At 39.9% G+C, this 144,179-nt stretch overlaps 4 protein-coding genes and 1 long non-coding RNA gene across 8 annotated transcripts in view; 2 read left to right on the top strand and 3 right to left on the bottom strand.

The window, feature by feature from the left end:
• Positions 1-30,458: 30,458 nt before the first annotated feature.
• On the top strand, positions 30,459-72,561 carry NSMAF (neutral sphingomyelinase activation associated factor). 3 transcript variants are annotated; one of them, XM_082498968.1, is made up of 31 exons: positions 30,459-30,625; positions 44,075-44,164; positions 44,256-44,334; positions 44,427-44,494; positions 44,589-44,625; positions 47,445-47,495; positions 50,515-50,586; positions 50,950-50,997; positions 51,099-51,151; positions 51,668-51,797; positions 52,679-52,750; positions 53,596-53,704; positions 56,175-56,351; positions 57,267-57,346; positions 58,731-58,821; positions 58,914-58,977; positions 59,099-59,150; positions 60,116-60,236; positions 60,525-60,656; positions 61,056-61,098; positions 61,543-61,706; positions 63,140-63,248; positions 64,648-64,706; positions 65,426-65,493; positions 67,126-67,193; positions 67,426-67,549; positions 68,231-68,314; positions 69,346-69,496; positions 69,860-69,962; positions 70,922-71,031; positions 72,008-72,561. In XM_082498968.1, the coding sequence occupies exons 1-31, from the start codon at positions 30,573-30,575 to the stop codon at positions 72,100-72,102; spliced, it is 2,757 nt and encodes a 918-aa protein (XP_082355094.1). In that variant the 5' UTR covers positions 30,459-30,572; the 3' UTR covers positions 72,103-72,561. The 3 variants fall into 3 exon arrangements, with proteins under 3 accessions (XP_082355094.1, XP_082355095.1, XP_082355096.1); XM_082498969.1 differs by lacking the exons at positions 30,459-30,625; positions 44,075-44,164; positions 44,427-44,494 and having other exon boundaries at positions 44,275-44,334; XM_082498970.1 differs by lacking the exons at positions 30,459-30,625; positions 44,075-44,164; positions 44,256-44,334; ... (16 more) ...; positions 61,056-61,098; positions 61,543-61,706 and having other exon boundaries at positions 63,146-63,252; positions 72,008-72,560.
• LOC309686331 lies at positions 58,318-75,391 on the bottom strand. The gene is made up of 3 exons (XR_014270532.1): positions 75,268-75,391; positions 74,936-74,983; positions 58,318-58,406 (listed from the first exon to the last, which is right to left on the bottom strand). It is a non-coding gene; the product is annotated as an uncharacterized lncRNA (long non-coding RNA).
• A 493-nt stretch (positions 75,392-75,884) lies between these two features.
• On the bottom strand, positions 75,885-92,164 carry SDCBP (syndecan binding protein). 2 transcript variants are annotated; one of them, XM_082479645.1, is made up of 9 exons: positions 92,029-92,164; positions 88,255-88,320; positions 85,033-85,111; positions 81,756-81,865; positions 81,257-81,415; positions 79,548-79,723; positions 78,133-78,304; positions 77,479-77,570; positions 75,885-76,601 (listed from the first exon to the last, which is right to left on the bottom strand). In XM_082479645.1, exons 2-9 carry the CDS (start codon positions 88,303-88,305, stop codon positions 76,547-76,549), a joined length of 894 nt encoding a protein of 297 aa, XP_082335771.1. In that variant the 5' UTR covers positions 88,306-88,320; positions 92,029-92,164; the 3' UTR covers positions 75,885-76,546. The 2 variants fall into 2 exon arrangements, with proteins under 2 accessions (XP_082335771.1, XP_082335772.1); XM_082479646.1 differs by lacking the exon at positions 92,029-92,164 and adding an exon at positions 90,002-90,556.
• A 14,197-nt stretch (positions 92,165-106,361) lies between these two features.
• CYP7A1 (cytochrome P450 family 7 subfamily A member 1) lies at positions 106,362-115,035 on the top strand (the record flags this gene model as incomplete). Its single annotated transcript, XM_082479569.1, has 7 exons — positions 106,362-106,419; positions 108,595-108,742; positions 110,017-110,257; positions 110,928-111,541; positions 112,867-112,997; positions 113,897-114,072; positions 114,698-115,035. The coding sequence occupies 7 exons, from the start codon at positions 106,362-106,364 to the stop codon at positions 114,995-114,997; spliced, it is 1,668 nt and encodes a 555-aa protein (XP_082335695.1). The 3' UTR covers positions 114,998-115,035.
• A 23,278-nt stretch (positions 115,036-138,313) lies between these two features.
• Positions 138,314-144,179, bottom strand: part of UBXN2B (UBX domain protein 2B) — a gene marked incomplete at both ends in the record, with an annotated part of 14,218 nt that continues 8,352 nt past the window's right edge. Inside the window, 4 exons of the mRNA XM_082479839.1 lie at positions 138,314-138,476; positions 140,635-140,796; positions 143,112-143,249; positions 143,684-143,793. Of these exons, the coding sequence (XP_082335965.1) occupies positions 138,314-138,476; positions 140,635-140,796; positions 143,112-143,249; positions 143,684-143,793 (573 nt within the window). The remainder of the gene's footprint in view (positions 138,477-140,634; positions 140,797-143,111; positions 143,250-143,683; positions 143,794-144,179) is intronic.

Here is a 144,179-nt window from a genome sequence, read left to right as displayed (position 1 = left end):
GGGGACATCGCCCCATGCACTAATGGCATTGTTACCCAGAAACAGTGCTGCACCGTGTCTGTGCTCAAGGGTCTGTCAAACAGCACATGGCTCACTCTTGTAGCAAGGGCAAAGAATTAATGTAGAAATTTGTGTATTTGCAAAGCATTAGTCATAGGACGTAAATCAAATTCCAGGAGGTAGACAGTAGTCTACAAAGAGTGGGTTGATGAAGCTGGTCATTCTCTAATGTCTGGCCTTCTTGAAAGACATATATCTCAGAAATGTTAGGGAGAGGAATTTGTTCCCACTGAATATCCCACGGTGTAGAAAAAAATCACACAAAACAGATTTTGTTACATATTTGTACTATGGTGTGGCAATCTGATAGCAACGCGAGAAAGAAGCAACATGATTAGTAGGTGAGACATTATATGGACACTCATGTTTCTTCCATAAAATGATAGAGTGTATGGAGCTTGGGGAAATTGGGAAGCCTCTGAAAACTGCTGGAACAAAAAGCAAAATGGGAGCAAAGGATCTGCTCAGCAAAACAACAGTGGGGAAAGGGCAGGCCTGAATGTTTTTCCATGTAATGAATTAGCTTTTCTGGTTTGTGTTCTAGAACAGCTCCAAGGATTTCAAGCCCTTGGGTGAATTTGAGAAAATGGCACGCCCCGTTCACTTCAAGGCCATGGCCACCATGGCATTCCCTCATAGAATACTAACAAATGTTGTCCATTTATGGGCTTTGTTTTATTCAGGTGAACAGTACAAAAACTACACTCTGGTATAGCAAGCAAGCACCATCTCTGCTATTGTGCCTTTAATGAGATATAGAGGGAGACTGAGGCAGCTTGCTGAAGTAGGTTCCTACTTTTTATGTATCCAGACTCCTGAAAGCCTTCATGTGGCATTAGGCAGGTAAGCACTCAGTGCGCTTGTAGGGGAAGTTAGGTGTCTCAGAACAGCTTTCACAGCAGTCGGCAACCTGAGAGACTTCAGGTAGTTACTAGGAGAAACTGAGGACAGAGGTAGGTCTGAAGTCCTGCCTATCTCCTGCCCTGTGGCTCATGGTTCTGTGCTGGCAGGATACACTTCCTAACTTCCCTGAGTTTTCTCCAAACCACTTTCTGGAATGATTCAGGAGGCACCAATGTCAGGAGGCACCAACCTCTTCTCAGGTGACAGCAGCAGTCTTCTGGCCAGAAAGTGGAAAAACTGAGTTCCTTTTCTGCCATTTCCAAAGAGGACACCAACCCATTGTCTCACCCCACAGCACAATGTCCCAACCACAAGACTAAAATATTTCCCTCAGTAGAAGTAGTGGAGGCGATGTCCCTGAGATGAAGCTCTAGCTCTGAAGAACCATTCTTGTAAAATGTGCAGGTGCCCTTGGGATTAGACAGCACTATCACAATATTTGACTGCAGTGTTTAACTTGGAAATTAGGTTTGACTGGGAATCTAACCCAATTTTCTACCTACATCTAATCTTCACAAATTGTGCAGAATTCAGTGTAATCTTCCTTTTCAATTTTCAGTCTGAGTGCTTTTTCCAGTTTTTGGCCAAAGAGCAGAACTTTTCAAGAGATCCTTTCCCACCCTTCTGAGATTAAAGCATTTACTAAAGCAATGTGATGTGTTTGCCATCCTTTGTGCCTGCATCTGAGTGATTTAGAGAAGCAACGCCATGTTATTGTCCAGCTCTCTTTTGAACAGCTGGGCTTTACAACAGCACAGTCGAATAGCTGAGGAGAATACAGGCTTTTATAATGCCATGAACGCAATATTCAGAAAACAGAAATTACGAAAGAATTTTCTTTTATTCCAACAGCTAAGTGTTTAGCTGAAATTCCTATTTGATGGGACTAGATAACTAGCAGCAAGTCCTTAATGTAACTGCCCAAAACGCTATTATGCTTCTGCTATACAAAGATTATATGTGGTGATAACCAGATACAGACCCTGAGAGAGGAAAATAAATTCTCGTAAAACACTTTCTGGAACTAGTAAATAGAGAAAAATACAACAGAAGTATAAAGATAAAAGTGAAGGAGATTTAAAGGCAGTTTCTTCCCAGAAAGGGTCTGTCCACTGAATCTAAATCATCTCCCAAGCTACGATTAAGGAAAAGTTATCAGGAAAAATGTTGTCGGGGCACTAAGTCTGCTAAGAGTACCTAAGGCCCATTGGTGCACTCCGAGTGCAATCTGATGAATATGAAGTAAGTGTTTTGTTGTGTGTAAGTTTGTTCTGCTCTCAGTCTGTCTAAATGCGGCTGCCTCTGGTGCTCCCAAATAAACAGACCTTAGCGTGCCACCCACAGTGCCACTAAAGAATGATACTAAATAAAGTCACGCAGTCTTGTTTAACTGGACTCAAAGATTATGTAGAGAGAAGATAACATTGTGATCACTTAACCTGCTTTCCTTCCTGTGTTGTACCAGTCTATCTGATTTACACTCCCGTACAGGTGCAGGCGCAGTCCTAAAGTGCTGAGCCACGAGCAGATGGCATACGAGAGATGACTCCAGTACTAATTGCTTATCTCACGCAAATATAACAGCGCCTGGCTCTAAGAGGCTCTCTGTGTGCAGGAGAAGGTACCAAAATGGTGGGTTTTCATCTCCCGCCAGACAGTGAAATAAATATGCTGGACTGGAAGGAAGCACGTTGTGGGTAGGATTTGACTCAGAGATCAGCATTTAGATATTTGCCATAGGACTTCACTGTGTTGATTCCTGCCTGTAATGAAAAACACTTTAAAGAACGTGTGATCTTAACTGAGATATTTCCAGATGACTTCACCACAGATTTCAGTAAACAATTAAAGTGTTTAACTACCACAGATTGTATGTGTCCTCAACTGCTCGATGCTGGATCTTGTTACGCATTTACATCCAACTTTCTATCCTGACCTATTTTCCCCCTGCAGTCAGCTGTAGACCATGACCAAAGGCATCCTCCTATCTGCTCCTTGTTGAGCTAAACAGACAGAGCTCTTGCAGCCCCTCTCCCTCTCCAAGGTATGTTTACTTGTCCTTTTGTATCTGTCATGACTGTTCCCTGAATCCTCTCCAAATTGTAAACATTTTCCCCAGGCTGCGGAGAAAACAGTAACACAGGACTGCAGTAACAGATTCGTGCCAAATGAAGAGGGAATATAATTTTTCTGCTCTTAGGATCGCTCTGTTTACAGTCCAAGGACCACATCAGCACCGTAGCCCACTGCCACAAAATAAGGACTCGTACTGACCTGAGCTATTTCTTCACAACTTGGTGACTCCCTTTGCACAAAGAGGGTTAACTTGAGTGGTGCCATATGTGACTGTCTGAAAAAGAAGACTTGCTTACATTGAGCAGCTCACCCCTTCCTCTTCATTACTCATCTTTCCCACATGCTCCCTGTCATCTGCAAACCCGGTCAGCAATGACAGAGGTATGAAATAATCCCAGATCACCTCTCGGTGGGAAGAAAAATCTCTGCCTAACATGTTTCCCACATTTGCAAGGAGTGGTTAGTAAGTTTTCTATCAGTTATATGTGCCACATTACTTTTTATCTTTCCAGCTTTTACCCCGAAGGTTGTGCTGAACTCTGTCAAAAACTTCTAAAAGTCAAGCATCATTATGTTTATCAGCCAGCTTCACTGAGAAAACCTATCAGGTTGGTCAGACAGGATCTGTTTTCCATCTGTGCATGTGAATTGCCGTTAACTAGATTAGTACTATATTAGCACTCAAAAGGAACTGTAGCACAGAACTATATTAGCACTTAGGTCTGCTTATTCTATGTCAGCTGTTCATTATTTGAATAGGGAGAGGCTGATAGGCCCGTAGTTGCCCAGACTATTCCTCTTACCTATTAAAATACAATGGTAACTTTAAAAAAAGTCTAATGGAACTTCTTTAGTGCTCAAAGACTGACTAAATTTCAGCATTAATGTTCATTGAGTTCCTTTGCCAGCTCTTTTAAAACTCATGGGTACGGAATGACCAGATTGCCAATTTGAAAATATCTTCTTCCACAGCTGTTCCCTAACATATTCTTCAGTTACAACTGGAGAGTACATATTTTACATTGATATATTCTGCCGTATATGCTGTACATACACACAAATATAAATGCTTCCCTTTTATTATAGTACTATCGGACTGACATAACTTACCATTTTTGCATTAATAAACTTCAGAAAGGATCTTATTATTCTTTAATTTGCCGTTGTTTCAAAAATTCTCAGTTATGATTAATATTTATTACTAGCAATTTCGCTTTTCTCCCAATAAATAGAGGAATAATTTTAATCATTTCTTTAAGTAAGTTTCAGTGAGTTAGGTTTTTCTTTTGCACTTGAGAAATGTGCCTTTGGGGCTATTTCATAAAATGTTCATAAACATTTGCAATTATTAATTCACATCAATTTTTTACTACAACATTTTTCACAAATTTTTGGAAATTACTTCCGTATTTCTGGCTTCCTCAAACTGTACATTTACACCGTTGTACAAATAACTCCTAACCCAGTCCTGAGACTGCCTCTGGGAAGACATCATCTAGTCATTACATCATCACACTATTAGTGTAGAAGATTTGCTCACTGTAAAGAAGGCATTATGGTTATCACAATTTGTGGTGATCAACCCATGGGATACACAAATTTTAAAGGGATCACAATTTCTTTGTGCTGTAACCTTGCTCTTAGGTGTTCCTAGATGCTGTATGTCGGCCAAGGAAAGACTACCTGAAAGAATTCTCAGAAAGTCTGTACTTTTCTGAGTACTCAAAATGGCAATTATTGATCAAAAATTTGTTAAGATTTACAGGTATACTATCATTTTCAGTTATACTTTACCATTGTTACCTGTTCCACTCCATCAGCTTCATCAGTCATGAGAGTTGCCTATCTTTATTAGCAACCACATCAAGAAGGGTAGAAGCAGTAGGGGAATGAACAACCACCAGTTTATATAAGTAGGTCCATTGATTTCAATTGAATGTATACTCTTTCACTTAGCTGGGGATCTAACCCATCGTCCCTGCAAATGGAAGTACTCGTGATAATGATAATAATGACATTGCTCATCAATTATATGTTTTATAGCTCTCCTGGTGGTGTTTATTTGACTTTGCTTAGTCCAATTTTAATTATTTAACTTGTAGTTTCCATAGTGGAATGATGTATAAGCAAATAATTCCATTTTAGCTTACATAACTGTTCTGCAGTCTGCTTAAGATCAGAAGAAGAAAGGTTGTTTTTTTCTTTCTGCTACTCAAAGCACAGAAATGAAATTATTTCTATTGCATATTACTGTTTTCAGTGTTTATTTGGTTCAACAATTGAGCTGGGCAGATGTTTGTGGTTTTTACTGTGCTTTTGCGTACAGGGGAACAACTATTTTTTGTGATGAAGGGGAGAACACAGTAGAACCAGCTTTGCCAATACTTTTCACGTGTGCACAAAGGAAACACCTTTTAAGTGTGTATATATGTATATACATGTGCATACACGTAAATATGTGAACATTTTTATGCATATGCATGTGTATATATATACAGATACACACACGTAATACTTACTCATGTGTTACAGCTTTACATGGCAACAAACAAAATAACAAGCAGGTTCTTCTTCAAATAGGTGCTTGGGCAGCTATAGCTGGGACCATGGATTCCACAACCACGTGCAAACACTGTATCATATTAGAAACAGTGATAGACAATCATAAATGAAATCTGTGATGAAATATTTTGTATGTTGGATGTTAAGTTAAGATTTTTTTCATCCAGATGGTTCATGGGTTATGGACTTAAAAATGTGATCTCTCTAGCAGGTAGGAGAGCAGAGTGAAGATATTCAAAACCCAGCTGGGCCCCGTTATGGGCAACCTGTTCCAGCTGACCCAGCTTGAGCAGGGCGTTTGGACTAAAGCCTCCAGAGGTGCCTTCCAGACTCATCTAAACCTGTGCTTCTGTCAAGCATCATCTTTTCTTTCCTGAGCGGAAAAACTCACATCTCTTAGCCAAGTTTTAGGGGATTTTTATCAGTCTCGAGCTCCAGGACGCCACCAGAAGGGATGAGACAGAACAGCACCCTGAGTGGGTGAAGGTCCAGCAGAGAGTCAAAGGAGAAGGACTGTCGCGTATTACATTTCTTTAAAATATAACTGTGACTCCAATTATTAAAGATGAGAAGGGTGGACAGCAAGGGATAAAATACAGGATTAAAAACTTGGGATCCTCTTGAAATGTAACAAACTCCTAGCTAGTTGCAGGACTATTGAACCTTATAAATCTTGGTTTATCCTCTGAGATTGGCTTTTCTAAGCAGTTAAAGATCCTTGACCTCATTTTGCCAAGAAGTAATCTTGATCAAATCATTGCTTGCATTTGCTTTGTTCAGGCAATACAGAAAGCAGCAAAATTGCACAACACCAGCGTGTTAACCTAAAATCAAAATAGGCAACACAGTAAAGTCTATTTTCTCCGTGCCTAAAATCTGCAGTGATCTGTCTGAGCCACGCACTTACAGCAGTCTGTCCCTCGCTTCTGTGCTGGACCAGTGCACCCTTGCTTTCAAATGGGACAGTTAAACTACTGTTATTTAGTTTCATTTGCCAGTATTGTCACTAATCCAGCTGTAGGACCTGTGGGCTACAGTTTTATTAATTGTCACATGTCATTTTTACCGACACTTAGGCCCGGGCTTACAGTGTACAGCCTGAATTTATATTAATGGGTGCTCCCATTAAATTCAGCGGTGCAGTTTTAGATGCCAACGCAGGACAAGAAAAAGAAGAGCACAGAGCACTGGAGGGCCTGTGAAACTTTAAATACGGGCTTGGGCCTCTGCCTGATCAGCAAAGCCTCGCAGCACAAGTGTGAGCACCGCTGACTTCTTTCAACGGGTGGTGGAATAAGAGTACAAACGCTCCAAAAGATGCTGAAGGTCACATTTTGGCAAGGAGATCGGGTTCACACTGTGAAAGAGAGAAGAACGGAGCACGCTGGAGAATGAGGAGACGAGGAGCCCGTTTGCTGAGACGTATGAACGCAGGAAAGAGGAGATGACAGCTAAGGTAGTTATTAAGAGTGGAGATCAGGGACAGCCCTCGCAGGCCGGAGAAACGAAGCTCACAGGACAGCAAGCAGTATTCCCTGCTCTGCCTGATGCAGGCGCATTACTCCCCGTATCGTTAATTAAAGGAAAGAGACCCCATAGTGGGCTTTATGGTAAGAGTCAGATTTCTGAAATGAAAAACATAATGATTTTAATGACCTGTGGGGATGGACTGGAGTTAAGTGGTGACAGCAGTGATGAGCCGTGCCGGGGGAGGAAGGGCTGGTGTAAGCCCTGCACTCACCAGCATCGCCCTGTTATCTGCAACGGTGTAATGGAAGGGCTGCCCAGAATTGAGACATTAAAATGAAGGGGTGAGTAAAAAAGTGCTAATTATCCATCTGTGATTATGAAGCCTTTTAAGTGGTCTGGGGTCTTGGAGCCTGTGAGACCTGTCTGACAGTTTCAGACTATGCAGGACTTCTCTATGGAGCCTTTTGCAGAATGGGATTATCATACAGTCCTAAAATCTGGATTCATCACTTCAGCGTTCGTCTACATATTTTGACTTTGGACTGATTGCAGACCTGACATATTTTTGCTAAGGACTGCTTGCATGAGGATTTAAGGTAGTGGTTGGAAAACAGCTTATAAAGACTGTTGTTTGCTATGATTGTCATCAACTTATTCATTAGGGTTTTTATGTATTCTTTCATGGTTTTAACTTATAAAATGAGCACTAAAATGTAGTGATATTAATATAAAACTATGACAAGCACCTAGTCTTTCTTTATTCCAAAATATGAGAAAAGGTTATATGGTGTAATTAATGGCAGTTAAATGAAGAACAAATTCAAGGAAATATTATTTCGTGCAAAATATGGGATTTACAGCCCCAAGAGACCTTTTGAGTGAAATAGTGAGTTGAGTGATTGGATTTTAAAAAGATCTAGATAATTACGTGACCATTAGCATTTATAATTACACTAAGATAATTAAGGATAATGAAACCTCATGCTTCTTGGTATAAACAGATTACTTACTTACAGAAGTCAGGAAGGAATACGTTTTAGGAAATCAGCATTCCATAACTGGCCAGGTGTATTTTGGTTTTGTTGTGCAGACTTTTTTTTTAAAAACTTTTCCAATCAGACAACAAACACATCTGTAGTCAGAATGATAGATTGAACGGGGTAGCCATCTATTCTACTCTAGAATACCCTGTCTTCTTACCAGTTGAAGATAATAAAGTTTCACTGTTTATTTGTAAGACTCTTTATAAGTGTTCAAAATTGACTATTCAAAATTGCCACAGAGGAAATCTTATTTGGAGATATGTCAGCAACCTTATCTGCTATATCGCCTTCTTGTTGCTCTTTCACAACCAGGAATTTCATTGATGGACACTGTAGTCTCAGAAGCCAGACGTGTTTTTCAAAGGAAATGTCATTGATCTAATAGAGGGCAGCCTTTTGGCAGAAGACAAAAAGTTCCTGTATGAATATTTTTAACCTAAACAAGATTTACAAAGGTGGTTTGTTTGTTTGTTTTTTTTTCATAAAAATAAGTGTGAATCAGAGACATGTCACTGTTGTTTACAAAGTTGAAAATCTGTCTTAATGTATTGCACAGTCTGGTTCTTATTTATTCATTCCTTTTAAATAACACAGTTACAATATTTTGCTGGTGAATATCTGTGCTTACAAGTTGCATGCCTGATTCATATAACCCTGCATGTTGCACAGAAATTTAGAGTACCACAAAGTGAATGTGGTTTAATTGCAACAGCAGTCTATTTTGGATGTGTTTGGCATTTGCTTTCACATCATGTGGTCACAAAGAACAAACCTGATGTAGCCTATGTATTTCTTGCCTGTTTTGTCCATTAGGTGATAAGCAATACTATTTTGCACGGGTTGAGGTATAAGGCTACAGCATCTGTTGTTCTGAAAGAGACTGTATTTAAACTAATGAAAAGAAGTTTAAAAATTAGCTGGAAGTCAATAGACATGGCATATATTCCAGGTTCAAACAAAGACTTTCTTTTTTGGCAAATTATGCAATACTTCAGTGTGTTGCTTTCCCTACCTGTAAAACAACCATAGCAGCATTTATTTCAGCCACTTTGGAACTGCAAAGATTTATAAAGCTCCTTGAGGCCCGAATGTCAACTGTTTAAAGGATAATGCTTAGACTTGCACAACTGTGGACACTTGTAGAAATGATTTTAAATAAAAACCAATTCCAGCAGCACACCTACTGCACTTCAGTCACTAACGGGCATTCAACCCACATGACAAGAATAGCATTAGCTCAAAGTAACACCTCCTGAAGTGCACATAATATGAATGTCTGCAGATCCACTCCTATTCATCTGCACATTTGCTAATGTAGGCATAGCCAAAGAGCTTTTCAGGTCAAAGGACAGTCTGAGTTATTACAAAAAAAGAAGTAAATGCAAGAACCTTTTTGCACAAACGAGGTGCACAAAATAAACATATAATTGTAACATTTGCTAGTTGAAGTTTCTGCTTAGATTTTTTTCCGAGTAGAGGCTGACACGTTGCACATGCAAACTGTTCTAAGAGCTGAAAGGGAAAGTTACATTCCCATGACAAGACCCCCTGCTATGGACAGCAATGGTAGTTTATTCCTGTAGCTGGAGCTAAGGTACCAGTAGCTGGAGAGATTGCACACTTCACTTGCAATGACTGTAGAAAACCATGGCTCAGATTTCACTTCAACTTTGTGCCCTTCAGGAATTGTTTATCTGCCTGCGTATCCATATGTCACACCTATATAATTCATACCACTGTAGTACCTATAACTTTGAAATACATGAGCAAACATTCAACTCTAATTTCTATGTACTCTTAAAGAAAAAGGGAATCGGCGCCCATTTTAATATGTTCAATGATCAATGGTGTCAGAGCAGCTGATGGGCCACAATCAATTGGGATGGACTTCCCTTGTTCCTAAGGAAAAAATATGCCATTCTGCAGCCACAAAATAGTGCTTTCTAGTTCTCATAATGTCCGTTGGGAGTTTCAGAAATGTAACATACTACTGAAGTATCAACATACAGGATCTTTAAAGACTCATTTCTCGTTAAGCTGTCTCAGCTTCAGCCTGCCAACCAAGTCAGCCCAGCTTGGGTTATATTTCACTCACTTTTCCAAAATCCACTACTGCTGAGTCCTGGATTATCCCTGTCTAAAAATTCAGTCCCCCTGTGTCTGAAGGTGAAATTTGGTTTAGCAGCGGGAAGGTGTTAACACAACCGCATTGTGGTGATTAATGTTACAGCAAATCATCAAAAGAACCAGAAATATCCAACACTTAAGATATCTATTTTTGATGAAAGCTTCAAGAAATTAATAAGAGAATAGGGTTTTATAGTAGGTCAGTTATTAATTTTTCTTGGAACACCAACAAGAGCTTGGCAAGAAGCGACACGTCTGCAATACAATTTTTTTACTTTTTATTTAATGAGATGTTCCATATACCATTTAACTTTCTCTGCTCAGACTAAGTATTTATTGTTTCACTTGCTTTGAACTAGGAACTGTGATCTCATTAACAAAAGGTTAGAAATAGTGTTTAGTTTCATTGTAGTTCCCGTAAGTTTCCCGGTGTTAGCGTGTGAAACCTAGCAGCAGCACTCATGAGGATTCACAACTCATGCCTCTCCCATGTCAAGAGCTTTAGAACTACCCATACACGCACAGGAGTGAGAAAAAAGCGAAGGGCCTTCTATGCTCATGTCCTAACAGGGGCCACAACTGCTATCCTGGCATCTTTGAGTCGTTAAGATGCTCCTGATTGTGCTTGCTAACCTGCAAAGAGAGTAAGAGAGCTGCAGGAGGTGGTAGCACCACCCTCCCTCTGGCAAGCCTGTCCAAGAGAATGGCCTCTGTGCCAAAAAATTGTTGTGCCCACAGCACACGTCCAAAATGCGCTGGATCTTGTGGTGTGGCAGCATGGCAACATAACAGTATGATTACAGAAGGACTAGCCTCACCCACACTAGCTGTAATGTAATAAAAGCTAAGGTAAAAGGAGCAGTGACACCTTATAAGAATTTGCAACGTGGGTAACTCCGCAGAGCGAGAGCTCATTTCAGACAAGTCTCTATGTCATATCTCATGAAGTGTGGTCCCCCTTGTTCTGCTAACGTGTCCTGCGCGGCTATACCACTACAGCTCTGTCTGCTCAGCCTTCTGGCAATATCTAGCTCTCATAAAGCATGCTTAGTCCTTCACCACCCTAACAACAACGTAGGTGGCTTTAGCATATACTATTGCCCCTGGTGAATTGGTGTGTGAAGTCCTACTTCACTAATGGTGACTCTGGAAGCGTTTTGGGGGGGAATCTGAAAATCTTTTAAAGAACCAGTGGCTCCATCATCTTTCCAGTTATTTGAAACAATACCATTTAAAATCCAGTTGTTTAAAACAAAACCACCAGAAGTATATACTAGATGTAAATGGATATAACGCTAGGAAAACTAGTGAGCAACTAATAGAAAAGACGTGATTTAATAGGGGAATGCCAGCTATGATGTCTGCTACGTTAATTTTTGATCCATATGGTTAAAACAGAACAAAACATTTGTATCTATCAGCTACAGACTGCTTACCTCACATTGGCCACACTTAGAGAAGTTCATGCTGCAAAATTACTACATTCCCTATTTAATCTGTCAGATCTACATGAGGTAGATTGCAGAGGAAAAGATCGCGCATCAACTGCTAGACAGCAGCCCAAACAAATGACTGTGCAAAGTGAAGTGGACTTGCTCATCCAAGGTTTCAGACACACATTCCGCTGGTATCTAAACTTCATCAGCCTATGAATACATAGTCATTCGGTTTGAAAATTTTCCCATCTGAGCTCAAAGGTTTCACACTAATACTTCTGTTACTGTAAGAAATCAAAGCAGCAAAGAAAAAACCCTCTTCCGTAAAGCCTCTCGCTGAGCTATCATTGCTGCTTCAGACACAGCAACAAAACAAACTAAGATGTGTTTGGAACCACTGACTTAAAATCTGCAGTATGTGCACTCGAGTATGGGTCCCAGTCATGCGTGTGCATAATCATGTTAAAACTGCGAACCCATGAGCCTAAGCTCAGACTCAAATCACAGTTCTCTGAAATGACTCGGACAACACAGAGAAGAGTTTTTCCCAAGAAGCTTCTAGCTTTTCTACATCATAGCCTCATATGCTGTGTTGGGGGATGAAGAAGAGAAATGTGATTAAGGTATTTCAAGCCTGACATGAATATTTTTCCAGTGGAGAGGGTTTTGATAATGTAGCCTTGTGGAGTGAATTTGGAATTTGCTTTGCTTCTGTAATTGGGCTTCTAATGCCAGCAGAAGAATCAAGGCCTGAGAAGCAAACGAAAAATATATTTCAAGGGAATGCACACATCTGTGGTACAGTAAAACTATTAGGCTACTGAATGCCTGTTTTGAATTACATCAAATCACCTGAAGACCATATGGCAAATGGGAATTTTTTCAGTTAACATTTGCTGCCTTGTACAGTATCAAGAAAGATTTTTGTTGTTGTTATTTTAGCTAAACCTATATATGTAAACTCACATGCTTTCAACTTTCTGTAATCAATAACTGAAGGCCAAATGCAACCTGCTACAAATGCATAATCTGCAGAACACTGAGCCGTGCTCCAGTAGAGAACCGTGTCTGCATTTTTAAAAACGAGGTGAATAAAGACCCAGTCACCTAAGCCATAAGCAGTATCACCGATTCTTCTCAAATTCACTGGGGGAAACAGGACTAAGAATCTCAAAATTAGATGCTGAAGCTGGGACTCAGGTGCCTAACTTTAGGAGCCAATATTTGAAAACATTGACCTATTTGTCCCTAAAAGGAGAAAGCGTTCTAGCAAGTTTACTTTCCCTGTGCGCTTTCCCGCATACATCCCACACTGTGTGGGGGTTGCAGATGGAGGGAGCAGACAGCAGTCCTAAGAACAGTTTTCTTGCAATGTGGCAGAAGATCTTTGATAAAATGTCAAACAAAATTTTGTCATTTTCTAAGCACATTTCCACATATACATGCAGCAATTAGCCAAATTATTGCCCAAACCGGTTGTCTAACACAGCTAGTGAGGCTTTGCCTTTGTCCTTATATTGACAGAATGTGACTTTGGCTCTATATTAATGTCAACACCATTTCATCGGACTTGCACCGTGGGGAGCAGTCCCATGGTCTCAGGTTGTTTCCCAATTCCTAAGCAAATCTGAACCTTTTAGACTGGAATGTCCATCACAATAGAAACTAATTTAAAGTTTGCATCATATCTTAAGGCCATTCTGAATATATATTTCTCATTGCTGGGATGTTTTGTGTCTCTTCTGGCCCAGGCTTTGTAATGTTTGTTCAGCTACGCTTGAAGTGGGTTTTCTGTAGTGAATCTTCAGCAGTCTGGCTCAAAAATATTTACTCTCAATAACTGAACACGAATACGTAAGTGTTGTAGCGCACAGATCAGCACTACATACACATTTAGGGCAATAGGAATTGTGTGAGCATTGCTGAGTAGTGGCTACCTGGACTTAAATGTTCTCATACCTAATGTTTTCAAAAATAGCCATCTCTCACTTGCAAGATGCTTTTCCCGCTTTCTGTCTTCCTAACTTCCACAAGACAGACAGAGCACTGGTGTTTTAGAGCTACCACTTAATTTATTATTCATATTCTTACTTCATCCCAGTGAGAAAAGAGGAACCTCTCTAGATGGAAAAGGTTTCATTACGCATTCTGCCCAATAAAACACGGGGCTTTATTATTGTTGTGGTCTGGTTTGTTAGATGTAATACAGCATATCAATGAGTTGCACTTGTCTAAAAATTGAGGACTTTTTTTAAAGGGACATTATTTTTAAAAAATACTGTAATGAAAAACATGCCAGACTGATTTATACTTTGATATTTTAGGGTTTTTTTCATATACTTATATTAATGTGCTTACGTAAAGGATGTATATGATAAAGGCTTTTCCTATGCTTGAACCGGCTATGTTCTGTGAGGTGGCATGTCAGTTCACAGAAATAAGTTACTCTGCAGCACTAACGTTCATTATTTGAACCTGATACTGCAGTTGCTGCGGCTATGGCTGTACTGCTAAATAACACTTGTTCGGGGACCATTCTCTGACCCTGAAGCAAAGTGGCCTGGCCTGGTCCTTTCTACACTAGGTACCACCTGTCCTTCAGGTCTCCTTCAGGCCTGCTGTGGTACTCTGAGGCTCTAACATACAATTATCATGGTTCGTGTGGGTGCTCAAAATGTTCGCAGTAATATGAAAGCACACTGCAGCTTACCAAAACAGTGCTTTTGCTGCATGAAAATAAAATTACAGTTGCATACTTTGGGTTTAATATGCTGACATGTCTGAGGGTACAAAATCTGCTAGTAAAGTTTTGGAGAACTGAGAGGGATGGAGGAAGCCAAGTCTTGTCATTCTTGTTCATACTGCCCTTTGGGAATGGTCCTTAATGCCTCCAGACCCTAAATCTGAATCTGACCATCATAGCAGAGCACGTTGGTTGGCAGAGGACAAAATCATGCCAGGTGGCTACTGAGTAATCAAGTAGTTTCCTCCATGCCTCCTGTTATTTAGCTGGGTAGATATGTGTTAAACACTTCCATGGCTTCCAGTGGCTAAAGAGTGCAGGATTCGGGTGTGTATTTTGATCTGGATACATACATCCTCTGTTTGGTTTTCCACTTGACACCCCTAATTTTGATTTAACTATTCCTGATTTCCACTGCTGACTGAAGAGTAAAAACTCCCGTTTTGTCATGCTGAACTCAGATAATGGGAAAACCACCCCTTTTTTCAGCTCTGAGTTATGGGGCTGCGCGTGGCATCATAGACATGCCCAATCTGTGATCCACAGCCTGGCAGGTCAGTTCATCTTACCTGCGTAACAATTCCAGGGATGTATTCTTTAGAGAGCCTTCATGGCAGTGTGCCCACTGCTGTGGTCTCTGCTGGGAACCCGCAGCCTCCCACGCAGCTGGTACATGGGGCTGCAGAGGAGGATGGGGGGTCCCTCCGCGGGCAGAAAAGCTGCCAAGGCAGAGAGGATGGGTATCGCTGGGGTACCGCACCGACAACACACCCAACTCTAATTGCACTTCTTTGGTAAAGAGTAAGCCTTTCTAAAATTTCACACTGGAATTAAGAGATTAAAAGGAAAATGAACAGTTAGCAAAGAAGGGGAAAAGTCTGCGCTACTGTTACCACTTAATACCACACTTAATTTCTGAGGGAAGACAGCTAAATTAAGACTGACTTCTTGAGCAGATCTTCATGCATGCAGCTGTTAATTTGGGATGAAGGAATGCACTTTGTGTGAACTACAAAGCCTTCCTTCTTTTAATTTTTTTTTTTAATTTCTACTTTTTTTTTTTTTTTAATTCACAACATGTTCCTGTTTCTTTCAGGGAACAATATGAGCACTTTCCAGTGGCCAAAAATAATACATCTAAATACTAGTGGATTTTAACCAAAGACTGCGCAGATCCATGGATAAAGTGTCTGCCTTATATTTCAAAGTACAAAGTTCAAATTTTGCAGGTACTTGTAGTTTTATTTTTAAATTTTAACTGGCCAGATTCTCAAGTTGGGTAAATCAGCAGAGCTCCACTGATGTTAGGAACTATGGCAAGCTGCATTACTTTAGTATCTGGCTTCACAACATTTTTTTCTTTTTGTATTGAATTCAGCTTTCAGTATTCATGCACTAATAATTTGTTTGAAGTCTGTAACTATAGTAAAAATACAGTAAAAATACAGTCTGTGAATTTGTGAAAATGAATAGGCTCTGTGAAGGGAAGGTTGGGGGCACAAAAAGATGTTAAAATTGGACTTCCCTGATTTAGACTTCTACTGAATTGGTGGAAATGTTGACAGAGTAGAGAATGAGCAAAATCATACAAACAGAGTCTCTTCAGTCTCTGCAAGACAGAAGAGGACGCAACGATTTATTTCCATTTTTTACACTCAGACACAATGGTCTTCAGAATTAGAAGGTGGCAGCAACATGAGTTTTGCCGTCAATCTCAACGTCTGCATCTTTCAAGATTACCCTGAGGCCACACCAAACTCCAAGATCTGCACATTCCCTAAATGTTGACACCCATAGATTGCTTTCGCTGCTGACCCCTTTGCCATCCACTTCTTTGAATTTTACGATTAATTAAACACTTGTATTTAATTGTATTTAATGTTTGCATCTAACAAGCAACCAAGTATTATGCAAGGTCCTGTGTACTCTGCGGGAGCCACTGCTGGGGCCAGGTTTGCTGGATGGATGAGCTGCAAACTTGAGCCTTGCTAGGGCTGTCCCTCAAGATTCAGTATGAACCTATCCACTGAGACTGAGACTTTATCTTTTAGTTTTATTATGAACCTTTGACAAGCATGTTCTCCAACTACGAAGGCCTATAACTAAAATTGTTTGCAATGAAGAGTTAGTTACACTAAACATCTGTCAGATGCATAAATCTTAGCATATCTGAGTGTACATAGTTATAAGAGAGAAGCTAGAACTTAATGCAGCAGAGCTGTGGGTCTGTCCTGTTAGGTAGGTAATGGCTGATCAGGGCTAAAAGGGATAAGCACTGGAGTGAGTGGACATGAGAGGTCTCCCTAGGAATCTCCAGGAGTGTTTCTGGTTGAGTCACAGCCATGTCTGCATTTTATCCCATTTTATTCAGGTAGAAAGGTAATGCAAACCTGCTTGAATAAGGATCATGAGGTTCCACAAAGACACAGAGGAGCAAGGCAGCAGTGCCCATGCCCTTCGGCCAGCAAGCTCACCCCTCAGCCAGACAAACCCACTGTGTCTCCCCGTTGTCCATCTTTCTGAAAGTCCCTCTAATAGCCCTTTCAGCGAATGTTAGGTTTTTGATTCAAATCTTTACAGACTGACTGCTTTTTCAATGTTTTTAAAACCCTTTAGAAATCTATAAAAGAAGAAATAACTCAATTTATGCTGTATGACCAAAAGACAATGTGGAAAATTATCGCAGTACAGCAACATAAGAAGAGGGTGGTTTCTGAGCTACATACATACAAACAAACGTAATCAAACCTTCACATGTAATTAAAATGATGATCATTTTTTACTAGGCCTATAAAAAATTACACTTTGTGCTATGTGATTTCAGCACATGTATGGGAAGCATAAGAGACTAAGACATGCAGTAGTGGAAAATTTATGGCAGTGTGTGATATTGAAAGGAGGATTCTTGAGCTTTTCCTCATTTCTCTTCTTTGCTTCTCTTGCAGTGAGTTTGAATTTAGGCTTGAGATCCTATGCTTTTATTTATCATGTAAAAACTAGATCTGTATCTAAAAACTAGACCTGCACCTATCATTTTTTAGAAGATTTTCATACATATTTCCATATATTTTTCAAATACCATTTTGACTGGTACTGCATATAACAGTGTGATTTTTCACCTGGTTTATATTAGCTTAGTTCACGTTTATCCAACTTCATGAACAGATTCCGTTTGTTGTAGTTGGATTAAGTTTTAGTAGTAGTACATAATCAGATAGCCATGAATACAAGGTATTTTTCAGCCAAGAAAGCCAAATTTGTCCTCATTTACCTCCTGTGGAAAGCCATTAACTTTCATGAGTAGAAGGGAGGGCAGAAATTGGCTTTGCATACTCTGAAAATCACTGCAATGCTTTGGCCAACCCGTTTCCTCAAACTTAACACGGTTAAGGTCATACGAGATTACAACCAAAATTTTGACAATGCATTCACTGGCTGGCAATTTGCAAATGTACCACTTAACCGAAGCCATTGTAAAGTCCACAAAATTGCCAGGAAGCGCTATACTTCTCAATAGTTGCAGAATCATTGAAGATAGAAAAGTATGAGGATATGAGAAAGTGAAGTCCATCATGACCCTCTCTCTGCAGCAGTTAGGCAATGACAACATGAAAAAAACCTCTAGATAAATGCTCCGGTGCTCCAGAAGTGGAGTACCATCCATCTCTCCCATACTGCAAGTAGTAAACAAAAATGTAATAGGTGGTAAAAAAAGAATGGAAACACATGAAAACATACTCTAACTGTAAAAATTACCAAAAGAAAAAGCATTGCCTGAAGATAGAATGACCACGTTTCCTTACCCTTAAACTAGGACAGACGCATGTGATGTCATGGGATTTCCCATACTCAGCTCTATGAAAGTCCCTCTGTGTAAGCACTGCTCGGTTGGTCACAAGCACTTTCAGGAGAGCTGCGAGAAAGGGGGAGAGCGGCTACAATCTACAGCAACATTTCTAGAGCTGCCTGGGAATTTCGTGTCACAACTTGTTGTGTTTACTCAGTCATTAAAACCTATTTATGGGAAAGGCTTGAATGTAATCCCCATTTGAAAATGGGAAAAAAAAAAATAATAATCCCCTCCCCGCCTTTTCAACTTGCTGAAATATCCTGCTTTAGGTTTCCAAAATAAGAAGTTGTCTTTGAAGGTTGTAAAAAAATCATTCGAACTTTTGGAGGTTTTGATATCAAAGTAACTTCCATTTGAAAAAGTAGTTAAAAACATCCAGGTAAAAGGCATTATTGGAATAAAATATGTTCTTTGATCCAACAAAAGCATTTTTGATTGCTGATCCATGAAAATTTTCAAAAAAATTTATTTTTCCTCCATTTGTAGGAGGGGAAAATATTTTGAAAGCTCAAAACTTCTAACAATCAAATAAAAATATTCCCTTACAACTCTCATCACATCCCAAAAAAGTCCTGAAAAAGCTTCCATGTGGTTGAGGATTTCTCAGTTCCCAGATTTCTAAGCACAAATAAAGGGAATACAGATGTTCTGCTGGACAGACCATGAGGAGGTGCCTTTACTGGGAGACACAGGTGGCTGCAATCACTTTTTCAGCCATCTATCACACCAGGAGCTTCCTATTACATGACCAAGACCATCCAAGCAAAGCTCTCCCTTGTTACACCTCTGCATTCACACAGTGAACCCAACATTTAGCCCTGAAATATTACCAATTTCCCTGTAGACACTGAGATATGGAAAAGGCCAGGATGTCCACGTGCTCTGCCTCATGCGGGTGGCCACCTGATGGCCACACATTGTGCTGGAAACGGCACTGTCCAAAGTTTGCAGAGATTTCTCTCAGATTTTGTGCCGGAAGGCTTGGTTTGGTCTTCGGTGTGTTATGTTGGAAGACTGACTTTTGTTTTGCTCAGAAATGCTATGTATTCCATTACGTTGTGGTATTTGTAGTATGTCATGAACTTTAACAAGACAGACAGAACACAGTCCGCCAGATTTCACAACTGTTTCTTGGTTTTATGTTTGTTTTTTCTTTTAATCTCTTCTATGTTTGAAATCTGCCCTCAACAAAACAAAGCACTTTTATCAGACCAAGCCTTAAAAAATATACACTGGCACAGAAATATTCTTATGCTATTGGTGATTAATATGTATACAGTGTTAGTTTAGTGCCATCAAGTGACCAAAAATGTGAAATAGCACTTCTATTTTGTTGGGGCTTTTTTTCAGATTTTTATTTTAATCTAAGGAAAACTGACCTGTTATCCTTCTCATGTAAGTACAGGGAAATAGCTTCACAGGCTTTTGATGGTCTGCTTCTAGGGTATTTCGAATAAGAATCCCAAAGTTAACTTCAAAATTTCTTGCATACACTGATAAATCAATGCCTCCTCGGTTTCCCTAATTTATAAGGTTTGAAGAACTTCACTCAGCTCTCTGGCTGAAATCTTCACTGTGTAGCATTCAATAGGAGGTCTCATCTAGGTGAAGAGTCATAACGCATTTTATTGCATGGTGGTATCCCAAGGCTCTGATAGAGGATTTTTTAATGAAGGACATCATAAACTGGGTGTATAAATCCTTATTTTGTTTTCTGAAATGCAGAAGCTAGCTCTGTCAGAAGCATCCTAAGTGAACTGAAATGGATACATCAAGGAAAACTTTTAGGTTTTAGTATGTCCACTTATTATATGACCAAACATTGCATAAACAAGCATTAGGTAATGTAAACTTCTAAGAAAATATTTCTACGAATTATTTTTCCAGATTTTATCTATCTAAAAGATACATAAATTAATTTCAAAACACCCATTAATGTAGTAGCTAAATACAAATTGATTCTGATTTGTTAGGGTGGAACCAATCTCAGAAGTGTCATTCACTGCGATGGAGTGACTGCATTTTCTCCTGAGCCTGTCGTACTTATTTTCGACCAGCAGACATAGCTGTTTATCGGCCGCCACGTAAACGCAAGTCCTAGAACTGGCAGAAAAGCAATGCAAACACTACAAAACACACTTGAGAGGGAAGGAAGAAGTTGGCAGAGCTGAGCATCCGCGGACAGGACACTAAATACAAGCATTTTCAAAATCCCAGGTCATGCCTTGGTGAGTAATAAGCAAGCTTCAAGAATACTGGTCTGTCAGGGCTTGCTGTGGTCGAGAGCAGGGTGGAGCATCACTACAAGTCATGTTTGTTACCCGGTAGTCCCCAAAACAGAAATAATATCATACGTGATTTTGTGAAAGTCTTTTCTTGATAGTTCACCATCTCTCTCACCTTACAAATTAATTCCTATGTTGTGTGTAGACAGTTAGCACTTGTGGTTATACCTTCTGATGAAATATAGGGAAGAACAAACCTTTGCGGTGTTGCTATTTCACAATAGCCTGTGGTTTACAGTTGGACCTATTTTGTGAGAAGCTGGGAAGAACTGAAAGCTCTGCACATATGCCCTAGCTTTTAAAGTGGTTTCAAGTGTTGGCTGGGAGTGACGTAAGTGCACTGGGAGCTGTGTAATCACTATTCGCATATTTAGACACTATCTACATTAGATACATATTTAAATGTGATAAGTTCCTGTCTTTTCATTATACTTCCTCCTGCTTTGAATTTATAAAAATTTTTAATTTAAAAACTATTTGCTTCTTAATAAAGTTTCTAAATATCTCTAGAAAAAGGTTGTGGAGAAAAGAGCTGTTACGTATTTTGAGACATGCAACAGTGACAAGAGCACAGCTAGCAGCTGAGATCAGCCAGAGAAACCTCTGTGCCAGTTGCAAAGAGATATGCATTTGCTGGCAAAAAGTGAAAAATATTTTTGAAGAGAAAATCCACTTAAACATCACCCCTAAATTACAAGGTTTCAAATTCTGGAAGGGTGTGTATACTGCTCTAGTGATTGACTGAGAAGCAGCGGTCAGAGGAAAACTTGAATGTCAACCAAATGTTGTCAATAATTTACAGGTAGAATTCTACCTTTTCTATCATAACATTTCTTTTTGCTAATGGCATCTGCTTGTAGTCTCATAACTTAATTTAGACTTTTGGCGTCTTGCTGGTTTCCTTGACTTTCCTACTGTTCAGTTGCCATCATCATCAACAACTAAAGTAGCTCTATTGCTGTAATTGATTTAGTGCCATGGACCACAATATCCTGTTACATATTATACAAATGCAGCCAAAACATGCTCTCTTTCCCAAAGAATTTACTGTTTACTTAAATACAGAGGTAACAAATCGTTACAGGCAGAAGAAGGAAAATAACCAGAGTCAAAACCATCCAGCTCACAGGTACCTCTGGCTAGAAGAATGCATCCTACTTGTTGGACACAGATGTAGTGATCTATGTAGTGATGATAAACCATACTCTTGGCTTTTTGTTCTTGTGCTCCCTTCTTCCCAAACCACCACGGCTCATTGCTTAAGTTGTCAACCAAAGTGCTGCATCCTTTAATGCCTGACCATTATAGATGCCGAGCACACAGACTCCTTTGAAGCAAGGGATTTCAGGTTCAAAACCACAGAAGAGTAGGTGCCTTTTGCTTTAGACTTTTAAAAACTCTGAGTTACTTAAAGTATGCTGTTGCAGCATATGAACTCTTTAATATTCACCACCCAAGAATGACAATCCAAATACTGCTACAGTGTCTACGCAATCTTTCCAATATCTTTTTGAAAGAAGTGATCAGGCACCTTGAAGTTGAACAGCTTCTTCCATTAATGGTCTTTCCCTTTAGAAATTAAAAAAAAAAAAAAATTAAATAGTGGAAGGCATATCATGAGGAGCTGTTCAATTTATTTTCTGCATATTGCTGAGTGATGTAGTCCTAAGTAGTTTCTCACACCCTATTCTGTTCCAATTCTTTGAACAGAAGGCTATTGAAGTCAGGCTTTTATAATGAGGCAGCAATATCAAATACTGATTTTTTTTCTCTTTCATAACATACCAAGTGGGAACTCTATACGTGATACTGTAAAAATTACCATATGCTTATGAGTACAGAGCAGAAGTGCTAGCTTGGTTTTGGAAATTTTTCAGAACACACAAGAACGTACAATTTCACCTCTGCTCCTGATTTAAAAGCAGTCCTCTTAAAATGCAAAAGACTGCTTTTCCTCTCTCCTTCTAACCAGTCAGCTGATAGTGGCTATGTTTCCACCACAATTAAAAGCACAACTTACAAAGCAGCTATAAGACCAGTGTGCTTTATGTCCGGTGAACTTTCCCTCCATAGTGCTGCCTGGCGGACAGCCTGGCCAGGCACGCCTGGTCATTGTAACTCATGCGATCAGCGTAGACAGAGATTTTTACATGCTTAAAGTGTGCTAGAAGTTACTCCTGCACGTGTGTGATATGGCAACAGGTGAGTTTAATCTTTGGGGCAATTTCGGGGTTGCTGTTAATAAATAATGTAACTTAATCCATGATTTTTCTTTGAAAAGAATCTCCTGGCACATGGCTTATTTTACCCAGCTGCAGTTACCTTAAAATTAAATGTCTAATTTAAGACAGTCGTCTAGACTCTCTGTCTTCATAGCGAACAGAGATTCTATAGGAAGCAATTCATTGTCATTAGGTGTGATGTCTGAGATAAGAATGGTGAATCAACCACCATTCTCCGTCATGTACAGTCGAAACACGGAAGACTATCTCAGATTAGAGGCTTAACTTATATATTTGGCTAAATTTAGGTGAGAAGAATCCATCCTTAGTGCCTCAAGTACAACTATTTCCTGAAGAAATTCAGTTCTAAACTATCACTCTGAATAGAAGAGTTGTTTGTATCCATTTGTCACTTCTCCAGCTGCTCTGAAATAAAATATAATTCTATTGACTAGTGACAGAGGAGACAGCATTTTCCAGTTAAGAAAAATTCTGGTCTTGCATTCAGAAATATATACATAGGACACCCGTATTAAACATCATACAAAACGTGTCCAAGTTTTATAGATAGGAATGAAGAAGGAAAGGCCTTTATACCTTTGTTGTGTGTTCTTCAATATTGGGTAAGCAGTCTAATCTGTTTATTCGGGCTTTGGATGAGCTGATCTTGTATCTCCCCAGTTCATCACACAATATTAGCTTTTAGACAGAACTTATGTTATGTTTCCTCTTTATCTTTGCTGAACTGGATTCTGATTTATGGAAAGCAGGATACAGTCAATAATTCAGAATATGTATCAAAGAAATATTACGTGCTTGCATGTATGTCTGAAAATTATTCTAAATCATGGATTTGTTTTACTGAACTAAAATGGAAGCGTGAATACTATTCTATCACAGCTCTTCTTTGCAGCAAGAATGCTGTTGGATAGAAAGTAGAAGTACTTAATAAATAAATGGCCTAACATACCTGGGACTATTACGTATGGAAAAAATACAGGCATTTAAAATATTCTTAGCTGAAACTTTTTAAAAGGTTTAAAGGCAACCTACCTAAGCAAATTGAACAGTTTAGTCCCAGATCTCAGTTCTTCTTTTGCTTTTTTTTATCTCCCCCACATCTAAGCAAACCACCTCCTGCCAGGGAAGGTACTTCCTAGCAGAACACTGAACCTATTGACCAAAAAAGGGAGACTTCTGATTTTACTATTTACAGAGCGGGATTTAAACTTCCCTTCGTCATAGAGTTTTATACATATATATTCTTAAACATATAGTCACATGCACTTGCTCACAAGGAAAGAAATAAAACAATGTATGAATCTGGAAACTAACATTCTGCCAACAAATCAACTCTGCCCATATGAAAACAGGGAAAACCCAATGACATTACAAGTTACTTTTTAAATTTACATTTAAGTGATACATTATGGTTGTGGATAAAAAGGAAAACAGAGTTTAATCTGTAAGGCTGTATTTGTATACTACTTTTGCACAATGTATCTGTCCTTAATAGATGCTCCCTCTCTCCCTGAAATGTTTTGGGCTTTCTCTCATCATCACTATCCAGATTTATTTTCATTACTATTATATGAAATACAGCTCCACTGCCCTGCGGACTATAGGTAACAAGTTTACTAAAAGGCCTTTCCTTACCACACTAGCTATACAGAGAAATGATTCAGCCGCTCATCCACTTTTCAAATTAATATTTGTGGTACCGTACTTAGTAGTTATACAGCAGAGCAGAGTGACTCTTATTGCATCTAAGGACATGAAGTATGTCTGGGTGTTGGAGGGAAGCCAAATCATCAGCTTCATAGAGTAGCTGGGACACCAAAGGTGTGAGAAGGGATCTTACTTGATGAACATAATCAGCCGTTTTTTCCAGTATAGTTAGCATGGGTTCTAAACCAGTTTTAATAAAGTAAATATACTCTCTTCTCTTAAAATTTTGTCTCTGATCTTTAAATCTTACATGCCTTTAAGGAGACTAAGGTAGTATTACCCAGTAGTGTGGATATATCAAAGTGTACCGGATTATTTCTGGATTACCACATACCCTGTACTATTTTACGAGTCCCCTTCAGAACACTTCCATAATGAAGTGCAGGGATCTGGCTGAACAGTGTATACCAAACCAGAGGTTGAGAATCCAGCCCTCAAATTCTACATGGATCAGCCTATGAAAAAGAGCTGTTAGTAATGTTAGTGAAGGAATATAGACCTAAAGGAGATGTATTAACTACCTAATCCTTCAATCAGTACTAAAATCAAAACAATCTATAGTCAAGCACTCCATTTAATCATGGGTGTAGTTCAGACGGATTTCACCAGAAACATTACTTTTACATAAAATGGTCAATTTAAATTGCTGAGTAAATACTTGTACAAAATTCTCTCTTCCTTGCCTTCATGGTTTTACTTACAGAACAGTTTTAAATGCTGGCACTGCAAATCTGCCTATAGGATTGGTTTGCTCCAGGTAAAATGATAAATTATGCATTTGTTTATTGACAAAAATTGGTTTAATTAAAATTGATTTTATATCAGTTAAATACTTACAAACTTCTTTGTGTACATGTATAAATTGATTTGCAACTAGCTCAAAAAAACTTAGTGGACTTTAGTACAAATAAGCTGATTATGAACTAGTTTAAATGTGTTCACACCAGAGTTTGCAGTGGTATGATCAGGGTAAACTTTATAGGATTATTTTTAAATTAGTGGAATTTCTGCATGTACCTCCAAGTCATCAATCAGACCAGGGCAACAGGTAAGCCACAGTGCATCTAATTACTGTTGTTGCTGATGTTGATTCTATTATTGTTGTTACTGTGGTAGAAGCAAGATGTACCTGTTAAGGATCTATTATCTTAGGCTGTGAGCACACAATGAAAAAACAGCATACACCACAAAGAACTTAAGAGCTAGCATACTAAATTTTGCTGAAAGCAAAACTATTCATTTGTATCTTTTAAAACATGCTAACTTTCCAAAACTGCAAACTTATTTTAAATAGTTTAAATGCCATTGAAAAACAGTGAGAGGTGGCTATGTTATCTTCCATCAAAAAAATGTGCTTCTGTTTTCTGACTAGCTCTAATAACAATAAGCTAAAGTATTCTTTACTAGCTTTGCTTTTGGTTAAAGTGTCATGGGTTCACCATTGACATACGTTGCAGAATAAATATATTATTGGCTGAATCCTTGAAGTACACTTAGGGGTCTTTTATGCTCCAAACAATTCTGTGGGAACTTCACCACTGACTTCAACAGTGGAGGTTAAGTCTATTCTGAACATGTCTAGAAATTCTCAATATAATAGAACAGATTGACATGGAACACTAGAGCATTGTATTTCAGCTTTTCAGGTACCTGAAAGACAAAGCTTTACTGGATAAATACACTGAAGAATATCTGCCAGAAACTCACTACTGCAAAAATCTTCTCTAATAAAACTGTTGGCACAGTAAGTAAAGTACTACACCTGAGGCATGAATCCTGTATTCACAATTACATTAATGTATATATTGGGCGATATGCATTATATGTACTCCCCATTCCTGAAAGAAAAATCTATGTACATCTTTAAGTGGGCATTGCCTGAATTGACCCCTTTATTTATTTAAGGTGGCACTAGAGGTGTGGAAATATATTAGATTCATAGAATCTTTTAGATTGGAAAAGACCTTTAAGATCATCGAGTCCAACTGTTAACTGATGGTTCTAGGTCTTGTCATTCTGATTCTTTCAATTATTTGCTCTCCACCAATTTCTTCAGCAAAAGGGAAATAAGCAGGCGTGTTTACCTGGAAAATACAAGCAAAGGCAAGGACATCATTAGCAAGATGCTGGCACAAATCTAGAATGGAGAAAACTGGCCAGATTGATTGTGTTATAACAGCACTTTGACAAAAGAAATACTAATACCTGTATGGGGAGGACTGAGTTTTGGTCGCTCCGTAACAAATGCTGGAGTTGACTGCATAGTTTTGTGGATGGTGTGGCAGAGGGTCTGAACTACTTGACCATAGCATTACTGTTCCATAACATTATTGTGAAGAAATTATGTCCATTCAACAAGGACAGGAAAGAGCATTTGAGGACAGTGACTCACAGACATGGGGAGGTGATCTTTTAACAACATTAGAAAGAGACTTTGAAAGACGCCAGTTACAAAGAGCTAGAAATAAGGAATCTTAGAGGGGAGGAGAGAATAAAGAAGTAGGCATTAAGAGAGAAAAGAAAATAATGAAAAACATCTTGGGATATTTGAAGTCAAATGCCATGGATCTAGTGAACCTATGGAAAAAATATGGTTTTAGTCGCATCCCAGAGATGCACATTTCAGTGATAGTTGTATATAAGAACGCTAAGGAAAATGGGCACAGAAAATCAGGGGAGGATAATTAATTTTGTATCGAATCCAGGAAGAGAAAAAAGATACTGTTCTTGGTGAAAATGAAAAGGAAGAAGCAAAAGTATGTCATGATTGGCGTCTATTTTTCATAATAGACCATAGCTGTATTCAAAAGGAGGAAGTTGATATTTTTTTCTGACTTACTCTGACCAAGTAATAAAGGCATTAAAAAAGCTTGACCATGAGATAACAGTTACTTGAATAACAGTTAGAAAAATAATATGGCAGGATACAAAAAGTCCATCAAGCTCTTGTAATATTTTAGGGATGATCTTTTGCTTCACAGGGCAGAGGAAGTTATAAGAGGCATTACCAACTCGAATTGCATGACAAGTAGGGAGGAGCTCATTTTGGTTTTAAAGGCAGAAAGTAAACTGGGTGAAAGTGATCATGATACATTTTACCAAAATAGGTTTCCCTATGCTAAGAAAAAGAGGAAGAGAAAGGATGCCTGCACTGCCAGCTATGGATTGCATTGTTATGCAGAAATAGTTAAACTAGCTTTAATCAAGCTAGTCTGGGTTCTAAAAGCAGGCTCATCATAACAGCATGCCATTCTATATGAGTTAATTAACCTCCTTTCTGTATGGTCTAGGCCTGAGCTCAGTCATTTAAAGCTAACCTAGATTTTCTACAGAGAACAATAGACTCATTTTTAATTAAACATACAATAGCTAGCTATCTTGATGCGAACAAAAGAAAGCAGGGGAAGCTTAAGTAGACTGTGTTAACATCACATTAAGAGCTCTTCAAGGATTTGGAAAAAAAGTCACAATAGGGGGATATAACTGAAGAGTAACATAAAAGGATATGAATAAAAGAATAAAATCACAAAGCCTACAGTACAGAATGAGTGACAGGTAAAAAAGGATATAAAGGCCAACAAGAAAATGTTCTGGAAATATATTCGAAGTGCCCAGGACCTCAGTTAAATTTATCTTAGAATTTAGAGAAGGAATGGGTTAAAAACTATTCAGATTATATGAATTCGAGTTAATAGGGCCTGAAGAATTTTACTTAGTAATATAGCAAAAATAATCTCTGAATTGCTAAAAGACTTATTTAGATCCAAGGCAACTTGAGAAGCATAAAATGTGTCTACCTAAGGAAAGCAGGTCCAAAGCTAGCCAGATTAATTTTGATTTGAGGGATATTCTAGAATAAATTCCATGATGAAGAGGTTAACATAAGTTTGTCAGGAACAGATACACTAACCTAATACCCCTTTTTACGATCAATTTCACTTATTCAACAGAAAAAGAGAAACAGTAAGTATCATAGACCCTGACTTTAGTATAATTTAGACACTGTCCCATGACAATTTTCTAAAACAAAAAGCAAAGGAAATACAGTTCTCATGAAACCACCAACCAAATGGCATGCTGCTTGCAAAAATCAAACTTGGAGAGCATTTGCAGTGAGATCCCATAAGGATCTGTTGTCATTTCAGTTCTATTCAATATTTCCATTAGCGACCTGCAAGATGCAACAGAATATAGATATATTTTAAAAAATCTTGCTTTTCACCAACCTGGGACTTAGAAGATGGAATCAGATTTCAGAACTAATTTCACAACTTGGATAAATGTCTAAAGTTAGCAAGATGAAATCATCAAGGCTAAGGCAAAATATTACTCCTGAGAACTCAAACATACTAAATAAAATGGAGAGAACTAGGTGGCAATATGTTAGAAAATGTTCTGAGCAGAAGTAAGTTTCTGTCCCAAGCAGAAAAGCAAGTTATTTCTGGGATGTATTTACAAACGTTCCTCTCATGTAATACATGGGACATAATTACTGCATTCTACTTAGTGCTGATGCCTCAACTGGACATTATAAGGGGCCTTATAACTTAAGATAAAGACAAAAGTCATACTTGAATGAAGCCAGAGTAAAGCTGGAGAATAAATCATTTATGAGTGCAGTCTATGAGGAAAGTGAACAAAAGTGTTTAGTCTATGAGATGATATACATATCTGCACATATAAACAATTGTATAAGTAAATATATATATTTACACACACATAGTTATTAAAACATATGTGAACAATGTAACAAATTGTCCATTTTCACTGGGAATATGACAACAAGGAAAGCAGCAAAGAATTCAGGTTGGATATTGGACAACTATATATTTATAAATGCTGTTAGACATTTGTACAAGCTACTTGCAAGTATTGCAGATTTCCTTCAAATGTATGCTTTTACAAATCTATCAGACAAAAAGTCCTTGCAGATGATATCACTGGTTTTCAAACTCTGATGTTGCCTCCTTAGACAATGAGCAAAAGCAAACCTCTCTTCTCAGTATATACACTTCTCAGATTCCTGTTTATGGGTCTACAAATTGAAAATGTTTGAGTAACACTGATCAACATATACCTGATTCAGCCTCAGCACACAAATTAGATTAGACAATCTCTTGAGGCCTACGAGCCTGTAATTCTTTTTATTCCTATGTGAAAAATTACATCCCCTCTGTAAATCTGGGGTTTTTTTAAATTATAAAAATGCAAATAGCAGTATTTTTCTACCTCACAAGAGATTGTGTCAGTAAACACATTATAAATTGCTCAGATACAATGGCAGTTACATTACATGAACTAAAGCGTTTTTTAGGAACTAAGGGATTCCATTTACCTTCGCCTTCCATAGAGTTTTTTCAGGTTTTAAACACCTGGTAAAACTTCACCTCCTGCCTGGGCAGCAGCTGCCACACACGTTATGGGCAGAAGGAATGTCACTGCAATGGCATTATATTTACAATATGTAAATGTAAGTAAATAGACTCTTTCGCTATGCAATAAAGACTGCTCTTCTCTCCCTGCGCACACGAAGACGATTTCCGACCCCGGCACTACGCTCCCGGGTCGCGGCCAGGCCCACCGTCGCCCCGGACCCCCCGGGGGCCGCCTTTCCACACCTCGGCCCCTCGCTGCCGTGAGCCGGGGACACGGGTGGCACCGCCGTACCGGCAACAATAAAAATAACCCGGCAGAAGCCTTAAAGAAAGGGAGGGAGTAGTGTAGATGCGCTGCGTTCCCGCGATGAGGGCTCCCCTCCACCCGAGACACCCCTGAGGCGGCCCCTACCCAGCCCAGGGCCCTGAAGGGCCGCAGAGACGCAACAGCCCGGGCGAGGGCGCAGAGCCCTCGGTGCCGAGACGTTCCCTTCCCCGGCTGCTTGTGCCACCTTTCCCCCGCCTCTCCGGCGGTATAAACGGGGCGGGCGCCCCCGGCCGGGCCCGCCAGACCGGCTGCCTGCCTGCGGCCGCGGGCCGGCCCGCTCTCCCCGCCTCCCTGAGGCGCGGCGCGGCCTGGCCTGCTCGTGGCAGCGGCAGCGGCGGCGGCGGCGCTTAGGCCGGGCGGCTCCATGGCTTTCATCCGCAAGCGGCGGCTGGAGCGGGAGCTGTACTCCAAGGAGAGGTGAGCGGCCCTCTGCCCCGCCGGCCCCGGCCACCCCCGCTCGGCCTCCGCGGCGGCGGCGGTGGGGGGGGCGCCTCCCGCGGGGCTGAGCCGGCCTCGCCCGCTCCTTCGCTGCCGAGAGGGGCCCGGTGTCCCGGCCTACACCCCCCCCCCCGCCTTCTCTCCCTCCTCCTCCTCCCCGGTCTGCCTCCGCCGCTGGGGCGGGGGCGGCGGGGCCCTCCCGGGGCGGGGAGGCGGAGGGCCCGGCGGAGCGGGGCGGGCGGCAGGGCCGCTTCCAGGGAGGCGGCCGGCCCCGGCGGAGCGCCCTGATCGGAGGACAGCTGCTGTGCCGGCCTTCGCCCTCGTAGTTGTTGCTATTTTAATCGGTTTGCTAGTGATTCCTGAGAGTTAAGGCTGAAAAGGCTGTAGAACTGACCTGGGAGAAAATACGAGTGCTGCTCGCCTTGCATAAACTGCATGAGAATAGTTTTTGTTGATTTTTTTTTTTTATTGTTATTTATTTGTTTGCTCTCAGTTGTGTTAGTGGCATGGAGTTACAGCTTTGCTTCACTATAAATGGAGTTTATTAATTTTTTTTTCCCCTGAACATTATAATCGGTGTATTGTCAGCCCTTAAATTACAGACTCTGTGACAGCTCTTTAAAGTGTTAAATTCAATTTCCCCATTCCTGCTTTCTGACTGTGATCTCTGTTTTGTGTTCCTGTGGCTAACTGAACATACCAGAAAGACCCATCACACGTGCTTGAGTATATCCTGAATTTACTCTCTTATTTTTAGCTACTGTCCTGCTTGCTTTTATGTGGCTTATCTGCATCTGGCTTGTCACAAAGTTTCAAAACCCTCTGCCATGTAGGATGTCTCTATAAGGTGAGAGCAACAGGCCAGCGCAGGTCACGCAGTGGAGGGACACAGGTGTCTTCTCCGGGGGGAGGCAGGGCTCCCCGTTTGCCTCCTGCTGCAGGAACCGTGGAGCCAGCAGGCACAGGGGCTGGACAGCAGGCTGGTCCCGTGCGAGCCCTGTGCAAATTCCTGTTGCGCCTGATGCTGCTGGTTACGCAGCACTGTTTATTGTTGGTGAGAAAACCACATGATGAAGAGCTTGTCTCACTTTGTCCGTATAAATTCTGATTCATAGCTATTCAGCCTGTAAAGCTACCACAGCTTTTGAAGCGTTTTCAAAGTACAGAAGTATTCTGGATCACTTTTGTCTGCTCATATACCTTCTTGTTGCTTCTGGGGGCTGCTGTGGTTTCAGCTGTATTATGAGGGGCTGCAGGTCAAACTTCCTGTGTAGACGGAAAAGAGAAGGATTTTTTAATTTTGAAGTAAAACATCTAAGTATAGGAAAAGCTAGAAGAATGACTATATTAGTTCTATTAAGGATTTAATGTAAATAGCCACCTTTTTTTTTTTTTTTTTTTGAGAAGCTGAGCAAAAGGCCAAAACTCATCAGACTTGTCCTAAAGAACCCAAGTGGGATCTAAATCTCTTCTAAAAAGCCCCCAAAACAAACCCAGTGTATCAATGTCTGTCAGCATTACTGATCTGCAGTTATTGAAAGTCTCTAATGAGAAATATTTTTCGTTGCTCATATTTGGAAGCATTTTAGGATCTTATTATTTGAGTTTGTAATTTGAGCACTTCATGAAAGATGAGTCTTGTTCTCATTTGCACTGGTAGCTTTTCCTGTCTAAGTATGTGCAAACTCATTTCTCTGTTTCTTCCCCTTGCCTGACAATTGATATTTGCGTAAAATAAAAGTTGTATATATTTCGTACCCTGTATTAGGTCTTTTCCCCTCCCTCTCTTCCTGTGCTTTTCTGAATTCGGAAATCTTAAAAACATTGAAGTGATTTAAAAGATTTCAGTCTCTGAAGTATCAAATGAGAAACATCACATTTTGTCTCCTGTTTTCCTTACAGTCCTGTCTTAAAACAGCTGCAAAAAACCCAGCTCTTTATCACTTAATTGAAGGGATAGCCTCTGACAGCTTTTCTTTTTGCATCCTTCCTGGGTAATTGTTAGAGACACCTACTCCTGCTTCAAAGCTTCGCTTGATTTATGTGATCTTGGTGTCAATATTTCCTAGTGAGATGACCGGGACTTTTTGAAACTCTGTGGCAACTACATTTCATGTGTGGTTTGGTTTTTTGTTTGTTGGGTTTGTTATTGTTGTTATTCATGTGTTGCTTTTTACAAAAATGTAAGTTATAGAAGTTTTTGTTAAGAGTACTGGGAAACTTAGTAGGTAAAATGTTAATCTTCTTATGCAGCTGCTTTGGGGAGAAGGAAGATCAGATTAGTTTTAAGTGATCTGAAAAAATGATTTCCTCTTAACTAATTAGTTGGACTGCTTTAATATCTGGTTACATAAACCTATGTTTTCTGACTGTATGCAGTTTTCTAGAAGAAAACAAGAAAATACTGATATCTCCTGTGTGTGCACAATGAGAACACAGAGCAGGGTTTGCTTTACATTTGATTAAACAAATCCATGTTCCTACTGAGCATGATTCATAATGGCAGGAATTTTCCCTTCAAGTTAATCTGTATTGTATCTCTATTTTATCTGTGTTCATCTGTTTTCACTTTGCCATAGCGTTCAAAGTAAAGAAAGCTATTATGTCCCTTCTTAATTAGTGTTGTGTGCATGCTTACCCAATTTATTTAATTTCTAAAATAGTCAGCATTCATGAACAGGAATCCTTTTTTGCAAACAATTTTAGTTGCAAAATTTCAAATTAAATGGTGTGGTGCTTGGCTCAGGTTGTTGCTCTCTTCATAAATTGAGTTCTCAGTTCTGTTGGCAGTGTGCCCCAATGTGGGCAAGTCTAACACTTGGTACAGAGGCTCTTTATAAAATAGTTCTGCTGGTTTGTCTTGCATGCTGCTCAGCTTCCTGTTGGAGGGGTTCATCTCTTCTGCTGGGAACGTCACTCATGTGAAGCAACCTGCTGGCAGCACGTAGGTCCTGTGGGTGCATCTTTTGTGTGATGGTTGCTTGAGCATTTAGATATATTTATTTTTTTTAAATCTGTGGCCTTATCTTACTCCGTTGGGACAAAATACATATAATGAAGGCTTTTATTCAAACATCAGCAAATGAGTCCCACAGCTGGCCTTATAGATACTTTTGCTCTTGTTAGGAGGAGGGTTAATTTTAGGATTGGTTTTACGTAGCTGTGGGCTGCCGCTGACATGGGCTGCCGCTGACATGGGCTGCCCTGCTTTTTCAACCCTGGCAATATCCTTCTGTTATCAGGATTGTACTTTCAGTATCGGGTCAAGTGATTGCTCAAGGTGTGTTGGATCAACCACTCGGAATCATAGAATAGTTTGGATTGGAAAGGACCTTTAAAGGTCATCTAGTCCACCCCCCTACAATGAGCAAGGACATCTTCAACTAGATCAGGTTGTTCAGGGCCACGTCCAACCTGACCTTGAATGTTTCCAGGCATGGGGCACCTACCACCTCTTTGGGCAACCCGTTCCAGTGTTTCACCACCTTCATTGTAAAAAAAATTTCTTCCTTATATCAAGTCTGAATATACCCTCTTTTAGTTTAAAACCATTAGCCCTTGTCTTATTGCAACAGGCCTTGCTAAAAAGTCTGTCCCCATCTTTCCTATAAGCCCCCTTTAGGTATTGAAAGGCCACAATGAGGTTTCCCTGGAGCCTTCTCTTCTTCAGGTTGAACAACCCCAGCTTTCTCAGCCTGTCTTTATAGGAGAGGTGTTCTATCCCTTTGATCAGTTTTGTGGCCCTCTTCTGGGCCTGCTCCAGCAGGCCCATATCTTTACTGTGCTGAGGGCTCCAGAGCTGTAGATAGTACTCCAGGTGGAGTCTCACCAGAGCAGAGGGGCAGAATTACCTCCCTTGACCTGCTGGCCATGCTTCTTTTGATGCAGCCCAGGATGCCGTTGACCTTTGGGCTGTGAGTGCACATTGCCGGCTCATGTCCTTTTCATCCACCAAACCCTTGTGTTCGAGTAGATTTCCAGCATGTATTTTTCTGATGAAGTGATGGAAATAGTAAAAATTCAATCACAGATTTAAAGCAGGATCAATGGGGTACCTTCTCCTCTGGATGGCATAAGTGGGATTTTGCCAAGACACTGGCAAAATAAACTGTGGGTTTCTTGAGGTTCCCCCCCAGCCCCATGTTGTTGGATCTCAGCTGAGATCTTTTCAGTCTGAAGTATAGAGACACATGCACATTAAGCAAAGTGATATTAAAATTCTCAAGTAGACTAAGCCAGATACAACACACTCTTTATTTGGAGGCTATTGTAATACCATCCTGGCAGGACTTATAAACCCCAGGTTGTAGTTTGTAAAGTGTGATTTACTTCGTTGTTGCATACTCTGAACAATGCTAGGAATGTTTGGGTGCCATTTGGGTTCCCAAACCTTGTGTATAGGGAATGACATTATATGATGTGAAATTTGCAAGTGTTTTTCTGCTACTTAGCCTCATGCCTACTTTTCCTATGCTTCTTGGGTGTGTTCTTGACTCATATTCTTCAGCCCTATTCTGAGTGGCAATAAAATGAGAGCTTTTTGAAAAAGGCAAAAATAAACAAGACACTTTCAACTTTATATTTAGAAAAGAGAAACCAAAGTTCTTCACTGCTTTGTTCATTTACCAGCCTTACCTGTGGTAACTATGTCTTTCTGCTGCTGTATATTTAGTTCTGTTTTTCTTGGCAAGGTGCCCAAGTTTTTGGGTTTGGTTGGGTTGGGTTTTGTTTTGTTGTTGGGTTTTGTTTTGTGTGTGTTTGGTTTTTTTTTCCCCCTGATGCTGCTTCTTAAACCTATACTGGTTCCTTTCACAAGAAAATACCTTCCACATCACTTCCATATGAATTTTTCAGATATTATTAATAAAATTTTTCTGGGACAATGAAAAGACAAGAATTTGAAATAAGTCTTTGAGCAAAATTATATTAGCATGGTTTAATTTACCTCTCCCCTTAACTGTAGATGCTTGCCTTTTAAGCTCAAACAGTACTGTCATACAGTATTAAAAGATTAATTCTTTACTCCACCAGGTTCTGTATATGTCTAACACTGTGGGAACTGAAGATGTTGCAATACAGAAGCTTTTAGGCCCTTCATTAAATTTATCAGAGGGTGGTGCTGTGACTACATTATACTGATTATTCACAGCCCCCAACATGCAGCCCCATACAGACAACACAACTGTGGATGAATAGTCTTCCTTCTCTTTCAGACATGGGAAAATCCTTGTGTTCTTTAAAGTTGTCTGATTTATTTTTTTTTCGAGTGATGTGAGTTGTTTAGTATAATAGAATTTGCTTACCTCGCATGTTCTTCTCCCCCTTCCCACCCCCACCCAGCTTCTCCTGCTGTTGATTTCAGGTACTCAGTTTGCATTAAATCTGAGCTGTAACAACTTAAAGTGTCTTTCCACCCACCCTAAAGCTCAAGGCTTTGCCCTGGTGGCAGTGGTGCTACCAATTAATTTCATCCTCGAAAGTGAAACAGCCTCTTTCTCAGCCTCCCTGACAGCAGAGCTGCTGCGCAGGCTTGCTGCCCTCCAAGGGGTGAGGTCTCGTATTTGGCCACCTTGTTCTTGGCCCCGACCTCTCCATGTTGTACTGTCTCTGGTAGTTCATGTTGCCTTCCATGGACTGATTAAGGTTACTAAACCTGTCCTGGGGAAACTCCACAGCTCTGAACGGAAGCTTGTGGTCTGATCTATCTGCCAATATGATAGCTTCTTCAGTCAGAAGTGGATTGTCTTCAAAACTGTAGTTTTTGAGGCATTACAAGTTGGTAAGCTAGATTGGACCAGTGAAGCTACTGAAGCTCTTTTTTTTTTTTTTTTTTTTCCCTTAAGTTCCAATTTTCAAATAATCACATGTCTTAAGAAAATATCATCTTCTCAGAAGTTTTCTGAAAGCTTGTTTGCCACTGATGAGACTGTGAGGATAAAGACCAGACTGTTAAGAAGCTATACATCTTTTGAACTCTCACCCCTTAGAGGTACTTCCATGGGGTTTGATCTTTCTTTGAAAATCTTGTCTAATTTGTCTCTGTCTTTTTCAAAATAATATATTGTTGTGTTTTGTTTTTTTTTAAATAGTCTAGTGTGTCAAGTTCAATATACAAGAGAAAATGGTAAATGATCCCTGAAGACATGACTGTGGCTTACTAACTTCATAGGTCTTTTGTGAGGTATCAAATACCATGGTGACCACAAAATTTGTGAGCATAAACCTGTGAAATGTCTTTATTAGGAAGCCAGCATAAAAATAGCCTGTAATACACTTCAAGGTGTGAGTTTTATTACTTAATTTCAAAGGATTTTACATCAACATGTTTGAGTTGCTTTCCAAGAGAAGATGTAGCATTACCCTTCTCTAAGTAGACTTTTAGTAAATGCTGATTAAATCACTTATACTTGAGAAGTTTCAAGTAACAATTGGGTATTACACTTTGAAAAATGATTAATTGCTGATGCTAAGAAAAATATGTTAAACTTGATCCTTTTCTGTTTGCCTGAAACAGAAGAGTTTCTGGTATTTTATTATTACTGTATTACAGGAATACAGAGTCTGAGAGCAGCAGGCACATGTAGAAGATCCTTTTGCTTGTTAATTGAAAAACATAACTGTGTTAGAACCAGAACTGTTTTTTCAGATACTAGCTCTTGCTGATAATTTAAAAGGACAAAAAAATCTTTTTCATTTTAGATATGATAGTATTTTTGTACATTTCCCAGTTAATACTTGTGCTTTGCTTTTTTGGGGGGGGAATGATTTAATTTTTTTTGTTATAGTTTTGTTTATTTTGGGAGAAGGAGCAAATTGCATTATTGAGGTTGTCTGGTCCTTCTCACTGGAAGATCAGTTTGCCTGACTAGTTGCTGAGGTTGAGGGGTTTTTTTTTATGTCTTGGAATCAGACTTGAAGGCAAGGGAAAACAGGCTTGCTTAGTCTTACTTGACTTGACATTGGCTTTGTGATCCAGGCCGTTCTTCCAGGGCAGTGTGTTAAGTCATAGGCTTACAGTGTGTGCTGTTAATTACTCAGCACAGGGAACAGTGCAGCTGCTCAGTGACTGAAGATCAAGATACAGTTCTCAACTGTTACAGACTTAATCAGTTTCTTATACAGGGTATCGTGCATTCTCTTCACTGTTATTTATTGTTTTTTTGGTTGTGTTTGTTTTTTCCTGTCATGTGCAGAAGAATTAAATTACTATTTTAGATCTATATTAAGTGCATACAAATTCCTAATGTAGGACTACATAGCAGTTGATAGTATATGAATTTTGTATGCCAGTCATCTTGGTATCACATGTGTCTTTGGAATACCTTCTTTATCTCTTTGGAAGACAGTCATCCTAAAGTCCAGCTGGTTGGTTGCATGTTGAAGATCCCCATGGCTTTAATTGTATAGCTATTGTGATTGATTTCCTATTTTTTTTTTCAGGCCTTCACAACACTGTGTTTGCCTACTCATGTGACAGACCAGAGACTGATCTGTTCCTTTGCTGTCTGTAAATACTTGTTAAACCTCCTGGCAAGCCTGAAGTATCATCCTGTGAAGTGGTGGTTCTCAAGAGGGACCCTGTTGATACAATAACTATCAGTGGCTCTACTTATTTATGGGGAAGAAGTCTGTTCTGTGAAGATAAAAAGCTCTGTACTTTAGTAACATCTAATGAAACTTTACTTTTCCTTTTTTTTGACAAACCTGAAAAACAATTGAAATTTAAATATTTGAGCTGTAAGGACTGAGATGAGTTGAGAAATTCCAGAAGGTTATTCCAGAGATTGTGCTTCATAATCTCCAAAGTTCACAATTAGCATAACTTGAACTGGTCTAGACTTGTTTGCCAGTAGTTGAGGTGCAATTCTGAAAATTTTGGTTCAGCTTACAATATCATAACTAGAACTTGAAAACATATTCATAGAAAGGAAGGTAAGAGGGAAAGTAAGGTCAGGAGTGATTGAAAGAGAACAGCAAGAGAAAAGGAGACATGAAAAGCTCCAGAGAGCTGGAATACACTGGCAGTATCACAAAAAAAAGTTAAAGATAGACTTTATGTGTATATGCAAGCAGTTGGACCACAGGAAAAAGAATCATAGAATCATAGAATGGTTTAGGTTGGAAAGGACCTTGAAGATCATCGAGCTCCAACCCCCCCTGCCATAGGTAGGGATATGTCTCACTAGACCAGGTTGCCCAAGGCCACCTCCAGCCTGGCCTTGAACACCTCCAGGGATGGGGCCTCAACAACCTCTCTGGGCAACCTGTTCCAGTGCCTTGCCATCCTCAGAGTGAAAAACTTTTTCCTAATGTTCAATCTGAACCTGCACTCTTCTAGTTTAAAGCCATTTCCCCTCATCCTATTGCTACATGCCCTAGTAAAAAGTCCTTCCCCAGCTCTCCTGTAGGCCCCCTTTAGGTACTGGAAGGCCGCAATAAGATCTCCCTGGAGCCTTCTCTTCTCCAGGCTGAACAGCCCCAACTCTTTCAGCTTCACCTCATAGGAGAGATGCTCCAGCCCTCGGATCATCCTCATGGCTCTCCTCTGGACCCGCTCCAGCAGGTCCATGTCTTTCTTATGTTGGGGACTCCAGAGCTGGATGCAGTACTCCAGGTGAGGTCTCACGAGAGTGGAGTAGAGGGGCAGAATCACCTCCTTTGACCTGCTGGCCATACTTCTTTTGATGCAGCCCGGGATATGGTTGGCCTTCTGGGCTGCGATCGCACACTGCTGGCTCATGTTGAGCTTCTCATCAATCAGCACCCCCAGGTTCTTCTCCTCAGGGCTGCTCTCCAGCCATTCCTCGCTGAGCCTGTATTTGTGCTTGGGATTGCCCCGACCCAGATGTAAGACCTTGCACTTGGCCTTGTTGAACTGTATGAGGTTGGCTTGGGCCCACCTCTCCAGTCTGTCGAGGTCTCTCTGGATGGTATCCCTCCCCTCCAGCGTGTCTACCTCGCCAAACAGCTTGGTGTCATCATCAAACTTGCTGAGGGTGTACTCGACCCCACTGTCCATATTGCCGACAAAAATGTTGAACAGTACAGGCCCCAGTACCGACCCCTGAGGAACGCCACTCATCACTGCCCTCCACTTGGACATCGAGCCGTTGACCGCAACTCTCTGAGTGCGACCGTCCAGCCAGTTCTTTATCCACCGAGTGGTCCATTTGTCAAATCCATGTCTCTTCGATTTAGAGACCAGGATATCGTGTGGGACGGTGTCAAACGCTTTGCACAAATCCAAGTTGATGATATCAGTTGGTCTTCCCTTGTCCACTGCCGCTGTAACCCCTGCATAGAAGGCCACCAAATTTGTCAGGCATGACTTGCCCTTGGTGAAGCCATGCTGGCTGTCACCAATCACCTCCTTGTATTCTGCGTGCCTCAGCAGAGTTTCCAGGAGGATCTGCTCCATGATCTTGCCAGGCACAGAGGTGAGACTGACTGGTCTGTAGTTCCCTGGGTCTTCCTTGTTTCCCTTTTTGAAAATAGGGGTTATGTTTCCCCTCTTCCAGTGGGCAGGAACCTTGCCAGACCGCCACGACTTCTCAAATATGATGGCTAGTGGCTTAGTGACTTCATCTGCCAGTTCCCTCAGGACCCGCGGATGTATCTCATCAGGTCCCATGGACTTGTGCACCTTCAGGTTCCTCAGGTGGTCTCGTACTTGATCTTCACCTACAGTGGGCAGTTCTCCATTTTCCCAATCCTCATCTTTGCATTCTGCGTGGCTGCAGTCCTTGCCAGTGAAGACTGAGGCAAAAAAGTCATTGAGTACCTCAGCTCTGTCTCTGTTCCAGGTAACCCATTCTAGCGTTTCCTTCTGGAGAGGGCCCACAGTTTCCCTAGTCTTTCTTTTCTCGCTGACATACTTAAAGAAAGATTTTTTTGTTTGTCTTGGTGTCCCTGGCCAGATTTAGTTCTATCTGGGCTTTACCTTGTCTAACCCGATCCCTGGCTGCTCAAACGATCCCTCTGTAAAGCGGGAAAAGAATAGCCATTTTTCTTCTTACCTAATGATGTCTTTTATCATACGTTCTTTGGTTCTGGTGAAGAAGCAGACAGTGAAATAATGTGGTTTGAGGGATACTTTATGTCCACAAAAGGTGCGATTTTGAAAGGTGCAGTTTTTGTGACAGAATCTTTGGACAGGCTGAAAGTTCATCCCAATTGCAATAGGTAATTTAGAAGAGAATGGTGACTGTATTTGTGGAGATTTGATGTCTGTCTCTGCCTGCAGAAGTGACTCCTAGCAGCCTGAAAAGATAAGAAAATGTGGTTAGAGTGAATGAACTTGCAAGTAGGAGAACATAGAAATGCTTGGAAGAGACTGCAGAACCAGTTGAAAGATGTTGTGGAGAGTGTGGGGGGCGAAAGAAAAAATGTGGAAAATGCACTTGACATACAGTGTTTGGAGGAAAAAAGCTTTAACAGCTGCTGGCAATACAACCCTTCTTCAAGACAGCAAAGCTGAGATCAGAAAGTGAGCGTGAGGTTATGGCATAGGAGGTCACTGGTCTCCAGCAAGGAGCTTTACAGAGATGCTGTCTCTGTAAAACTGGATAGTGAGTAGTCATGTAGAGACACAGAGAGACTAATAGTAAAAGGGTATGCTGGATGCTGCTAGTAAATACTGTATTTTGAAAGGAAGAAACCTACAATTTCCCACAGCACTTAGTTAGCCTATATGAAGAGTTTATCTTGAGTTTTTGTGCATACCTTGTGCATCTTATTTTTTTCCATTAAATCATCTGATTCGGCAGGAGTGAAGATCATGCCAGGAAAAATACCTCAAATCCTGCCTAGTAGCCCACAGCTTCTGATTTTGGGAAGGTGAATTGATGCACAAGGTGTTGAGTGTAAAGATGCAGCAATTTTTAGGGGATGGTTATCCTAAAAAGTTTGAAAGAGAACTCTCTTGGCTTATGTATTTTGGGTTATGTAAGCATGTTGTAGTTACTGTGAATAACAGAGCTAATGTTTTGTTGTAAAAATACGGCTTATCTGAGGGATTCCAGCATTTACCAAAAACTTAAAAGGAACGTCTAGTAATTACCGGTGCTGCCAACAGGTGAATTTGGAAAGAGTATAAAAACGTGGGGAGTTTGTCAAAAGAATAGGTGGAGACAAAGGAAGGACCCCAAGAATGAAGAATTTCAGAAATTAGTTCTATGGACCAGGTGTTACCCGTTTTCTTGGAAGAAAAATTGTGGGACCATGAACATCATTGCTGTGAAGCTCATTGTTCCTGATGTCAATAGTATCTGTTCCCTGATGAAAGGGAGTAGATGATTTTTTTTTTTTTCCCAAACAAATCTGGGTATTACCTTTGCCCTTAACTTCTTTTATTTAAATATTTTGGCTTGTGGATAATAAGCTCAATATGTATGCTCATATATAGTAGAAAGAAAAATATTCTGATGGTGAATTACTCTTTATATATCCTAACGTAACTTTGTTGAAAAGCTTTCAATCAAAATGTGATAGGACTTGCTAGGTGTGTTTGCAAAATCCCAGAAATTTTAAGTTTGTCCCAGATGATTTCAACTGAATGATGTGTTGAAAAATGGGATTTAATGGTAACTGTTTGGAAGTTGCTATGGTTTCAAACTCCTCTTCCCCTTGGCTTGTAGGCTCTTCCTAGTGAAGCTTTTTTCCTCAAAATACAGAGCTAGACCTTCTGTTTTAGCTTCCTGAAGGCGAGTGATCAAAATAAATATGAAAAGAATGATTTGGCTCCTTTAAAAGCACCAAGGCTTTAGAAACTTGGAAATCCAGTTTACACCTGTTGATAGGCCATGCTTTCATAGGTGTCAGTAAGTTTGCAGAACAGACTTCTATGAGAAAGAGAAGGCAACTGAAGTTATGCCTTCTGAGAAAAGATATGTGAAGGCAAAGCCCCTAAAACCCCATTGGAAACTGGGGATATTCAAGAACCAAACAATAACAGCAACTGGGGTAGAGGCTAAAAAGACTGAGACTTGTGTTGAATTTTCTTAAGGAGTTTTGTATGGCATATACTGTTCTAACTGTATGTTTTTCTAACATTTTAACATTGGTTGTTTCTTAATGGCATCATAAAATATCTATTTTTCAAGAAAGGAGTGGTAAAGACAATGCTGTTTTAAAAAAGCAGTAGAGCATTAGGACAAAGTGTTTTGGCGGTTTTGAGTATATGGATCCACTGTTACTTGTAGTTACAGTAAACCTGTATTGTTGTGTTCTGTTTAATATAACAGACACAACACAAATCTTAGGTGAACAAGATGTATTTTCCAATAAAGCTGTTTTTTCTGTTGTGAAATATGCTTTCTTAATGAGCAGGCTATCCAGTACATCCAGTTATTTTGTGAACTATTGACACGTTTACTGCTATTTAAATACTGCTCTGGGGACACTTGGTGGTTTTTAGCATTGTCATGGCATTTCTCGTGAAGCACATCACAAACACAGTACAAAAAACTCGAAGTGTGGATGTGAATAAATACTAAGTACTTCTGCTTATCAGGCCAGCGCTGCACACAAGCAAGCCTTAATTAATTAATTAATACTTAATTAATACTTCCAACTGAAGTGATATGAAATGGTTCTGTGTCTCTTGCTGTGCCAATACCCACCATCATTCCCCACAGCTGAAACGCATAGGTGACTGCGTGTTCACCGTGTTAGTCAAGTTGGTGAGTTTTAATCACTTGCAGCAGTTTAAGTCATTAGAAAACACAGTTTCATGTTATATCTAATCTAGCCTATATATACCTTGTACCAGCACTGGCATTACTATGATCCTGCAATTGAATAATTTAGAAGACTTCAATTTTTTTTTTATTATTATTTATTTAGTTGTTTGTTTGTTGTCTATTGGATTAGTCCATAAACAGGCTTCCTGTGGGGTTGAACAGGTGCTGGTACAAGGAAAGTGCAGAAATGTGGTTGGAGAGGAAGGTAATGCTTCCTCAGAGGGTATCCATCGAGTGACTCAGCTGTGTTTTCACCTAACACTTTAGACCAATGTAATTTGGCTTTGCTTCAGAAAGATCTAATCTCCTTTAGTCCAAGCAATTAGTTCCTGCCCCTCGTTTTGTGTCATTGCGTATTTTGACTGGCATACACTGATCAGAGCTAAACTAATGTTTAATGGGGAAAAAGCCTGGCTATGTTACGATAGTTTCCACCTGAAACATATGAACAGAATCAAACATCTAACCTTATGTATGTTGGAAGAGCATCAATCGATCTTCTCATGTGTACAGAAACTTTCCATACGGGTTTGTTCTTTTAAAAAGTTAATTTAAATTAGTTCATTCTTGGAGTATGGGGCATGGCACAGAAATCAGTGAAGCTTCCCAAACACTGGATATATTTTATTAAGAATACTAACTTTTATGGTGTTTTATTTTTGAATAAATAATTTTTGTTTGTTTGTAGGTTTTCACTGTTGCTTCTTAACCTGGAAGAATATTACTTTGAACAGCACACAGCTAATCATATTATAAATAAAGGTTGCAGAGATGAAAGGTACTTTTACATACATTCATTTCCTGGAATTGTTCTAATCTCATCTATCTCTAACACATACACAACTTACTTTTTTTATTGTTCCTTTTAGAAAATTCAGAGGCTCTCTAAAAATCTGTTCAAAGTCAATAATTTTTGAACCTGATGACAATATCCAGCCCATTATCAAGGTAAGCACTGCAACCTTACAATTTCTTGGTAACTTAATATTCTCTTTAAAAAGCTTTTAAGAAGGAGTATGTATTTTTATAACTTGCTGCAGATACCACTGAGAGACTGCGTTAGTATAAAAGCCCCAGAAGACAATGAAACAAATAACCCTTTCACACGGTACGTGAATTTGAGTTACAGTATATATGTATTTAACTTTTTTTTTTTTAAAGCTGAGATGCCCATCTCATCAGATACCTTATTTACATTTTAGGGATACAACTGGAGGGATTTCTGTTGTATGTAATCAGGTAAGACTGGCATGTAACAGATTCTTGATGTATAAATGAGTGAGGTTATGTTCTTTAATGGTGTCTTTCTTGGAGCTGGAGTCTTAAGGTGGGGAGTTAACTGGAAACAAAACTAATTTATGTCAAAACCAGCATTAATGTGAAGCTGTTGATGCTGGAAATTTCAAACAGTTAATGACTTAATGAAGTCATTAATTTGACAAAGTGAACTTTTTGCACTGTGCATTTCGTAAAGGAGCTTAGGGCAGTTTTAGAATTGAATGAAAAAGGAGAATAGACTGAAATTAAACTGGTTATTAATTGTCTTTGTTTTGATCTTGCTATATTGCTTTCTTCTGCTTTCTGCAGCATGTAGTGGTAATGGCGAAGCCATCTTGGCCCTGTAGTTCAGCTTTGTGAAAACATTGGATTCTGCTGTATGTCCACCAAATAATTTTCAGTAACTGTCCTGAAATATGGGGTCAAGTTTCAATCATGAGTTGTGATTAACTTGGATATGTTCATACTTCATGTTAACCAAGGGAATATACTTCAGACTTTGATAAATTACATCTGATAGGTGGTCCAAAGCTGTAAGAGTTTCCAAAAAATGTTAATGTTTTCATTTCAGGAAGGAACAGATATGAGGTGGGAAATACCCTTTTAAACATTCTAGCATCTTTATAAAACATGTCTTTAACAATACCTAAAATTGATAGCTTTGCTCAATTAAGTACTGCTGCAGTCAAAAATGAATACAAGCATTTAATATTGTCTATGCTGGATAAGTTTGTGGACTATGTTAAAGTAATCAGTATGTTTAATTTCATCTTGAAACTGGTTCTGTAAAGAGTATGGTGTAGTCAAGGTTTCTTTTTGTGCATTGACTGTTTTTAAAAAAGGTATTTCTAATTGTTCCGTGCAATTGTTCCACCATATGTAATTAGTATATGTTCTGAAGAACAAATGACTATAGAATCATCTTATAGGAAAGGAGAATTAACTTCTAAAATGGCAAATGTGGTTAACACCCCCCAGTCCCCGACCTTCCTGTACGTAGCTTGCCAGTCATCCCCCTGTCTCTGGGAAAATGTTCTGAAAAAGTTGGGTGTCATGATAAATGCTGGTATTTTGTATAAAAGGCATAGGGATTTTCAAGTATGAAGTACTCGCTAGTTGTACTTACGACAAATCATGATCTAATTATAAATATTTTTTTCTAAGTAGAATTTCTTGTGGAAAACTGCACGTAGAGAATAATTGGAGCGTCATAAACATCTTCACCTTTTCATGCTCAAAAAAATTGTTAATGCATAGTTGGATAAGAAGTTTTGCTTCATATAACAGACAACTTAGAAATTAATAGGTACAAAATACAGCAAACGGAAATAATAATTTGAGATTATTTCAGTATTTTTTCTCAAGATAAAATTGGGGAAAAATCCTCCAAAATAGGAAGTGAATACAGTATGCTAAAGTTTTTGCTCTGCTTATGTTTTTATTTTTTTTACTTGTATTGTCTACTTTTTCACGTAATTTGGGTCTCTCGATGTAGAAATATGTTTAATTATCCTGCAGAAGAGCAATCTGAGTATAAAGCAGGTATCTCTGATTCTTATTCTCCTATGGTCTGATTCAGATCTGTACATGCTGATGTCGGATGAAAGGCACGAATTGCCATTATTTTTTAATGTAGCACTTAGAGCGGCATGCTGAGCTTGTAAGCTTCTAAGCGTACCACTCACTCTTCTGTCTGGATAGCGTTGTGAATGGTCATGCGGTGAAGGTTGGCTCCATTGTCAGCCAGTGGGAAGTCTACGTGCCAGACAGAAGCTTCTGGCTAGAGAATGGTACAGCATCTGTTCTTTTAAAAGAAGTTTAATATTAGTTCTTGGTTTGAGGCTGCTGCCACAGTGCCTTGGAGTGTAGAACCACAGGCGTTGTGCTAGCTGTAGGAAGCAAACTGAGGCATTGGAAAGGGCCCTTTGATCAGCCAAGTATCTTGGGCCATGGAGTAGAAGACAGCTGGTAGTACAGTCCAGTGTGTTTTGTGCAGTTCAGAACCTATCCCGAGTCTTATACTCAGGCCTGAAATTTAGCAAGTTTGAGCCTTCCCTACGAATACAGAGCAAAACCATGACTTACTTCTGGCTTGTCTTCTTTCAGACAACAGATAGTAAGGCAGTGTCTACAAAGCAATGTGCTAGCGGTCGAGTCTTTCTATAGGACTTGAGAGAACATTCTGAAGGAGAGTGGTTTCATGTGGGTTTTGGGGAGTGAAGATCCTCTCAGATGTGAAAATAGCATCAGAGAAACAAAACTGTTCAAAAACATGCTGTTGGATGAGAGAGGAAATCTGGTGTTTGTGGCAGTTGGAACTGGAAGTGAAATGTTTGGCAATGAAAGAAGGGGTTCATTTGACAAGGTTAGCACAGTAGTTTACCCCTGTGGGGTAATTCCCATCGGATCAGAATCTTAAGGGCATGAGCTGCCAGAAGAAAAGCAGGAGAAGATCCTCCAATTGAGTGGGATTAGACTGATGACTGTGCTTATTGGTTTTAATCTTGCAACTCCTTGAAGGTCATATGATTAGAATAAAAACCCACTAATAAACTACATAAGTAAGCTTCTGAACTAAATTGGACACTTGCCCTTCTTGCAGTTAGCTGCTATAAAAGGTCATTGTTTTTCTGCAGTTTATTTGGAGCAGCTAAAGCGGGATATTGCAACCCAGGGTTTTGCTTGCTTAAACAGTGTTCTTAGCTTTGTCTTTATTGGTACTTCTGATTTATTTTATTATTTTTTAAGGACTGAAACTGTAACATCTCTTATTCTTTCAGGTTTTTCTCATTAAAGAAAGAAACATTATTGCACCCTATAAAACAGTAAGAGTAAGTACATACTTTTTTGCTATTCTTAGCAAATTAGTGTTTCACAAGGATTTATGTTCTCATTTCTGAAACAGTAAGGTAATTATCATTTAAGGAATATGACAATAAAGTGGGTTTTTTTAAAAAAAAAAAAAAAAAAAGTAATTGTGCATATTGATAAAACAAGTGTCTGCATTCTTCCATAGTGGGTTTGTGGTATTTCTTGGAGGACATACTGCAGACTTGACACTTGCTGTTTGCCTTGATGTGCAGCTCTGTGGGCTCAACAGTCAGAGCTGTCAGCTGGCTGCTAGTATTCAGTGGACAATGGCATCCTGGGCTGTATTAGAAGGGGGGTGGTTAGCAGATCGAGAGAGGTCCTCCTTTCCCTCTACTCTGCCCTGGTGAGACCGCATCTGGAATATTGTGTCCAGTTCTGGGCCCCTCAGTTCAAGAAGGACAGAGAGCTGCTGGAGAGAGTCCAGCGTAGGGCAACTAAGATGATTAAGGGAGTGGAGCATCTCCCTTATGAGGAAAGACTGAGGGAGCTGGGTCTCTTTAGTTTGGAGAAGAGGAGACTGAGGGGTGATCTTATTAGCGTTTATAAATATATAAAGGGGGAATGTCATGAGGATGGAGCCAGGCTCTTCTCAGTAGCAACCAATGATAGGACAAGGGGTAATGGATTCAAGCTGGAACACAAGAGGTTCCACTTAAATTTGAGAAGAAACTTCTTCTCAGTGAGGGTGACAGAGCACTGGAACAGGCTGCCCAGGGAGGTTGTGGAGTCTCCTTCTCTGGAGACATTCAAAACTCGCCTGGACGCCTTCCTGTGCAACCTCGTCTAGGTGTTCCTGCTCCGACAGGGGGATTGGACTAGATGATCTTTTGAGGTCCCTTCCAATCCCTAGCATACTGTGATACTGTGACACTGAGTCCTGGCTAAGTGGCTTCTCCTCAGTTCTGCTGACACCTGAGATGAGAGGTTGCTAATTGATATTTTCCAGCTGAGTGCTTCATGGTTCAAAGAAATGGCAGATAAGGCTGCTCACAGCAGAAGTCGGACCCTGCTTCTGGTTGCTTTCTGCTGATGGGTTGGGTCTGCTCTGATTCTGAGCCTGGAGGCTTCAAGGCATAGAAGTAAGGGTTTTTCATCTGGAATTCAAGATGGGTTAAGACACAAACACAAAATGAAAATGCAGAGTCATTAAACACGATATTTACCCAAGAATTGAAATGGACAGAATTATATTTCTCAACATACTTGTTCAAGTAAGAAATTTCAAGAATGGTGGAGTCCATAAATTTGTGTTACTGTAATGAACAGCAGAGAGGCAAGGGATGATCTCTGTTATCTCAGCAACTGCTTTGTGTTGGTTTTGTGATTAGATCTGTCTCTAAACTAGGAAATTTTTTTATTTTTTTTGTTCGCTTGCTTTGTGCCATTAATTCTTCATGTGTTGAACCTCTTTGCTCTTCTAGTCTTTATATTTTCTGTTTTGACTCCATGTGCAAGGTCTATTAAGTATCATAGAAATATATTATCATGTTGCCAACACAGTGAAAAAGAATAAAAAGGGCTGTTTGGAAGGCTTTTCACTTTATTTTCTCTTAAGTCAAGATTCATTCATACCTAAAACATTCCTGACAGTTAACCATTACAATTTACTTCACAAAAGTGCAGCTCTGTTTCCGTATATTAAAACAAGAAATCTAGGTTGCCTTCAATCACTTCAGAATTTTTTTCTGTTGCTGCTAAATATCTTCTACTTGAATTGCTGCCAGTTCCAGATGCGTCACTGAGTGCTGGAATTTGGTAGTACATTTTATCTCCCGTGTCTTACATTGATTCTTTCAGATCAATTACAAAAAGACTGAGCTATTGTCTTTGCATACAGCTGGAGAGCCACAGAGAGAACCGCTCATTAAAGCTTTTACGTTGTTGGCTGTAAGCAATCCTTGTAGAGCATCCACTAGGATTTCTGAGAGCCATGCTTTCCCTGTTGAAGGAAAATGGTGCCCTGGGTGAAACATTACAAGGCTTTTATCTAAATTGCTACTGAATTTCTGGTCTCCCTTTACTCCAGCTCCATTTGCTTCCTGAAGCATGCTTTCCTCTTGGATTGCTGTCAGTTCAGCTCAGATCACATACATTACACTGAAGATCGCCTAGATTTCCATGTTGTCTCTCCTTCAATTTTAAGTTAATCCAATTGTATCCACTGATCAATGTCTTGATGTGCTCTTACTGATCACTTTTTTTTCCTAAAATCTAGCCAGAGAAATTATAAAACCCCACAGAAGCATATTGATAGTTTTCTACTACAGGGGTCATCGAGGGATGTCTAAATATGAGTTATGTGTAAGAGTTAATATCAGTTGATCCATGCACATGCTTTTAATATAGTTAAGTCAAAACCAGAAATATGTACTATGAAAGGACACTTAAGAAAGCTAGGAAGACTTTGTAGAGGAAATAATGAGTATGCTACATATGCTGGGTGATGCGTTAATGAGGTTTATATAAATGACTAGTCTAAACGGGTTGTGGTTGGATTTGGGATCGTTTCAGCTAAAAACTATTTGTGTAGAAGAGATTGTGAACTTATAGGATAGTCTTTAAAGATTTGGTGGGCTGATATCTTTATATAACAGATATATAGTAGCTGTTCGAATGTAACACGTCATTTACTAGTTCTATATTTACATTTGTTTACCTGATATTAAAATAGACAGAGCAGGTACTAGTTCTACATTTATTTATGTTTACACTATGTTAATTTGTTGACTTCTAAGTTGTTATGTTGCATTGTATTAAATAACGGACTAAATACTGTACAAAGCTTACCACAGGAAAGATATGTTTGTAAAGAAAACAAAAATCAGATTTAGCATCTGCCTTTGGAATGTTTAAGGTATACCGAAACATTTGGTAGCATACTTTGACCACATTTTAGAGTATTGTGATTTCAGTTTTAACTTTTTTTTTCACTGAGCTTTATTTTAAACTCATTTGTAGTAAATGTACTTTTGGTTTTAGGGTAGAACAGAACACTTATTCCAACTGGATGTTGCTGGGAAACTAGGAGATGTTGTGCAAACTCTGCATCAGGTATGTGGTTATTGATACCACTACACACTTCATCACAGCATCTTTTTTGATATTTAATGGAGAGCTCAAGGTGGAATTCTTGGAGTATCTATTTTTAAAATGTAGCAGGTGAACACAGCATCTAGTTCTGACAGCTGTTGAAAGCTACCCAATATTAGCTTTTCCTATGCAGGGTGGTAGTATATAGACAAAGTCATAATTTGACAGTAGCAATGAACAAATATGTCCTACTTTAAAAAGAAATAATAATAGCTCTTTTAGTACTCTGTCACCATGAATGCTAAAGCTCCCCCAGTTTCTACTGACTTCTGAGCTGTGTGGGAGATCTCTGTGCTATTTCACTTAAAGCTTATTGTTCTTTAGCTTTACAGGGCTTCTTGTCTAGATAAGATGGGAGATCAAGCTGCCATGGTAAGTATCTGATTATTTCTGATATCACTGTTTAATAATAAAATTCTAATTGCATTTGAATCATATACCTTATTAACTTTTTTTTCCCCCCTCCACATTAGATAACTGCTATATTGCAATCGCGCTTGGCTAGAACTTCATTTGATAAAAACAGGTATCTTTCTAATCACTTTCTAATGAGAAATGATTTTCAGCTTGTTGGTTGATTAGTCTACTGCATCGGTACTTAATAGGTGCTTCTTTGGGGCAGCATAAGCTCTCTAATTGAGAGAGTTACCTTCTTAGTATTCTGAACCATCAGGAATGGAGAAGGGGAAATTCTGTGTTGTGAGGATGAACATGTTACTTTTTTCTTTTCAAACTATTCCATTTATCTGTGAATTTGTCGCAAATTGGGCATCAGTATATGCCAAATAAAGCTCTATATAGAAAAGTCAACTGGCTTACTGCTCTGAGACTGGCGCAGAATGTAGCAACTTTCCTTTCTGGAGTACCTGTTAAAGTAGAAGTCTCGACAAGTAACTTTCTTCGTGTCTAAAATAGGCTTAGTGAAGTCCCCGTTCTGATGTCCCACGGTTATAAGCTAACCTAAAACCTTTCTAAAGAATTTAAGGGTAGCTCTACCTAAGTAAGAACTGGAGGTGAACTTACTCCCTTTCTTCACTTGTAGATTTCAAAGCATTTCTGAAACGCTGCATATGGAATGTAAAGCAGAAATGGTGACACCACTGGTGACTAATCCAGGGCATGTGTGTGTTACTGATGCTAACTTGTACTTCCAGCCTCTTAATGGATATCCTGTAAGTGCCTCATAGATGGTCTTGCATATGAAGTGAGCGTGCTGCCCCTCTAGTGGACAGTTTTCATTTTCTGTATTAGCTCCTCTTAAATGCACATGGAGCACATCTCCAAGAAGGCTCTATTTTCAGCTGAGTAATCAGAAGCTCCTTAGTTTTTTCTTTTGATCTGTGCTGCTCTGTGCTCAGTGTATCTCTACTTCTGAGGTTTTATTCTGTGCTAACTTGCTTGAAGTTGACCTCCTACTGACCAAGCACAAAATGTCCTTTGCTGTTCCTACCTAGTGAGTGCTTTATATACATTTAGCTTATATTGGAAGATCTTAGCTAGGTTTTCTATTATGCTGATTGTTTCTTTCTCTAGAGGAAAACTGGGTGCATGTCGCAGGTGGATTACTGCTTTGGAACTTTGTCACAGAAATAGCAGCGATAGCCTTAGCAGCCTGCTAATACACTAAAAGTATTTCCAGACGATGAAAATGGGTTTCAACAGCTGATGACAAAATGCTATTCAATTTCCGTCCGCCGGGTGGCACCATTGACCAACAGTTTGCCTAGCAGCCCACTGGCTTCCTTATTTTTAGTAACATTTATTGTGTTCTGCTCCTCTCTTGCATGATTATCATAACTGGCAGCAGACTGGGGTGATAGTACACTATTCTTTATTCTTAAACTGCTTTGCTGCAAAGACAAGCTTCCTCTTTTTAACATAACTGCTTAGCACCACTGTTCTACTGCTAAAATGACGTGGATGGACATTGTTTTATTATTGATAGTATCTCTAGTCAAGAGAAACTTCAGATTGACTGGAGAGGTAAATGTAGAAGAACATATACCTTCTGGAATATCTCCATCTTTTCTTCCCCCTCCCTCGCCCCCCACAGAAACCAGTAGTACAAATAACACTGCAGAATGTGCGTCGCATCTATAAAAGAAGACATGGCCTTATGCCGCTGGTAAGCTCAAATATTTTTTTTTAATGTCTTGCTGTATATATCGTTTCTTAAAATGACCAGCTGAAACTATGTGCATCACTAGATAAAAGCTACATGTTTTTGAGAACTCTGGATCAAGTAGTGAACAGCACTCAAAGATCCTGTCTGGTTTTAAAGTGTTTTAGTTCCCTGTGTTGTCAAAAAGATGAAAACAGGAAGAGTGAACCCTGTCAAGGATAAAAAATTTCTTTCATAAGCAGTCAGTGTAGGGGAAGGGAGAAGGGAGTACCTCCAGGGAGCAACTCATTCCATTTATTTCAAACACCTATCTTGGGATAGAATGAATTGCTCTCTCATGATGTATTTTCTTTCTGGATTGATTCATGGAGGGAGCTTGATCACTGGTTCAGGTTGAGACTAATGTGGAGTGATGAGTTCTGCTGTACATGACTGAGGGATGATGAGAGTGCTGCAGTGGAACCTCACTTGTATGCTTTCAGTGTTTGCACTGAAATATCAGTCCTGAACAAAATTTTTGTCTCAAAACACATTTAAATTAAATATCCATTTAACTCTTTGCCTCACTGCATTCACTTAGGACAAAAAATTGTTATCTGTGCTTAATCAATCCAGACAGAGCCAATCTATAGACAGCTATAAATCTGTTCTTGCTCAGTTGGGTGTAAACTGAATGCTTTTATGATTGGAAATAGGAAAGATCAAACTGTTAGACTTTGTGGGCAAAACTGCTACCCAGTTTAGAGTCTTAAGTTTTAGACATTAGAATATTCTGTTAAAAAAACATGAATATTACAACTTGCCAGTAATTGCTCTTGTTCACTTTCTTTCCTTCTTTAACTTCTAAGGGACTCGAAGTATTTTGCACAGAAAATGATCTATGTTCTGACATCTACTTGAAATTCTACAACTGTCAAGATCGAGATGAGCTCTATTTCCTTATTGCAACTTATATAGGTTTGCAGTATTCATTTATTAATGTAGTCCATAGTACCTTGTGAAGGGAAATTTGTCTGGGTTTTGTTCTGTTGATTTGTGGAAAAAGAGAAGAATAAACAGATGTATTTGCTTACTTCTATAAAAAAAATTTAAGGCAAAGTTCAGAATGAATGTTGTGAAGTTGCATGTATTCTGTTTGTGTTTGAAGAGCTGAGTATGAAAGTTGAGCTAGCATTATTAAGGTGAAACTAATTCTTTTGATTTGCAACTTGATATGCACCGTCATTTAAAAAAACAACCAAACAACCTTCACCTCCCCCCCACCCCCCAAAAAAAACCCCAAAACCAAATGAAACAACCAAAAAAACCCACAAAACACTTTATCCTCAAAGCAAGGGGTACATAAGATCCACTCAGCTAAACTGTGTTTTGCTGAAGGAGTATAGACTGACTTGTGGGTTGATCCTCTTGGCTGCTGGTTAAGTTCAAGTAAAAATCCTTTTGAGAAGGTTCCTGTAATGGATGGATTTCCAGTGCACGCACAAATACCGGAACTTTCCTCAATCTCAGCAGTGGTTGATGGAAGTAACCATTCTGAAACAGTTAAATTGTGTATGCATTAATTCCTGGAAGGTGATACTTATCTTTTGCAGATCATGAACAGAAGCTAGTGTGTGTCCTTGAAAAACAAGGAGAAAAAGCGAATAGTTTTTCTGTACTGCTGCTACAACTGGAACATAGAAACTCGTGTTTACTGCCAATACTGAAAGTGGTTATATAAATTTTGTACTATTTTGTTTTTGTATCAGAGCTCTACTTCTGTTTTAATGAGTTTGCCTGAATATCAGTTGACATTTTCCCCTCCTCACAAAGCAAAATGGAAGGCCAAAAAGGAGTGATCACTTCCCCTGAGAATCATTTTAGTCTTTTAGATTTAGAAGAAATAGATTCTGACATTATTTTCTCTGTTACTGAAATAAATGCATGCTGTTACCCTGCTGCAGACTTTGTTTTCTGGATAACATTCAAAGATGAAATTGCAAGGTGCAGATGAAGATGATGATGTTGCTGGAGCTTAGAAGTAAAAAAAGGGTGAGCCCTTTCTCTAAAGGTTTTTGTAGCCTCTCAGTAGGTGTCTCTGACAGCAGAAGATCCTCTCTTTGAAGGTGCTAACACCTTTTACTTGTAGAATTTAAAGCACTAAGGTGAAGGGAGGGTAGAATATATCTTTCCAGCCCAAGCTGAGCTAAAATAGAGGCATACCACATCCTAATCTGAATTCCTTTTCTTCTAGTTAATAATTGTAGTGATAATATTTGACTAATTTGATGTTCCATAGAAATCAGAGTTCTTTAGCTTTGTATTGGAGCCTTCAGTAGCAAATGGTAGTAGATGGTATTTAAAGACTTAAGTAGAAGGAAGAGCAGCCTGTAACACTGACGCAGTAAAACAAGCGTGCTGAAGTGTGCCATATAATGCTTTGTACGGCAAGGATGTTGTTTCACTGGGATTGCTTCACGAGGAGGCTGACTGGATGGTTTCTAGCCATTGTGCCATGATTGCAGTCCTTCAATTCTGCTATTTCAGGTAATTGCCAAGGTGCTGTAAACTGGATCAATGGAAGGAACAATTGGAAAAAAACAAAAACAAACCACAAAACAAACAAACAAAAAAACCCCAACCAACCAAAAAAAAACCCCAAACAATAAAACACTCCTCTGTGCAAAACCACTCCTCCACCCCCTCATTTCTCTTAATAAACCCACCACTCACAGGACAGGTAAAGATAATGATGATGCCTCTTCAATTTCATTTTAAAATGGAGATACAGAATGAAATCAATATTCCCAGGTCATTTTATTGTCCAGCAGCATCCCTTTATATTATAGCTATTGAGTAGAGTGTAGTGCAGTTCTGAATTTGTTGAGCCCCTGCCTAATGCTTCAAACAGAAGCTCCAGGAGTAGAGTTCCTACTTCCTTGAGCAGCGGTCAAGTTTTATCTTCCTCTGGTCTCTCTCTTTCAGTGGTTCTGAAACTGGATCCTACTTACATACAAATGGGTATCCTTAGTTGTCCAGTAGGAACATATATTTAATTTTTTTCTTGACTGTAGCAGAATTATTTCTAGAAATTTGAAATCTTAAAGGTTGCCTGATTTCCAAGAGAGCTGTTCATGGTCTGCAAATATTTTTCTGTACCTCCATAAATCTTCACGTTCTTTCCCATCCATTGTTTCCATGTTTGGTTTCATCACTCCTTTTGCATGATTTTTTTGTTGAATGCGATTTAGGCTCGTTTGAACAGATCCTGCAAAACTTACAAAGCATGGTAGCTATTGGAACATAAAGTTACCACTTAATTCTGAGTTGTTCTTTTTTAAACAACTTTGCCCTTAATTATTTTATAGTACCTTGCATAACGTTAATCACTCTGTAACTCGGGGGTGGAACTCCAAACTTCAAAACTCCTAATGTTTTTTGTTTTTAGAAAATCATGTAACGGAGCATACAGCTGAAAGTTACATGTTGCAATGGCAGAGAGGACATATATCAAACTACCAGTATCTTCTTCATCTCAACAATTTGGCTGATAGGAGCTGCAACGATCTCTCCCAGTATCCTGTGTTTCCATGGATCATAGCAGACTACTCTAGTTCAGTATTAGGTATGTGTATACAAAAAGGCATGTTAGCGTATCATGTCCAACTGGAAATACCTCAGGGGCAGGCTTACACTGTGTAAAGTTCATGGTACATCAAAATGCACCTGGCGTTAGCAATCTTGAGTGTTTGCTTATGCACTTACCCTGACTCTGGAGTGTAGAGAACAGAATACCTCACCTTTTCCTGTTAAACATTTCACTCATTGCATACAGAGTATGTACCAAGCATCTGCTTTGTCACTTTGAAAATCTGCGGTCCTGAGCATTCAAATGCTCTCTGTGATTCCAATAAATGCAAAAGAACCAGTAAAATGGCCTTTTGTGAAACAAGCTGGATGCATTGAAATTTATAGAATCCAGGTGTTCTTTTACAGTTCTTAGCATTGCAAGTTGGGAGGAAGAGGCTAACAAGGCTTGTGCCTAAATCAAGGGTCTTTGTGCAATATGTGTTGGAAGCTTGTCCTTTTCAGGATTCTGTCCCTCTGCAAGGAGTGGAGTAGGGGAATCTCATGTTTTTCATCAGCACTGGCTCAGATACTCCAATCTGATTGGTTGATGGGGCTTAACTGTAGCATGACAACATAGTTAACGGATAGAAAGAAGATACCCGCTGCTTTTCTGCCATAGGTAGCAGGTTCTATATTGACTAGGTGACGCTAGTTGCAGTAGCTATCACAAATATGTAACTACTAGTTCCTAAGCCAGAGCCTTGAGATTAAGCCTACTTGGAAGATGAGTAGCCATTTACAGCAAGACTTTAATTCTTTTGTAGTTAGGGAACAGAGAAAACTGCTGGAGGGGTTCTGTGTTGTTTTTTTGTTTGGTTTGTTTTTTGGGGGTTTTTGTTTGTTTTCAAATACTGATTAGGCTCTATTCCTGTCTGTAGAAACAATGCATTTAACTATGGGGTTTTTTTAGATCTGACAAAGCCTGAAACATTCCGTGACCTTAGTAAACCAATTGGTGCCCTGAATAAGGAAAGGCTGGATAGATTATTGGTATGTATATCTTGGCTTTTATCTGCTGCGCATTGTGGGCCTTGTACATATTTGCAATAAAAGGAGTTTTGTCAAGCAGGCTTTGGGAACTATGTATTTATCTGAAAAGAACTATAAACCTTATCAGAAGCAAACTTACCTATAAACATACCACAATTATTTTCAGCTCGATTTAATCAGTACTCATTTTGTCAGTAATAATTTAAAGTGATTTGGATCTGTTTCCTCTCTCGTACTACCATTTCATACATACATGCTTTTAAATGCTTTACATCACTTTTAAAATAAAATCCCCTAATCATTTAACTATTGTAACTGCATTTGTATGGCAGGCACTGAGATGCTATAAACATATATGGAAATACAAACTCCTAAGACCAGTGGATTTAAATGCACAATGTAAAATAGGTGGATGAATTAAACAAGACAAAGTAGTAGAAATCTTAAGTACTTCCATTTAGAATACTTCAAAAGAAGGAAATCAGTATCCACGGAGATCAGAGCACCAACTTGAAATTTCCACATGCAGATAATAGTGCAGAAACTTTTTCCATTTCTCAAAGTAGTCAGGCTTACCTTTCATAAGGAGTCAAACACATAGTTACAGGCTTAAAAGTCCTCTGTTTCTTGGCTTTTAATTCTTTGTATAAAATCATTGTCTCCTGTGATAAGTTATTTGTTCTAAAATCATTTGCAGAACACAACCATATTTAATGTTTTGGAACCTTTATTAGTTCTTAAACATTAGAAAAAAAATATTGCTAGACTAACTGCATTGTATAGGCAAAAAAGATTAAATATTTCAAAATCATAAAGCTCCCTAAGGTTGTGGAGGGTAAGAACATGATCAATATTATGTTTTCAATAACAGTAAGAAAGTTCTCTTCATAAGATCTGACTGTTTCCTCAAACTGTTAACTGCCTTATACTTTCTGCAGTAAAAGTCATTTTATTTAGATTATGATAAGTTTTAGGGATAAATGCATAGGAGCTTCAGTCAGAAGGGAATCTTCCAGGTTGAATTAAGTCAATATGTTCTTCCATATTTTCATTAAATTGCCTGTGAAAGATGAAAAGGAAGTATTTGTTTGCACTCCTTTGAAGTTGAGTCACTGCACATGTGACAGTGAAAGAGGAAAAAAAACCTGAAAACCTGATAGTTCTGGATGATAAATTATAACAACTTCTTTGCCTTATTGATTTACTGATCTGATTAAATCTGTGTGGTTATTAAACTTAATTTGTTTTATTGTTAGGAAAAAAATAATGAGGGTGGTACTACTCTGTGTCTTTTTAAAGGGAAAAAAAGTGTGTATTTGTTCAATATTGAAGGAAAGCAGGAGTGCTGATTTTAAACAGACCTCTCTTTCTTCATGTGTTGCAGACACGTTATCAGGAAATGCCAGAGCCTAAATTCATGTATGGGAGCCATTATTCATCTCCGGGTTATGTTTTATTTTATCTTGTTAGAGTTGGTAAGACAGCTTTTGCATGCTCTCTGAGCAGACAGTTACCTCCAAAGTGGACAAGATTTGGAGTAAACTGATGAGTTTTTCTTTCTTCCTAGCTCCAGAATACATGCTCTGTCTGCAGAATGGAAAGTTTGATCATGCTGACAGAATGTTCAACAGGTTTGTTTACATTTTGTCTATAACTAGGTTGATTTTGTTTTCAAATATGTATCATGGGAGTGCAAAGCCTTAAAAAAAATATTTTTTTTTAACAAATGTGTGATTAATATGTGTGTTATAGTCTTGCAGAAACCTGGAAAAACTGTTTGGATGGTGCAACAGATTTCAAAGAGGTAAATGGCTGGAAGATGATTCAACTCCTTGGTATCTGTGCTAAGCTTTCTGTTCTCAGATGTCTCCTGTTGATTTGAGAGTTTTGGGGTGGGGGTGGGGTGTGTTTGGTTGGGCTTTTGTTTCTTTGTTTGTGAGTTTTAGTTGTGTGTGGGTTTTTTTAAGGTTGTTCACTGCATTTTATGAATCCTTCAGTGTTTTTAGCTTCTTCCTTCTCTAATTCCATGATTGTTTATCCGTGTCTGCTTACTGGCTTTTAGTTTAATGGAAGTGTTGTGAATGTTACTGAAATAAGTGGGAATTATCAGAGTGGATTAGGGCTGAAAATATGCAATTTTATGTATCATCTGCTGGAATATCATAAGGATTTAGCTGTATTACAATGCTACAACCGAAGAGGTTAAACTATAGAAGTTTTATCTTGGTTTTTTGAGCCTTATAGAAACCATAACTTATAGAATACATTGAGAATGATTAACTGTCAAACAGTGAGTGCTGTTAAATAATGTTTCTTTGATAAAGGAGTGATATAAAAAAAAAGTCTATAGTTAATGGTAACGGAATCAAGGTTGGTTGGCTATGGTGGTCTTTAAGTAATAGACTTAACCTCTGAAACTTTTGTCATCGTTCTAGTTTTATTCTAGGTTTTTGTCTTGACTCTTATCTGATGTCTTACAAATGAGAAGGTAGCAATGCAATTAGTGTTCTGAAGATACTCTTAGATATTATGGATTCTTATGTCACACATTACATGTTAAAATAGCTATGCCAATCTAATTGCCTTGTAGGCAGTCAAGAGGCCTGAAAGTAGTTGGAAGCATAATATGAGGAAGTTTCCAGTGCTTCTACACTGACAGAGAAGAAAGCTTGGAAAAATTACTACCTGACTTTATGGCTTGACATATGAACTTTGATAACTTCCAGTTTTACTGACTGTATTCTCTTTTATTTTTTTTTTCCTTTCCAGTTGATTCCAGAATTTTATGAAAATGATTCTAGTTTTCTAGTAAACAGCTTGAAGTTGGACTTGGGAAAAAGGCAAGGTGGAAAGATGGTTGAAGATGTAGAACTTCCCCCTTGGGCATCAGGTAATAATAATCAAACTTCTTGTTTTATGAATTAATTCAGGATTATCTAGGTTCCTAGGATGGTGGTTCTTCTCTCAAAAATGCCCATTCAATTTTCTTCTGAAGGAATTTTTGCTTTAAAACATTGACATAATTAATAGTTTAATTTTTACAGAAAATTTGAGGTTTGGTGTGGGAGGGTGGTGGTTTTTTTTTGTATGGTTGCTTTTTCAAGAAGGAAGAGGAACAGAGATGGATACCAATACTGAATGGGGTATCTTCTGCTTTAATTAACCCTTCTCTTGCCAGGTCCTGATGACTTTCTTCAGAAGAGCCAAGAGGCTTTAGAAAGTCAGTATGTATCGGAACATCTTCATGAATGGATTGACATAATATTTGGCTACAAGCAGAAAGGAAGTGAAGCAGTTGCAGCTCACAATGGTAAATATACACTTTATAGACAGACATAGCAAAAAAAAAAAAGCTTTAGACAGGAATAGTAAATAACAGCATATCTGTAGTGCCTGATTATACAACTGTGCTTTTTTTTTCTTTCTTCATTGGGGGGGTGTATTTAATGAAGCTTAAATAAGTCATCTTTCCTTTATGAAAGGACTGATTTCTTCTGAAATTTTCTGAGTCTCTTAGAAATCCTAAAATTTTTTTCAAGTAAGAAACCCAGAATTAAAATACAAGATCTCAAACTCTGCAGCCTGCTGAAATAGCTGAGTCGCTTAAATGTAACCAAGTTGAGTAAAAGATACAATTTTTTTATAGTAGGTATGCAAGACAATGAGCCTTGTATATCTACATTGTATAAACACACTTACTTTTTTCCAGTGTTTCACCCTTTAACTTACGAAGGAGGAGTGGATTTAAACAGGTAATTAACAAGAATCAGAATGTATTTGTTAAAGCAGTTAGCTAAATTTCTCAGTATGCCTTCAGGTTCTCTGCTGGCTGTAAAAATGCTCTGTATGTGAATGGTGTAGCTCTTCCATTTTATACTCCTAAATATGCAGAGAACCAGCATCAGGTTGTCATTTTTAGCATGCATGGAAAGATTATTACTTGAACATTTCTTCAGTCTGGCTTTTGTGAAATTGTTTTATTTTTTTAATTGACGAGCATACTGTCATCATACATAAACAAAATTATGAAGCTGCCAGATGACTGTCACACCTGTGGTAAATGAGTTCTGTAAGAATTCGTGATGGCCTATAGTGCTGCAGTAACTGCACGTGCAGGCCCATGCTTTCAGGGGAGGGGAGGAAAAGAAGAAAGTACTGACCTACTTGGCTAAATTAAATATCTTGTTTTTGTAAAGTATTATGGACCCCAATGAAAAAGTAGCTCTGCTGACACAAATCTTGGAGTTTGGACAGACGCCAAAACAGTTGTTTACAATTCCTCATCCCCGAAGGATAATACCGAAGTTGAAAAGCTTGTCTCGAACATCTAGTCACAGTGTTTCCATAACTGAGTCTCCAGGTAAACGCGTAACAGATAAGCTGAGGATGTAACAGATTTGTAATTTTGAGAAGTTCTGTATCTTTTTCCCACAGGATCTCATTATACAAGTCTCTTGGCCACTTACCCTGTAAGCCGACTCAGAATAAATCCATGAACTAACTGTAAAAGAAAAACTGGAAAGACCAGTTTTCAAATTTGAAAATACAGGTGTTGTCTTGCATTTTTGCCTTCTGTTCCAGTGGTCTCATCTGGGACTGTTCAATCTCTGTTTTTGAAGCTGTGGGAGGTCTATCATCCCTGGCCTTTCATGACACTTCAAAATCAAGCTGATATGACAGCAGCTTCAATAGCCATATCTGCAGGCATTCTAAGTAATATAAAGATTTGCTTGGTTTTTGAACAGGGATGTCTTTGGGGTGGTCAATTGGCTTCATCTAAATAAACCCTGAGAACTTAAATTAAGCATCTGAATTTTTTGCCTTTCCCATGACTTGAATGAAAATCTGTCAAGAAATTACTTTGTTTTCCCTATATACTGTTGGGACAACGTTGATTGAATAACTTTCTTCAAGGAAAGGCTACATAGTGCCATCAGAGGCTTCTGTTCAGTGAGGAACTTAAACCATTTTTCTGAAACTCAGATGCTATGGTCCTCATCATATGTATAGTGGTCTACTATAAATTGGACCAGTATCAAATAGAAAGGTTTTTCTTAGTTGGTTGTCTTCAATTCACTTACCTTTTGGTGGCTTTCATTTTTAAGCAGAGAAGAGGAGTGCTACTTAGCATGGCAACCTGTAGCATCCAAATGGCAAGAATGGCTTTGAAAGTTAATAATGTTCGTATGTGCTAAATGGATATGGTGATATGCTGCCTAAGTCATTAACTCGCAGATCAACATTTCCTGTTGGGTTAGGATTTTTTACAGCAATTGACATCTAATTTTCTCGATTTTGTTGCTTTTTTTAATCACTTAACTTTTTCAACAGAGCAGTGAAATGAGGTTGTGACATAATAAAATCACATGCTGTACTGTAGCAGTAGATGGCTTTCCTGGTACGTTTCCATTTGGAAAGCTCTTGACATCACCATGGAACACCAAAACATCTCTGCAGAAAAGTTTTTGGGTTTTTGTTGTTTTGGTTTTGTGTGGCTTTTTTTTTTTTCATTTTGGAAATGTATTCTGTCAGGTCTCCAGTTTAAAAGCCCTGGTTTTGGGAAGAAAAAAACATTTTTGACTCTGTAAGCCTATGCATTCAGGAGGAGATTTGGAAAAAAAAAAGTTAGTGATCATGTTGCTCTCTGCATTAGCCAAACATTCTTAATCCTGGAGCTCTGCACAATTTCCATACTTTCATATTTATGTGTGCAACCTCAGCTACCTAGTTATTTGAAATCTGTCTTTTTATTTCCTGTTTGTGATGAAACTTTATTGTGGCGTTTTATTGCAGTTTCTCCAAATGAAGAATCATTTGAAGATTTGACAGAAGAAAGTATAACACTTGCTTGGAACAATATTGCCAAACTAAAATTAGATGAGCGATATAAAATTCACAAAGAGTAGGTAGTATTCTCCTCTTCTTACAGTCAAAGTTGTTCCAATTAATTGGGGGGGAGGGGGGAGAGGTATTTGCGCGTCAGTCTGAATGATGGGTTACGGTTTAAGGTAAATATTGTTTTTTTTTTTGAGAAGGCTCATTGATTTGATTACGCAAGATGAGTTTATGATGGGTTATCAATCCGGAAAATGTATTTGTCAGTTTGATTTTTTTATTTTTTTTTCCTGTTCCTTATACAGACCTAGAGCTAATTAAATTCATTATCATTTTAGTACCCGAAGCAGATATTGATTACCTTCTCTAAAACAGTGATAGCAGCAGCCAGATAAAGACTTCCATTTATTTATTTATTTATAACATCAGGAAGACCTAGCTGCTTCATCTTGTTTGATTTGAAAGGTTAAACCACTAAGTTCAACTACTGTACGCCTCAAGCTGCTGATGTATAAGCAGTTTGCCAAGTCTCCAGCTATAGGTTTTCAGTTAATCCAGGTACCAAACTACTGTTCTAATGGATTCCTAGGGAGCCATGAGTCAGCAGGGGCATTTCAGGTGAACTTTGAAAATACCTAACAATGAACAACAGCAACTATATTTTAAAGAACAGATTTTCCTTTGGCCCCATCTCTTGTCCTAATGGCTGGACTAGTATGAGGATTTCTTACTACCTTGAGTGCAGCTACTTTCTTGGTGACTGTAACCTAACCTAGAAAAGAAACATTCTCTTGTCCAGAAAACAAGGCAATATTTCTAGTGAGAAAGGGCTTGTGTTACCAGATTGTTAGGGTTAGTGAAGTCCTGATTCTGAAAACAGACCTGATTTTCAGCTTTTGATTCTTTTTTTTTTTTTTTTTTTTTCTGGAGACTGCTGAGGGAAAAAAAAAATAAACAGGTCTGTGTAACAGAATTTTGTCTGTGCAGAATTCTCAGTGCTTCCTAATGACTTGCTCCCTGACGTAAACTATATGTCTAAATTTCTAGACTGTGGCTTTGCCAGTATCAAATTTGAGGAGAAAAGACATGCAAGTTCTGATTCCTGACACTTGAAGTATTCAGTATCTGCCTGTAGGCAGGTTCCTGACTCTTTTGTAGCTAATCCTAAAGTGGAAATACTGAATGTGAAGTTATTTATTTATCCTCTCACATGGTCACGTCCTTTGTGATGAGGACAAAGTTTTTGCAGAACGATATGGGGAACCTGTACTGGACTTTCACGTATTATATCAAGTTATATTTTTGTCTCTAGGCCTATATCACACCACTGTAGTGCTTTTAATCTCCTTGAATGTCTTAGCTCTTACAGAGATCAAATAATAAATTTCAACTGTAGTCAATTTACAGTATGGTGGTTAAGTTTCAAAGCCTATGAAATCACCTATAAGCTTACTTGTATTAAACAGGGCAATTACTGGAATAGCAGTCACTTGCAATGGGTCTTCTGTTTTCACTACATCCCAGGGTAAGTATAACTGCAGAGGTATTTACTAGAACCTGCAGTGTAAATGCAGGTTAATATTTTATGAACAAAATGGCATGAAACTCCGAAATGTAGTTAAGATTTAGCCCCATGAATATCTTCACTGAGAACAAAATGAAGACAACATTAAATGGGATATTTCTGGAATCAGTGAGTTCTGTATTTTTTTACAGTCATGAAAGGAGCAGCCGTAATCTCCTGCTAAATGCAAGACTTGTTTTCACTTCATGCTCAATTCCTTCTTGCTGTTTGAGGGACTTTCAGATTTTGTATGTGAAGGCTACTTCTGCTTGACTTTTGGATTGTCACCTTTGAAAGTCAGATATTACAGAAATTAACTTAAATTTATATTTCCTGTAACAAAATAGCTTAAGTCCGTGAATTTGTTAAGTTTTAGATCACTTTGACTCAAGGATTTAAATATTATATATACCTAGGCTTGGGAAGGTGGTAACTTCTTGCTTTAGATACCAGAGTTCTCTTAGAGTTTGATGGGCATGGGGGAGTCGATCTGTAACTGGTGCAAAACTGGCTGGTTCCAGGCTCAAGTCACAAGCTTTTTAAGGAGTTTCTCAAAGACTATGAGAAACCTATACCTGCTTTTCATAGTAAGATATTTGAATATTCAAACAGTAGCAAAATTACTAGGTTCTATAATATAAAACAGTCCTTTTATCTTCTATTTTGTCTATTACCCTCAGATTCAACTTTGAAGATGTTTTCCAAAGAATCAAAAACAATCCAGAGAAGCGTGTCCTTTTCAAACATGGTAAGTTGCTGTCAAAATAAAAATGAGATCATAGGGAATCTTCTGAAAGCTAATTGGAGAAATGGTTCTTACCATACATCAATGCCTCTTTTCTTCCCCTGCCTACTCAATTGTATTGTGTGTGAATAATTTAGTGGAGTGAAGTGAGACACTGTCAGACCTCCAGGGAGGCAGAGCATGTTCTGCGAACGTGGGAACGGAGCATTAAATGGTTGCACTTTACTTTTGTGCTAGCTTTGTTTCGAGTTGCCCTACTATCCAGGGAAGGGCTTGTGATAAAGATAGTCTGGCATGAGCAGAGGAGTCTTCCTGAACAACCTTGAACTGCCCTTGGGACCATAATTGCAAAGCTTAAATTCCCTCCATGTGCTCACATCCAGCATTGCCTTACTGCTCCCAAGTGTTTGAAGGCTGTGAGTCAGCCGGCAGAGGAGAACCAAGCACAGGGAGTAGAATCTATGCTGGGTGAATTTGAGCCATCCTTCCGCAATGAGCAATGATCTCAGCAACCTCTGAACAACATTTTTCCCCTGCTTCTAAAACGGAACTTGGAAGGAGATTCTATATTTGATTTTCTGTGTTTGAGCACTGTGGACAGATCTGGGTCATAGAGATTCACTCCCAATTGTCATGTTCAGAGCCCTTTATTGAGGGAAGACACTAGGGTATATCAGCCTTCTCTGAAGCCTAGTCTCTTGTGGGAATAAAAAAGGCAAATGGGTTGCCCAGAGAGAAGCTATAGCATGTTTTAACGTAAGTTGCAGGATTAGGGCCTGCCATGGCACATGCTAGAAGGTGAATCCGGATACAGCAATTCCTAATGCTTTAGCCAAGGCAAACCTAGGAATGTTGCTTCTTGGCACTGTAAAAAGGGAGCTCTTTGCTGACTCCTAGGCCAAAAGTCAGTTTTTCATGAGCAGGCCTTGTCTACTTTTTTTTTATTATTATTATTATTATTCTCTCTGTAGTTTTAGTGCTGATGTGTTGCAGCAATGCTAGAAGCAGTAGTCTTTTTTACAGTTCATCAGCTTACTGATTTTTAGAACAGATCTAAAACATGACCAGTGAAAGTACTGTGCTGATTTTTTTTTTCTTTAATTTTTTTTTTTCCTTGCTGCTTTCAGTGATGGTAATGTAACTGAGCAGCTGTCTGTAATGAATGTTTCTTGCCGAGAATAGTAGGAATTGGATAGGTACGTTTGCTGTTTGAAGCTGGGCTGATAAGTAGCTGTCATGGAGAACAAACATCAAAGGAAACCTTGATTTTTAGTTTCTGATAGCTGTTTGCATCGGGAATTGACAGTAGCTTACAAGATGAAGAGATGACCCAGTTTCTCCTGAACAAGGAATTGCATACCATGTCCTTGAAATACCAGCATTTTGAAAAAAGCAGATCCATCAGTTTTGCATGTGTTTCTGAACTTGAGTGCTACCTTTATAATTACGAGACATTAACTATTCTTGCTGTTCAGTGTCCAAACTAATGAAGTTTTTCTTGATTAGTGTTCATATAACACCTATATGTTGTGTGTTAGAAGATTAAAATGCTTCTTGTTCTCCAAAAGCATGTTAATGTACCTCTATTTGATTTGGGGTAAGAAATTTAAGATTACTTTTTTTTTTTTACTACAGGCTTTGTCATCTTGTCTAATCTTACCAGGAGATACCACTGTCATAAGTTCTTCATGGGACAATCATATGTGTGTATTTACTTCCTATTAACTTTACTGAATTACACTGAGTGCCTTTTGTCATTATGTTTATGGTTTTAGATAATGATATAGAAATTAATTGTTAAAATGCAGCGTCTATATTTCTGCTTCTTTTTTCAGTCGATTTCTGTTAAAAACTGTAGAAGTTACTTTCCTCTATTTAGAAAAAAACATTTAAGTTTTCTGAAGGCGCTGTTCTTTTATAACCTCTTCCTGTTAGATATTTTTATTCAATTGCATTTGGAAGACAGCAAGACACCTTAATGGGACATGACGATGCAGTCAGTAAGATCTGTTGGCGTGATGGACGTTTATATTCTGCATCTTGGGATTCCACTGTGAAGGTTTGTATATGGGTTTGTTGTACTTCAATAACTGTTTATAGATAGCACTTTTTTTAATATTCAGCCAGCCAAATGCTTTGGAGTGGATGTATTTCTAGAATATCTTCTTCATTTAGCTTTATCTCAACTCTGTTTCAAAGCTGAAGTGTTACTTTAAGAAATTTCATTCATTCTAACTTACTGTAAATGTGAGGGGTTTGGAGGCAAACTGTTTGGAGGAACTGGAATGTTTTGCGACCTTGACTGGTGATTCTGTTTGCTGAGTGGAATAGGTTTCTAAAATACTTAAGTTTAACATAAGCTACAAAACTATTATTCAGGATCAGGGACTTGCTAATCTAAAGAGCATGCCTACAGTTAGGTGGAAAGATAATTTGGAAGTTAGAGACAGAAGAGAATTTCCCAAAGCCATCTGTGTATGGCTGTGATACACCTGTACTTAGGTAGGCTTCTGTAACCTGTCTGGAATCAGCGTCACCATGTTTAATATATGGGTCGGCTTGGGGTAAACGAGTTCAGGTGCCATTTGTTGTCGCTGTGTTCTGCCACGTAGGCAAGGCAAGGCCAGGCCCACAGGTAACAGAAGCAGCCCTTCTTGTAATGTGAGAATTCACTACTGAAGAAACTCATCCAGAGTTATACTAATGCTTCCTTGAGCAAACTTAAATATCTGTGTTGCAGGTGTGGCACTGTGTTCCTGGAGAGACCTTGAGCAATAAAAAACACCACTTTGAACTGCTTGCAGAGTTGGAACATGATGTTAGTGTAAGTATGTGGATAGGGATAAGGTATCTCAGAATATGAAGATTAATTGCTCATTAAAATCAAAGTCAATATCTAGTAGTAAAGCACAAGGATTGGGTTAGGGGGCTGAGGGGGTGTGTTGTTTTGGGAAGTGTGTGTGTAGGTGGGGTTTGTTTCACTTTTGTTTGTTTGTCTGAGATGTGTCCTGCACCAGTGTCACCTGCTTCCCCAGTTGAAAGGTCCACTCCTGGGGACTGAAGCAACAGTATGAACAGAGGTTTCTTAACTTCTCTTGCTCAGTTTGTATGCATAAAGTACTGGGGAGGACTTGGGGTTTTTTTGTTAGCCTTTTTGGTTTTGAAAACAGACTAACGTTTTTTTAAGTATTTTCATGGTTACAGCTGCTTCTTAATGTACCTTTGCCAAAGGCAAGCAAATGAAAAAGAATTTGTCCAAGTTGTTTACCATGCAATAAAATATATTACTGAATTTCACTGTAAAAATATAAACGCATTGTGTACACTAAATCATAAATGTGTAACTGCACACTCTTATTTATAGCCTCTAATGTGTCACTCGAGTAGGCTATTTAGAATTACTGTGTGTTAAACCTTCTTAATAGTTTTTTTTACAGGTCACAACGTAGACATTTACTGAAACAGTTCTGATAATGTTTAAGAACTGTACCCAAGAGAATTAGAAACAACTGATGACTAGGAAGTACTTTAAAAGTAAAGAAGATTTTTACCCTTAAGGATAAAGTCTTGCATTTAGGTGGACAGTATGGGTACTAAAAGTAGTCTGAAATGTCGTTTTCCATTTCTGATTATGCAAAGAAACAGCATTTTAAAATATCATCACAGGGATGATTTTTATAGGCAGGATTTTTAATAATTGTACTTAAATAAGAATGTGGCAGAATTACGTGTAAATTTTTTTTGTAAAATGATATCTTCTTACGGATAATAGACTTGCTTTGTGTATGTTGAAAACCTGTCTTGAGATAGCTTATGTGAAAGGATAGGAAAATCATGGGATGCTTAACTTCCTAGGTAAATGCAATCGACCTTAATGCTGCAAATACTATATTAGCATCTGGAACCAAAGAGGGCACCATTAGTGTGTGGGATGTTACTACAGCAACAGTGTTGCACCAGTTGCCATGTCATTCTGGGACTGTGTTTGATGCTGCCTTTAGTCCCGGTACGTTGGATTTCAGTTTTTAATATGCACTGTTGGAAGCTTCAAAGGGAATCTTATTTGTGATTTCATGTCATATACCCTTGTTATTGGAATTACTAACTTAAAGGGGGATGGTGAAGTGTTTTGGACTGACACGTCTCAATTATAAAGAATTTATTAATTGTATACAAGGCCATACTCGACTGTAAACCAATTTTGTTTATCGTTGCTTGCTTGGAGACTTAATTTACAGTACCTGATCTATAAATAAGTAGGTCAGGCAGTCTAACATGCTGTATGGCAGACTGTTTTGGTAACTAGAACTGAATGTCTAAACATACTTTTTTGTTGTTTCTTTTGTTTGCTTTTTTTCTTTTTTTACAGACAGCAGACATCTACTCAGCACAGGAGAGGACTGTTGTTTTAAAGTAATAGATGTACAAACTGGAATGCTTATATCTTCTGTAACCGCTGGTGAGCCACAGAGGTAATTCTGAGACCATATAGATTATGAAGCTGTGTAGCCAGCTGAGTTAACTGTGGAAATGCTTGATGGTTGGTGGTAGCAGAATAGAAAGGGCAGTAATACCGGCAACTTTGTTTTATGGAACTACTTTTTTAAAGTGCAAAGGCTGATGTTCTAGCATGTTGTATGCATTATGATCAAGCTTTCCAAACGGGGACAAAACCAAACAAGTATCTAAGTAAATAACTCACATTTTTTTCAGCAACTTTAACTACCATAAAAGATGATGAGATCTGTAACTAAGCAGCTCTTCCAGCAGCTGAGCTACTGACATTTCTAACAAGTAGACAGTTCTCTTACTTGAATCATATCTGTCAACAATCTTGACTATTACTTTTTTTTTTTTTTTTTTGCAATGCTTCCTTTTTGTTTCAATAATCTAAGAAAAGATTGGCTATTATAATTAAGGAGCGATCACTTTTTTTCACAAACCAAAATGCATACAGTTCTCTGTGGTTTATCAGGTAAACAGGTGGAATGCTTACTTAGTTACTGGAGTAAAAATATAGCAGCCATGCATGGAGTACACTTGTTAGTGTTTTGTATGTGTGTATACATAACTATGCATATGCATGTGTATACATTTTTTTAATTCAGTTATTTCCCTGAAAGTCCTCTTCTGCACTTCAGGTGACTGTTTCAGGAACATGAAGTGAAAGTGGTAGCTCATGAGAGGACTTGGGTACCATATCCATGTACAGCTGACTGGGTCCTCTTCTGTTATGTGAATATATTTCATCCATCTGCCAGGGGAAGGTCTGGCTGGGTCTAGGGCAGTCAGAGAAGCAAGTCTGAGTCTCAACCCTTTAAAATAATTTGGGAATAACCTTTCCAGAAAGACTGTTAAAGGGTAGACTTTCCTTTAGTTTTGTACCTCAATTTTCAATTCTTTTTGACTTAGTTTGGAAATGTACTTGCAGATGCTTCAAATGGGATGGAAACACCATCTTATCGGGAAGTCAATCTGGTGAATTACTGATTTGGGACCTTCTTGGAGGAAAAATTATTGAAAGAATCAAAGGACATACAGGTACGCCTGAGCTATTCCTATTCTCAAATTGAATGGAAGATTCCTATTTTCCAGCTCTGTTAGTATTGAAAAGTTTGAGTCATCTGCTCAGCCAGTGTTATCTTACTGTTAGTGTTATCTAGAACACCAGAACTAAAAGTACATCCACATAAGAACTTAAAGTACGTCCCCGTAAGCCTGCTAGGAAATTTAATAACAATGGAGGAATACTGCTGTTTACAAGCCTGAGCAAAGATAAATTACTTGGGATTTTTCTAATTCACACAACATTACAAAACTCAACCTTTTTCTACCTTATAGCCCTAATAAAGTGTAGTATAGACTGCACTGTATGCTTTGTCAAAGTCTGTCCAGACTGTGAGTCTAACAACAAATTCAGTAAAGTTCACTAGAAAATTGTTTTGGATGGGGATTTATAGTCTGCTTAAATGTATCTGCATAGTCTGCAGTACATTAGCAACCGGGATGTATGAAGGAGAAAAACTATCTCAGTTTTATTTAGTTTGTTTTTTAAGTCTGCCTTCACGAACAGTTGTTTCAAACTTCCCTACTATAAGCTTGTACTCTGGAACTTGACCTGTAGAGAGACCATTCTGCAGCTAGGGGAATCTTTAGAAGCAGGCTGAGGCCCGTGCTAGAAGATGTGAATATGACAAGTCCAGATGGCAGAGTGGAAAATCTCACTTTTGACAGCAACCTCCTCCCCTTTTGCCAGCGGTGCCATGTGCATTCTACACTGTAACTAACGCTGTCCCTTTAGTACCCAAAGTCTGTTGAGGCAATGTAGCCTAAGGTCATTACAGTGAGTAAGAGCAGCCACCTAGAAGCCTACTAAAATTCTTCTTAGCATATGCGGTGTCGGTGTAATCCAAACTAATAATCAGATGATCCCAAACTCTTTTAAAAAAGATCCATCATCCTGAGTACTGCTTTTATTTACATCTGGATTTAACTGTTCCGGTTTTTCTTTTCCCAGGTGCTGTAATGTCCATGTGGATGAATGAACAGTGCAACAGTGTTATTACAGGAGGGGAAGACAAACAAATCATGTTCTGGAAACTGCAATACTAGGTGCCTTTCCCTCCAGACATTTAAATGAACTCTTATTTTAAACGAAACCTTTTAAAGGAACTTAACTGTGTGCAATGATGGCTGCGGAAGTTCAACCAGATAGGAAGCTTTGTTCAACTACAACTTTCTATATTATGGTAATTTCACTGAGAGCTCTTACTTTCCATATTGTATGCATTTGTTTTTCATGGACTATCATACTAAAAATGCTTGTCTAAAATAATATCTGAGATGAAATTAAAGACCTATTTTTCTGTAATTAAAGAACTCTCAACTTGCAGTCATTGTATGATCTATGTAGAATACATCATAGCTTGCTGTTTGAACTGGTTTCAGAGCAGCATTTGCATTCTTAAGATGTCTTTAAGGATGCTTGCAGCTTAGCGCCATGTCTTGTGACATAATGTATGTACCTCTTGTGTAGTCAGCCCTTCTTCCTAGTGAAGATGCATACTTTGAACACTAGTCTGCTATCTAGTCTGCAAACATGGCTATTTGCAAAGGCATTAAGACGAATAAGAACATATTCTGTATTGCTTTTTCCTATTGAAAAACAGCACTAATGCGAAACACAAAACAATCCCCTAACAGAGAAGAGTTACACATCCATTAAATGTATTGATATAAATTTTCCCTTAATAGTGTGCCTGAAGTTAGTCTTACGCTCTTACTACTGCCTTTCATTTCTATTACTATCCTTATCTTAATAATCTCCAGCGTCTTCATGTTTTGTTTGGTGTTCTCAGCCTCTTTCAACTCAAATCATTTTTGAGATGGAATTTAAATACAGCTTTTAAACAGAGCTACAGCTGCTGGGTTTATCCAATCCCTTGTTGGTTTAACCCAGTGACAAAGCAGTGTTGCACTAGGTTTACTTTCTCTGTAGGACTTAAGGATATGATTTCCTGCAAGGAGCTGTAAAAAGTTTAACAAATGACATGAAGTAGTCTTTAAATGGCTTATTACAGCAATGAGCAAATGCAGTTATGACGTTGCCCCAGTGTACCCCAAGATCAGTATTTTTTTCTCTGATGGTATTCTCTATGGCTGGTATAAAGATGCCCTGTCAGCATGTCCAAAACCTGTTTCAGGGCACAGTTGTGTTTTTAGGGGCTTTACAGTTGTTTTACAGGTAGGGGCTGGTCTTTCATTCCCTTATTTTTTTATTATGCTGGACTTTATTTTTCAATAAGGTAATGGCTTAATGTTAAAGCAAACTGGTATTTCAGCTGCATTACTCACCTGGCTTAGCCAATAACTGAATTTTTATGTAATCAATGAGTATGTGGTGAAGGTACAAGTGGCAATAGCTTAAGCCATATCTTGCATGCCTGCTGTTACCAGTCTTAATCTTGCAGCAGAATGTTTGGTGTGGGCCCTGTTCCTTCAACTCTCATTACATTTATTTCCCCAAAATCACATTCTCTACTTGCTTGGAAATGCCCTAGGTGATTTCTGGATTGTGTTAAAGGCTTTTTATGTGGTGTTGTTGCTTGTTTACCTCCATGCTATTGTACTTTGTCTGTGGCCCACAAGGTTTAGGTTTTCTACATTACTGTACCAGCCTGAGTTTAAAAGTCACACTGTAACTCGTTTTACATTTTAGCACATCCTCTTTTTGTATTCTGTTCCTGCTAATGTGCAATTCTGCCACTCAAGTTATATTCCAGTGTGCTTGAAAATCACAAAGGAACTACCTGAGCAATAGTAAACTACACACTTCATACCTGGTTTCTTGATGCTGTTTTACCCCAATTTTGGGCACATCTGTACTCCTGTGTCACCAGGGGGCCTTCTACTGATCTAAACCAGAGGAAAGCGACCCTGAAGTTTGTGACCCCTGGATTTTGATTTAAGCTACCTCAGAGAGAAAGCATCCTTTTAACTTACTTTTGGTTAAATATGGATACATACAGTGCATAGCTCTCAAGTATATCTGAGGTTTGCTGTCTGCTATAGAATGTGCTCACAAAATAGAGACCTCAGGCAGCTGTTTCATTGCTCGAAGCAGCCTCAGGGGCTAGGGGGACTTGTGTCAAATTAACCCTGTTACTAAGTTATATCATCAGCATGTTGGGTTTTCTTTGTAATCACTCATCAGCTGTGTGCAAGCAAATTACATCCAGACCAATATTTCCTTGCAGCTGAACTCAGTTTATCTGTGTTCTTACATTTAAGCATAGCTTACTCTTCAATGCAAGGAGGTTTTTTGATTACTTGTCTCCCTTTTGGTTGCTACATGCTACAGCTGGAAGGAAAACACTTAAGTACTTGTACTGAAGTACTACCTTTGTATTATTACAGGGGAGATCCAGTGGAAGTTACAGCTGTCTGGTAACAAAAAGTTTGGATGGTCAAACCCCACTGGTCAAGCTGTAATATGGTAATAAGTTTGCTTAAAGCTTGAATAGGTATAGAACGGGCCCCTGGTGAATCATCTGCTCCTGAGGAAAAAAACTGTTCAGATACAGAGATCAGCATTTCAGTAATACATTGGTTTGGGCTCCAGGGATTATGTAACTAAGCAAAGTAGCTTGCCAAGGAACTGAACTGCTACAGGCCACAAGTCCTGTGCCCATAAGGCTGATTCATACTAAGGCTATATGCAGTCAGCAATTACTGCCAGTAAGTGCTTGCCACAGTGGTTCCAGAGACATATCATTTAGTAACCAAACAATCCAATTACAATGGCTCCCAGGAGGAATTTGATCACCACTACAGCCTGAAGGAGTGTAATGGTTTTCCCTCAGTTACCATAACTGAAAAATTCATTTGAGAAACAGGAAGCCACAAGACAGACTCTTGCCAGGCACAGCTGAGCTTATACTGGTACCTTAACAGTACTCTGAAGTTCAGTAATCCTAGATTGCACAGCTGAAACCTGAAAGAGAGCATTAAGAAAGAAAATCACTCACCAAAACTGGTATTTAACTTCAGATCACTTAACTTCTTAAAGTCTGTTGAACATACCTATGACCCAGTCTGGTGGGTTGACCCCAGCCAGCAGCTGAGCCCCCACTGAGTTTCTCACTCACTGGTCCACAGCAGGACCCATAAGAGAATCAAAGGGCAAAAGCTAGGAAAATTTAGGGTTGAGATAAAAGATAACTTTTTTTCCTCCCCCTTCCTCTTCATTTAAAAACCTATGCAAAGGCAGTAACTCACCACCTCCCACCAGCAGCAGTCTCCAAGCAACAGTTACTTTGGAAAGACTTCCCCCAAATTATTGCTGAGCATGATGTCAAGTTTTTCTTTGGTCACTTTGGGTCAGCAGTCCCAGCTGTGTCCCTCCTCAGTCTCTCAGCCACCCCCAGCCTACTCCTGGGGGCAGAGGACAGGGTCAGAAGCAGAAAAGGCTTTGACATAGTGCAAGTGCAGCTCAGTAATTGCAAAAATATTGGTGTTATCATCAACACTGTTTTAGTCACAAGTATCAGAGACAGCACCATACCAGCTGCAATGACAGAAGTTAACTCCACGGCAACCAGAACTGTACACTGAGCAAGCTGCAAACAGTTTTAAAATGAAATTGCAACTGCCATTAGCATGTTTTGTAAAACAGCTGGACTGCTATTCCACATGTTAAGCTGAAGGTACAAAAAGTTAAGCATATCTTGTCCAAAGTATCCCAGACCTACTCTTTCAAAACACTGCAACAGTGTAGGTAGTGAGCTTATTTAGAAAGCTATTTTAAACTGTATTTCTTATCTATCTTGTCGTTGTTGTTGGTTGAAACTGACTTCAACAAACAGCTCATCGTAAGAAGTATGCACACACAGAGCAAAGTTTCAGTAATTTATTTGGTTATTTCTGAATTCTTAAGAACATGGTTAAGGCGAGAGATAAGCATATTAGTTACAATTTGTATAACAAGTAATAAAAAGATTTGAGTATCTGTACACTACTTTAATATGCATACTTACTGAATGATGCCTTTAGCTATATTCAGCTTAGCTGGCATTCTTGTGTAAACAGTATTTACTAGAACAAAAAATTAACTAGTACTAGCTGTACTTCTAATATGCTATTTCAACGCTACTTTTGCAAACAGAAAGCAGTAAAAATACTTATTTGTCTTAAACATACAAAGCACAGCATTGTCCTAGGTAACAACACGTAACTTTGCAAGTGATATCTGGCTCCTTTAGTTGCGATGGCTTATAGTAGTAAAGTAAATAAGAGACCTACGAAAAGAAGTCATAACACAATTGGAATTTCACATTTGTCAAGCATATAAGGCTACAAGTTTTACAGTTTGTGAATAAACAAGACATGTTGAACTGTAACATTCCCAGCCATTATAGATGCAAATGCTTGATGCAGCATATCTTCTCTTAGCCTCCAGAAAGGCTCATGTGCAGAAGAAAAATCACTGAGTATAATAGCCCAAGTTTAGTGGAATCATCATTATATAGAGATGTGCATACACATACATGATGCAGGTTTAGACTTCAGGAACAGAGTGATCCATCAGGCTTTTCATAATGCTAGTTGCCATCCTAAAGAAAAGGAAAAGGCATTCAGTTTTGCAAGACAGCTCTAGAAGACCACAAAAACTTCTGATCACGCTATCTTTGTCATTGCTAGTCCTTTAATACGATTAAAAAGTTGGCCTTTTACTCCACTGTTTTTGACAACAAATATGCTGCTACAGAAAGCTGCACCAAGCTGCACAGACAGAAGAGAAGCCCAAGATATGCAATGTTTATTATTAGTAACGGGGCTGTGTTATCAACATCATTCAGAACGTGGGCACGTGTGCAAGTAGAGCAGCATCACAAGTACGAGGGAAGGAGGGCAGGGGAAAAGGTGGCTGTTAGATGGAAAACTGTTTTGTAGAAAGAGCATACCAAGTGGAGGGGGGGGAAAAAAAGAAAAAAAGACAGACTCAGTTATACCTGAAGCATTATTAATTTCTAGCAACTTCAAAAACATGGAGAGATTTAGCTGTAGAAAGCCACAGCTGCCAAAGGATTAGAAAAGAGCAGCTATATCCTGCCAAGAATCATGTCTACGTCACCGGAATTAGTTGCACTAGAAACAACATTTTAGGTAACAAATACTTGTGTTATACACGTACTTCAAAGTTCCCAGAAACTCAGTTTAGTCAAATTATGTTTAGAAAAGTTTTTTTCCAAGAGAAAAGGCAAAGGAGCACCACAAAAATAGGAATAGTTTAAAAACAGAACCAAAACACACCAGTTTGGCTAAAACATCAGATTAAGCAAGTTTTCAGACTCCCTCCACCCCCTCTCCAGCCTTCATGTGAAGTTTGTAATTAGGTCTTATCACAAATACATTTTATTTAACCTACAAAAAATAGTTGCTGTCAACTTGATTATAATTAACACCATGGCTGCTTTGTTTATTACTTACCTCTTTATTATATACTCATAAATACTGGAAGGCATGACAGTAATGGTCACTACATTTCCAGCTGTTGCCAAGATGTCTGCAATCTGGGGGTCCTAGTACATAAACAAGAAGTCATATGAGCAACATTACTCAAGCTGACTAATAAAGCAGCAGTTCACAAGCTTTTTCTAGACACATTTCATGCAGCTTAGAGACCCACAACTCCTTGCTTGGAGTATATAACCTTCGGGACAAATCACCGAGCCTGCAATACCATTTCATAGCTGTTTGGTTACCAGTATCTTGCACGAACGGACTAGAGAAGGACACAGACATTATACACAAAACTCCTACTAGAATTTGACACAGGCTGGAAGGAGGAAGCTTATTCTTTGTTTTGCCAGCAAAGTTAAACTAAAGATAAAAACTGAGGGTCAGCCCAGCCAGGTAGGGGCAGAGAGGAAGAGAATGAGCTGCCCTGGCTACAGGTACAAAACTGCAAAGATGCCTCAAAACATACATGTCTGTCCAGTCAAGTTAAGTTACCTTTCATGATTTACTTGCTTAATGAACATTAAACTACATTACAATCCTTTTCCCTCTCCAAAACACAATTACTATACACACACAAAAAGCTCACAGCTATCCACACTCACCACATACTACTTATTTTACCTTCAATCCAATTACATTCTGGCCATTAATTTCACAAATGTTGTGCTCTGTAAGCAGTCCATTTCTTGCAGCAGAACTGTCTTTCACTATTGAGGTTATTTTTCCATTCTTGAATATGAAACCAACATGCCCTGTGCTGTCCTTATGCATAGTAATAATTCGCTCAAAAGGCCTGTAAGACATTAAAAATGCAAACCCACGTTTTCAGTCTATTAAACCACAGAAAGAACCACATGCTATTTCAGCATCTTTGACTTACAAAAGTAATTGTACTCTAAAACAACTCAAACCCAACTACTTTTCATTGTAGCTGACATATAACTTCACTTTGTTAATATTGTTATATTAATATATACTTGTTTATAAACCTTGTATGTTCTCCCTGTTCTATAGACATTTCACCACCTGGATTAATCATAATAACAAAATCCCATACAACATCCACCCACCCACCACAACAACCAACCAAACACAAGTGTCCATTAAAAATTAAGTTCTCTACAGATTTTACAAAGCAGATAAAATAGCACAGCCAGTTTTAGCAGCTGTAGGTAGGCCACAAGATTCTGGAGTACAAGCCTTCCCCAACAACGTTTCTACTGCTTTACAGACAAACCTTTAAACGGCATCTTAAAAAGCTAGGAAATTCAGGAAGGGGGTGGGGAATAGGGCACAAAAGTCATAGACAGAGCAGGGAATCTACTACCACCGTATTTTTGATTCAATACATGATAGAAGTAGCGTGCCCTCCACCGTGTCAAACTGGTTGTTAAACAAGAACGAACATTGAAAAAAGCTTTGATATGTATAGCTCGTCATATCATGTATCATCTGTCTTTTCATAGCCTACAGACCTTATGTTGAATCTGACCTATTATTACTACATACAACTAGCTACGAGCTCATTATTTAACACAATTAAAAAGTCTGTACTGGTTCAGCAAGCATACTTTTAGCAAAACTGGCATTAATTCATACATAAGCAATGGAGTTCACATGAAAACTATCATGCTAAATAAAAATGCAAGTGTATCCATTAATACAGTGAGTATTTTGGTACCACTTTTTATTACTTTTTCAATTAGTATCAGCACAAGTCAAGTTGTGTCTGAAAAAAAGCACAGAACTCTTGAATTCAGAGTTTAAATTTGACTTGTGCTACCACTCATTAGTTTACCTTGAAAAGCGTTATGCCTCATCATGCCCAGGCAAGTCTGCACTGGAAGTTCACAAGTTAACAACTATTTTGACTGTTGCCCACAAAAGGGAACATTTCTGAGGATCTTTACAATCGAAATACATGGACAAACAGATTTTGTTATGCCTGCAGCCCTGCTCAAGCAAGGGGAAGGCCCAGACCCCACAGAATTACTCTGAGATGGATAATAACAACCCATATCTGCAGTTGGCTTTACCTGTCCCGAATGATCATCGAAATCCTTTCTCCAGAAGCCTGTTTCAGAACTTTATGTGCTTTATCAGAACTCCATCCTGCACAGTTTTCACCATTGATCTGCAGAACTTGGTCCCCAAACCGCAGACCAGCGAGGGATGCTGGAGAGTTGGCCTGAACTAACTGGACAAATATACCCTACAAAAGAGGAAAAAAAAAAAAAAGGGGGGGGGGAGGAAGATGAAGACCCAGCAACAGACACACAGCCCTTTAGAGTTTCCCATTCTCTATGTAATACCAACCAAACAGACAGAAGGACTTGCTTATTATCTCTCCTTAAGAGGCATTTTTGAAATTTCAGTCTTTTTCTAGATGTCTTTAAGAGACTGACAGATAATTAATGGTAGAATAAAGTTTGGAAATGGACAAATCCACTCTGTCTAGAGATCTAGACATTAAAAAAAAAAAGCATAACATTAAAGCCTTACTTGAAGGGGTAAATAATACCCTGTTTTAACAAGAAATATGAACAACTGGGTCAAGACAGACTAGTGGTGAATTTGTGTATGTCCTTGTGCACTTAACTAATAATTCATTTGCCAGACATCGGATTCTATATATAGCTGAAGAAATAGATCAGCAATGCTAGGAACTCAGTGGCAGGTTTCTCCTTTTTTCACAACTCCATTAGTTTTCAACTTTTTATCAATTATGACTTGCTAGCACCTCAGGTAAGAAACCAAGGTGTTAAAAAACTATTTCTAGTTGAAGTAACCCTGAAGAAAAAGTAAAGCTTATCAAGGCAAATTGTAGAAAGTCCCTTCAGAGGGATGGGGGAGGGGGGGATTTAAAAATAAAAATAAAAAAAAAAAAAAAAACACACACACACACCCCCCACACACATACACACCACCAAAAACCAACACACACCAAACACCCCACCCCACCCCACACACACATACACACACAAAACCAAAGCAAAACTTGCTACTCTAAGAAAACTTCAGTATTGCCTGGGTTAGGAGAACTACAAAAAGTACTTTAATCCTATAAAAAAATATTTGACTCAAGGTTTTATAAAAATGTTCAAGTTAAAAGGCCTTGCCAAGAAAAAAAAAAAAAAAGAACAAACAGAGCAGCATTTTCCATGTTAAGAATCAAAAGATACTGAAACAGAGAAGCTCTAGAGCAGGTTTAAGGATCTTCTTGCAGCTATGTTCATGTCAAGGGAAACGCAGAAAAGCCTACTCTGAAATTACTCAACATATAGGCAAGATGACACCCTCACTATCCTTACTTTTCTCACCAGCAACACACTGCAAGGATCTGTAAGAGTGGAGCTACTTCTAAGCCATGGGCAGTTCTCTGCCTAGTGTTGAGCTTCAAGCACTGCCCAGTGTTTCCACAAAGACAGAGATAAAAGTCTTGAACTGCTAACAAGTATCAGAGCAGCTTTGCAAGGACAATGTCATGCTCTAAAGTGAGAAAAAAAAGAGTTACAAGTAATTTTCAGGTGTCACAAAACACATGACAGTAATTTGCCGCTGTAAATTTAGATCCTAGTCTGGACAGCTGAAAATCTAGTTGCTGATGTAATGAAGGATTTTAAAATTCTGATAATGGATAAGCAAGCATTATACAGAAGACAATTTTGTGACCATACACTAACTACTCTACTAATTTAATCCAGCAGTAAGATCTCTATAGGCAAAAGCAAGCTTCTGTACTTACATTGTCAACAGACTTAAGACGAAGTCCAATCTTGCCATCTTGATCTTTACATAAAATTGCTTCACGGATGCCTTGCTTAATTTCTGCTCTACGAATTCCAATATCATTTCCAGTCACTGGAGCTACCATGTAATTAGTAGAAGGTCGTGTTACCAGTTGCTGATTAAAACAAAACAGCCAGACAACTTAGTTTCAACTTTCTTAAATAGCTATATGTCAGTTTATATGAAGTGATACTGGGAAAAAAAAAAAAATAACAAACACAAAATACCAAAAGCCAACACACACAAGTTATAACACCAGCTCTTCCCCACCCCCCAAAATTGGAAATACATGGCTCAGTTTAAGACCGGAGAAAAATGGGCAGTGTTACTTAAAACAATTAATTTATCAGTCAAGTATGGTACTTAAGACAAATAGTTGTCTACTGTCTAGAATGCTAGATATACGTTTATTCTTTATACTTTTGCTTTTGAAAACATGCTTGACTGGTACCTACACCCTGTGGCTGAGCAGCTGCTGCCACTGGCAAGTTTCTCTGCACCTCTTCCTCATTGAGGCTCAGGCCCATATACTGAGAAAGTTCTGGATACAGTCTGGGGTATAAACCTATAGCAGAAAAAGAAAACAGAAAAAAAAAAAAAAAATCAATGCAATTGTTGGTTTAACAGAACAAACAGTTACTGCTTTCAAACCTACAATTACTTCAACAAATCTTATGCTACTGTAATGTATCTAACTTGAAAATTACGATGGAAAACGCACTTGGATCAGGACTGTTATTCTAGCCCAGCTTAGAACAGTAACCTGAGGAGCAGCACTTTTGAGATAAAGAGCTTACAGAGATCTTTCAGCTTCAGTTACTCCATTCATCCTTTACAGCACAAATGACATTAGACACACGGTGAAAAGATCCAAAAACAACATTGTGCTGCAGTCCATTTAGACATGTTCTTGCTCCAAAGCCTTCGGGCCATTAGTGGGGAACTACTTTCCCTCCCACCCCCAAACCAGGTATGCTGGAGAACACAGAGTCATCTTCCACCAAATGCAAGACAGCGCTCGCACGAGGCATCCATGCCAAGGACCGTCCAGATCCCAGGCATAGTAAAGTTTCTGCAGAAGACAGCCTCTTGGCTGTAAGGCCCACAGCGCAGTCTGCTTTAATAGTCTTCATAAGCAAGTAGCTGTCATTTTCTCACAACTTCAAATGGAAATCATTTTAGACATACTTCTCAACAACACACAACCACCACACTCCTTAAAATATCCAGCAGGAGACTCCTCTACGCCCAAGAGGAGGGGGTGCAGGGAACAGGAGGAAAGGAAGTTAAACTGACACACTTGTCATACCTTGAGTTGAAACATTATGGAAATAAGCTTGATATTGCTCTCGACATTCCACAGATAATTAACTGGTAGGATTTAACAAGTGGCAGTTACGAGAACTCAAGAGTCCACCCGCTGTTCTCACCAAATCAGTTGCGACAGAAAAGGCTGTTTGGAAAGCGAGGTGGTGAAAAGGATGGCCTTGGAAGCAAGCAGGCTCCCCAGTTCACAAAGCTTAGGTTTCTAGTGTTCATTTATGGTTACGTGCATAAAACCAGCTATTATAAGAATCCACATTTGACCAGAAATGGAAAGTAACTTTTCTGGGAAGGAACACAAAGGTCCTGGCAACACGAATTCCAGTATCACTGAGAGACTTTTTTGCTCCTCAGTATTTCAGTGGTCATGTTTGCATACTGTTTCACACGAGAGCTGTCCTATCTGATCTTATTTCCAATTCCTGTCTGTTCTTATTTCTTATTACAAACTGATCTATCAGTTTGTAGCTTCACCAATATTGATTATCAAGTTTTTAATTAATATTTCTTCTATGGCTGTCTTTTGCTTATGTTATCAAGCCCCTAAGATTATATACAATTAATGTTGCACAAGACTTTTGCAGCTACTCAATTTTTCTCTTTTGTTCTTCAAAGACCACAACATAGGATGCATCTTCACTGGCTGTATTACATTCTCATTCAAAACAGAGACACCTCCAAATAGCAGAAAACATCCAAAAGCTCTTGATGTTGTATATTCTCCTGCCTCTTCTAGGACAGAGGTATTCCCATCAGGTTTGGCACATCCTATAGATTGTGTAAGCCTCCCTTCTTTTGGGATATACTGAGTGATTAATCACTCTTCACCCATACACAGCTCCTGAGCAATTCACACACAAGCTGATGTCACAGAATGGTTTAGGTTGGAAAGGACCTTGAAGATCATAGAGTTCCAACCTCCCTGCCATAGGTAGGGACACCTCTCACTAGATCAGGTTGCCCAAGGCCACGGACAGCCTGGCCTTGAACACCTCCAGGGATGGGGCCTCAACAACCTCTCTGGGCAACCTGTTCCAGTGCCTTACCACCCTCAGAGTGAAAAACTTCTTCCTAATGTTCAATCTAAACCTGCCCTCTTCCAGTTTGAAGCCATTCCCCCTCGTCCTATCACTACATGCCCTAGTAAAAAGTCCTTCCCCAGCTCTCCTGTAGGCCTCCTTTAGGTACTGGAAGACTGCAATAAGATCTGCCCGGAGCCTTCTCTTCTCCAGGCTGAACAGCCCCAACTCTTTCAGCCTCTCCTCGTAGGAGAGGTGCTCCAGCCCTTGGATCATCCTCATGGCTCTCCTCCCGACACACTCCAGCAGGTCCATGTCCTTCTTATGTTGGGGACTCCAGAGCTGGATGCAGTACTCCAGATGAGGTCTCACGAGAGTGGAGTAGAGGGGCAGAATCACCTCCTTTAACCTGCTGGCCACACTTCTTTTGATGCAGCCCGGGATAAATTGTCATTTGGCCAGCAGGCACAAAAACTGCAGAATTCAAACTCTGGACAGCAGAAAGAATGCTGCCAAGAAGAGACTGCTGAAGCAAACTCAATTCTGGTCTGGTGAGATTAGGCCAGGTAAGTATCTATTCCAGAAAGGATCTAGAAGAGGCAGCTCTCTGGTGAGCCATACAAACTCCTGCCCTAAAGTAATCTTAAATACACCAGCACCGAGAGGAGAATCAGAGACAAAGTTACATCCACCAAGCTTTAATCTCTGATCCACTAGCACCTTTGACAGTTGTTCCAGCACTGCTGCTAGTCATGCTGGTAAGAGGCTTTAGGCCTCTTAGACCAAGCATAACTTACTAACCCAGAGCTCAGCTCTCAAACATACCTGTGCACCTCTGGGGACGTACATGTGCACAGGTCTGATGGATTTTCCATTAGATATTTGACCCCAAAATCTGCTGGAAGCTTTATGTTGATAGCATGACAAGATTAAGTTCCACCTTCCTGGGCAATTCTCTGTTTAGAGATTCATGTTTGTCTGTTCCTAAGCAAGCTCATATGAAGAGGAAAGACACTCAGAATCATGCTGGCCTCCAAAGCTTACAAATATGCATGTGATAAATAAGGACAACTAAGTGTTTGATGTAAGAGTTAAGAACAGTTTAAATGGTACCAACAGCAAATTTTGTTACCCTAGGCTCACTTGGAAAAGGTTTTGAAAAGTTAAGAGAAGGGCGAGTGTTTGCCGCAACTTCCTTTTATAAGCAAACACTATTTTTTGACTCCTATAGCACTTTGCCAAGGTGGGTGTTGGCATTTCCAAAAAGGCATGGTCTCACCCTTTGTAAATAGGGTTACATATTTATAGGTATTTTTGACTGTACTGTTAACTTTATGATTTCAGAACTGCTTTCCACACCATTAGGATACTATAAGATACACGAGCTTACCTCCATCATGAGAAATAGGAGCAGAAGCTTCAGACAAGATTGCTGGATTAGCTGGATTTGAAGAAAAGGCAGTCTGAGCCTGAAAGCAAAGAGACTCACATAGATTACCTCGTACAAGAAAAAAAAAAATAATAATTGATGAAACCTTTATTATGTAGGCAGGACACTAAATATTTTTGGTTTTCTTGTACATGCTATTCATCTTGAAGTTCTGAAGTCAATCTTCTTTGAAATAAATAACTTCAATACAATATGCTGTAGTAGTATCAAACTACTTTGGCAGATCAACTTGTATCTTGCTCAGAGACAAGGCTATAGTAATGCAGAAAGGCTTTGTGTCAACCTGTTCTGGTTTTGTCATCAAGCAAGTTAAAGAACCTTAAAAGACACATTAAATTTATAAAGGTTTGTCAGCCAAGTTTAAGTTTTAAGGTATGACCTTTGGCAGAGTAATTACTTTTTTCAGCTGGATAGTGGCCACTTTTATCTCTTCACCATTTACAGACATCATTCATGAGTTCTACCATAGTCCCTTACAGGTTGCAAGTTCCACACAATCCAGTGCTACTAGTTTAATACCTTCTAAAAGAAATGGATCTTCTAAGACGATTTTTCTACAGAAGTTGCCACTATAGCAAACACACTAAGCTTAATTTCTAAATTGCTTACTGACAAACAACTATAGGAGACTGTATTAAAGTAAGCCGGTTTCCTTCCTTCTCACTACCTCAGCTACTACTTTTTTGGCCTTGTGTAATCATGAGCAGTGAAAAACACTACCTTAGAGATGCCTGTTAAGTGTGATGGAAATAGGTATCCTCACAGCTTTCCTGAGGTTGAACGTCAAAAGGTGGAGGGGAAGTTACTAAATGCATAGTGAAATATTATGCCGAACAGGACACATAAATCGTCTAACACAACATGACGGTCAAATTACTTAATGTTTTTAAGGAAATCATGCTTAAAAATAGAAAACTTCATAGTCCTGTACTCTCCAGGAAGTTGTTTTCGGAAAAAAGTTTCAGAGCAAGAATGACTCATTATTTTTCCAATATCAGATGTATTTAGAAGAACAGCCTCCAATTGAAATGCTGAACAAAAAGAACAGGTTAGAATATTTAATGTAACGAGTCTGTTTATTTCAACCAGCAGTCATTTTAATTTCACCTGCTAATTGTGGGTAAAGACTTAATCTTGTCTTACATAGTACTTTATTTCAGTACTCTGCCCCCTTTTCTCCTAAGAGTGCTCTCAGACGTATTTAAAAAGACAGCATTTTTTATAATGCAGTCATTGGGAAAGGCAAATAATTTAGTCTTTGCTACCAAAAATATCGGTGGAAATGGAATGGCTCACTCTTGAAATCACAGTATTTAGCAACAACAGTATTTACTTCCCCTCTCTCACAGCTACACTCAGACAGCCCATTACCCCCCGTAGTTCCTACTATGGTGGATCAGTAGGAGCGAGATGCTGTCACCTAACAGCTGAAGGGCAATCGTCCCCATTGACAATGGCAACAAGAACACCCAACCCTCTCCACTGGGGATCTCTAACTGAATGCTCTTGGCTCTACCTCCCTTCTCTCCCACCCCCACACAAGTTTTCTCACAGGCTGTCTTGCTTGACACCCACTTATCAAGTGGTAGAACTTTGTGAAAACCTAATTTAAATTTTGAGTGGACACTCATCTGTACAAAAGCAAGCATCTGTCCCTCATGAACCGATTTCTGGAAAACAGACCATTGAGATTACAGTGTCACCAAGGGCTAAACTAGTTTAACAGAACAATTTGTTATGCTCCCTATAGAAACCTCTATAGGGTTTACTCTTATTTGTCTGTGAAACACCACAATAGACTACAGGCATAGTCGCATGAACAAGGCACTTCTGCCCAAGTTCATAAGCCCTTCTAAGCATATGAGCAGGATAACATACAAGAGTCGTCCCTGCTCTACAAAATGACAGAACATGTATCTATGGTTCAAAGTTTACAGACTTAGCATAGAAATACCCAATTTTTCCTTACTGCTTCATTCAGTGGTCACAAAAGTTAAGTAGTAGAAAGACCACATTTAATATTTTAAATTGCAATATATAAACTGTAGCAGCTGGTTGTTAAAAGGCTGAAGGAGCACATTCTTGGCTCCAGGCTAGGTGAGGTTTTTTGTTTGGTTGGTTTTTTTTTTTTTTGTTTTGTTTTTTTTCCCAGTTCAGCATTACCTGACTGTAGATAAAGGACTCTGGTAAGAATGGAGCAGGGTGGAGTGGGCAGACACAGCAAAGAGAAATCCCAACACAGTGCCCACAATGGATCCCCACCCCACATATACAAACACCAACACCGGTGAGATGGAGGCAGTCCACTGTGGGACAGAAAAGGGGAGTTAATAAGCTGTTCTGTGCAGTCAGCTTGATTGCTTCCCAATGAGGACAAGGGCAGAAGCAGCAGCCACCTTAAAACGCAGTATAACACATTGCTGCCGTTTAAACTGGGAGGGAATTCAGTTTAGGAAAGAAAAATGGAAGCTAAGTAAAATGCTGAAGAAAGCAAGGGAATTCCTTGTAAAATAAATTCATGTCGAATTTCACATGGAGTTTTATCCATTAAAGTGTTTTTCATTATTTTGTTTCACAGATTTTTTTTTCCTCATCCTGTCTAATAATAAAGGTATGAATATTCTTACACATAAAGGATTTTAAACAAATGTGATAATCTTGGAAATATTGAGAGAACTGGTGACCACCGTGAAATAGCCAGGGGACAAGTCCGTGATTCCAGATGACGTTAGACAGTCAGTGATCTTTTTTTGTACCCAACTGACCATGAAAACTTTCTGACACAGGTTTGGACACAAGGAATGAGACACAGCAGGTTTATTAGTTCAGTCAATACCTATTCACCACATCAGAGCTGAAGTATGGGAAGAGAACAACTATGTTTGTCTACCTAAGACCCAATATCTATACTTCAAAAAAAAACAAACTTAAAGACAAATTACTATAAATGAATATATAAAACCCCAAATAAATATACCCAACAGTGGTAAAATAAACATCAATCATATTATACCAAGCTACAAAGTAAATGTTTTTTCTCCTTTTAGAGTATGATAGTAAAACACAAACTCACACCTGCAATAGAAGTCTCCCCTCCCCTACACTAAAAACCATCACATCTATTACTGTCATCAAAACTCATCTTATTAAAGCCCACCATACCTGAATAACTTTGTCCACCTTCAGATCTTCCAGGGAAGGATAGAGAGACATTTTGATGTAGTCTCACTGGGTAGAGGGAAGACCAAAAAGAAAGGGGGGGGGAGGGGGCCAAACAAATAACAGGGTTAGTCATCAGAGATATTTATTTAGCTTTACAACTTAAAGCAAAAACGAAAAAGCAGACATAAAGTGTTAAATAAGTGATCTGTGACCTGCAAGTCAGTTCATCTGTGTCCTGCAAGTCTTAGCACTGCAGATAAATGCCATTAAGACTACCCGTTTAATCTATTATCAATAATAGTCTTTGTGTAATAGGCTTTATTTAATATACTTAGTGTCGTCAAAGTTTAGGTCTCAACAATGAGAAAGCCTATACAGAGAAAACCTTTTCACATGAAGTATTGCAAAGACAGACTTTAGGAGGCCAGGACGCAATGATGATGAAGGTTAAGAGGAAAAAACTAATCACTCTCCTCCTACTCCTCCTCCCAACTGGGACAGTATTTTATTTATAACTGTGGAAGCTTTCACTTTGTTATCCGAAGTATCCAAACACTTTAATCAGTTCTGATGTTCCAGTAAGACACCACTAAAGAGAACCGGCTTCCCATGTCCATTTGCAACACATTAATTCCAGCAAGAGACCATAAAGCAGCCAGATTCAGTCAGTGGAGAGTTTCAAAACACAGGGAGGCTTCAGGCTGGCTCTCATGTGATGTTGGGAGAGCCCTGTGACAACTTATCAGGAAGTAATAAAAGAGAAAAAAGGAAAAAAAAAAAAAAAGGAAAAGAAAACAAGCAAAAACAAAAACCCCACTTCACATGATCCTCTAAAGCACCATGCTGACATCCAGCTCTGCTGGAGCGGGGCACATGAGGCTTCAGGAAATCCCATTTTTGCAGAGCTCCTTCACTCACATTCTCACTGAGGTCAGCTGAACTTTCCAAAACCATAATTAAACATTTAACACCAACATATAGGAACATTTTAATGAGGGGTGAGAGGGACAGAAACAGAAGACAACAAAACATGATATAGTTTTGCAAGTTATACAAGGCACTGAGAACACAGTTCATGAGGCAGCTCTATTAAAAGCTTCGGGTCTAGGGATTCATTAAGAACAGAGGTCCTTATTTGTGTAGCAGAGCAGAAAAAAATCCAGACTAAAGAGTGACCACTGCATAAATCCTTGAGCTACTGCTTCTCTAAGTGCAGATACTAAGTTGCTTTTTTTTTTTTGAAAAACCACACACACTGATGCCTAATGTGATACTGCAGTAAAACAATAGACATCTCCTTGTATTACACTAAGCTCATCTACAGCTTTTCTACTTGTTCAGCAGAGTGCCCAGCAGCTCCAGTATCATGTTAAACTACAATTAAAACTTCAAAAAAGCGTGCCCTAAGTGTGACAGAGATCTAAAATGTGAACGCATGGCCAGTTATGTTGTAATAATTAATTGCCGCTGACATTTTTGTCTAATTGTTGCAATTAAACCAAACACAGTTGAAGCCTGGAAGCTTTATAAATTAAACATACACATTTAAAACCAGTTTAAAGTTCTGTTTTTAATCCAGCATTGACCCAAAACAGTCAAGTAAGTGCTTTTGCTCATCCAAAACAGGCAATAGCAAACACAAGCTCAAGCCTGGCAAACCCCTGTCTCAGGTAAAAGCGGTGCCTGGACACTGCATTCTGCTGCCAACACCAGGCAAGTCACACACAGCATGAGACTCGATGTGTACCTCTACACTCCAGCTGCCCGAGGACATTCAGGTGCCGGTCCAAGCACTAGCACATGTTCAATGGGCAACCTCAACCTTCCTCTAGTTTACAAAGAGGAGCATGGTGCCTTCTGTAGAAAAGCATTAGCAAATCTAGACATATATTAGTTCTCAGATCACATAAGACAACACTCCAGCAGCTTGTCCTTGCCACTTTACAAACCCGCCGGCCACCTCCCCTCCCCAGCCAAGGGCTCACAAACCCAAGCATTTGTCACCGCCACCAAGGAGCTGCCGAGTTAGCTCCCTCGTCGTAACCTCACCAGTTACTATTTTTGGTTTTCCAACTAAACAGCCAGAATAACTGTCACCACTGTAATTGCATTCAATGCGCTTGTAACTTTGCATATGGTATTTTCAATTTTTGTACGGACAACACAAATACCCCTTGTTTGGTAACGTGAAAGCCAAAAAAATATGGTATTTATTTTAAAATATGACTTTTAATAACATTTGACACTGTCAGGGACCACCAGTAATCACAGGAAGAATCTGTCCACGACTTCCGTGCAACGTTATCCACAGTGTAAACAAGAGTTTCAGCAGGCGCTGTAACGGCTTTAGGAGCTGGGGAATGGCCACCACAAAATGTGAGGCACTATAACCTCCTTTTCTCCCTTAAAGCTCTACACCACCAACAGAATAATTCTCCTTGATCATTTCCATATTCCTGCATCTCGTGAGGAATACGAGTGTTTGGCAAAGCAAAAGTGGAAACCAAAGAAAGAGTGTGGGGCAGGAGGGACAACCGTAACTCCACCAGCGACCCACAAAACTGGGTGGTGAAGACCTCTCCCCGTTTCTCAGCACCCTTGGCTAGGAAGTCAGACCACCGGTGGCCCAGTGCCCGTCAGCAGATCCTGCCTGCCAAAGGGAAGTGCCGGGCCACTGGCCGGAGACCCGTGGAAAGGTGGCACTTATAACACCCTGGGGCTGCCAGCAGGACCTGTCACGGGTGGGAGTGATTCCGACCTGCCCTGGGTGGCACGGCTGGGAGGAGACGGGATTCCTGACTCGCTCTCCAGGTCCGAAAGCACAGAGCTGAAGGCAGTGTGGGATCTAGATGAACCCCTGAGACTGCTGTCTCCAAAAGCACCAGCAGCCTATACTGGGGGAGGGGAAAAAAAAAACCACCACCAAAACAACAAAAAACCACCACCCACAAGTGTCTTCTGCCTGTGGGCCGTGAAGAGATTACGGCAGGCCACAAAGCCAGCACCTACACTGCAACGTGGGGTTTCCACTGCCAGAAGTTACAAGTTCATGAACCCAAAAGTTCACCTTTAAAGCAGATCCAGGACAAGACCTCCGGGAGGTCAGGCTGAGACATCAGGAACCGAGCAGCTGTTTTGCAAGACGCGTTCTCCGCTAATAACGCGGTGCTTCCCTTCTGATACCCACCTAATTAACCTCTGAGCAATCGCTCTTGTTACGCACTTCGCTCCAAAACCGGCTGCCTCCCTTTCCGACCCGCAGCAGGGCCCGCTCGCCCGAAAAGGCCCATCGCACCCACGCCACAGAAGACACCCCCAAACCCACGGGAGGAGGCGGACGCAGACAGACCGACCGACCAGACACACGGGCGTCTATTTACTCACTGCCTTCTCCGGCGGCGGACGGAGGGGCCTCGGCCTCCCCCCCCCCCCCCCCCCCCCCCCCCCCCCCAGCCCTTCCCGGCCGGCTCCGGGGAGCGCCGCCCCGCAGGAGCACGACGTGGCTCCCTGACGGCGGGGACAAACACCGCCCTCGCAGGGGGGCACAGCCAAGGCGCCCCTTCCTCCAAGCTCTCCCCGCCGCCTCGGCCTCCCCCGCTCCGCCATACCCGGCCCGCCGCGCTCGCAGCCTACGCCCCCCTTCCCCTTCCCCTTCCTTCGCCGAGGACGGGCCGCCGCCCCGCGCACAAAGGGCGGCGGGAGGAGGGTCCCGGTAAGTCAGTCAGTCAGCCCGCCCGCCCCGGCCCGGCCCCAGCCCCAACACCCCCGCTTTACCTGCGGCCCAGGCGGCGGCTGCCGTTCGTCGGGGTCCTCAGCGCGGAGACGGGCAGCGGCGGCAACAGCAGCTCCCCCGTGTCCCGACCAGCGCCGCTATGAGGGGAGAAGGGGCGGTGGCGGAACTGGCCCGGCCGCGCGCATGCTCCGGCGGCGGCGGCGGCGGCGGGAGTGGGCCGGACTGGGCCCGGCGGGCGGGGAAGGGGAAGGAGGGGGTTCCGTGGGGCCGGGGCTCTCCGCCGGGGGCTGTGGGGCGGAGGGGCGGGAAGGCGGGCGGCGGCCCAGCTCCGTTAGAAGCGGCCCCGCTCGGCACGGCGGCCGGCAGGGCCGCCCGCGGGCCGTATGCGTTACTCGCCGCTGGCTTTCTTCATCTTTGTACCGCCTTGGCATCGCTCGTTTGGCCTTTCTTGGCTCACAGCTGTCTTCTTGACGAAGAAAAAAATGTATAATTTTCTATACATTTCCCCACTTCGTGTCGTCGTGTCCCCCCCCCCCCCCCCCAGTAATAAAGCACACTCTGATGGCCTTTTACTATTCGGTTTGTGTGCGTCCCGGGCAGGTGTCGGTGAGCTGCGACACACCGGGGTGACCGCGGCACCTGGCCCATGGTCCAGCGCCTGCGTGGGCCTTCTGCCACCGATATGTGTCCGATGCAGAGCACGTCTCCTGGAGATGCTCCCCTGGAGACAGCGCGGTGTAAAGTCTACCGGCGACAGTGAAACCCCAGAACGAGCTTGGAAGGAGGCTTTCAATTACCATCATTATTCCACATTTACCTTGTTTATAGCACGAGCTTCTCTAGCGTCAGTTTTCAGCCCTTAAAAGTCCTTCTGCGCTAGGATTCTTTACCACTGCCTTTGCCTGTTGTCAAACCTTGCTCATCATATAGGTAATTAAATATGCTGAGCGCCCTAAAGCTTCCCGTCAGCTAAGAAACCAGACCGTGCAGTAGTTTATCAGTTCGCCAGCACTGAGGAAGAAGGTCTGCTCCCACCTCCAGCCCCTTTCTCCTGTCCTCAGCCAGTCCCAGCGCTTGTCAGGCTCTTCCATGGGACAGCTTAACTGGCTGCTCCAGCAGAAATTAAATCCATGAAAACCCATGGTTTGTTTTTTTTTTCTGCTTGGGTTAGTATGCCAAACCAGCAAGGAAAGGATCTCGCACGCACCAGCTCCAGCCAGAGCAGGGGATGGGAGGGTGGGGCTGGAAATAGGAGAAAGGAGGAGGAGGAAGGAGAAACGGGAATGAGAGGGAAGGGTGATCCCCTTCCTTCTGGCACTAACAGACTGTTTCATCATTGGAGCTGCCTGTGCAATTATAACCCTAGTTAAGCTCAACAGAGATTTTTGTTGCAATGTATATTTTCCAGTCCTCATAAGTTTCTTGATCCTCTCCAGTTGCTGGCATCTTTGGTGAGCACCACAGGGGTACATGGGATTGGGGTAGCAGCCACAGCAGTGCTGACTGCAGAGGTACAGCCACCCTCCAGCTGCTCAGAAGGCTACTCTTTCTATATCCGAAAATCATCCGAGCCTGGCACCTTTCTGCATGCCACCACCTGAACTATCAGCTTCTGAGTCATGCAACTACAGATCATTAAATGTATATGAAGTGCAGTTTTGGGCTTAGGGTATGAGTTCACCAAATCCTGTGTTAGGTGCCTTCTGGGCCAGGAGGGAGGGAGGGAATCTGGCTCTGGTTTAATAACAGCATATGATTACTGCTTTTGTAGTGTTCAATTTTCTGTGTAGCCAAAAATGATTTTTAACATAAATGTAGTGGAAGGTTTAGAACTTTGCGTATCACAGAATGAGGGTGTAATTCTTCATCCTGCAACGAGCTCAGTGCGGTGAAGCCCCATACCCATCCTGGAGAATCAAGACCGCTGTAGTGTCCACATAGCATGGAAATTGCCAGTGTGCGATTGACTGTTGTCCAGGTGGTGCTATTCTGCTGAGCACTGGTGCTGACAGCTGAGAGGAAGTATTTTCCTTTGTTTTCACGTTGAATGCCGCTCTCATTGTGAAGACACTGCCCTTTTCTTGGGAGAGCTAGGTTGTTATTTGCTACTTTCTGGTCTTTTGAGACAGCCTGCTGTCCAGGTAGCATCCTTTCTCGGTGGATGTCAGACCTGCAGTGTCAATGCACACTTCCCCATTTTACCCATGAGACTGTAACAGGCTTTTATTTTCTTTATGATGATGTCCTAGCCCAAACACTTGGCTCCATATAGTCTATTACTTGTTAGGCATACTCTGTGTGCACTATTACCAGTCTAAGAACAAGGAGAGTCCAGGTTACAGGCAGTAGCTCTGGCACCACGTCCACCTGGGGGACATCCACCTTAGTAACGAAAGTGAATCTCATGGTCTTCATCTCCAAACATAACATGAAACACAATTTCAATAAAGATTTTGAAGAACAGTACGAAGCTGCTTCTTCTTACTTAAGAACAGTCTTTTCACAGAGAAAGATTAACTGTTGTACTGAAAAGCTTTCTCAAAATTATTGTTCATTTAAATACAGGAAAAAAAAAAACAGTAAAACAGAAAGATAATTGCTGGAAAATAGCTATGTCTAATCTGTGCAGCCAGTGCAGTTTAACATGTCTCAGGGTCCTCATCCTTCAAACACGCAGACCAAAGGCAGTTCCAGATACTGTTCGAGTCTTTTTTCCTTCCTGGGGAAACCAAAGCTTGGAAGGGGATGCGCACACCTCAGTTGCTCTGGAACACGAACTGAGGACCTGGGGCACGGGAAATACTTATGTGCTCCAAAGCTTGGAGGGGGGCAGCAGAAGGGCCTGGCTGTGTCTTTCTAAGAATTCCACCAAGACTGGAGAGCTCTAAGGAGTCAGAGGTGAATCGCCCAAACAAATGGCTCTTGATTAGTTCCTGAGGTATTTGCGAAAAGATTATCTATTGTTTGAGAGAGGTGGAATGAATGGCCAAGTTATCAGATTTTGCTTGTTGAAATTAAGACACCCATGGGCAATAGTGTGGTAATTTTCCATTGTCAATATACTGTTTGGGATTTTTTTTTGTTTTTTGCTAGTCCTGTGCCAACTTTCAAAGAATAATAGAAGCCACCTACTGATCGGTATGAGTCTCAGCTGTTGCAAAAATCATAATAAAATAATACAGGGTTGTTACCCCAAAATTCACATTTCTCCTTTGAAGCTGGAAACAAGTTGTGGTTTTGTTTGTTAGGAAACTCTCCACCCATTCAACAATGAGCCATTATTAATGGTCACTCAAAACATGTACAAACTGTGCAAGACAGCACCCTGTCAGTACTGGAAGTAGAATAATCATATTAAAGGGGTTCTGTACCTGAGGTAGTTATGAGGGAGTTAACAGGTCCTGTTCTAAGCCAGGTGCAAGGAGAGCCCTGACGTGTTGTTTGTATTTCTAGAACAAATCCACCTCAGCCCAGCTTAAGTAACTGTGCTGCATTGCGCTAAGCTGTGCCAGTACACCTCTAGACTTTGTAAACAAGAATTTTTGGAGTTTGCATAGAGAAACAAGAATTTCAGTGTAAAACCCTGTTATACAGAAAAAAATTGCATTACAGGATCTTCGCTCCAGTAAGGTACTTAGCATTAGAAACTGCTGGAATCAAAATTGCCTGGGTTGCTTTGCTCTGACTCCGTGTTCATATGTGTTTGATCCTGTCTTTTAAGGGCAATCTAGCATATTACTTTCATTGTCCCCTCCTCAGCCCACAGGGTGGACGGTGCTCAATGAGTGTGTAGTTTTCCCCTGTTCACTTGGCAGTTTCATGCCTGATTTCCTGTCTGCTATTCAAACTCCGCTCTAAAGATGGAAATGCTAATGTTGTCACCATCTTTTCTAAGTAACACTCTAGTGTCTGAGTGCTGTGCAAACAATTACTAATTTTCTATCATAATTCCCAGGATACGGGCAGGGAATCTGGTCACTTAAGTTGAGTATGCTCATAATGCATTACTTTGGGCTCTCAGTTCTACAAACTTGCGTCTCATGTTTGTGAGAATACAGAAGTTTTTTTGTTAAATCACCACCTTCCTGACTTCACTCATGGTTGCGTGCGCCGAACACTTTGCAAATTAGACTCTAGGGCCTCTGTGGGGCAACTGGAAAATAAGGAAAACACAGGAACCACTTGTGGAGAGCCTGGCGAGAGGACTTGTTTGTCACCGCAGGAGAGCTCTGCGGCAGAGGTGGGAACAGCCTCCAACTCTGCAGCCGGCTGGTCCTGGGCATGAGCAGTGAGATGTTCCTCTCCCCTCCTCATTCATTAGACACCTTCCAACCTTCACAAGAGATGAAGCAGAGGTAGACAACAGGCTCCTTCATGCACGACCCTGAGTCAGTCCTAGGAGAGAGGGGACAGGAAAGAGAGCCGAGGAAGGGGTGGATTGGAGCTCTACGTGGGCAGGTGGGAGGGGTGACTGTGCTCTTCCTGTGCCTAATCCACAAGTGGGACTTGGCTGGAAAGGACTTAAATAGCCTGAACAGCTCTTTCCTATCTCTTATGTACACATTTCAATGTTTAAAAATCTGTATTCTTTGTTTTCATGTTGTAAAGGCTAGAAACAGAAGGTAGGCATAGTAGAAATAAGATGTATATTTCACAGTAATGGTATTTTTCACTGTTTAACTGCTTCCTGAGGGATTTAATGTTTTTTTTTTCTGTTCTCCCAGTGTCTCTAAATCAACATTTTATACATTCGTGTTAGATATGGTCTGGTTCAGGCTGAGGTTATGGTCTCATTCTGAGGTGACATTCTGTGGTCTAGACAAAGCACGAAACCAGACTAGAGGACTAAAGACATCCCTCTGCCTTCAAAATGAATAAATAAAATAGCCTGTTGGAGCATACCTCCGTGTTCTGCCTTTACTGGGTCACAGTGGTACACCGGAGTCAGCTGAAACAGAAAATGCAGCAGGAATTTAGATGGGCTTGAGTGCCACTGCCCAAGAAGCTCCACTGAGGTCATTAGGGAAACGGTACGCTGGAGGAGGACACCCTGGCCACCTCTCCTTTGCACTTTACAAACACAGGACACAAGTGTTTGCGGCGAGAGTGGCATGAGGAAATGTGAGCTCTGATGCCTCGATGGGAGGCTGGCACTTTGTCTTAAAATGCCACTGAGGATAGATTTGAAAACACACCAGCTCATGGGCTGGGGTGGTGGGACAGAGGTAGGTGCCTCTCTTGCCCTGCTCTGGCTACTGTGGCTGTTGCCTCTGGCAGAAGAGGAGAAGGAGAGCTGGGGCTCACAGCGATGTCAACCACTTTAACCGGGCTCACCAGTGGCGTCTGTTGGAGAATTTTTACGGTACCCCTCCGGGCAAATTGAACACACCTTTGCACTTAAATATAGCAGAAAACTTTAATGAACTATGTTCATTAAAGCCAGAGCCAGAGCCAGAGTCCCGCCAGAATACGTGGTTCTACATAGAGTCTGCAAAGATATGTCACAAGTATCTTATATACACTTGCACTGGCATCAGTCCTGAGAGCGGTTGCATGGGGGCACCTCAGCCGGGCTGTGGGTCCATGGCCCAGCCCAGCTCTGCTGCCCAAAGGTGGCCCCTCAGCTTGGGTCCCTGAGGACTCCCATTCCAGGATGGCTACAAGACAATGCTGAGGCTGTTTCTTATCTCATCGCCAAGGGAAACTTCACTCCCTCAAAAGGAATCTCTTCTGTCTCTGTCATTTCTGCTTCCAGCCAGTTTAACCCCTTCTTGCAGTTGAGCCTCCTCACCGTCCACCCCAGATCATTCCTCAGTCACAAATTACCACTGCTGGGCAGTTATAATTAGACTTTCCCTTTCATGTCTGTTAGCAGCGGAAGTGTTTAGCCCAGCCTGAAAGTTTTGGGGGAGACTGTCGTGGGAACTTGAATTGCCGTGAGGGACCAGAAGGCGGCTCATCCAAAGGCACGTAGTGGCGTTGGCACGGCGCCCTCGCGTTTCTGGGGAGCTGCCTCTGCACTGACTCAGCAAGTCAAATGCTTTCCGTAGCTCAGGAGTGGTTTTTTTTGGAAGGCTGCCACCGCGCTTCTGACTACACCAAACCTGTTTAACTTATGAGATCAGAGTCTGGAGTCATGTGCCTACAGGGGCACCAATATTTGTCAATTTGTTAAGAAAAACAATTATTTATTTGTTCCCATTTATAAACTTGCCAGCTGTTTCAAGGCTTCTGTCTTTTACCTTATGTTTCGTCTTTATCGTTCTCAGTTCCTGTTCTCTGCAATCCATCAGTTTTTTCTTCCTACATTACTAAGTTCTTTTTGTGCATTTCTTTTTTTTTTTTTTTTCCATTTTTGTCTTTCGATTTGTGGTTTAAGTCTTTTCATCTGCAAAGCAAAGCCATAAGAGGTAGATCTCTGGTCTTTGCCTATTTAAGTTAAAAAATAATGTAAAAACATATAGAAAGAAATGGATAAAATGCAATATTAAAGCAATTCTGGTAATGGAAAATCAGAATTACTTGTTAAACATGAGAACAGATAGATAGTTTCTCAAATCAGGCATCTGCATTCAGTTGCAATTCAGTTTTCTCAGGCCAGAAGGCTGATTCACGTGTAAAGCTAGTGGGTTCTGCTTTGGACAGCTTGTTTATGTAGTCCCATATTCATCTATTTTTAATCTAATCTGGACAGTTGAGCAGCCTCACACTTTGAAGTTGCTTTCATATTATGTCTATTACAACACCATGCTTCATTTTTTCTTTCTTCTGCACAATGAAGACATTGTTCAGTGCTACAGTTCCCTTTAGCCAGGAAAAAAAAAAAAAAAAAAAAAAAAAAGCTTTAGCTGCATAGAAATATGGCCATGAAGAGGAAAATATCACAGAATCACAGAAAAGGATTGAAGCTATGACTGGCAGATTTCTGCTGCAATATAGAAAGGCACTCAATCTTCTTCACTTGTATCCTCCAATAAATACTGTAAATAAAAAGCAGCACATAGAAATGGGGAAAATATAATATTAAAGTAATTCTTGTAGTAGAAAAACGTGTATTTTCCTATGGAAGAGTAAAATGTGGCTGTCACATAGTGGTGTGCTCCACACTGCATCTAGTTCTTCACATTTTGCACAGTCCAACAAAGCTTGGATTGACATTAAAAGACAAGTTTATGTACAACTGTTCATGGAATCATGGAGTTTTCAGAGTTGGAAGGGACCTCTAGAGATCATCTAGTCCAACTCCCCTGCTAAAGCAGGATTGCCCAGAGCACATTACTCAGGACTGCATCCAGGCGGGTCTTGACAATCTCCAGAGAAGGGGACTCCACAGCCTCCCTGGGCAGCCTGTGCCAGTGCTCTGTCACCCTCACCGTAAAGAAGTTTTTCCGTGTATTTGAACGGAACTTCCTATGTTCTAGGCAAAATTTCCCATACCTAGGCAACAGGCTAGCAGCAATCCCCCAAGAATTCTCTCAGAGAACGATTCCTATGTTCATATATAGATCCAAAGGAAAAGTGATAGAGGATCCTGAAACAAGAGAGAAACTGTCCGAAGAAAGCTGTGATGATAACTTCTCTCTGCCCACCAGGCAGCCCACAGCATTTCCAGGCTGAGAATCCTTTCCAGCTTCTGTTTCCCCCAAACTTCTGGAGACTTCTCCAAACCCAAAGTGGCCACAACAGCCACTGAAATCACCATCAAGGGGAACTCACTGATGGTTTCCAACTACTGGTTCCCTGATGGCCTCTGTCTCCCCTTAGATCCTGCCAGTAAGTTAGTGGACCTTTTGATTTCCTTCCGTACTGCAGCAATGGAGGATGCCACTGCACAGGGTGATGGCTTCAGGAGCAAAAGGAACGTGTAGCCAACCTCTCAGCAACCTGATGTGAGGTTTGCTGAACTGGCACAAACCCAGGCTGCAGGACAAGAGGGATACCAGCGCTTGCACAGAGGAGATGGAAATAGCTGTAAACAGCAGAGTGGTTCTGAAGATGCCACCCTTTGCACAGAATAACTATTGGTGTCACTGGTTCTTTTCAATATTTTCATACATGCCCGCCCAGTCCTTTACAAACTGGCCAGCCTGACTCTGCCTTATCCTGTTATGTCACCAAAGCCTCATAGCTATCTTTCAGTCTGATAAAGCTAAAACCAGATTGATATCTTCTAGATGGCTGCCTTGGAGGGGAGAACAGCAAACCAGCCCTTCTCTCTTACTGTCCTTTGGGCACCATTAAAGGTGTCTGCTAAACCAACAGCCAAGGTACCTGTGAAAGGGTTTGGTGCTTTCTTGGTGGTGGTTAAGCCTCTGCTGATTTAGAGCCTTTGTTTTGACTTGCTTGACCAGCTTTTTATCTTTTTCCTGACAATCATGAGATTTAGATGTCCAGCAAGACACATGCAATAGTTCCTTACTTGGATATGTAAGTAAAAAGAGGAAAGGTCTTATGTATGTTTGTAGAAATAAACTCAGGCATTTGTATTTTAGCATTTTAGTTTGGATCAGGAATGCAAAGCAAACCCTCCAGATGTCCCCTCTTTGGTTTGTATTTGGTGAGGCAGACTTGGACTTCACAAAGTGCATTTTTTTATTTTATGTGAATGTAAACCTTTGCAGTACAGGAGTAGTTCTGCTGGTCTGAGTACTCAGTCCATTGGACCAGAAAGCTAGAGTGAAGACAGAAGAAAAAAAAAATATGGATAGAGTGGACATCAGTTCTTTAGCCCTGTTTCAATATCCACCCCTATTGTCTCACACGACTTGCTACTGCTCACATAAACTTGGACGTATAGGGACCTTCCAACATCTCAATCTCCATGGCTTCTAAATGGAGACTTAAAGTGACTTGTGAGTATGATGAAGGAGGGAACTTGAATTAAGACCTACGCATAATGGATGGCTAACAGCATGGATGTTGCAAAACAGCAACTAGTAAGTTACAATGGTATGTGGGAGACAGGATGGTGCACTTTTTTTTAAAAAAAAAAAAAAAAGAGAAAAAAAAAGGAAAGAAAAAGCAGTGGCATAAGACAAGCAAAGGGAATCAAAGTGAGGCAGAAGGTGCTGTTAACATTTCCTGCTCCATCTGCTGGGGCAGCCCAGAATAGCTTGTCATGTTCATCCAGACAATTGTACTGTAGTAATCTTCTACTGGCTTGTTACCTAACTACCTTTCTCCAAATAATTATTTGGTAGTTAGTGAGCTGCATCATTTCTGAAATCACATCTGAGCTTTGATTTCTCCCTGTTCAGAGTTTTGATTACCTGCAATTTGGCTTTTCAGTGTAATAGGATAATACAGAAGCTGCTGTTTTGTAATCAAATGATACAATTCAACTCAAGAGTTTAAAAAATATATAGCTTTTTTTTTTTAAAGATGCATTTTGCTGCACTGAGTGAGTAGTAATAACTCCTCATGGCTTATTTTGCATCCATTTCCTTTCCCTGCTTGGGTTCCCATCTCAGTTCTCTTTTCTCTCTGCTTTCATAATTGTTCTCTTTCTTTACAGTTTCTTCCCTAGAAAAAAGTAACTTAAATTATAATTTTCTTAATTGTTGCCAGCAACCATAGGTTTAGTAGCTCCCTTTTCTACAGTTTTAAGGAAACCGGTTGATCCAGAATGCAGCATATTATTAAAATATGCTCATTCAAATGAAAGGATGGTATTTGTTAGTGATATTTAGTTTACAATGTTTGATATTAAAGGGAAGATAGTGGCATTGTAAGATCCAGGATTTGATGGAAAAGTTACCCTGCTCTGGCAGGGGGGCTGGACTAGATGATCTCCAGAGGTCCCTTCCAGCCTTGACCATTCTATGATTCTGTTACTAAATTTTGAATTAACATTCAAATAAAACAAAGAAAATCCCAGAGAGAAAATGAACTGATATGGTGTACGCAAGCGAAGTTCATTATTTGATATATGAGCACATTCAGAGGATACTCTGAGACAAATATGTAAATATTAACTTGGTCATTAGAGGAAACACCCATCCATCCTATTATGTAAACGCTTAGCGGCAATTGTCCTGAAACAGGATGCAAATAAACCCAGTTCCCAAGCCTGTTCAACTTTATAACCCACCAATGTTGGTTATCCTAACGCAAATACAAGGCATTGTATATGCAGAGTGCTTCATAATGAAAAAGAATGACAGGGTCAAAGACATCACAAAGATATGAGGTTACAAGAGAGTTCTATGTGGGTCCTGGTTTCAGTTGCGACAGGGTTAATTTTCTCCCTAGTAGCTGTTGTGTTTTGGATTTAGTATGAGAATAACGTTGATAACACATAGGGTTTTAGTTGTTGCTAAGGAATGTTTATAGTAAGTCAAGGACTTTTTCAGCTTCCCATAGAAGCTGAGAGGGAGCATAGACAGGACAAGCTGGCCAAAGGAATATTCCATACCATAGACATGATGCTCAGTATATAAATAGTGGTTGGCCAGGGGGCAGGAATCCACGATCGCTGCTTGGGACAGGCGAGGCAACCAATCTCCGTCTGGTGAAAGTGGCTTGTGTTGTATTACTTTATTTTATATATTCCTTTACCATTATTATTTTTTTTCCTTTTCCATTACTGTTCTGTTAAACTGTCATTATCTCAGCCCATGAGGTTTTTTCTCCTTTTTCTCCCTCTTTTCCCTGCCCTACTGTGGGGTGGGTGTGTGAGTGAACAGCTGGGGTTAAACCATGACACTCTACCATATTGCATTCAAACTATCTACAGAAAAATAAATACTACTAATAAAAAAGAAATCCGAGCACGCTATTTTCCTGGAGCCAGATGACTCAGAAATCTTGCAGAAGGCAGAGTACAATGTAGACAAAATCTGCCCTTTGAACAACCATGACAGTTGCTAAAATAGAGCTGTAGAGTGATACTGTGGTAGCATGAATTTATTATAGATTGTGTTGATCATTAAATAATTAAACTGATTGGCATTATTCTCTACAGCATCTTTAATATCATTTTACTCATATTCATTTAGATACTCTATTCTTATTTAGGTATACTAGGCTTCCGCCTTTTCCATTGACTCAAGAAAACCAGGGAAAAGGTGAATCCAGCTAGGGATCTGTTAGATTTATTTTTAGGATTACAGTTTCTCTGGGGAAGATACTACATTTCTGGCGTGAACGCTTGATAGCAGCAGCTAGTTTATGCTCTTTCAACAGAGCTCTAAAATGGTGGAGAAAATAAGACAGGATCAGAAGGGGCAGCAATCAAGAATTGCAGCAATTCCATTTCCTAGTATTGATTTTTCCTCAAGGGGGAGCCCAGAAAAAATGGAGTGCAGTGGAGATGAGGCACAGGACTTAATGGCATGTCTGTCACTAACTGCTGCCTCCGAAGGCACGTCTTTGCCCAAGCGCAGCTGAGAACCAGTGCTGACCTCTGGAGAACCTCAGTGAGGGCGGGCTGGGTGATGGGGTGCTGTGGCGGGTGGTCAGGTCTGTTGCTTCTCGTGGACACGGCAGCCAGCGTTCTCTCCTCTGCGCCCGGGGCATGGCTGACGCTTTCCAGTTTCTAGACATATGGTGGCTGTGTCAAATCAACACTGATGCTGGACAAGGACCTTCAATTTCTAGACTGTCTCCTCAGTACAGGATCCTGTGGGCTGACAGCCGTCATTCCTCTCTAAATTAGCTGCTTCTCGCAGCTGGAGAAGAGTAAAATCCTCATTCTGTTGAAGTCAATGGCACCATTCTCAGTGACCCCAGAAAAAACAGGTTTTCAGCTCAGCCCTCAGGAACCTCAGCAGTCTTACCCAGCGTATCAGCACAGACAGCAATCCACAAACCTAAGTCCCTTTTCCCCAGAAACTAGTGGTATGATAGTTTTCATGAAAGCTGCTCTTGTATGTAAATACAAAGAAAAAAAACGTAGGCATGTTAAATAAATGCCATTTTTGTCTTATAGAAACAAGAAACAAATACTGACTAGCACAGTTCAATGACTGCTGTAGAACACAACACACAAGTGCCGTTCAAAGAGGTTTACCAGTAGGTGGTGTCATATAATTATGTATTAGCGATTTTCTGGCTGCAAAAGTTCTGAGCTACAAGCAGCTACGCTGTGTGACTTTATGTTTAGGCTTTCGTCTCGTATTGCTACAGCTTTCTGAGATACCTCTTCCATGTTTCACAGGTGCAGAACTGTTTCGTAGCTGCGGTTGTGTCTCCCGGCTGTAGCACGTCAGACCGCTCCTGCCTTGCGAACTGCAGCACTGCCTTCGCACTGCTGAGCTGCTTTTTGTGCGGTTTCAGTGTTTTTCATCTGTTGATGAAAGACATTAACCCAGTTCTCGCAGTACATGCAAGGCAAAAAAAGTCAATCATTTCTTTACAGGGTGTACCTCTTATTTACTTCCAGTGAATAACCAGGTTTTATAGTTTGCTGTGTGCAAATTTGCTATTTACTGCCAAATGCAATCAGCAGCCTCTTGTAACTCCATCACATCCGCCTGTGCACCAGCGATCTCGAGTTATGAAGCCATCAGTAACCCTGGAAAAAATAATTCGCCTCATCTTGGCCTATCTATTATTGTCTGTTTAAATACCATGTGTGGGTCATGACTAATGAAAGCCATGTAGCTACAACACATGAGATGAAACCAGGGTTCGGATGGTTAGTGAGTTGTTTCCGAGCAGCTGTACAAAGCAAGCCAGAAGACTTCTCTTAGGCTTCAGGAATCACTGCAGGTCCTCTCCAAAAGTAAGCTGAGCCTGTTTGCTTTATGGGAACAGTATTGGCTCCATGGAGGCCATGACCAACCACACTTCACCGTCTGGAGCAGTGGTGATAGATAAGAGTGCTCCTGGCAGCCTCTGCCCACCAGCCAGTGGGCATATCTAGGTGAAAGAAGTCTCAGTGCCCTTTGGGGGAAAGTGGTGCAATGTAACCAGGCGTGAGTCTCGACACAAGTCCTGGCCCTGAAGACGCAAGCAGAGCCGTATCTCTGCTGACTTTGTAGCCCAGCTGAGATGGAAGGAGGTGCTAAACACATTGTAAAGGGTAAAATGTCAGCACGCTGCTTTGTTTGCATCCACATTCTCTTGAGTTGCTCCTTTCGGACTGGTTCTAGCTAGGTATGCACTGGGGCTTAACCAAAAGGTCAAATGACAGTTGTTAAAAGGTTTTGCATTTTCTAACTGCCATCCAATGCATTGCTGAGTTTCTCCACTGTTCTTAAGGGATGAACACCCATACCCAAACCTGCAATGACAAAGGCTTATACATTCAAAGATACGTGGTGCTTTATTCCTGCTGGTGTCATTGGCTTGAGGTGAGTCTTGAGCCCAAGTCATGTCAGTTCTTTGCACTAATATTCTTCTTACCAGTTATGCCAGGACTCTGCTTCACAAAGCCAAGGCAAAATAAGTCACTATGTTTTTCTGGCTGCATCCGTGACTCCTATGGGCTGCACTTTTGGGCTGGGGCAAGAGCGCCGACTTAATACACAACACACAATGTGCTGCAGAAAATGTAATATCTGTCAGGCCGTGGGACAGCACAGTGCCTTCAAGCTTTGCTGTACAGATTGGTGGCAACTGCCTGAGCTTCGGCAGTGGGAACTGGGATCTGGTGTCCAGCCAGATGTTGTCTCTGTCTGTCTGATACTGAAGAATGCCAAAATACCATATCCAGAATGTCAGGGCACCCAACTGGGCGTATCTGTGGCAGACAATGCTCCTGCTTACATTTATCACAAGGACATATGTCGCAGGCTGCGGTCTACTATAGTACTAGCTGTCTTTGGGGCTATAGATTGGCCAATTTAAGAAACTAGGTGGGGTAGATGATCTAGCACTAGGAAGCACCTCAAACTACGTGAGAGTGACTCTGTTCTGTCATGATGGTTATTTATCAAGGGTGCTGCCACATAAAGGTCTCTTAAATGGAAAAGAAGGGGAACATTTGATTTTCCTGAACAGAAAGAGCAATTATTTAAGGTAGGCTGCCAAGCAGCTCCCGTTCTCTTCCTACATCTGGTTACACTATTATATATGTACAAATCAAAAAGAGAAAGAAGGTGGGCAGCTTCAGAGAAGTTACTCCTGTTGTGGCAGCAGGATGCCATTTATAAATGATGTTATCATCACACTGCAGCACAACTACCCAAAGCCTGGAAGGAAAAGGCAAGTGTGACTGGCAGCTCATGATAGCGTGAGGAGCCACAGGTATCTGTTGCTGGTTAAACTTTATTCCTGTGTATTAGATACAAAATTGACAGAAGCTTCTAACTTTCTTATTCAGTGTTGTTTGGACATAAAAAGGCTGAGACCTATACCTGCAATTAGAATTAGGCACAAACATAATGAGATGATCATACTTGTTTAGGATGAAAATAGGAAGTAGTCAAAGATGACACCCAGAACTGAAATTTCCCATAACAGAAACAAGCAGGAAATGGAAAAGCATGGATTTTATAAAGTAATTCTGTTATAATGGGCTAAATTCAGCTGATGAAAAAGCATTTTTTCTAGGAAAATATAAGAAGCACCTGTGCTTAAATGGAAATGGGATGGGGGACTGGATTTTGAGCTGACATGCAAAAGGAGTTGGCTGTTAGATTAAGTTAGATTAAGTGAAGGCAAACCTCAGTGCTGTAAAAAGTTTTTTTCTTCAGTATAGAAACTTAAAAATGTTATGGCATTTATACAGAGCTATCCCATGCCTCACTACCTTCCTTGGTTTGAAGCCAGGACAATATTCTCATCTACCAGATTTGCAGCTTGGTGCCTCCAGTGTAGTGCCTGAAGTGTCAGACTTTGGTGAAAAGTCCAAATCTTTGCTGTTTTATCATAAAGCTGTAAGGACACCAACAAAAACTGGTAAAAACATGAGCCTGAAAATTTGACTAAAACCCATCAGTTTCTCTCTTAGAAACATATTAGGTCCTGAATGACTAACGAGACATCACTCTATGCTACCCGGGCTGCCTTCTCGATGGCTTAATGCCAGATGCTAGGGGCAAGCCAAAGTTTGAACTCTCACTAATTAAAGGGAAAAAGATAGAATCCTAAGAGATTAAACTAGCATCATAAGAGAAATAACATAGCCATTCCCTTTTTTTCAATGGCCATCCAACAACCCTCACTATGCAAGTTAGTTATGGTACTTGTTCTTTTCAAACAGGAAGCAGCATAGCCCTCATGACTTTTCCCTGAACATTTCTTGAAGACTTTAATCGAAACACAAGATGGGATTTCTATTTAATGATCACTAAATTCGCCCCAGATTACCCTTTTCCCTCTTTACAAGCATCAAAAGTGCTCTCCTACTCCCCACAGCTTAGCCTTGAGGGAAAACAGCAAGGAGAAGCTTGACATGCTCTCTACCAAACAGGAGCATGTCCAGGAGCACTCCCAGTACTGACCTTTGGGCAGCTGCAATACCTCCTGCAGTTACTTTACGCCTGGAGTATCTCCAGCCCAGAGCTAGTAGACTTTTTGTTCTGATCTTCCATTTGGCCCTTTGCAGTTGGTCCCCGCCTTAACCCAGTCCTCTCTCCCACACAGGTCGTCTTTATTCCTTTCCTTCCTTCTCCCATCTAGATCATTTTCCCTCTGAATTAGCAATATTTGTCTCTCGTGGTTTTCTCCTGGCCGCTCTGCAGCACTTATACTTGAAGTGGCACCTCTTCAGGGCTAGGAATATGCCTACACTGCATGTTAGGAAGGACTTAGCAATGTATGGACAGGACATGGCAGAACTCCATGTGGATGGTAATAGAAAATGGGTACACAGGGATATATATAAACAGAAAGGACTGAATTAGAGAAAAAAAGGGGGCTTGGTCCTCTAGGCGCTGAAAATTAAATAATTTTTTTGGAGATTTCCTGAAACAGGACAAAAGACCATATTCCAAGGCTGCAAAGTTGACTGAACTGGTGCTGTCCAGCTTGGAGCAAAGGCAGAAAGCAGAAGATTTAAATGGGAGGGTAAAAGGTGATTCAAGGACATTGAAGAAAAAAACAGTATGGTTGTCTAATCTTGCTTTCTTTTCTCACACGCTGCCTTATAGAAAGCCCATTTTTCCCTTTCTACCAGAGAAACATTGTTAGATGGAGTAAGTCCGTCACTGCAGCCACCCCTTTACCCACAGCCAAACTCCCACCGTTCCTTCTCACAGTAGCACACCAGAGCCAGGGCAGCCCACACAAAGGAGAAGGGCGGGAGGCAGCAGGTTGGCAGCTGGACAACATGAACTGCAGCCACCATTTAGCCCAGTCTGAATCCTCTGGACACCTGTCAGTAGACATTTCATATATTGCTAAAGTTGAACTATAAACTGCAATTGGTAAATCTGCAAGATAGATCAAAACACACCTGACAGACCTTCAATTTATCAGCTCTTACAGCTGTTTGATTGCTTTGGAACCTCTACGGATAGGTGACATCAGCTCAAGGCCATGTCTGCAACTGTCTGCATCAATCCAGCGAAGCGCTCTGCAGAAAGATGTCAGAGCAGAGACAGAACAGGCTCTCTCCAGAAATGGTTAATCAATAGCTTGCTAGGTTGACTGAAGGCCATGAGATACAGTGGGGTACCTACTGTATATAAATCACGACCCGTCTTCTGTATCATTCTCAGCCACCTCTCCTGCCATACTGGTAATTACCAGTTTTCTACTTGGAAGTTTTTGGGCATTACCAGAAATGTTCGTAGCATCATGGATCTGGGGAACAGTGATAATACTCTGCTGTGGTTTTTGGTTTCTTCTAGGGTGGAGGAGGAGGAGGTAAGGAATCTGTCTGTAGATGCATCTCAGTGCACCTAGCCTTTATTTCTGTCAAATGTACTGTGTGTATAACTAAAGGAAGTACAATTTTAAGACTGTCAGATGGACAGATGCAGGATAGCATGGGCAACACTGCAGTTTGGTCTTTGAGAGATTTATTTTACAACAGAATTTTTGTGTACAGGCTTTTTAATAATAGGGCAGCAAAGCCTAGTCATAGCTGTAGATACAAATCTATGTATACATGAGATAAGTAAAATATGTATATGCATATGCTGATTTCCTAGAGTACTGGGCTATAGTTTTACCTGCATCGTAGTCACAGCTAATACCTACTTATATCTAATTATAGTTTAATACCTAATACCTACTTACAAACATTTTCATATTATCAGTCTATCATATCTAGTTACACCATTTAATAAAGGTAATATTTATGTACCTTACTACGTTGATTACACATTCCTTAAAAGCATTTATCCTACTGGCACAGTTACATAAGTAGCAAATAATTGCTTACTTACTGTAAATAGGTAAAAAAATTTAAAGTTTTATTGTAATTTTGCATTTTTCAGCAGTCATTTTCTTGTTTTACTTTAAAAAAGTTTAATAAAAAAGGTGAAAGTAGTTAACTTCAGATAATGACCATCAGGAATTTACTAGAAAATCTAAAGTATTAAGCATATGCTTAACTTAAAAGCATGTGCTTAATGACACTTTGCCTGAAAGACTAACTCTTATGCTCACTGAAGAACATGGCAAAATTCCCACTGTTTTCAGCAGGATCTGGTCCAAATGGGATATGCCAATAATAACAACCTTTCTGCACTAAAAGGCTATTCCCCTTGGTATTCAAATTGAATTGTGGATACCATTGCCCAAAAATGTATCAGACAATATTAGTGGGATGGATTATTCATGTATGGGGCAATTACACAATGTGCATGTTAACTAATGGCAACACTTCTGCATTTAAACAGGTGGAAAATGTACTCCTGATTTAGGGAAAGAAAGATGGCGTAATCAAACTGTGGTTCATTATGTTTATTATAATACATGATGTTAAAGTTATTCTTTCTTGTATACCATAGACCTCACAATAGGCTTACTCCTTAAAGGGAACGAAATTGTCAATATACTATTTGATTGAGGTTTTTTTTTTACATTTTTTCACATTACAAAAATCCTAGCATCAGCATTTTACTTACCTAGTAGTCCTGGAGGAGAGATCTTTATACATACTTCTAAATTTAGCTTTTGGTTGTGTTTTGTAGGCGACCAGGTGAGCCACCACTTGAAAACGGGCTCCTTCCGTACTTGGGCTGTGCCCTGCAGTTTGGTGCCAACCCTCTTGAATTCCTCAGAGAAAAGCAGAAGAAGCATGGCCACATTTTCACTTGCCTAGTAGCGGGGAAATACATTCATTTTCTCACTGACCCTTTTTCATACCATGCATTGATTCGCCACGGAAAACACTTGGACTGGAAAAAGTTCCATTTTGCTACTTCTGCTAAGGTACTGCTTTAAAAACGGTTTTAATATCTAACATGCAAAGTATATGCTGGTAGGACAGAGGTACGCTGCTAATCCCTATAGCAGAACTATGCCTTTGAAGTATTATTGCGTTCACATTTCTGCACTTCTACTGGCTTAAAACACTGGGGTCTTTTTTTTCTTAATGGAAAGAAAATTTGCAGTGATTTGGATTGTCCAAGAATGACATTCTTTAGTCATGTAGTATCTCAAATTGCTAAAGCAGAAATACAATTAGCACCATTTGCAAAATGATGATATGGCTTTCTGAAGCTGAAACCTTCTTCAGGAGGTGTTCACCACTATGGAAAATTTGGTCCTAATGCCTAAAAAAAGTGATGCAACACAGTAGGAGCTCAGTCAAATTCTTACTGAAGTAAGCAAAAAGTCTCCTGTTGATGTCAATGGGAGTTGAATGAAGGTCCAGGTAACCACGTCCATTTATTTGTAAGCATCTATTCGAATCTATTTTCATTTGCCAACTTAACTGCTATGGTTCACTGAAGGAGTATCAGTTCTAGTAATAATAGCCCTTATTGTTCTTCCCTCTAGTAAGCTATGAAGTTATACTTTGGCTTTAATTTCTGTTAGATTTTATCATCAAGGTTATGGCAGGCCTTATTTATCATGCATACATTTTATTTTGTGACAGGCTTTTGGGCATGGTAGCATTGACCCAGCAGAGGGAAACACCACTGAAAATTTTCATCAGACTTTCATTAGAACCCTTCAAGGTAATGCCTTAGATGCTCTCATTGAAGCAATGATGGAAAACCTACAATACGTCATGCTGCAGTCAAGAACACCTAAACTTCAGTCTAATGCTTGGGTGACTGAAGGACTTTACACATTCTGTTGCCAGGTGATGTTCGAGTCTGGCTTTTTAACACTTTTTGGTAAGGAATTTAACTCAAATCACGACAAAAATCTATCATCAAAGCAGGAAACCGAGAGAGCTCGTATCCTAAATGCCCTTGAAAACTTCAAGGAATTTGATAGGATCTTTCCAGCCCTTGTGGCGGGGCTGCCTATCCACCTCTTCAAGAGTGCCCACAGTGCACGTGAGAAGCTGGGAGAAGCACTCCTCCACAAGAACCTCCTGAAGAGGGACAACCTCTCTGAGCTTGTCACCCTCCGCATGTTCCTGAATGACACCCTGTCAACCTTCGATGACATGGAAAAAGCAAAGACCCACGTGGCGGTGCTCTGGGCCTCGCAAGCCAACACCATTCCTGCCACATTTTGGAGCTTGTTCTATCTTCTTAAGTAAGTCCCAATGCTTCTTGTTTCCAAACAAGAAAAACATTTGTTGTCTTTCAGAAACCAGTTCATTAATACAGGCAAATTCCACTGCTTGGTACCTCATCAGTGTCAAAAATCTTACTGATTACAACAGAAGTGGCATGTTGTCCTGGACTTCCACAGAAACCCCTTTCACTTGCCTGAAACCAAGTAATGGTATCACAGAGAAATTCTGTATTTTTTTAAAGAAAAAAAACACTCCAGAGCAATGCTACACTTTGTCAAGAAAGCTTTGGGGTACATCTCGATGCTATGACATTAAAAGTGCTGTTTGCAGCCAGAACATTAATTGTATTGAAGGTTCCCAATATAATCGGACATTTTTAGATCATCTCACTAGACCAGGCAAAATGAGCTTTAACTTCATTATTGTTTTCACAGATAATAGAAAATAGTTTAGACGTTGATAGATCCCACTGAGGTTGCAGTGTAGACTGCAGCTGCTGAGCTTGTTACTCATGAGAGGAGTGCACAGTTCAGATTATACTATTAAACGTCCATTTTAGAGTGGGCATCTGTGGAGCATAATCTACCTCAGCATGATTTACTTTTAAGTATGTATCTAAATTGCTGACCTTTATTTTTAGGTAGTGGCTTGCACCCACATATCTGCCTGCCAGTGCTAATATCTGAGGTTCTTTAGTACTTCTCATTCCAAAAATGCATTGGCTTTAGGTCTTCTGGCCTCGGTGTCTTGTAACACCCTGATTGATTGTGCCTTCATCAAGACACTGTTGCATCCTGTATTATTATCTACATGTATTTCACCATAGCTCATATATGCCGTGTCTGTAAGAAAGTCTAGACAGTGAAGGATACTATGCGGACTTTAAGTATTAGGAAGATTCTTTTCAGCTAAACTGAATATTGTTATGTAATAGGACATCATCCAGGATAAGTGATGTTATAAAACTGATCTATGATCCTGTTCCTAAACTCTATACCCACAGTGGGGCTATTTCCTAATCTACAAGCGGTTGCTTTCTTTTGTATTCTTGGTGTCGCTTTTTAGTGGCATTCCTATTTATTACTCGAGTTATGCACATTAGTTCTGTCCTACTTGTAACTGAATCAAATACTTGGGCTTCTTTTCTTTTTTCTGAAGCTATCGTATCTTTGCCAAGACACGAAAAAGTGTAATTGCAGCATTTTGCTGCAATGTTTTCATTTTAGAAGGTTGTACTTGTCAGCTAACAAACTCAATTTTAGTCAGGAAGAAAGTTAATGGCAAAACTCCTTTTTAAACAATTCTTAAGTGTAAAATTATGCTATTCTTCTGCTTTTTTTAGGAGTCCGGAAGCAATGAGAGCTGCTACCAAAGAAGTGCAAAGTATTTTGGAAAGTGCCGGAGAGAAGATCAGCTTAGACGGCAAACATATTTCCTTGAACCGAAAACAGCTGGATAATATGCCAGTACTAGGTATGATTATTTTATGCCCCACGATTTTCACAGTCTTCTATTTGTTACCATATAAATGCTTTCTATGGAATTACTGTGGGATTAGCCAAGGAACACTACAACAAAAACCTGTATGTTCCTTAGCAATAGCCAACACAATCAGTCTTCCTGATGTCCCAGGTGGTACTGAGAGTGTGAAAATCCACATGAATAGCACTTTTTTTGTGAGTAATGGCATGTCTCAATACTGCTACACAGCTAGTATTGGAGACTCATGGATTATTCAGAACAATATTTTGATTAGTAATGACTTTAGATCAAATAAAAGGTCGTTGCCAAATTTTATATCCCCATTTTTATGATGTGAAGCAATATCTTCTAATACCATTACTTTTATTTCTCCTTAGTATTTTTCCAATTTTAGGTACATTTTTCAAGTGTCCAAGTTACAGAGAATTTTGAAAATTTCACCCTTTAACTACTGTTACTTAAGAAAAAAATCAGCTTATATTGAAACAAACAAAAAAATATGTTACTTTTTATGAGTACTGGTTTCTACGCACCAGGTCTTAAAGTTTCAGAAAAACCTGATCACAGCACCGTTTCTTTTTTGTGCTATATTTCCAGTTTTGACTGGTTTGTTCTTTATCTCAGAGTGAAAATGTGTCTCACTTTCAAATATTCTGCTACATCAAGCATTTTTCTAGGGTAAAGCGGATTATGTTCTCGGTGTTCTCTGCAGAAGGGATAATAATGCTAAAAAGAAATGAGAAAGTCACTTTCTTAGGCATTTCAAAAGTTATTGTTAAAATATTTCTTCTAATAAATGCAGGGTTTGAAATGGTTCAAAATGTGTGACCTCCCCCAAGGACATACACATACTATTTCCATGGTAATCATTCTTTTTCCTCTCCCGATAGACAGCGTCATCAAGGAGGCAATGAGGCTATCGAGTGCATCCATGACTTTCCGAGTTGCCAAGGAGGATTTCACTTTGCGCTTAGAGAATGATTTTTACAACATTCGCAGTGATGATATTGTAGCGCTCTATCCTCAACTGTTGCATTTTGATCCAGAAATCTATGCTGATCCCTTGGTAAGTACTTTATCAAAGTGCATTAACCTCTGAGCTCTGGCAGAAGCTAACATGCCTTTAAATAGAGCATTTATCATGGGTGCCCCCACGGCTGGGCTTCTGTTGTACTCCAGACAGTCTGTTCTTACAGCTGGAGATGTAACGATAAGCAAGAAAAAGAATAAAGTCAGTGCAAGCACTACCTGCAAAACATGTTTTAGTGTAACCGGAAAGTGTGCTGCTAGCACAAGGGAGCCTTCTACTTACTGCCTCCTTCAGTGAGCAAAGCTCACCATTTTGGGGGGGTTCAAGGGAGGACAAGGATAAGGATAATATTTTCCCAAAGGCACAGAATGAGAAATCTTCCAGTGCTGCTGCATGAATGAGGATTCCGGTTATATTCTTTATTTTAAGAGGTTAGAAAAGGAAAGGAGAGTTATCGGCAAAGAACCCGAGATTACGTCCCACATACCAGAACTTTTCAAGGGCTGCCCTCTCCAAAACAGCACCATGGGGTCTGGCGCTACTGTGCAATGCTACTGCTAGAGGCTTTTCTTCCCCAGCACACATGTTGGGTCTTAGTAGCATTTTCTAGTCTTTGGAAATACTCAAATATCGAGTAACTCTTTTGTGGGTTTAATTGCAGACATTCAAATACGATCGCTTTCTCAATGAAAATGGAGAAGAAAAGACTGACTTCTACCGCAACGGTCGCAAGTTAAAGTATTACTATATGCCGTTTGGGACAGGCATAGCAAAATGCCCTGGCAGGTTATTTGCTGTCCACGAAATTAAACAATTTTTGGCTTTGATATTTTCATATTTTGAGATAGAGCTTGTGGACAATAATGTGCAATGTCCTTCTTTAGATCAGTCCCGTGCAGGACTGGGAATTTTGCAACCAGCCAATGACATTGATTTCAGGTATAGACTGAAATGTCTATGAATATATATTTTATATTATACATATAAACCATGCACTACATAAATACACTATATAACATATACTTTATATATATTTTATGTATATATATGCAAATGAAATGTTGCACGTCTTGGGGGGAAATCTGTATGAAGATGCTAATTCATCAGTCTAATGGAAAAATGCATAATGTATACCATTACGATACCAGCATGCAGTGGATTTAATGCACTGTGTTGATACAAACGTTTTCCCTTTTACCAACCATTTTGAAATGCAAGTTAAGATTCTGAATTGTGAATGTACAGTAGTTCTTTTTTTTTTTTTCTTTCAGCAAATACTTTCCCAGATTTAATTAGAATTTCATCAGCTAATTCAGAATAATTGTAAAAATTCAACTACGGTTAAAACTTATTCTTTTTTATAATTGAAATGTTGTGGATGGTGGTTGTCCCCACAAGTGAAATAAAAATTTTGTTGTATAAAGGCAGGTTCATGGTGGGGAGGGGAGAGTTTCCTGGGGAAATACCTGTATGGTTTTATGAAAAACTAGAAAAAGACTTTAAGAAAATCTACAAAAATGTTCACGTTCTAGTGAAACCGCAAAGCTTGTTTTATATTCATTATAATATACTTCTTTTCAGAAAGTTGTAACTGTATTAAAATAAATGATATTGGCTGAACAAAATGCATCTCTAGACTGTTTGTCATTTACATGTCTTAACATTCTCAAAGATTTACGTCAAAGCCACCTAAGCCAGCTTTAAACTAGCCAGCTCAAACACCAATATGGAGATAAATAAATAGCCACAATATATTCACCAGTGGTTCTGGTTGGATTTTGCACCACTCTGTGAACTCTGTATTTCCAGAAGCTTCCATCGGTCATACTCTTTAGTCCTTCTAATTCTATTAAAGTTATCATGGGTATGCCCACACATTTCATTTTTAGTGGTGGCAAGTCCGTAAGAACAATTGTTCCAGGGATAATATCATTTGGTTCTCTGTAACATCCCCGTCCTTCTCTGCTACAAATGATGGATGGATGTCACAAAAGTCCATTTTTTAATGAAACATCTTCAGGCTGAAAGAGGTAGTTTTCTTATCATCTGCCAATGAAAAGAACAAATGCACTTAAAATATATTTGTTATCCTGTTTTCCTATGTTTCTAAGGACTTATGGTCTGACCTTTTGTCCTTGACTCACAAGTAAGCCTCATCACAGAAGATGAGATACAGGACTTAGATATTTTCAAATTTCACATTCTGGCAAGACATTAGTCTATCTGATACAGCTCTTTCTAAACATGGAATTTTGGATTGAGTCCTAGAACTGCTTTAAATTATGTATCTGTTTCTCTTCTCACTATCCACCGTGCTAAATTTTCAGGGGGAAATAAAAAGACTCTATAGTGTGTGATTATTTATTACCTGTGTGTTGTCTTTGTAATTTTATTTAATCTTTTTTCATTTTCAAAAGAGAACAGAGAACACCAATTCTTTGCTATTTGCAATACATATAATATTAAACTGTTGTGTATAATGCAAGTGGTTTTGAATTCTTTCTTTGGTTTTCTTGGTAAGGGAAGTATCCAGTCTTTAGGTACAGCTTGTTTTCATACTTCTGTCAGTTAATTTTTTCTAAGATTTATATAAATTGTAGCACATTCGTTGTAAGTTGGCACTGACTCAGAGAACACATGAAAGCCTGACATTATCATAATTACATGTGTCCTGGCACATATTATTAGCATTTGAGAGTATCTACTCCCCTTTTCTTAAACAAATCCTGCTTAAAACAGTTTTTGAGGGTAGCAAAGCTATGCAATGTTTTAAGCAAGATACCCTTCCTTGGTGAAAAGGAGTTCAACATAGAATTACAACAGCAGATAACAAAAGATAAGAAGACGACTGCTAAACTAATTCTAGGTTCCCTGGAAAATTAAGCCGTTTTTTACATCCTCCTGCCTCCTTCAAACTACCTGCTCCAGATCTGACTGTGGTTTAATGTTTTCTTTCGGCTCCCCTGTTCTATGAGAAATTGAAGTATTCAGTAGCTCCTACACCTGATCTGACTTTCAGCTATCCGAGGGATACCAAGAGTAGAGAACTGAGGGGAAGGTAAAAACACCACAGGATTCACCCTGCAGGTTAAAATCAAGTTCGGAACACTGCGGGGAGGGTACTGGCTTTATCGCCAACTGTCCATGCCCTCAGAGACAGCACAGGAGACACAAAAGCCAACATCTCCGTGTTTGCGTTGACTACTTGGCACTTCTTCCTCCTTCCCCAGCTATGTGATAACCCCGGTCCACTGGAATTATGTTCTCAGGGCTTTGCTTGCCTGGCCCAATCTCATCACCCAGTCTTCCCCACTGTGCCGACAGCGTGTGCATTAGGTCAGATGCCTGTTTTCTTTCCCGGGGCTCTGAAACCCACTCTTCCCTCAGCTACTCATTCTTCTCATTGTTACATTCCTTTTTCATTCCTCCTGGACACTTGCTACATGAGCAGATCTACAGAGGGTATTTGGAAATATATTGGTGCGGCCCCTCTAGTCCTTCAATCCCTTGATAGGGACTTCAGCATTTTAACTAGGTGTTCAGCTACGAGGAACCGTGCCACGTTTTTCATTGCAGCAGACATACAGGGAGAAGCTTCAGTTTCTGTCTGAGGTTTACTTTTTCATATTGATTTTTTTCAGTGAGGATCAGATCAGTCTTTAATGTTCAGAATGTAGCAGAAAAAAATGTTACAAATACATTAGATTTTGTCTATAGCCTTCAGCTGATTTTGCAGCAAGAAGATGAAGAGCAAGCAAATAAAAATCGTGAAGTTCTGTCAGGCTGGACTGCTATTTTCAAATTTATGTTTGGCTTTGAAGTCAGTGCTAAAATTGTTGATATTCTAGAACAAAAAATGCTTCCTTGCAACTTGCATAAACCCCTGTGAATTTCTAATGGCAATAATCTAAACTGATACTCTTAAATTCTATTTGCAATTAAAATAACTATATTGTTTTTAGAATTTGTAATACATACTGATGCACATGATGAACAACTTTGCTTTAAAAATTATTTACTCCAATATGTGAAGTACCACGCTTCATTTTCAAAGAAATCTTAATAAGTCCAAGTCCAATGGAAAGGAGAGATACTCCTGCTAGGGCAAATATGCCTAAGGAATGGCCAGAACTCCCAAACGTTCATGCGGTGCAACTATCTTGTAATAATAACAATACAGAGCTGCATACTTTAAAATGGCCAGCTTTAGTACACCTCACATTGCTCTTCCGGAGAGCTAATTTGAAGATTTCCTAAGGGAGGCAGTGAGACCATTCCCAGGTAACAAACGGCAGCAGAGGCAGGCACCGGCATCCGTATCCATCCCACCCAAGTCCAATGTCTTAACTGCAGAGTCATCATAAACTGGCAGAAGCCAGCACTGTTCCCAGACCGTACACAGGGTCCTGCAGGGGTGGCTCAGGCGGTCTTGCCAGAATTCCTGCGGGAGCCTGGCCCTCGCCACGCAGCCTCCCATCGCTCCTCTCTTGCTGGGGCAGCAATTCTCCAAGGACGGCTGGACCCATAACCTGTGGATTGACATTCAGTGTCTAAAACAAGAGGCGGCCAGCTCTTTCTGCCCAGTTCTGTACCGTGAGGAGTAAGTATATCAGCGTGTCCTCAGGGGACTCTGCAGAGCAACGCCACTTTTTAATGTTGACTTAGCGTTATGCGGCTGAAAAGATCCAGTATAAGCCCCTGAGTACCCTTCCACTCTGTGACAAAAGACATGCAGATGAACAGTTTGAACAGTTTTGGATAGGGGTTTCCTCTTGTTTCATATTGGGCTATATACAAATATTTTGGTTTGCTGCCATGGCTGCTAATTTTCTAACCTCAGCTAAACCCCTGTTACCAGGCTCACACAGATGCAAGTGCAGAGAGAAAAGAGTACAAAGTCTGTGGCTGCTATGCCAGAGCTAATGTAATCAAATACTTCAGCAATCGATAGTCATCTGCCTTGCCAGGGTCACGGACAACCACTAGGTTATAAGAGGGCAATTCTCTCTGCTGCCTCTCCTAATAGCAGGAGACCAAAGAAAGGAGACCAAAAAAAAAATTAAGAATAAAGACCATAAGAGCAACTAGAAAACTACTGGGCAGATCCAGGCTGGTGGGAAGGAGGCAGCCTCTGCCGTGAGTTGTGTGAGTATTTCACATTACATACTAACTAGGTAAAAAGCATAAAGAGATACGGGCAGAAGAGGGGCAAAGACCTCACTCCCCAGGTGAGGAACCCTAACCATTAGGTTTGCTCAGGCATTCATGCCTTCTCTCAGGGAATCTGTAGCCTGTTTTCTTGGAAAAACACAACAGATTCAAGAGGATGACTTGCATCACTCCCTGATGGTATCCTTAAAGCTAAAGTGCTCTCTTAGCTGAGAAAAGATTTGATTTCCACATGAGACTGAAGCCCCTGAGGTAGAGGAGGGTACGGAGTCCAGTCTCTCCTGCAGCCCACGGAATGACTTTAACCTTGTGGTTGTCCTGTCAAGGGTGAGTAAGAGCAAGGGATACCTCCTGAGGGAGGCACAAGCACATTATAGATTAGGCACACAAAGGAGTTTAAGTGCTCAAGGTTTTTTGGGCCCAGATGGGCTCTGTATCAGGGTAGCCAGGTGCCTCTGCACAGCGATCCTGGGATTAGGAGCAAGACGCAGGCGGCTGGGTGAGAGCAGGTGGCTCATAACCCAGCAGAAGGAGGCATTGTGGCTGAGCAGATGGAATCCAGGCAGTGAAAATGTTGTACAGTTTTCGGGCTGAAAGAAATCTTTACCTCATCATGGAGTTCTTGGAGGTGACATGATGACCTTATTAATGAAACAAGACACCTTATCAGAAAACAAGCCAGTTTTGCATTTCTGAAACCATGCTGGCCATAGCGGTTGCTCACCAGGTGGGATTCATCCACAGAGGAACTATCCCAGATAAGCTTTTGCTGGATGTTAAGGGTCATGTAAAACTACCCTGGGCAGAGTCACCTGCCTCCAGCAGGCTGAACCAGCTCCTTTCCAGCAACGTGAGCTACAAAGATGATCAGGGGATTGGAGCTTCTTTCTTATGAGGAAAGGCTGAGGGACTTGGGTCTTTTCAGTCTAGAAAAAAGAAGACTGAGGGGGGATCTTATCAATACTTATAAATACTTAAAGGGAGGGTGCCACGGGGATGGGAACAGTCTCTTTTTCAGTGGTGCCCAGTGATAGAACGAGAGGTAACAGGCACAAACTTGAGCATAGGAAGTTCCATGAGGAGGGACTTCTTTACTCCGAGAGTGACAGAGCACTGGAACAGGCTGCCCAGAGAGATGGTGGAGTCTCTAACTCTGGAGACATTCAAAACCCGCCTGGACACCGTCCTGTGCAGCCTGATGTAGGTGACCCTGCTCTGGCCGGGGGGCTGGACTAGATGATCTCCAGAGGCCCCTTCCAACCCTGACCATTCTGTGATTCTGTGAGAATGAAGCAGGAGCTGCCACACTCGGAGGCGGCAGTGGTAGCCTTGGGAGCTGGAAGATGCAGCATGGAGGGGGCTCTCAGTGGTTGGAACCTGGCCCTTGTGAGCTGCAGCATGCTGGTGATTTTCTCAAGGTTAAGGTTCAGCCTGAGACTGCTTGACAGGATGAAGCTAAAACCATCCAAGCCAAATTTTAAAAGGAAGAAGCTGCCACTGCGTTGTGGGGGGACTTGCTCTGTGAGGCTTGCTTTGAGGAGCTCCCCAATGGCAGAGGGAGAGGACCTGCTGGTCTATGGATCCTGACGGGCTGAGGGTCAAAGCTGCATGCGAAGTGCTGCCCCTCTGAGTCAAAACTACAGTGCTTCTGGGCTCAAACAGAAGCAGAACTGTGGGTACCCAGTAACAGAGCTACCACTAAGTTCAGGCAGCCACTCTTCAACTTGTCAACAGTGGCCTTGGTGACTGCAGTTTTGAACAAAGATTTTCAAGCGTTACCTGAATTTCTTAATTTCTTTTTGCATTTTACTGTAGATATTTTACTGCAGGATAAACTGGTGTTTATAATGCAAGACCTTTCACGCAAGTTTCTGAAGAAAAAAAAAAAGTGGAAGCAAAAAGAGGAAAAGTCATGGGATTTTTTTTCTGAAAGCATTAAACAAATGTTCGTGATAACTATAGCTCAGTTGTCAATAGAGTGCTTCAAAAGATATTGTTCACGGTCTTGATGTAAGCGGATATCTGTAGCAGCATAAATAGGTATTTGCCATTTATGAACTGCACTGAGCGCTCCAGCCGCGTGTCAGCAGCCTGAGGAAAGGGCCAAGATCTGTTCTCATTTACACCACCATAAGGTCAACGCAGTTAAACAGCACACAGAAGGGGCTTGATCATAATTATGCCTACAGTCTGTCCTTCTTAGGCTAGCTGCATACAGGGGGTTGGTGGTAAAAGCAGTCATTGTCTCGTAATAACCTTAGAATGAGACAATAAAAAGGTTACATACTATTAAATGGACTGCTGTCAGTGTAAATACACAGCTTACTAACTGTTGTTGACTTTAATTTGCTTTCTGCCAAGACAGACAACTCTGTGGGACACACTTCAAATCAAATGATCTTCAGTATTCCACGTGTCATGAGAAGAGAGAGAGGTCACTTCAGAGCAATTCACTGAAGAGCCCCAGATTTTTAAAATGAGAAATTCATTTTACATAATTCACTGATAAATAAGATCCCGCAGACCCTGCTTATCTTTTTAAGGATAATAGTAATTTCTGAAATTCATCCCATCAGCTAGCAGGATCCCATAGAGATTTTGAAAGATTAAACTACCTTGGCTGACTTTATCACTCTTGTTTTGAGAGCTCTTCAGAGTGAGGAGCCATGTAATTATTTCTCAGCAACACTTGTGTAAGAGTTGATTGGAAGGGGATTAGCTGTCTCACAGTCTCCGGTAACTGCAGACTTGAGATGCATGAACATCCACAAGAACATCATTAAAGACCATAGACTGGAAAAGGTCAGGCTAGAGGTCCACTTCACTCTGGGTATGGCAAGAGGTCCACTTTATCTAAGACTATGGCAAGCAGGAGTGGAACTTCCTCAGGATCTGTATAAGGCTTCTAAGTAATGAACTTGCTCTCAGAGGTGCTCAACCTACAAGTGCTCAGTGCTTTTCAAGAAAATAACTGGTTTTCCATCAGGTTCTGGAGGGCTTTGGGAGGTCTCCACCCTCGCGTTAGCTGCTGGCAAACACCCCGTGCGCAGTGCTTGCTGGCAGGAGCGTGGGGACCAGGTCGTTGCCACCCTTTTGACATCCCTCTGCCACCTGTGCCGTGGCCAGCCTCACCTTTCGCTTGGTTAATAGATCAGTGCCAGTTCCCCACCTCTTCTCAGCCTGTGCTCTGTACAGATGTCTGGCCTGTATCACAGGGAGCACCTCAAAAGGCAAAATCAGAGCCTTCAAGAGAATTGTGGACAGATACGAACATTTGGTGCCTGCAAAAGCTTTATCACTCACCACCACGAGCTTGCATGGCTGGTTTGAAGCACAGGGTGAGGAACGTTGCCCAAAGGGTTGCATCAGCAGGTGAGAGGAGATCTGGGCCTTGCTGACCTACCGTGACCTTAGCTCTGCGCCCTCCTTTAGTGATAATTGCTCCTTACACTGAGGGAAAGACTTCCTCTCTGATTCACATGACATTTCGGCTTGACTGCTCTGCCCAAGTAAGCGAAGCCTCAGGGAAGGCAAACAGTCAATGGGTGGCTTTCTAAAAATACACCCTCCACATTGAACTGACTCATTTCATGGCTATTTTATTTCCTAGATGTAAGAACTTGGAACAAGGAATAATATCCTTATGAGGACTAAAAGCTGATGTTAAAAAAGACAGGGGAAATCATTAACGACACAAGCAACAGTCAGTTATATGAGTTCTGTTACCTGTGCCTCATACTCTTGGTACATTGGCTTCTTACAGCTATTATGTAGACACCGCAAACCTGTGTGAACAGACCAAAACAACCGTCGTCCGCTGAAGTTGTGTGTCTGGAGTAAGAAGAGATTCTCCTACGTCTGAAAAAGAGACTGTAGTCAAAGGACTTTTCCTGAAATCTGGTGATATGATAAAGCATTAGGAATTCTGCAGAATCTGCAGGCACCATAGGCAGATGCTATAGGTGCCGGATACAGGTAGACACTACAGAGCTATCTGCAGACAGCTGACATTAGGTTCCTAGTGGAGGCATTCCAATGCCAGAAGGTAGACACCTGGTGGCAATTCAGAAGACCCAAGCTAACTGCTGAGGCTCCTGGCGCAGGCAGAGCAGAGGCAAAGGCTGAAGGCCCAGCCCCATATTGCCCCACGAGTAATTTCTAAAGCTAAATGATGGCACAAGTTCCATGCTTAGTCCTTGGCCTCCCTGCTAAGAACGTTTTCACTATTGTTATTTCTTATTGATGTTATTTCCACACAGATCTCCACACAGGACTTTGTTATAAGAACTATACAAACACAGAACAAAACCACCATGCTTCTCCCAAGGATGTCACAATCTAAGGAAAAGACAAGGTGAAAAACATCCAACTAGAGGAGGTCAAGGAAATGGCAAGGTGGCGTTGCCAGCATGCCAGCTAGTGGTCTGAAGAGACCAACAGATTGGTTAATGTCAAGTTTATCACTGACACTAAAGCATCTTGACCTGGTCAGATCTAAAACATGAGAACGAGACAGTTAATACCAGATGACAGATATGTGAGGATTAAGCTACGAAGGCCCTTGAAAGAGAAAAAAAGAGCAGTTTCTCTTTGGTGCTATAAAGGATGCAGGAGAAGGTGGCAAGGGAGGAGGGATCACAGTATAGATAAATGACCTTTGCAGCAAAAGTACGAATGGATATAGTAGTACAGGAGAGCACTAGAAAATTGCTACAGTGCAAGAAGGGAGCACTTGGATGAATGTTTTGTTAGGGGAATGTCTAGAAAAGGCTACATCTTAACAGTAGTTATGCAGAAGTTGAGAGATCATTTTAAGAAGGGGAGCACCATGACTGTGACGGAGATTGCTGATGGGTGGCCAAGGGTGAGGATGAAGTATTGTTTTTGAGACTTGACCTGGCTAAAAACATTGGGAAGCAGTGTCACTTGAGTGAAGCAGGTGTAAATTCAATTGATGGGAAGGCAGAATAGCACTTAAAAGCAGTACTCCAGAATGTGATTTTAAACAGCGCGATTAGCAAGCTTAGAAGCAAGAAAGGAACATGGCACGATCACCACTGAAGTAAGCTTGTGTTAGGAAACAAAAGAGCAAGGGAGAACAAAAGGTTAAGGGAAGGAGTGACAGACAGCGCAACTCTCAGGAGATATGACAGAATGGGATCAGAAGAAGAGGAGGAGAGCCCAGTAAAAGTACCAATTAAGTGGAAACCATGGACCTCAATTTCCAGAGTAGACCTCAGACAGACCCTATTCCAAACAGTTACTGCTGGAAATAAAATACAGCAGAATGAATCCACATGCATGTACTTATGCAAATATTTGCTATCCTTCTGATCAAAGTTATTAGGTGATAATGTTCAGCCTTGGAAACCGTCCTTGAACAGCATTTATTAAGGTGTTCCACTACTACAGCTATTGCTAAAGACCAGTACACCAAACTGCGCCGTCAGTCAGCCTTGAACCTTTGTGCAGAGGACTACCAGTAAAAACGTACAGAAAATAACATATCTGGAGCCTTCCAAATAAAACATGTGCAACTGTCACCAGTGCTACATTACCATTACTACAGTTTAGGTATTGTCAAAAACATGCTGGGCAACAAGAAGTAACTACAGAAATACAGAATTTTCACTGCTGGCTATGCTTATCTGGGGGATAATTATAATATTTTTAAGGCAGGTGTTTTTCATAAGTTAACAGCCTTTACTTCAAGTTCCTAGCTTCAGTGTAATACAGATTTTTGTAATCAATGTACAGTGAGCATACAAGAAAAAGAAAGGAAAAAACTTGAGTGCCACATATATAGATGAAAACAATTTTTGTTACAGTCTGAAAAATAAATTATTAAATTGTGCCACCAAAGACTATAGGAAAATATAATAAAAAAAAATTTAAAGTCCTATTTTGAGAGTGATAGAGTCAGCTCACAGATTAAGGAATTTATCTGTAGTTTTCCACATGTGAACTAGGTTTCAAAACTCCTAATGTAGCCAATGGAGACCTGGTGAGCACAAGCAGAGAGCTGAACACCAGCAACTGCCAAAGTACGCCTGTCTACTTTAGGATAAACCAGATAAATCTCTAAACTGAAATGACGGCACTAACAAGGGCTTTGACTCATGTGTCCACACACAGGTATCGGGTATCCAGAGCCCTTTGAAATGCCCTGTGGTGTCCCATGTAATCTCTAGACTCACTTCATACAGTCATGTGGATTCCCATAAATCAACTGTCAAATCTGTCGACTTCATGGTGTCTTCAGAGACAGAAATGCTTCTGGATTCTGGCTGTGGGATGGCAGCCCGATCAAGCCCTAAACCTTCACAGGCCAGAATGGGAGTTGGACACCTTGCTCACACATAAATATGTACAGCTAGATACCTACATTAAGTGTCCCGATCTTTGAACTGAATTGCATTCGCAGAGTTTCAAGGACTGCCAAAGAAATGCAGGCTTTGAATTCAGTTTTGGTCATCAGCTTTTAAAACAAGTTTTGATTTCTACAGGAAAAATAGCTATCTATCAGGTAAAATAATAAATCTGCCCTGGAGACTTTTGCTGTTCATTACCCTGTGAAAGGAGATCCTGAACAGACAGCGTTCTTGGTTTAGGCATCGTATCATGTAATTTGTGCATAAGCCAAGGGAGTCAAGATGGCACAGATCTGGCAAAATGCTTTGGAAAACAACTTTTGTGGGAAAAATGCGAAGTGTAGTCAATCAAAACAGTTGTATATGGTTTGTATTTCCTGAATCGCTTAGATTGGAAATAAGCAGATTACTTCTTTTCTTTCACTGTATTCAAAATGACACATTTCTGTTTTTTTTTTTTCACATTTAAAAAGCTTTTTCATTTCAAAATAACTTCAAGTTAAAGGATTAAAAGATGAAAAGCACAGCGCTTTGTTTCATTTGATCTATATTGGCTGTCACAATGTTTTGGTTTGCTGAAGATTCTGATACATTTTACTTTGGTCAGATCTGCTGAATGGCTATCATCCAACTCTTTCTGAAATTAATTATTTTCACAGCTTCCCTAGTAACTGAAACTTCCACTTTTTCTGTTTTAACCGTAGAACTGTTAACTTTCTCCTACCATGTATTCATATACTGAAATCTATATAGCATTTTCTTCTGAAAACATTTACCAACCACTCCTTTGGAGTTCTTACGCTGTAAAAGTTCCCCAAGACACTTGGCATTGGTTTGCTTCCAGACTCGTCAGCATCAGTAGGAACTTAATCTAAAACTTCCACTATAGAAAGAGAAAACAACTTGTACTGCTCTTGAAAGTCTCCTCTATAGCTTTTGCTGTAAGAGCGGAAAGTGGCTTTGTATATTGCTATTAACTTGAAATCACAGAAGAGGTCTATCAGGGCAGATTCCAAGAATGATTTTCTATCCCTTGTTGTATGCACGAATATGGATCTATCAAACTACAGCAACGTTCCCATCTGCTGACATTAAATTTTGGTATGCAGTGTCTCATGACTATCAGCCATACTGTTCAAATCAGTTGGTGAGATGTACGTTGCACAAACACTTTAAAATTCAGGCGCAAAAATGCATCTTATTTTGTTTACTTTAAAATATAACAGAGAAAACATCCAAATTCCTATCAGAAATCAAAGACACTGACTGTCATTTTATAATACTACTTTTTTGTTTTGTTGGCTGTTTATTCTGATAAACTTCTACATATTTATGTTTGATGCTGCAGATGTTTCTTATAAATATTTTTTTAATTTTATTAATTAAATTAATTATTATTAATTTTATTAATTTGCTTGTTTTATATAGAGGAATAGGAAACAATCTCTGCTCACAGGAGGAAAAAAGGGCCTGTCTTGCGAGGGTCATTGGTGCGAGTCAAATCTAACTCCATCATTGCTTCTCCCCCACCAAACCTCAGAAAGAAATTACATCAATCATATCATTCAAACGAAGAACTTTAAAGAAACCTGAAGACACCTGGAAAACTCTCCTGGGTACGAACTACATTCCACCCTAAATGACAACCTCACTAATATAAAACTGAAAACTGAGTTGTATTCCAAAAACTGCTAAAGTCATGATTCTGGGGACAAAGATTTCCTGCATTACCATGGGTTTAAATGCAACCTGATTTGTTTGTCTCTTACCAAGTCTGAAGAACAGGGTGAAAGAACCCTAGGGCATAGGTGAACAAGATGTAGCTTTCAACCTAAATTATTCCATGATTCATCCTTCCTCTTTCATCCCAGTCTTGGTACTGCAGCAGGGAACGGAAAGCTTCGAGGGGCTGATGCAGTGCTCACAGGAAGAAGTTCATAAGCAGAGTCACTTTTTGCTGCTGGGGCTTTCTTTTGTTTGCTTTCCTTTTAACTTCCTCATCTAGAAAACCCCATCAGCTCACAGAACGAGAACAAATTCCTGCTGACTTCTACAGCAATCCCATCTGACTGTTCTGCTTTAGGAAACAGAGAAACAAGAAAAAAATAAAATAAAATAAACAACAGAAAGGGGGAGTTCTCCCATGGCTAGGTTGCAATATCTGCAGTCTTTGACATGTCACGGGGGGACAGATCGGCTGCAATGACAGCTAAAATCCCATAACTGGGATAAAACTAGCAGGGTTGGCAATACTGCCAAAGTGCTCTGAATTTAGGTTAAAGGCGATAATTGCCCACTTAGTCAAAAATGGTGAGGAAAGAAGCAAGTTCTAGCATGGAAAAGACAGAAAAGCAATGGGGAAAAGAGGAGTCCATAATAATGTATTGCTGTGAGAACCAGCCACCACCCCCTCTCATGCTAACCAAGGTCCTTTGTTGTAACCGTTCACTTCTTATGTCCACTATGCCATTTCACTAGAAATATCCCCCGCATTCACAGTATTTTAGCTCACTGAGTAAGGTAATAGGCTCATGCTTCCAGTTCAAATCTTGCCTTTTACCTCTATCTACAGATTGAAGGACTTCATTCTGACCGGAGTAGGGCTGAGAAACATCTAGATACCAGTACCTTCAGAGTAGTGGCAAAAGAGAAGCAACACAAGAGAGGTTCAAGGTCTTTAATCTGAAAAATTTAGCTTAGCTATGGAAAAAAAAAAAAAAAAAGAAAAAAAGAGTGTAAAAAGCAGAATTCATTAGTGATGTTTGCATCAAGTGTGACAATCTGCCACTACTGAATTAAGGAAGAATTGTTCTCCTTTCTTTCACTTTAATACTTGTCTTCCAAATGATTTCTTAAATGCACAAACATCTGGCTCTCAGAAAGAAGGTGAATCCTTGGGATACAAACTATTATGATCTATCCTCAAGAAAGTAATTTTTCAGCAGAAAAGGAACTGCTCCATGATCAGCCTAATTAGCCACCCAAGCTACTCATTACTGAAGCAGGAGCATTAGTTGCAGAAGACCAAATAAAATGGATGAGGTGCATCATAATAGATGAGACCCTGAGAGTACAGAATGAAAATACGTTGCCAGAAGACTCCCCTAGTTTCCGTGTCAGATGCTCAAGCAGGCAAGAATACAAGAAAAAAACATGACATTTATGAAAGACAGGCAGCCACCTGTCTGGGAAGGTAGACTGCAAGCTCTGTGGGTGCTGTGATAGCTGGAGTAAGAAGGCAGTGTCTTCTGCTGTCACATCTATTGAAGCTTTTCTAGCACAAATACCTGATACAGACTACCATCTGTTCCTCTCTCAGAATGACAAGATAAAAAAGGAGGAAAAAAATCTCCCCCTAATCATTTGCTTTGACCAATTTGCATCGTGTTCGTAATCAACTGCTCTATGGAAGGGCAAACCAGAAAGGAAAACTGTGCTCTGCTGACATTCACAGCTGCTTCTCGATTGCTTACCTAACATTCGAGTCTGGCCTTAAAATCTCCATACACTCAGGCTTCTTTTTAAAGCCTGACACTTTCCTTTTGTTATAAAGTACAACTTATTGGCAGACTTTAAATCCATATTTCACTGAGGGAATTTAGACAAAATACTTACCACATCCTGAACAAACCATAATATAATTCATCATCAGACCAGCAGCTTTGGCAACCCCTGCTTGGTTTCATCTATAAAATCTTAATCTAAATATTTTTTTCTTATCTGATAGTATAGTTACGGATATTTTTTTTATCCTGTCTTGCAGGAATTAAAATACCCTTATAACCGTAGACAAGCTCTCTATAACAATGCTACTGCTACTACAAAATATTTCAAGTTCTTCTGAACATATTACAAAAAAAGTATTATTGACTATGACATTGTTACTCTACAGAAAGGACTGATTTGTTCATCTAAGAGCAGACTTAAACAACTCTATTAGCAAAATATAGTTTTTTTCCATAATAAAAAATATCTCACTATTGTAACAGCATGTACCAAAAAATACTTAGTTACTGTGCCTGTACAAAGACAGCAGCACTGTCTGAGCTTGCATATGCTACTGTTCTAAGAAAATTCATAAAAATAAATGCGTGTTTGTTGGTGGCCTTGGCCATGAGTAAAAGCTATTTGGAAATCACTAACTCCAGGTCACCTCTACCTTCTCTGCTTGCGCAGTCGATTGGGTAATAAAGCCTATACAGACATCTAAGGCAAACAGACCTTGCCAGGTTGACATGTTCTGACTTTTTATGGGTTCAGCTAAACTGCCACTTCAAAAGAGAGACAAAAAAATATTTTTCTCTTCCATACATTTTCGACACCAAAGCTGCAGATCACAGCCATCAATGCATCAACTTGGAGAATCACGGGACTGATACCGCAATATCAGTTCAAGGCACTAGGAGCTAGAATTGGAGAAACCAGTAATGTGGTCATTTAACTGATTTTTTTATTGTTTCAAAGTTTTACCGCAAGCAGAACTAGGTAGCCACTATTTTTAGGAATTGCAGACACACTAAAACACATGGCACCAGCCACAAAAAGCTTAGGATTCAAGCTTTAAACCCGAAGTTAATTATTCTCACATGCGCCTACAGGCAGGCCCATAGTCTCCAGGGAGTTGCTTGGGAAGAGAGGCATGAGGCATTCCAGGCTCAAGTCTCTGATACAGAACTTAAGGAGACTTTCTGTACACATATGATATAATGTTTAGCTGAGCAAATAAGTAAAAACTGCTGCGTGGAACAGATCACTGAGGGTTAAAGGAGAAACATGGAGAATCAAAGTCCTTCCGAAATCCTTTCAAGGTTCTGGCTTTCTCACATTTATTTACTGACACTGTGACCTACTCCACATCTTTATCATACATGCAACCTAAGCTTTATTTCTTAATTTGGGCCATGAGATACTACAAAAAAAAAAAAAAGCACAAAAACCAGACGGAACTGTATTCCAAAAGCTGAGCTCTGAAACATCAGGAATAGAAAAAGCACTAGCTAAGTAAACCTTATATATTATTAAGAGTCCCTTGGGGTGGGTGTCAAAGAATTGACAGGTTTAAATGTAAAACATCAAAACGCTGGCAAACTCTGTGCAGGCTGGAATACAGAATGGCTAACCAAACTTTATTTGCTAATAAACCAAGCAAAAAATAATAAAAAATAATTCTTGCCAGAGTGAAGTGTGGACCTGAGGAAGGAGAGCTGCCCTCATGAGAACGCCACAGGGCTGGAGTTCCTCGGGCAGAAATTTTCTGCCAGCACCATAAGCTTACCAGAAGGGATACAGGGAAGGCACCAAAATTTTGATTATATGATTTGGTTTTTTGGGAGGCAAACCAATTAAATACAAGTAGGGCAAGTGCAATACTTCTAAGTGACATGGTGAGAAGATAAGACAATCCAAACTTGCTTAAGGTACCCAGGTTAAGCGTTAGTTTAGCGTATCTTGGGGTCAAAACTGGATCAAGAAAGGTATTGAGGGAAAGAGGAAGACTTCAAGTCTGCCTTTTGCAGCAGATTCTTGCAAAGCGCTACAGCTGTCTGTAGGAACTGACATACTGCAGGCTCTGCTCTACTGAACAGGAAGAACCAGCAGAGACAACTACTAGTAGATAATCAGGAATGAAGGAAAGCAGGTGTGAGAAGCTCAGCAGCCTGCAGTACCAGCTTCGATCCAGCTAACAGCCTCTCACAGAACAGTGACTATTTCAGCTGGGATGTGTTACAGGTCCCCACTAAAGAAACATCCTCTCCTGCCTACACTTGCCGAGTGTGGTTGTTCAGCCTCCAAGGCGCAAATTGCCTCCAGGTTTCCCAGACTGACACATCCATCTGTCCCCTCTCCTCTGTTTATTTTGCTCTGTTCATTTCAGTAATTGATTTAGAGACCGGAAGTATGGATCATGGAAACTCAGACAGAAACCTGGAAGCTGAATTGCACTACATTTTCAAAAAAAAAAAAAAAACCAAAACCAAAAAACCAAACACCCTCTTTGTAATTAAACCCTTTTGTCAGCAAGCAAAAATGACTCTGCTAACATCAACACTTTAAATCATCACATGACAAAGAATCTTTCCTTTCCGATTTTCCCTTGTCCATGTGACAGGTGTGGCTAATGTACAATGGGCAAGATAGAAATGTTCAGGGTAGCTCCCTTTGGCATAACCTCCCCCTACTCTGCTCTGGTGAAACCCTACCCAGAGTACCACATCCAGCTCTGGAGCCTCCAACATAGGAAAGACATGGACTTGTTGGAGCAGGTCCAGAGGAGGGCCACGAAGATGATCAGAGGGCCGGAGCACATCTCCTATGAGGTGAAGCTGAAAGAGTTGGGGTTGTTCAGCCTGGAGAAGAGAAGGCTCCGGGGAGACCTTACAGTGGCCTTCCAGTACCTAAAGGAGGCCTACAGGAAAGATGGGGAGGGACTTTTTACAAGGACATGTAGTGATAGGACGAGGGGGAATGACTTCAAACTGGAAGAGGGTAGATTTAGATTATATATTAGGAAGAAGTTTTTCACTCTGAGGGTGATAAGGCACTGGAACACGTTGCCCAGAGAAGTTGTGGAAGCTCCAACCCTGGAGGTGTTCAAGGCCAGACTGGATGGGGCTTTGAGCAACCTGGTCTAGTGGGAGGTGTCCCTGCCCATGGCAGGGGGGTTGGAACTAGATGATCTTTAAAGTCCTTTCCAACCTAAACCATTCTATGATTCTAATAATAGGGCTTAGTCCTCCATTAAGGGTTGTGACTGATGCCAGACCTACCTGTCAAGCCTAGCTGAAACCTAGAATGTTTCCAAGCTTTTGAGTTTCATTTTTGATTCTACCAAGGTGGATTGTTGGCATCTATCTTTAAACCAGCTTGCAGTACAGGAAGAGCTAGCTCTCTCCTTGCAAGCCAATTGCACAAAGTTTATTTTTACCATTTCCACAAAGAGCATAGGGAAGAGCACCTTCAAGACAACTGAAATCAAGTTAGAACAGCCATTTTCCCTTTTTTTGTGGATGAAAATATAAACCTTAAATATGCACATACAACTCAGCGGTACATCCGAACTTTCCCAGTGTTGGGATTTAAGATAGGATTCAGGTTCACTTTTTTCCTCTGAGCAGGTCCTTTTAAGGTCTAATTGTCTGATGTCTCCAGATGAAGCATTCACTCCTTACACACAGAACAAATCCTGGTTTACAATATTTGGAGTGGTGACCAAGGTTACCCAACTGGGTCTATGATCTGTGTCTGTTTCCAGAAAAAATAATGTTCAGGAAGACTCCTTAGGAAACCAAAAGATTAGACTATAAGAGCAGGAGCAAATCATTTAGTGAAAAACATTTTAACATAACCATCTGCCTATACCCACTTAGGCTCCCTCTTCTGCTTTCAGTGATTCCTTTTAGGCTACGGGAATTGGGAACTGCTATGGGAAGTAGCACCACATTAATAAAAATATGCAGGTTTTTAACTATTTTATAGTTAAAAGAGTTGAAAGCATACACATGACATTCAAAACAAGAGAACCCATATATATAAAGTGATAAATAAAAACGGGGAAACAAGTATTCACGTGTATTAAGGTACTCATTCATGGACAAAAAGTGGCAGCACTATTCTGCATTCAGAGCCAAAGTCTTCTCCACTGAATATTTCTCAATTTCTTTTAACACGAACCAGCTTGCCAAGAGAAGAAGAATTAAAATGCAAGTAGAAATAAATACCTTATCTAAGTTCTTCTCAATTAACTGCAAACTTTCCAAAAACCTAGCACTTACATTTTCACATTCATGGAGAGATTTTTATTTGTAAAATCCAATTTAAAATGGATTAACTAAATCAGCACAAAATACTGTAAGGACATTTACGTTGTGAACATCTGATTAATGATGATTTAATTTAACTTGATTAGGAACAGTTGCAAGATAAACAGAAATGAATTCTGTTCACTGAAACGGAATGTTTGTCCGGGGTTTGCATAATTCAGGCACTAAAGTTCTGACACTCCCATTGGTCCAAAACACTGTGGACAGCTATTACCATGAAAAAATTAATTAAAATTTAATTTGGAAATCAGAAAATGTAATTTGTCTTCAAAGTACAATTACTTGGTAAATTTTAGGATAGAAGTAGTAAACGCTATGAATGGCTTTTTTTTTTTTCCTAAAATATACAATCAACATTGTTCTATCAGAACCTAGTAAGACACTAAGAATTCCATGAAATAAATACCAGCTTCACAGCCCTGCATAAGTCAGTCCTTTTATTCAAACTTCAGCTAAAAACACCATACCGGAAAAATGACTCCTGCATATTCCCATTTGGGAGCACTTGCTCATTAGTATTTAAATGTTGTAAGATCTCACCAAATTAATTTGGACTGAAGTAGATTTATAAATGTAAAATAGTAGCTCATCCAGAGTAACTCCCTAAAGGAATTTTTTTTTCATTCCACATTTAAGAATGTCTCGCTCAGCTTACCTTAATGCAGTTTGGAATAACACATTTATCTTCTCATACCCTAGAAATAGAGCCCAAATATGTAGCTTACAGATCACATATTTAACTCGAGAGCAGACAGCTCACAGCAAACAGAAAAGAACAAGATACCGAGATACCCTCTCAATTCTCAGTTTTAGATGAAAAACCTTTTAAACAGAACAAGACCATTACTAAAGGAGGAGAGTTGCAAGTAAGAAGTGGAAGGAAGAAGGTGACTTCTGGTCTGTAATCTAAGTTCTGTTAATCATCTGTTTGAAGTTCAGTAGACTGTTTTTGGAATGTCTGTAATGAAAATATTAAAGATGCACAGTGAGGTACGCAACGTTTCCAGCCTTTAAATATGAAACATACAGCAGATTTTATTAATTTTAAGTATGACTAGACAAAGGCACAGTAAATTGCTTTCCAAAAACTAAGCCATCTTATTTTACCTTGTTGTCTCAATAGCAAAACCCAAATAAATTTGGTTTAATTAAAACAAATCTTACAGAAATCCAATATAAAATGAGAATTAAACAAAACAAAAAAATATAGCATAGAGAAGCTGACTTTCAAGGCTGGCTCAATCTCAGTAGTTCAACTATTGAAAAATGTATTTTAATTTCACTTTGAAAATACCTGAACTGTTTCTAGCTTTGTACAAGCTTCTAATTCTTGTTATGCTTTTCCCTACCAAACAGTCCTGTAACACTTTATCCCCTTCTGTGAAGTAACTACCCACTTTAAATAACCTCATCTCTGTTTTCTTCCTGATACACTACCTGTTTTGAACTGTTTTAAGGTAAAATATTTAATTCAACATTTCCATTGATTTTTTTGGTCCCATCTCTGAAGTTCTTAAGAAGCCAGACCAGCACCATAAAACAGTATCAAACTCACCAATAACAAACACATGGATTAAAATCGTCTCCCAGTCACAGCGTCAACTCTGTAAAACCTCAAAGGGCTGTAAATAGTTTTGCTGCATAGTTTTCCTGTTGTCATCCAACTCCTTTTCACGGCCAGTGCTTTCCAGGCCATTGGTGCCTTTCACAGTTGGTTCCAGATTTGTAACTTGACATTTGGCTGTATTAAGGATGCAATTGATCCAACTGCTACTCTTCACTAAACGTTCATCACAGTTGCTGCCTATTGTTGTTTATCATTGCACTAATCTTTTGGTTTTCAAAGTTTATTTTCAAATAATTGATGAGCAGCTAAGTAGTACCAGTCCTGCTTTTAATCTCTTCAGGAACCCATTCCAACTATTTCCATCCCATAAAAACACCACACGCCTGCTGCTTTTGGCATGCCATGAACTCAATATTTATTACTCCAGACTCTTGCTGCTCACCGTCTCATCTGCCCATAGAACGGCATCTGCCTATGCCAAAGCCTGTCAGGCTTAATCAGCACGAGCAAAGGGAAGGTGCATCTCTCAGTCTGTTTTCCCTGCACAGAATAATACAATTTAAAGACCATGGGAGCTTTAGCTTAATGCAAGCAACTGAGCACTGAGCAAGTAATAGAGCACCTCTGAATACTTGCATGCTCTTTCTTGGTTCGTTGAATATTGGCGAGATTATCACCAAAGAGTGAGAACAGCATGATACAGCTGTTAATATATGATAATTGCACAAGTGTGTCCAGTAGTCAGATTAAAGCAGAACATTTACAAACCTCTCAATGCACTGCTGAAAAAAAACAAAACCCCCAAAACTAACAAGCCTGACTGTGCTTACCCAGAATAAATGTTTACAAAGACGGTAGTAGTGTCCAAAAAAAAAAAAAAAAGGGGGGGGGGGGGCGAAGCACAAGCATTCAGGTTCAGAGAGATTTTCTTAAGAGAAAACATTCTGTTTTGGATTATTTCACTCTTAAGTGATAAAGGATTTCTGGGAAAGACAAGCCAAGTTGAAGCCTAAGCCTTTCATAAGCTGCCTACAAGGGCAAGCAACAGGATTGTTACCTGTATTTCACGGAAGCTAAGAGGAATTCCTAAGCAGCTCAGCAGCCTTGCCACGACAGACAGATCATCATCCTCTACCAAGTTACTTCTCCTTTGTTTCAGTCTCCCTTCTCCCTTGTAGCCAGTCTTAGCTGCATATCCACACGTCTGTATTCAAAGAACTGTTCTCTGCCAAAAATGCCAAGACGTTAGCTACAAGAGTGAGAATTTAATGTTAATAAAAAGTATGACATAAAATTATGAGATGGAATATTCTATAGGCTTTAAAGTACTCAGAAGCAGTGAAATATGTAAACATGAGGATTGACACATTTTCTTAGTGCTTGACAAAATTATGTCAACTACTGGGACTCCCAGCTACTCAGCTGATACCAAACACTAAAGTCTACCAGCTATTTGAAACAATAATATGCAGTTGTTTTTTTGGCATAATAAGAGGAAAAAATCAATTTAGTTACCCACTGTCCTTTATATACCACTATTTAATTAATAATGGTCTTAGAAGTAACAAGCAATATAACTTTGCCTATATTCTGAACTGAAATATGCCCAAACCACACATTGCCCAGGATCGATATCACAATATTGACTTTGGCATTGCATTTATATAGAGAAGTGTTAGTATATAAAATGTATGCATGGTTAAGTGTCCATTCCTTTCCTTTTAGGCTTAAATATTTGGCATGCAACAAAATCACCACTTCATCACAACATAAATTGGGAAGAAAACAAGAAGTGTTGCCTATGGGTTTTTTTAGCTTAAAACTTTAATTATTGAGCACATGAAATGATTTATCAATAAAATCATGCAGATATTCACATTACAAAACAAAATACTTCAAATACAATTGTACGTTTAAAATTTAGTCAAATATCTACTTTGAGGTAAAAAATGTAAGATTAATCAAATATACTGAGCAATTATAAGTTTAGCATAAATAAATAAGTATTGATATTTTCAGAATAAAATAATCAGTGAAAACAGCATTTTTAACACATACATTAGTACAAGAGATACAGCCCATTTACCCTCCTTCAGAGTGTGACCCACTCATCCGATATAAAGCCACAAATGCTACAAAACTGCATACTACTAAAGCACAGCAACCAGTTTGTCTACAACATAAGATTCCTACCTGCATACTGCAGTGTAGGGCCAAGTTATTTGAAAAAATATATCATTTCAAAGATTAAAAGGTTTAATTATGCAGCTTCCAAACAAATAGAGTGAAAGCTTCACAACCAAATCCCCACTGAATACTACAAAATGCCTTTGGCCAAAATTCCAAATATAAAGACCTGAAATTCAGGTCAGAAATACACGACCAATTAAGATGTCTACTTTTGTGCATGCAAGTGACAGCATAAACAGGTTCTGTGTTTGTGCACCTCAGCATTTTGGGTTTGTTTTTTTTTTGTTTGGTTTTTTTTTTTTTTTTTTTTTTTTTAAGTTATTTAAGTTACTGTTCATGTGAAGAATCACGTAGCTGCACAGGGTTCAACTGCATATTCAGGTTCAAAGTGACCATAGGCCTACTCTCATGAAATCTAAATCATAGCTTTTCTCCAGATGACAGTGGTCTCTCCCATTTCTCTAACTTCAAGAAGAAAAAAAAAAATCATACTTATTTTCACAAGTAGAACAACTAGAATACAAATGAGAACAATCTATTGTAGCCTGCAATAGCTGAGGTTTGCATCTCCTGAACTGATTCACTCATATGAGCAACAATACAAGGAAAATTACATAAAAACTAGAATATAAATATTATACTGCACCATGAAACACTACAAACAGAATATACAAAAATGGTATCAGGGCATTAATTATCTGTCGACCTATTAAACAGAACACCTCAATATTAATACAGCTTGGAAGGTAAACATAACCTACAGGCTAAGTTTCCAAATGGCTGTTTGTCAGTGCAGCATAAAACATTTCCATAGTGCAAATCTTACCAAATGTATGAAAGATACTATCCCCTTCCGAAAAATGCTTCTCCCCCCTCCCCCTCAAAATAATGAAGAGTCATTTCACATTTAGTACAAGATGTGGTTTGAAACATACTAACATAGGGAAGCTTAATTTTAACACTGAAAAACGGTTGAATGATGTTGAGAAATTAAAATAAAAAAGTTAGATATGCTATAGCTGGAAGACATGAAACCCAAAAATCTGATCCTTGGAAGTGAAAGAATAAAAAGACGCCAATCTTTCCTTTTTTTTCATCTGCTGGAAACATATTGTATGACAATACAGCATGCTCCCTATATTGTACCAACAACTGTAAGATTACTTTAATTGCTGAAGAATCACAGTGTTAAGTATATCTGCTTCTTGTAGTGTCAGGCTTTCATCTGTTAGCTCTTTATTTGGAAAGGTAGTCACAAGAACAAAATCAGTTGTTGCAAATGCTGGACGGGACTGGATAATGAAATCTCGAATATCCTTAATCCTGTGGAAAAATTGACATAAACCTTTGAACATTAAGATGATCAGAGAACACAAAACCTTCTAACAGACTAAACCATTTAATATGTCTTATTGATTTTACATTTCCATTTGGTCCAGATGACTAATGGTTGTAGCCTAAAATTTTTTGCTTCTTGCATAAAAAAAAAACTGAAAAATTAAAATGAATGTTGCTTGTTTTCTCAAATAACAGAAATAACATTTGTAACATAGAAGTATATTGCAAACTGATACTTAACACAGAAAATCAAGTAATTTCAACACCAGCTGTCAAAAATTTCACTATTAATTAGTATATTCCAAAAGGCTCAATTATTAATGGAAGGAAGAAGCTTAAAATATACGGTAACAGTGATGAGAAAGCAGAGGGGAATTATTAATGCACTTCAATAGCAAGAGGTTTCCTCTACTTTCACTTGGCACTGAACTTCTGAACAACACTTCATAAAACAATCACATCAACAGTATAATAAGAATAATTTAGTTTTGTAAGACATGGATGAAAAATAAATATGATTTTAGAGATAAAAACCTGAAATTTAATTTTTCTCTCCTAAAAGAGTAAGCTGAGAATAAATCTTTGAAGATCTATTGTAACTAGTAAGTTTACTGTAGCCAAATAAGCGGGGACTTCAACTTTCTATCAGTCTTCAAGACTTATGACACAAGCAATGCATTTTACTAGTTGATTTTGATCATACATGTGGCAAGGATAACTAAAAAGATTCACATCCAAGAAAAAATTAATAATGATGAAAATAAGCTTCTGTCAACACATCCTTGGTTACAAAGGTTGCTGGGAAGTTTACCACTTCTACCTTTTCAAGCAGACAAAAGAAAACATATCATGGCTGCAGAGGCTCCCAATAAGCCCTACTGTTAATTTAAGTCCCTTCTCTGGCAGATGCTCTGAACAAAGGATCTGGGCCTTAAATGTATATTATCAGGTTTGTTAAAATATGAAAAATTATTGCTGCATCTTCCTCCCTATTGGCATCTCAAATAAAATTGCCTCATTGTCGTCTGTGTATGCTGGCAGGCGAAGAAAGCCACACAATGGCTCTGCCCTTATTCTGAGTCAGAAAGAAAAAAAGGAAACAGGTGAACTCTCCATGTAACAATATTAACGTGGAATTGGGTCCATTACTAAGAACACCTCCAAGGCAGGATTCAAGCTTAGGTTCAGCTGCGTTATAACACAGTGGTGCAGATTTCAGACCAGGGCTGGCTTGAACCCTGCTTGCTGTGAAACGTGGGTGGAACTACTGCCCAAATCTCTGCCCTCTGCCCAAAGTTCTCTCAGCCACACGGTGAAAAGCAGAGGTTTGCAGAACTTTGCACTAACACAACCTCTTAGGCAAATAAATGGGGTTGGCCAACATCATTTGTGGCAACGCCCCAACAATGTCAATAAAACTGATGGCAAGCTCTAATCAGCAAACTAACAGATCTAAAAAACCCACCAAGTTCACACGCTGCCAGTTCTTAGGAGATGACCATGCAAAACAAACCAAAGGCTGGTTCTCATTATTATGTCCAGTCCACATGCCAGAATTGCAAACGAGCATGTTATCTCCACACACCCTTCTGTGTATGGGCTGCAGTCTACACTTATAACCCTTGCCATGTCTGGTCATAGTCTCAAGTATAACAAGGTAGAAAGCTGGAGCTCTTGACTGTGGGCCCCAGGATTTCTCTGCCTGTAGCATGGACTATATTCCAATTGAGACTATACTCCACACCTTGCAATAAAGTGCCTTCCCAGCATCATCCAAGTCAGCCACATGCTCCTCCCAAAAAGGTCCCAGGGCTGGGATGACTACATAGTGAGGCTGTCCAGATTTCAGTCGCCCTGAGAACAGTTATGGCTGGTGGCGTGTCCTTTACACATCATGGGACATAATTGGTCATAAAAGTTTGTGACTTTGCAGTTATGAAATATCTTGTGTTTCCAAGTACAGCATTTTGCTTTGACAGTTAATTTATGAGTACATCTATGTTCTGAAAATGACACAGAGCTACAGCATTACAGTGGAGCTGTATTTTCCCCTTTTTGATATCTTGCTGATATCCATTTAATGACAAAATGCAAACATATCGAAATAGTTACGGTTACCTGCATTGATGCAGAATCAATTTACCTGTGTGTTTGATTAAATCTTTGTATTAATCTGCTTCCATCTGCTAATCTAATTTGAATTTTAGTTGCTGGCATGGAATCATCAATCAGAACAGGTGCGTTAAGAATGGATTTCTCCTCCTCCTCTGGGGAAGAAGGTGTGCTGACTATTTCAGGTGTAAGGCTAAAGGATTGGAAAAAAAAAACAAACAAGATGTTACTAATGGAGTCAAATCAGAACTGAATAATGTTTCAGTTGTATTTTTCACTGAATGACTACCATGTACTGCAAGTACAAATGAGCAATGAAAATCCTCTTAAAGTTATCTATGAGAAAAGCTGTGTTTATACTTAGAGAGACAAATAATGCCTTCATACTTTCTTGTCAATGATTGCAGTTTCATATTTATTTTTCTTATAACTGTGCATATCATTACATTTGCATGATTTTAAATCAAGTACAAACAAAACTATCTTTGTATATGTTTAAAGACCATGAAATGACAGTCTTCGATACTACGATTTATGTATCGTACCACCTGGACTATATCAAAAAATAATCATGCACCATTATAGTGCATTAAACTGACCCAAACTGCTTTAATAATTGCTTTCAGGAGCACTACTTTATGATTCTGGGCATCCTCCACCCTTTCAGAGCACAAATGATATTAACAGGTAATTGATATCACCGCATAGTAAGCACGTAATTTTTCATGTTTAGTATAACAATAATATAAATCCAACTGGAAATAACCATTTGGCTGCTCCTTGCATTGCTGACATACCCGAGACTTCATAAAATACCAAAACAAACAAAAATGCCACACAACAAGTGTGCACATTTTCTTATATACAGAACCTCCTCTCTTCCCCGCCTATTTTTTTAATAATCTGAGCAACTGCTCAGGTGAAAAACTTATTATATACAATTGTTCCCTATTTGACCCCTAACAGAGCTTACCACCTTCTCAGTCTTACTGAGCACATTTCCTCTTTGAAATGTAGATTAGAAACAGTTAAGAATCACTTACTGAATTACTTGCAGAAGCACATCAGTAAAACCTTTTTAGCAACCAAACATATTACATGAATAAATGCAATCACGAACAGAAAGTATTTAAAATTCAACAGCTAATATCAAGTCAGCTGAAAAATATGCTAAAAAGCCTGTAATTGTTATGTGAAAAAGCTGATGATTGGAAGAGTTGAGGTCACATTACTGTTTACTTTTACTGACCAGCTCTGAGCTGAACAGAGATTATGCACTTTTGGACAAAGTAGTCTGAAATGTTCAGTCACAGAAATTAATTTTGGCACATTACGTATCAGTCCAATTGAATTATACACATTAGAGTTTTAACAGCATCAGTGTACCCTTGCAACTGGAACAGCAAATGAAACAGAACCAGGTATAAGCTTTTCTAAATCATTAAATTTCAGCAGGTTTTACCACATATATGAACTTACTACTGTAGTTGGAGATGACACTAGAATTGGAGGAAGAGGGGGCTCTGATCAGAGGTTAAAAGTTGAGTCTCTCCTTTCCCACAATCCAGGCTTTGTAGTATTATTTCATCTAGGGGAGCATGTACAATTTCTCTGGTTGTTTGCTTTTTAAAAAGCAACTTCCACTATAGATTTTTGCAGCCTCATTTCCAGTTTTAAACCATTCCTACTAAAAGTTGAGAGATTTTAATGCCACTTATTGCTTATTTAGTGTGGATCAAATTAAAAGAAATTAGTTCATCAAATTATTTCTCTTTCTTAAAGCTAGCAGCCTTGTCTTGTATAACTTATGACAACTGACCATTTACAAGGTTGTATTTCAGGACACTATTTCTGCTACTTCATTCCAGAAAAAAATATGGGAGTTGCTCCCATACAAAAATACTTTCCATCCATATTGTCAGGCATCAGCCATATTGCTACAATAGCATCTCCTATTCCCTTTGTAATGCAGTGACAGCAGTAAGAGACAAAATATGCTGCAGCTAAGACAGAGCAGAGTGTATCTTTACTGGTCAGTATCATACTATAACTCGGTTCTGCCTTTTCCTCACTAATTGGGAAACAATTCATTTGGGTCTGCTTCCTCTATCCAGAGATTTTCTCATGAAGTTTGTACAGTGCTAATCACCTTTCAGCTTCCTTTGCTCCCATTTTAAACACAGCTGAATTAAAAAAAAAAAAAAAAAAAAAAAAGGAAAGGCAAAATTATATGCAACAACAGGCAGAAAAATCTCATAGTCACAACAAAGCACAAAGCATCTAGCAAATCTACAATCAGGTCCCCAGAGGGCTAAGACAACTTTTTTTAAGATTGTATGTAAACTTTCATGATTACTGGTGACTCAAATCAGGGCTGAGACTTGCGGCACAGAATAATTTTATATTGCTTTTGTCAACTGATTAGCTTCTCCAACAGTCTCCTAACTGATTAAATCGAGCTTTTGAAATAGCATATGAACACAGAACAGAAAACCTAGTGGTTCTTACCTTCCAAGTTTTTGTCCCTCACCACTGAAAGCTTTGAAACGCAGTCTAGGCTTCACGTATTCCTGTTCTTGGTGGTCTTCCATATCCAAATTAACCTGGCCACCATGAACAATTCGCTGCAGTTCCACAGGAATTTCCCTTAATTGCAAAAATAAAAGTTTCCCAATTATGTTCTGAACTGTAATAAAAAATTACATGAAAACCTTACACAGTACAATATGAGTTAATACTATTAGTATGTTTATTTTAAAAGTCATAGACCTCCAATCGTTTCATGAATTGATGTCATCCTAAAGGAAGCGAGCTGAGAGTCAAAACCTAGAACGTGCTACAAAACATGTGAAACTAAAAGCCGTCTGTAACAAGTACCATTGAGAGTCAAAACACTAGAAGGAACCAGTGTTCCAGATTTTTACATGCCCCATGCGTCTGATGACAAATACAGAATATTTTTTATGGGTGCAGGCAGAGGAGAAGCCTGGAGCTTTTAATAATTATAAACGTATGGAGAAAGCATTTTTCTTCACTTCACTTGAAAGACATCTCTCAAAAAAGTTGCCATTTTAACTTACCCTCTTTTAACAGACTCGAGAAACTGAGCATTTGTTGGGTCTGAATAGGATCTCAACTCGCCATCATCTAAACTGAAGCCATTCCTCCACAGTTTCAGCAAAATTTGAACCTATGAAGCAAAAACAGTGAAATAAAAAAAAGTGAAGACAGACAAATAAAGTACTTCAATTTCATACAGATTAGACTACCATCTACTTCAAGATCATTTTTGCACTCAGGGAAAAAGAATCTCTTAAACTGCTATCCATGATGTAACAGATGACACAGTAACCGTGTAATGATCTTCACAGTGTTCCGATTACTTTCAAAAACAGTAAACGTTTCTTGTTGATAAATTAAGAAATAAATCCGTAATATTACAAATTATTGCTGATACACCAGTTACAGCGAAAACTATTCTTTCCTCAAATTATTGCATGCTGAGCTCCAATAAAGTTGATACTAGCTCCATTCAGTTCAAATGCTGAGAATCCTGGTAAGTAGTCTCCATTCCCT

The sequence above is a fragment of the Vanellus vanellus genome (genome assembly GCF_965231255.1).
Source record: "Vanellus vanellus genome assembly, chromosome: 2".
NCBI lineage: Eukaryota > Metazoa > Chordata > Aves > Charadriiformes > Charadriidae > Vanellus > Vanellus vanellus.
This window is presented reverse-complemented; position numbering and strand designations above follow the sequence as displayed.

Excerpts from the sequence above, each read along its gene's own strand:
- SDCBP (XM_082479645.1), bottom strand. The coding sequence starts at position 88,305 with ATGTCTCTCTATCCTTCCCTGGAAGATCTGAAGGTGGACAAAGTTATT. Across the intron at positions 85,112-88,254 it reads AGGTGGACAAAGTTATTCAG|GCTCAGACTGCCTTTTCTTC; the intron begins GTATGGTGGGCT and ends CTTTGCTTTCAG. Across the intron at positions 79,724-81,256 it reads GTCTTAAGTCTGTTGACAAT|GGTATATTTGTCCAGTTAGT; the intron begins GTAAGTACAGAA and ends CCTCTTTTGTAG.
- NSMAF (XM_082498968.1), top strand. The coding sequence starts at position 30,573 with ATGGCTTTCATCCGCAAGCGGCGGCTGGAGCGGGAGCTGTACTCCAAG. Across the intron at positions 44,335-44,426 it reads ATATCCAGCCCATTATCAAG|ATACCACTGAGAGACTGCGT; the intron begins GTAAGCACTGCA and ends AACTTGCTGCAG. Across the intron at positions 65,494-67,125 it reads GCGTGTCCTTTTCAAACATG|GCTTTGTCATCTTGTCTAAT; the intron begins GTAAGTTGCTGT and ends TTTTTACTACAG.